The sequence below is a fragment of the Delphinapterus leucas genome, chromosome 5 (assembly GCF_059928025.1).
Source record: "Delphinapterus leucas isolate spDelLeu-1000000601 "Yukka" chromosome 5, BTC_Dleu_Yukka2, whole genome shotgun sequence".
Classification (NCBI taxonomy): domain Eukaryota; kingdom Metazoa; phylum Chordata; class Mammalia; order Artiodactyla; family Monodontidae; genus Delphinapterus; species Delphinapterus leucas.
This window is the reverse complement of record NC_143133.1, coordinates 43,434,340-43,578,518: the sequence shown is the minus strand read 5'-3', so window position 1 is coordinate 43,578,518 and position 144,179 is coordinate 43,434,340. Positions and strand designations below refer to the sequence as shown.

The 144,179-nt window shown below is 41.8% G+C and overlaps 1 protein-coding gene across 1 annotated transcript; it reads left to right on the top strand.

The window, feature by feature from the left end:
• The first annotated feature begins 67,393 nt into the window (after positions 1-67,393).
• On the top strand, positions 67,394-131,779 carry TAPT1 (transmembrane anterior posterior transformation 1). Its single transcript, XM_022566943.3, has 14 exons — positions 67,394-68,228; positions 80,704-80,834; positions 94,708-94,826; positions 104,997-105,159; positions 107,557-107,692; positions 109,245-109,342; positions 109,526-109,595; positions 115,559-115,639; positions 118,073-118,182; positions 119,604-119,663; positions 120,045-120,113; positions 123,678-123,754; positions 126,490-126,650; positions 129,549-131,779. Exons 1-14 carry the CDS (start codon positions 67,409-67,411, stop codon positions 129,764-129,766), a joined length of 2,313 nt encoding a protein of 770 aa, XP_022422651.2. The 5' UTR covers positions 67,394-67,408; the 3' UTR covers positions 129,767-131,779.
• The last annotated feature ends 12,400 nt before the right edge of the window (positions 131,780-144,179 follow it).

Sequence of the window (144,179 nt, the reverse complement as noted above, 5' to 3'; positions counted from 1 at the left end):
GGACAACATATGAATTTTAAGAGACATACTTCAGCCTTCAAGAACCTTCCTGGACCCCTGCTCTGAGTGCTACAATTTTATAATCTAATCATCTCCTCCCAGATATGTAGAGGGGAATGAAGAGGAGGTTCGCCCTCACCTGTCATTTGCTTCTCACCCCAACTGCACGTGAGTGACATTCTCTGTGGTCTCCAGGCAGGGCTGAGCTTGTACTACTGTGTTCCTGGTTCCCACCGGCAGAAAACAGAGAAGAAAGAAACCAACACAAGAGAGTGTCCTCCATCTCCAGTGACCACTCTCTCTATTCCGAGCTGTGGTTTTCTTCCACATTGTGACCCAGCCCCTGTTTTTTCTGTGGGAGTCGATCTGTTTTACTCACATTCTCAGACCCACCACCTTCTCTATTGCTTCATCCATTTCAAAGGATGCTTTCAAGGGAGAGAGACACAGTCTATGTTGATTTGCCATCTAGTCAGAATCATCCTTTTCCTGGAGCTGTTCTCTGGATACCTCAATAGACAGCCCAGCCCAGCCATCAGTTCATCAGTTATTTCTGATTTCGGAAAGAAAAAAAAAGGAGCTTTCACAATTCTCACAATGGTAGCACATGGATAGGTAGTTAAAGCTAAAACCAAAGTTTTCAAACATATCTTGATTTTTGCCCCCGCTCTCAGCATCCCCTGCAGAGGGGCACATTTGTTACAATCCATTAACCTTCGCGGATACATCATTAACACCCAAAGTCCGTAGTTTACATTAGGATTCACTCTATTTTTTAATGTTGGATATCTCCTTATAGATTTTTATTTATTTATTTATTTTGTTGTGCTGGGTCTCAGTTGCCACAGGCAGCCTCCTTAGTTGTGGTGTGCAAACTCTTAGTTGCGGCATGCATGAGGAATCTACTTCCCTGACCAGGGATCTAGCCTGGGCCTCCTGCTTTGGAAGCACAGAGTTTCATCCACTGCACCACCAGGGAAGTCCCAGGATTCACTCTTGATGCTGTATGTTCTGTGGGTTTGGACACATGTATACTGACATTTATCTTTCATTATAGTATCATACAGAATAGTTTCACTGCCCTAAAAATCCTCTGTGCTCTGCCTATTCATCCCTCCCTCCCCTCTAATGTTTGCATTTTTTTAAATCTCAATAAACCTTTTGATTTTGCAATAATTTTAGATATTCAGAAACGTTGCAAAGATATTACAGAGTTCCTGTATACCCTTCAGCCAGTTTCACTCACTGGAAACAACTTACATTTTCATGGTACATTCATCAAAACCAAGACGTTGACGTTGGTACCTTGCTGTTAACTAAACTCCAGACTTTGTTTGATTTCATCATTTTTTCATTAATATCCTTTATTGTTCCCAGATCCAACTCAGGGTGCCATATTGCATTTAGTTGTCACATCTTCCTCATCTCCTCTGATTTGTGACAATTTCTCAGTCTTTCCTTGGTGGTCATGACCTTGAGAGTCTTAAAAAATTCAGATATCCTATAGAATATCCTGAGGTTGGCTGGTGTTTTTTTCTCATGATTAGCCAGAGGTTATGGGGTTTTTGAACAAACATACAGATATGAATTACTCTTCTCATTACAACAAATAAAAGGGTGCAGGACATTCACATGACATCATATCACATGACATGTTTTGGTTAAGTGTTTGCCAGGTTTCTCCATTGTAAAGTTGCTGTTATTCCCTTGCCCTATGCTGTTCTTTACAAAGAGTCACTGAGTGTAGCCCACTCTCAATGGTGGGGGAGGTGGGAGGACAGTGTGTAGCAATTAAACTCTAACTCTTGAAGGGGGACCATCTACACATATTATTTGGAATTCTCCTTTCTTGCTTGCTCTTTTGATGTATAGGTTTCATTCTGTTTTGTTTTGTTTTGTTGTTTTGTTTTGTTTTAGTCATATGCCAGTGATAATGAACAGTTGGCTCATACCAGCTTGGGAAAGCCTATTGTTACATTTTCAGGAATTTTGCAAGGTGGTTGACATACGTCGACAGCCTGCAATCAATATAGTGGGAGTATTTACGCCACAGATATTGGCAAATACTACAAATCAAGACCCCGCCCCACCTGAGAGCTGGTTGTTAAACACCAACACACCCCTATATGGTCTATGTGACAAATAAACATAAAATGCTCCCCCCAAAATGCAAGAGACAATAATGATAAGATATCATTATGGGCCCTTTATTTCTTTGTTGATTGAAACAGAAAACAAAGTAGGAAGATGTCCTCACTCTGCCATCTCATCCCTGCATCAGACACTACATCACTGTGTACAAAACGGCTCAGCTGTACGTCTGCTGTTTGCCCCCATTAATGAGTGAAATATACCACTCTTCAGAATTCCAGCTGAGAAGTTTTTAATACCTATTTCTCTTTATGTTATCCTGAATGCAAACATGAAGTTTCCGGTCAAGGCAATCATTATTATTTACTTATAGCAATAACTGCATCTTTTCCTCATGCCCCCATCCTTCCCCCTTCTGGGGTGATGCAATGAGAGCCTCACCAGCACAAATAAAGGGAGGTGCTCAACCACAGGGGAGGAAGCCTGAAATATGAATCTGGGAGTGTATATGCATATTGCCCCCTACATTCCAGACAGAGGGAGAGAAACCTGTCTCCTTAATGTATATGTATTCCCTTTGGGAGAAGAAGGGGAAAGCTCCTGGATTTTTACCCTTTAGAATTTAAATAAATGTCTCCAGGGGATAGAGGAGATGTAAACACGTGGAGAGATAAGCCTCCTGAGGCCTCTGGTTTTTCAACCATCTTTTAACTTCCCAGGCTGTCTTCAGAGGGCTTCTAGGTTTCAGCCAAGGACCTAGATTTCTTTGCCCTGAAAGCCCTAGCCAGGTAGAAACAAAAACATCTGCTGGTCTGTCTTACACCATCATCTGGAGAAGGAAGAGACAAAACAGAGTCAAAAGTTTTATTTAACAAGGACTAAAAGGACAAAATTCCTTGGCTGTTCTCAGTCTCTAGAGTCTTGCATTTTCTTTTGCTATTATCCAAAACACTAAAGTTATGGTTTCATCAAAAGAGGCAGCCCCAACTTATAGGAACCTAAAAATGAGCACATCAAGTTTTTGAGGATGGCGTTGGTCTCATGAAGAGACATAACTAACAAATTCTGCCTCTCCAAGAGAATAGTAAACTCATCAGGCAGAGTTGGTGGCAGATCTCTCACTGGCCACCCCAGGTGAACTAGAAGCCTTCTGAGGACAGCAATTCTCAAACACAGCCTAACACTGACTGTATGTCCAACATTGGGACCCACGCAGACCTCCTGAATTGGAACCTCTGAGATTCTGGTACCCAGGAAGCCATATTTTTACAATGTTCCAGATAATCCCCAAAAGCAAAGAGATGCATCCACTGCTCCAAGGTTCCTCTCAATTCAAAATGATACAGTTCTGAAAATGGTGTACAGCTCCACTGACAGGTGATACTTGGTTTTGCAGCAACTCAATATACACCAGTTACCAAAAGTAGCCTTTCCATGGGATGTAAACATGGAAACCTGAAACATCTGCTTTTCTACAATCATTGCCTTCGGTTATACTGATTAGATTGCCCTTTGAAATCTTTTAGGGACATCTTGGACAGATTCCATAACTTTCTAGGCATATTCAGTTATTTAAATTCTAAACCAGTTTCTAACTTCAAACACTCTTTAAATCCTATCTCCTCTCTACGCCCTCCTCACCACCATCCATCTCAGGCATAAGGGATGAGGATAGAAGTTGGGGGGCATAGTCCACTCTTTCCTCACCCCCCTGGAAGTGGGAGGAGAAATGTGGTCAGCCATAAAACACAAAGGGCCTTCCCCTCCCTCCTTTTGGTCTTGCTCTTGCCAGGTGAGTGGAAAGTGAGGAAGAGAGACACTTTGGAAGGGAGTTGCGTCCAGGAGATGCCCAGCCCCCTTTCCGAGTGAGGGCTCCCCTTAGTGACCACTTAGTGAGCCCCTCTCTCCTGTCTCATCCTCTAACTTCTGTTTCCCTCACGTGGAGCCTGAAGAGCTGTGGGTATCACTTCTACAACCTCTGGGTCACCCCTGAAGAAATGCAGTCAGGGATTCTTCTCCTTCTTTTCTTCCCAAGTACTTGTCCTGCTGAAACAAAGGGCTCCAGCAAGCCTCCCGCCTTTAGGAATGTAGAAGCAAAAAGCAATTAATAGAATCTTTGACCATTTGTGTCTCCACACCACTCTCCACTCCACTCAGACAGCAGCACCAGGGTTCTGTTGCCCTCAGCAAGCTACCAGCAGGAGAGCAAGATGGCAATCTGCCCTTACTGCAGACATCTCTGATCCCTACACGAGGCTTTCCAGGAACATTCCCTGGCTGGGATTCTGGAGAAGGGAAGTATCCCTCTCCTCCCTACAAGACCAACAGCCCTTGACGTAGGTGAAGGGGTGAAGCATAGCTAATAGTGGTAAGGCCAGTTTTGCCCACCTCTACATAACCCCTGGCAGGAGTCGTCAAACCCCATCAATGGTTGGCAGCTCTCTTTAGAACGAGGTATATACTCTGTACCTCTTTGTGTTCAGCCTTGGGTCCTAGTCACCAACCATAGAGGGTAAAGAAAAACCCCAATCAGTACTGTTACACAGTTACATCCCTCAAGACGCTGACTGTAGGAAAGATGTCAAACCTCACTGTCTGTTCACAATTGCATTTCCCATGTTTAGCAAGACGGCTGTGACACTGCATGAACTCAGTAACTCTTGAATGAATCAATCAGTCAATCAATCAATTTAGTTCTATGTTGAGAACCAAATTAGAGACTAGATTCTGTCTTTTCCTTATACTGGTACTTACAGATTTTGCAAGGAGGCAGTAGTCACCCCTCAACTAGAACTGATAACAATGATAAAAAACAGAAACCCACCAAATGCTGGATAGGGGTTATGGTTTTAAATCCTTCAACAGCCCTCTGAAGTAAGTCCAATTATCCTCATTTTATAAATGAGGAAACTGAGGCTTCGATATTTTAGTAAAATGCTCAAATACTCTCAGGATATACCTGGTTCTTAACCAAGATTTCTATCATTCTGCTTCTTTTCTTGACCAAGAACCTGCAGAATTTAGTTTTTGACTCTTCAAAGCAGGGATGGCATCTAGGTGTGATTTCATTCGAGGACATTTAAATGGTAGTGGTTGCTTGAAGCATCGTGTCAAGAACAATACTGGGATCCCGGCACTATCGATTGATTATGTCTGCCAGGCATATGCAAGGTGGAAGGTGGTGGGACACACGTACCAATCCCCATCCAGGCAACTGTTGATATTTTTTTCCAGCCAAAGTTAGAAACTGGGAAAGTCTGTCTTTGGCATCCCCAGCATCCCTCCCTCTGCCACCTTATTTCCCTTCTCTTTCTTAGACTTGGTGTCCAGTCTTTCCCTCACTCCTGCTTTGATATGGATCACTTTTACTTGTCTGCAGTGACTCTCCGCATGTGCATTTGCATTTAATCTTTAGAACCATTGGCTGCTGTGCTGAGTACAAATTGCACTGGACCTAGAATCACATGACCTGAGTTTCCATCCTCTCTCAGTGCTTACTACCTGTGTGATCCTGTAAAACTGACTTAATTTTACTCAGATGATCATGACTCCTGTCAGACCTACTTCTAGGGTTGCCTTGAGAATTAAATAAATTTAATTAACTAAAAGGGAATATAACTTCTTACAACTGGGACATGACCAAATTTGTCTGCTGTTGAAGGTGGTTCGGGACCTGCTTAGAAGCTGGAGGAGACAGTCTCCATGACAGGTACAGTTTCTCAGATGCTCTGCCACTATCCCGTGTGGGCAACATCAAGCAATTAAATCACAGTGGCTAAGATGGTGGGTTGGAATTTCAGCTCCACCATGTACAGCTGTCTGACTCTGAGAGGTCTGTGTCTCTTTTCCCTTCTCTAAAAAATGGAATAATGACAGTTTCTATCAGGATTAAATGAGACACAATATAAAACTCTTAGAATAGTGCCTGATGCTAAGTGCTCTATAAGTGTTAGCTATTCTTTTCTACCTAAGCTTCCTCTCTTCTCTAGTCTAACATCTTGGCTTGGAAAACCAGTTACTGACCAGGGAGAACTTCATGAGGGGTAGACACCTTGGAGAGGTGGATGCTCCCATGCCAGGTGCTTCTTGTGTCTAAAACCAGGTGCTACACCTCCTCTCATGGTCGCTTCATGGAGAACTTCATAAAGGCAACTCCACGGCTATGGAATGAATGGCTATTGGGTTTGTCTTGTCTATTAATTTCCCCATAAGGCATTGCCATGAATTGTTAGGAGAGTCTGACCAGAATCAGTGATTAGGTGAAAGCATACACTTTGGATGTCAGCAGGAGTTTGAATGGCTGTGTGACATTGCATAAGTTACTCAGCCTCTCTGGTACACTCTGGCAAACCCTCTTCTCTAGACAATTCAGTGTTTATTTTCATCTACTCTTTTTTCATCTTTCAATGCAAAGGTTGGAAATCTAAGTGCTCACTTTCCTAACTTACCTTGCAGCTTGATGTAGCCTCCTGAGAATGTTCTGGCATGTAAATAGAAGTCTTCTGGGGCTGGGAAGGTGGGGACTTCTGGAGAATATTCTACTCCTCCAATTAAAAAAAACACAATGAACCTACCACCACCTCTTTGTCCTTCCTCTTGCCTTGAATGCAGCTATGGCAGCCATCTTGCACTCATGAGGAAAAGGACAAAAGAACAGCACAGATGCCATCCTGACACTGTTGAACTCTTGAGTCAATACCAAACTTATGAGAGGAAAACAAACCCCTATTAGTTTCATCAACAACAGGCAGTTTTTCAGAATTCTTTAGTTAAAAGCATTTCTACCTGAAACAATCAATTCCATATCTATAAATGAGATTACCCAATTCATAAGGATATTGAAAGAATTAAACCAGATCCTGTATGTAAATCACTCTGAAGCTAACAGATGTTCAATAAATGTTAGACCCCGAAGACAAATTCTTTGCCTTCCCTCTCACTTCTTCCCCTGTCAATTTACTGAATTACATCTTAGACAACAATTACATCAGCCACCATGGTTCTCCATTCTTCTTGTTGTTTCCCAGAAATAGTTCCAGCAACAAGAAGTGGGATAGCAGAGTAGATAAGAATGTACACTTTGAGTCAATGAGATCTGGATTCAAACCCGAGGTCTGTCACTTACTGGCTATATGACCTCGGGCAAGTTGTTTCACCACTTCTGAGCCTTGGTTTCCTCATCTGTCACATGATACCAACATCACAGTATTGTGAGAATTATAAAAAGTAATTTATTTCACATAGTGCCTGGCACATAGTGCCTGGTAGGAAGTGAGTATAGCTGATGGCTACTGCTGACTCTCACTAATCTGTTAAGTGTCAAGAAGGCTAGGACTGTGGCTGACTTTTTCTCCTTTGACCCTCAGGGCCTGGGAAAGACTAGGCATCCAATGTGAATTGGCCAAATGAATGAATAAATGAGACAAGATGCTGTAGGAAAGCAAGTCCCCTCCATCTTGCTTGCTGTTGTATCCCTATATCTAGGACTGTTCCCAGCAAACTGTGGGAAACGAATAAGTATTTGTTGAATGAACTATCGTCCTTTAATCAAAATGAGTCTCCAATTATATAATGGAGAGCACTGAAAATGAGATTCAACATAAGAAATTTCATTTTATGAAACTTTCACAGATAACCTAGTTTATTAATCTGGATATACCCAACCTTGATGCCCCCTCCATTTGCAAATTATATGTAAATAAAATGTGTGTATATCATTTCTTCTTTGTAATAAACACATCCTGATGGTAAAAGTCATCTTAATAAGTCAAGCTACATTTTCTCCCTCCTTTGGCTTAAACAAATATCTCTGTGATACAGCCCAAATTTTTACACCTGTATTCAAATCTTTTCTTTTTACAGTTTAATGACATTATTCTCTGCATTTTGTGAAGTTCACAATCTTATCTAAAAGATTTTTTAGATTTACTATTTTTTTCCTTCTGTCTTTTCATTTGTTAATAATATATACATATCCTTCTATAGATTTTTTTTGTATATCTGAAACATTAGCAGGACCTCCTGTGAAGGGTGGTATGCCCTATCACTTACATCATTATTCATCGATTGAATTGAATTATTGCCAATGGCTTTTAAAATATACTAAGTTTTTCATAATGTTTAATTTTGTACTATTACTTCTCTTGTTGTAACATAACTGATTTTTCTTTCTCTTTAATTTTCCAGAACCTAGCCTAGAATTTTTCATTGTCTTTCAATTGTTCTGAATTAAAAATATTATTAGTGATTCTCCTTAATATTTTATGACTGTAAAAACGAATAATTTATTTATAGCCTTAAGTGTTCACATTTTGCCTGAGAAGCAACCATTTTTTATTTAAGGAAGATTGTTGCCATCATTACCTCTCAGTAATAATTCAAGATGCTTATTATGAATAGATATAAAATTAAATTAAACCTCAAACTCACTGCTCATGCCAAGAATTTTACATTAATCAACATCATTATAACCATAACTCATATTTCTATATATTTTTTCAGTTTACTAAAGCATTTTCAGATTCACTATTAAACTGACTCAGTATTATAACTCTATGACGTGGAAAGAGTTTCATTAATTTGGAGATAAGAAAACTGAGGCTCGGAGTAGTTATCCAAGCTATAAATAGAAAAGAACCAATTCTGACACCAATTCTGGCTCCCTCATTATGCTGTAGGAATACCATGGAAACAAAAGAATGAAGGGAATTTAGAGACTAGTTGATGGAGGAAAAAACGGCCACTGTAGCAAACAGACCTGGAGTTGAAGTTCATTTATGCCTTAAACAAGATTTAGCTGGGTGCCTGCTGGGTTCTATGCCACTGGTACTCATTGTTGGGATAAAATGGTGAACAAGGCAGATGTGGTCTCTGCCCTCCATGAACTCACCCTCTAGTGAAGAAGAGAAAATAAATAAACAGGGATTGGGTATTAGAAAGAACCTCTGAGGTCTTCTTTTGCAACTCATTCAATTTGCAGGTACAGAAACTGAGGTCTTGAGAGGCAAAAAGACTTGTCCAAGATCACAAGACAGATTGTCAGAAATCCAGGACAAGAAGCTAAGATTCCTAACTTCCAGTCTAAAGGAATATATATAAATATCATTTTCAAAATTATTGTTGAATAATAGGCCAAAGAAAACAAAGAGACTTGGAACTGGAATTCTTATTTCATCTTTGACATATATAGGGATTACAGCACATCCATTTATTTACATACTGTCATGGCTGCTGTCGCTACAATAGCAGAGTTGAGTGGTTGTGGCAGAAACTTAGGAGGGGTTTAGCTGTAAATAGCTAAGGACCAAACTCAACCGCTTTAGCCTTCCACATGGGACACTTGTCTGGATTTGAGGAGTGATTCCGTCATTGGATGTAGAGGCGGCACGAGCTCTCCAGGTTCCAAATATCATCATCACTGCCTTTTGCTTCACATTTTGCTGGCTTCACTCATTTACATTCCTTGCCTGCGCCTCAAGGGAGATCACAGGCCCTGGTGTGGATGGATCAAAGTGAAATAGATGACTACATACTTGCTCAGCAAGTTTGTAAGAGTCTATCAGCGGCTTTTACTCTTTTGAGGATCAGAGGTCCATTTATGATCTGATGGTAGCTCTGAAAATGTACATAAGCACAAAAATCTGCATACAATTTTAGGGGGTTATATTAACCCCCAGGAAAAGGTTTTTTTAATGTGATAGTTGTATCACTTAGGAGGGTTTTGGCTGCAAGTAACAGTAGGCTCCAACTGGAACTGGCTTGAACAAGAAGGAAATATACCTGGAAGTCTGAGTAGGCCTCTTGTTATGGACTGAACTGTGTCCTGCATCTCTGCAACACACACACACACACACACACACACACATGCAAATTCACATGTTGAATCCCTAATCCCCAATGTGACTCTATTTAATGATAGAGCCTTTAAGGAGATAATTAAACTTAACCAAGATCATAAGGGTGGGACCTTACTCCAAAAGGACTGGTTTTCTGTAAGAAGAGGAAGTGACACCAGTGATCTCTCTCTCTCTCCAAGAAGAAAGGTCATGGCAGGACACAGCAAGACAGTGGCTGTCTGCAAGCCAGGAAGAGAGGCCTCACCAGAAACCAGCCCGACTATCACCCTGATATTGAACTTCTAGCCTCCAGAACTATGAGGACATAGATTTCTGGATAAGCTACCCAGTCTGTGGAATTTTGTTATGGCAGCCTGAGCTGACTAATGCACATTTCCAAGACTGGCAGTGGTCTAAAGTCTTCAAGTGGCCAGAGATGGGTAAGACAAGGATGATATGACTCTGGTGGATTTGGACAAGGCTGCAAAAAGCCCATTCATAATAATATTAAAGATAGCAGCTAATTTGCATTGAGAACGTACTATATCCCAGGTACTACACAGTGCACTTTACATGTACTATCTCATTTAAATTATTACAAGAGAAAGTATTGTCCCTATTTCCCCCCCGTAAAGAAAGGACACTTCTTGATGTGTAGTGGGGGCTGATAATTTGCCTGCTGGACTCATCTTGCAAAACTGAAACTTTGCAAAACTAGCAACCACCATGCTATTTTCCATCTCTAGGATTTTGACTATTCTAAGTAACTCACATAAGTGGAGTCATACAGTATTTTTCTTTTTGTGACTAACAATTCATTTAGCATAATGTCCTCGGCGTTCTTCCATATTGCAGCATCTGTCAGAATGACCTACCTTCTTAAGGCTGAATAATATTCTATTGCATTTATTTACCGTGTTTTATTTATCCATTCACTCATTAATGGACACTTGGGTTGCTTCCACATTTTTGCTATTGTAACAGTGCTATTATAAATACAGGTGTACAAAGGGATTTGTTATTTGTGAATGTGGATTTTTCTGGGTATTATGATCTCATTTGATTTTCCTGGTTATCATGTGACATGGGATGGCAGACTGCTAGTCACCCCCCAATATCCATTCCCCCTTCTTCCTTAAGTAACAGAACCCTCCCTAGCACATGGACAACCAAAGTAAAGATGCTAATGCCCCACTCCCCTTGCAGCTAGATGAGGTTACGTAACTAAGTTGTCTCCAATGGGTGTGAACAGAAGTTATTGTGCAACTTCCAGGCAGGTTCTTAAGAGCTAGGGGAAGGCCCTCACCTTCCCTTTTTCCTTTTCCTACAGGCTGAATGTAGATGTGGTGGTGACCTATCTTGGACCTTGTAGACAAGGGTACCTCCCCCCTCCACAGAAATGGGGAGCAGCAAGATAAAGGAGTCTGAGTCACTGACTTTGGCTGTTAATGTGAGGGGTATAACATCCCTCTGTCTTATGTTGGGATCTCTGCTAAAATGTTCAACCTGTATCCCAAGTAATACAGATATGTTATTATTACTGCTGCTTCACAGTTGAGGAAACTAGTGCTCAAATAGAATGACTTCCATGCAATCATAGCCAAGAACAGACCAGCTCTGCCTGGCTCCTTGCCCGCTTTCTTTCTATTATACCATCTTGCCCCAGATAATGTTTAGGTGATGTATATGCATCCGTGAGTGCATGTGTGCACATGCATGTCGTGTGTGTACATCAATTTAGATTGTTTTGTAGAATTAATCTTTCTAAAAACATTAAAACTCTAGAGATTAAATAATATTTTAATTGTACCCAGGACACTTCGGATTCAAAGGCATTTTTTAAATGAATCATTTTGTAAGGTGAAGACTAAGTCCCAGTTTTGTTTTGTTTTGTTGTGCAAACTCAGATTATACACATACACACACACACACAGAGACATAGATATACACACATGGACAAATATGTCTCAATTGCCTTGATAGCCTGTGAGATTTGCTTTCAGGCTTCATTTATAATAATGGAGGAGAGGTGAGGACAAGATGGGTAATTTGCACTATTGAATTTTTAAAATTTCCCTAGCCAATCACATTTGCAACTTAATTTGTTTTTCTGTTGCCTGAGTGGTTTAGAAACTAAAACACATTAGAGGGAAGACAGTGGAGCAGACTGAAACATTGATTTTGAACCACAAATGACCATGAGTTTAGTGGGAGTATATTACTATACTTCCTTAATTCTGCCATCTGGTAAGGTTTTCCATGTGATTGATGAGAGACCATCATACAACATTACCAGAAGGGAAACAATTCCACTTACCAATATAGCTAAGCCATAATTACTATGCAAATGATTTCAGTAATGTAATAGAATGGAATCTCTTGTCCTTACAGGGCAGACAATTCACAATGCTAATTGGGGTTAGTCTGTTTTCAGAAAGTAAATAATATTAACAGTAAAATAAATCCAAACTAATATTAAGTTTGATTTTGCTTATAATCAAGGAGAATGGTACGCTTCTGAAACTACATTTCTGTTCAAAAGATAAACTGTACTTGCTGCAGTCTCTAGTAAAAGCACAATGACTTGGGGTTGAAAATACTGGGGAACAAAATCATACTAAGATGAGAGTTAGGACTTAAGAAAAATGGTCCTCAGTTGACGGTTTTCAGGCCAGAAGATAGATGTGGAAATAGATAAGCTTGAATTCTCAGAATTGTCTAAATATACTTGGGGCAGGAGGTGATGGCTCAGAACATGAAGAAAAAAAGAGGACAACGAGGAAGAAAACTGCTGGTAAGTCATCCTCTTAAATCTATTTTTTTTCTCCCCAGTCTCTCTTTTGCTACCCAAGTTTAAGTCTTACATTACCACCTACCTGTCCGGTTATAATCATTTTCAAATATGTCGCCTTCTCACTTCATCCTCTGCCCCATTCATACTTACCCTTGCCCATTTCATGCTCTAGGAAAGCAGAAGCTCCTTCCTGCCACAACTAAAGTCCCACACTTTCTACCTCGGGGTGGACGTACCCAAAGACTCCTTCCATCAAAACCTTTCTCTCCCCATTCTGTACACCCACTGGGATGGCACAGAACCCAAGCTTGGACAATTCATTCCTTTTCCCAAGACTCATATAACAATGGAGTCCATTATTCCAGCAGCACTGCCCTACTGCCTGTCCTCCACAGCAGACAGGATTTCTGTTTGTGGCTCCCCCCACATCCTGTTTTTAGGCCAGATTCTCCAGCTTCCCTCTCATTCCCTGATCCTCACAACATCCCTCTAACAAATCCTCCTTTTATATGATCTTAGCCAAAAAAGAACCCTAACAGATACACTTATCCTAAGAAATTTAAGTCAAGTCTTCACAGCATCCAATGGACGGCAGTGGGGAAGAAGGTAAAGATTATGCAGTAAATTGGGGCTGTTTCTTAAGACTCCTTGTGGTCAGTTTAAATTTGGAAATATCCTGTGAGTAGATGACATCACCATCAGAAGTGGAGGTGGTGGTTAATAACCAAGCTCCAAACCCAGACCATGTGGGTGTGAACCTCACTTCCTCCACTTCATAGCTGCATGACCTTGGGCAAATTGCTTACAAGGAAAATTCAGAGAGCAGGCATGCATTCCTCCCAGGATTGCTAGGAGAATGAATGAATTATATGTGTGGAATGCATAGAGCAGAGCCTGACCCCAGCAAGCATTGTAAGCATGTAAAATGTGATTATGAAGACTTCTGAAAAAGAGCTTATGTGGGTAAGCAAGTCAGATTTTAAAAATTGTGATTCAATACACTGACTTGACATCTGTGTACAAGGAGTTATGTAGCATCCAAAGAAGTTCCCCTGGGGCTACAAATATTCCCACGATATTGCCATTATTCAAGTTGGGGGGTTTTATTCCCAGAATTTCTCCTTTAGAGCCTGCCATATGTATTGTAGATAGGTTTGATTGACTTTGTTACAGTTAGAAAGGGATTCACTTACTAAATACCAAAAGATAGTAGCTATGAGAGTATCCAGGCTATGTCTGACCATTCCTCCAGGTGGTCACTCACGCCCTGCCAAAAATTTAAATTGCAGAGGTGAGGAATTATGAATCTTTGCTCTCACAGGCCCCACTGGCTCAGGAAAGCAAGCCCTGGGAAACAAGCAAGTGCTTGCCTGACAGCAAAGTCCCCAGTCCAGGACCCCAAGTCTCCCCATGGTCCCTGATGGGCTTCTTAGATGGCTTCCAAGGAACCCTCAGTCCAAGGAGATGTTCTTACCTCTCCCCCTCATCTCACTTCTCCTAGAAGACCTTGATCAGTACGTGCTTCCGCTGCTCTGCCTCCTGGTCCTTCCCCAGGACTGGGATGGGATTACTCCCCAGCCCCATCTAGAGCGCTTTGTTAGGCTCTCCAAAGGCAGCCAATCGGATGCGCGTTAACTTGAACCAGCTCCCAGGAGCTGGATCCACTAGGTATTTGACAGGCCACCAGTGTCATACTAATTTTAACCCTCTACACAGTTCTGGATTTGAAAATAGTGGGACAATCCGTACTCTGAATGAGATGCTTGAGCTCCCAGCTGCCAATAAGAACAGGAAATCAAAAAGTCTATGGAGCTCAATCTCAGACTCCATCATACACTGTGCTTTGCCTTCAGAACTTCCTGCTGCCTAGAGATGTCTTGCTTGAGCTGTGATGGTGGTGGAGATAATCAAGGCACAGGCATATTTCAGGGCATGTCTGAGTCAGAGAAACAGTGGTGGGTGAATAGAGGCTGGCCTTGCACAGTCATATTCTGATCCCCATCTGACTGGTGGTCCAGTCACCAAGTCCTGTAGAGAGCACAAGTGGTGGTGTCATTCCCCAGCAGTCCCTAATCTTAGGTGATTGGCTGCTGGCTCACCAGCGATGCAGTCCCCGAAAAGACTCTGGTTAGGCCCTTAGATGAAAGCTCGTTAGTTCCCCACAGCCTCAGAGATAAGTTGTCTCTGACGCTAGCCTGTGCCATGGAATTTAAGTACAGCGCACTGAGTGAGAAGAGACTTGGGAATAGAGGATGGTGACACCTCTCAGCCAAAGCCAGGGCTGCTCAGAAACAGGGCCACCATTGAGGCTGTGCCATGACAAGCTTCCAGGAGGGAAATCTCTGCTGGGGCAGGGAAGTAGTCCCTGAAATTGAGGCAGACAAGCATGGATGAAGCCCATTCACAAGGAGCTTCTGGATTAGAGACACTTCCCACCAGCACAAGGCTCTGGAGAGACTTGGCAGCACTTACCAGACTGTGCCCAGTGAGTTTCAGTGGTTGGCGTGGGTCTTCCTCCACAATTTTAGCACTGAGCACCTCATACCCTGCTAGCAAAAGATGCCAGGTAGCCGACATTCTGAAGTCTCAGCGCTGCCATATTGGGATAAGGGGAGGGATAATGACATCTCTCCTTAAAACGCTTACCAAGCAGGGTTATTTCTGTAGAATGAAATCACCATCACCCTCCCAGCTGAGAGGGATGGGGCAGAGGTTAATTTAGGGCTTGAGCAGGAGGAAATTTAGATATTGTAGGGTGCCAATCTGGCCTTCCTTCTTCTGAAGACAGGGACAAGATCTCCAATTCATCACTTTAGCTCCAGCACCCAGGGCAGTGCCTCCCATTCAATAGGAGCTGGATAAATACTTGTTCAGGAACAGCTCCAAAAAAATTTTTAAGTCTTCAGAGGGAGATTACAGGAGATAGAAGTTTTCTTTCAGTCCTACCACTCTGTCTGCTTCTCAGTTGAAACACGGTGACAATCATGATCCCCCTTCTCCCTTCTTTTTCTCCCATAATTTTTTCTCTAATCTATTCACAGAGGTTAAATGTACAGTTAAAAAATGAACCAAAACAGAACATGATTAGATGTTTATTGAGCTCCGTGGAAAAGAAACCTTGCCATGTTCAGAGGTAAGCAGGAATATATGGCCATGGTAATCTTTTATCTATTCTCATTTTATCCAACCTAAAAAGGCCCACATCAAACAAAACCCATTCCAAGCTTTTCCCTATGCCTCCTTGTCCCCAAAGTAAAATCTGCCCCTTATCTGAATCACCAAATCCCCATGGTACCATTTGGTTTGGTTGTTTGGATTTTTTGCTTTCTGCTCTTTGGGTTTGAGTTTTTTAAATAATATAAAAAAGAAAAGTAACGCAGAAATATACAAAAGAATAAAAATTCCCTCAGTCCTCAAGGACTTATTTCTCTTATAGGTGTTCTTTTTTTTCCTTCGCGGTACGCGGGCCTCTCACTGTTGTGGCCTCTCCCATTGCGGAGCACAGACTCCGGGCGCGCAGGCCCAGCGGCCATGGCTCACGGGCCCAGCCGCTCCACGGCATGTGGGATCTTCCCGGACCGGGGCACAAACCCGCGTCCCCTGCATCGGCAGGCGGACTCTCAACCACTGCGCCACCAGGGAAGCCCTAGGAGTTCTTTACTTTCCTTTTTTATTGTAAAAATTTAAAAATTCGACTTGTGTCTCCCTGCCCTCCAGCTATGCAGAAGTTCATGGAAGGAAAATATTGCCTCTTACTCACTTTTAATCTACTTCATATTGGTAAAATTTGAGATTTGAGTTGGACCTTAAAGAATGGGTGGTTTCAATAGATGGAGAGGATGGGGGAAGCTATTTGGAGCCAACACAGTGCCTGGAACTTAGGAGAAAACTTATGTTTGTTGAATGTATGAATGAATGAATGAATGGGAGATCTATCCTCTATGATAGTGAAATGATGAACAGAGACAAATTCAAGATTAATAACGTTTATGAATAAAAAGTTTCCTAAAAGATGGAAAAGGAGGATAAGACAAGAAAAAGAAATCCATCTCAGTGATCATGTCTTCAGCAATGTTGCTAAATTTAAACTGGTACAAATTAGCAGTTTTTATTTCCTAGCTTTTTATACTTTCTCCTTCCTTAACTACCGAATTTGCTCACATGTATACAATGCTGAATTACATGTATTAATGCTTTATTTCAAACTTTAAAAGTATATATTCTTAAAGAAGATCGCTCTATATTTTCATTTCTCCTATTGTCCTTGTTTTGTTTTGAGGGGAAACCAGCTTCGTAAAATGAACTTACAAGCTTTCTGTCTTTCTCAATCACCGGAACAACTTGCATAAGCTAGTGGATAGACTTCCTTCACAATCTGACTGACTGAATCTTGAAACTAGCCTGATCCGGGTGTGTGATGGAGGGCACACGTGTGTGCATACATGCGTGCGTGCACATGCACACATGTGTGTGTGTGTGAACATTGATTAAATTTCTTCAAAGTTAAGAGGACTTTTCAGGTTTTCCATGTCCTCTTGAGTCATTTTTGGTACTCTTCACTTTTCTACATGTTTAATAAACTAGTTCCAAGTTTCTTGGCATAAAATTGTTCACAATGTTCTCTTGAAATATTTGTAATCTCTTCTGTATCTGTAGCTGTGATTTCTTTTTCATTCCTCGTAATAATTCATTTACCTCGATATTAATAACAGTCACCATTGCTGAAAGTTTATCTATTTTGTTAGCCTTTCCAAAGAACTAGTTTTAATGCTTGCTGATTATTATTTTCTGCTTCCTATTTAATTTATTTCTGCTCTTATCTTTAGTACCACCTTTTGCTCTTGCTTTGAGTTTACTTTGTCATTCTTTTTCTAATTTCTTGAATTCAATCGGGTTTTTTTGTAATTTTACATCTTCTTTTGTCTAATAATGCATTAACTCCATAAATTTAAAATATTGCAATCACTAAACCCCATGATCTTTATTTGTAGGGTTTTTATTGTTATTCAGTTCTAAATATTTTAGAATTTTTATGATGCTTTCTTTTTAAGATACATTTTGTCAATTGATCACAGTGGGTTTTTTTACATTTTTAAAACTATGGGGATTATTTGTAGTATGGGTGCTAGTTTGAGTACATTTTAGCAGGACAACATTATCTATAGTATATTTGTTTTCAGGTGTTTGCTGAGACATTTCTGTGGCTCTGTATGTATTTATTCTCTAACTGATGGGAACGGGTGATTCTATTATGCCCATTTTGTTGTATTGTTCAGATTTTCTAAATCCTTTTAAAAAATACTGTCTGCCTTACTTAGCAAATTCTGAAAAAGATATGCTTTCTTGCCATTAGTAGAAATATACCCAGTTCTCCTTAAAAGGTTTTTAAAAATATTTTGAAAACAATGCTGTTAGGCGCAGATGAGTTCGGAACGGTTCAGTTTTCCTGGTGGGTTGTTTTTGTTTATGTGGTGATCTTCCTTGTCTCTAACATTGATTTTACTGCTATGAAAAAGCTAATACTAATTATTAACATACAGTTAAGCCAATATTAATAATCAATAATTACTAATAATAATTAGGTTAATTAATAATTAATTAGTAACAGTTAATAACTAGTAATAGTATACTAATTATTAACATGCAATTAAGCTAATATCGATGATTAACAATACTAGTAATAATTAGGTTGATTAATAATGAGCAATCATTAATGACTAGTGATAGTACAATAATATTGCTATAGCAGCTTTTTTTTTTTCTCTTGGAGTATATAGAAAAAGGTGCTTGGAGAGTCAAGGAGGATTGACTCAACCCCATTGAGTCAAGGTTCAGGCTCAACCCCATTCAAGCCAGCTGTCTGCCCCTGAGCTCAGCACTCCTCTGCTTCCGCCAGCCCCTCTGATGAGGAAGGGTAGACGCACACCAATCATCTCGGTCTTGTCTCTCCTTGCCCTGCATGACCTGAACAGGCACGGGGTGAGGCCCCACAGGCTGGGTGAATAAGAGCTTGCTGATAACACTTCTTCATTGGCTGCAGACCATCCCACACACTCCAGGGTTGAGGCTCCCTCTTCTGGCTGGGATCCCCCCGCCCCTGCTATTGAATGGCATCTCCTCTCCATCCCAGTTCAGCCCTATCGAGCTATCTTATCAGGACAAAGAGCACGTCCTAGTATCTAGGACACTCAATGGCCATTAAGACACTTCAGCCTCATCTCAGCTCCGCCGTGAAGAAGCTCTGAGCCCAGAGAAAACCACACGGCCCATCTGGGTGGGTGTTTTGTCTATAAAGAGAGGGAGGTACATTTTTTTTTTTTTAAGTCTGAGGTCATTTCTAGCAGACGGAATGCTATGAATCTGTGAATCTTATTGTGATAGGTGACCCACTTTTCACACGTTGGAAATTTCAAATGTTAAGTACTTTGCTGAGATAGTAAACAGACAAATCCCCAGAACTGGGCACAAGATGGTGCAATGAAGGGGGATGATGGGAGGGGCAGGGACGTGAGAATTTACTTACTAGGGTGGAGCCTGGTGGAGCAGGAACAGTTTTCTTTAAACAAACACTCAAAACGAACGATGACTTGTTTTCCCAGGAAATTCCCCTTTTTTTTGTGAACTCTACATCTCTAAGAAATGAAACATGACAACTCTCAAAGCATAGCAACTTATACGTAAGGATAAAACATTGTAAACATATAACATGCCTTTGAATTTTATTTTTGACCTCCAAGAATCTGAGTAATTATATCTGTTTTAAAAAAAAAGACCAAGAATGTACATATTATATAGACCCTCTGTTCCCTGGGAAGTCTAACCTATACCAGTGTTTTCAATCACAATACTCACCAAACTTCAGATACAAAAAGCACAGAATCCGAAATCACCAGCACAGCCCCTCTGCCATTTCACTAGGTGGCAGCATATAATAATAAATAATGATATTACAAGTAAATCACATTATTTACAAGTAGTAAACAATAAAACTGTGAAAAGCTGCTTTAATAACAAATGTCAGCCTCACAAAGATTCTAAAACAGAAAGAACTTCAGTGCTTTTTCAGGTTAATTTGAAAGGACAGTGGATCACTTAGAGGCATTATTGTACTCCACATTCACACATTCCATTTTAGGTAAAAATTCTTGAAACTAAAGTATGATGGAGAGAAGGGTTGGATTCTCTGAGACATCTTTTCTTCATTAACATTTAATCAAAGGAAATAAAAACGGACCTCTAAGCAAAGAGAGCTGTCAACGGATACCAACAGGATGTAATAACGAAGTTTTCTCAAAGTCACATCTTGAATTTTACTTGGCAATTAATGATCTAGAAAAGAAAATCGAAATTTTAACTCTAAGGAAACCTATCAGCACAAATGAGAAATTTAAGGGCATAGGTAGCAAACTGGCATTCTACAGATTCAGGGCATGAATATGGTTTTCTTGACCTGAAGTGCATGCATGTGTGTGTGTGTGTGTGTGTGTGTGTGTGTGTGTGTGTGTGAAGAACTGCCCATATTAAAATTCAAGATGTTTCATACAGAAATCCAGATTCCTGGCTTCTCTAGAGCATACAGATCTGCCAACACTGAGTCCCTATTTTCACATGCAACAAGAAGTTGGCATCAAGTGGTGGCCACTCCTTTTAACCAAACTAGAGCCCTCCAGTGTCTCCCATTTACTCTGACTCTGGTGTCTGCTTCCTAACTATGTTAGTTTTCTATTGCCGCGCAACAATGAGCACAAACTTAGAAGCTTAAAACAGCACCCGTATGTCAGCTCACAGCTCTGTGGTCAGGAGCCCGGGCACAGCACGACTGCGTTTTCTGCTCACGATCTTACAAAGCTACCGTCCATGTGTCAGCCAGCCTGCTTTCCCATCGTCTTCCAAGCCACATGGTTGTGCTCGAATTCAGTCCTGTGTCGTTGTAGACCTGTGTTCCCTGTTTGTTTATTGGTTCTGAGCAGGGACACTGTCAATTCCTGTTGGCTGCCTGCATTCCTTACTACGTGGCCCCCTCCATGTCCAAAGCCAGAAGTGGAGCACTTATCATGTACCAAACCCCACTCATGCCCCAGATATCTCTCCAGGAGGAGCCCAGTCCCCTTTAAGGACTCACCTGATTAGGGATGGCCCACCCAAGCTATTCTTCCGTCCTTAAAGCCAAGTCTGCTATGTGATATAAGCTACTCATGGGAGTGATGTCCCATCACAGTCCCAGTCCCAGGGATTATGCAGGGCATGCACAACATGAGGTGGGAATCTTAGAATCCTGTCTGCCACAATTGGCTAGGTTGGTTTATCATTCATTATCAAACTTGCACTGTTTTTTTTTTCAGAATAGAGTTGAAAATGAACTATTTCTATGACACGTTTCTATCAAAAATTGAGACAATGAAAAGTAGAAAGGCCATATAGTTTGAAAGCAATAAGAAAAATGTTCCTACATGTTTACTATCAAAATGAAGTGGACTTTTTTTTTTTTGCGGTACGTGGGCCTCTCACTGTTGTGGCCTCTCCCGTTGCGGAGCACAGGCTCCGGACACGCAGGCCCAGCAGCCATGGCTCACGGGCCCAGCCGCTCCGCGGCATGTGGGATCCTCCCGGACCGGGGCACGAACCCGTGTTCCCTGCAACGGCAGGCAGACTCTCAACCACTGCGCCACCAGGGAAGCCCCAAAATGGACTTCTTTTTCGGCTCAGGCCCCATGACTCATCTTTGTTGCCCAACTGGGAGTTTCAGTTTGTGGCCCTGCTTTAAACCATACCGGATATCTGTGTCCCCTGAAGACAAATGAAGCACCTCTCCACTGCCTCTCATGTGACTCCTGGCTCCCCAGTTCTACTTCTCCCTTTCCTCTTGACTTCATGAGCTTCAATCTTTGGGGTTCCCCGAGCTGAGAGACTGTGCTTCCTTTTACCACTGCTTCTCAAACTATCTGGGATGAAGAAACTTCCTTCCCCAACCCGTCACAGACTGATACATTTTTTAAATACCATAGAAATAAAATGAGTTCACCAATTAGGTTCTCAGATACTGGAGCAATGTAAAATTGCTATAAAAGTTTCCAAATTTTACATTGTTAGAGACTGTTAACAGATTGTTCATGGGCAGCTACCACACCCCTAACCACACAAAGCTAATAATGACCATTCATCAAGCATGTTTTCAGTGCAAATGACATATAGCATCAAATAACATATATTGCTAAAGTTATAATAGCTAACTTTTCTTGTGGAATTATTACATGCCACTGCCAAGTATTTTTCTAGCTCTTTATATATATTATCTCCTCTGGTCCTCAAAATCTACTTGTGAAATAGATTCTACTATTATTTTATAGGTATGAAAACCAGGCCCAGAGAATGTAAATAAGTTGCCCACATCTACACAGATAGTCAATGTTCTCAAATACCGCACTCTGTGGTCATTCATGTCACCAACATTCATGGGGCCACAAGGAGTGCTGGAAATTGTACATGATTTGGTGTCAGGGACCAGAGCTCAAACCACAAGTCCTCCGTCTCCCAGATACATGACATGGGTCAAATTATTTAACCTTTCTGAGATTCATTGTCTTCCTTGAGATGTAGCATTATAATAAGTAACTCACTGGGATATAAAGGGGGGAGCGATGATTATATGATATAACTTGTGTTAGTACTTTATAAATCATAAAATTTTCCTCGAACATTAATTATATACACACATCAATTTTTTATTGAGATATAGCTGCTGTACAATATTATATGTTACAGGTGTAAAACATAGTGATTCACAATTTTTAAACTTTTTTTCAAGTTGTGATTCACAATTTTTAAAGGTTATACTCCATTTATACTTATTATAAAATGTTGGCTGTACTCCCTGGGTTGTACTATGTATCCTTGTAGCTTATACATTTTATACGTAATAGTTTATACCTCTTAATCCCCTACCCTTATCTTGCCCTTCCGCCTTCCCCCTCCTCACTTGTAACTACTAGTTTGTTCGCTATATCTGTGAGTCTGTTTCCTTATTGTTATATTCATTAGTTTGTTTTATTTTTTAGATTCCACATTTAAGTGATATCATACAGTATTTGTCTTTGTCTGTCTGACTTATTTCACTTAGCATAATACCCTCCAAGTCCATCCTGTTGTTGCAAATGGCAACATTTCATTCACTTTTTATGGCTGAGTAGTATTCCATTGTATATATATATGATATATTCTTTATTCATTCATCTGTCGATGGACAATAAGGTTGGTTCCATGTCTTGGCTATTGTAAATAGTGCTGCTATAAACATAGGGATGCATGTATCATTTTGAGTTAGTATTTTCATTTTTTTCAGAATTTATGTCCAGGAATGGAATTGCTGGATCATATGGTAGTTCTATTTTTAGTTTTATGAGAAACCAGAATACTATTTCCACAGTGGCTGCACCAATTTACGTGCCCATCAACAGTGTAGGAGGGTTCCCTTTTCTCTGCATCTTTGCCAACATTTGTTATTTGTGTTCTTTTTGATGACGGCCATTCTGACAGGTGTGAGGTGGCATCTCATTGTGGTTTTAATTTGCATTTCCCTGATGATATTGAGAATCTTGTTATGTGCCTGTTGGCCACGTCTTCTTTTGAAAAATGCCTGTTCAGGTCTTCTTACCATTTTAAATAGGGCTGTCTGTTTTATTGATGTTGAATTGTATGAGCTATTTACATGCTTTGGAAATTAATCCCTTATCAGTCATATCATTAGCAAATATTTTCTCCCATTCTGTAGGCTGTCTTTTGACTTTGACTTTGTTATAGTTTCCTCTCCTGTGCAAAAGCTTTTAAGCCTAATTAGGTCACATTTGTTTATTTTTTATTTTATTTATTTTAATTTAAAAGACAGATTCCAAAAAATATTGCTACAATTTATGTCAAAAAGTGTTATGCCTATGTTTTCTTTCAGGAGTTTTATGGTTTCTGGTCTTACATTTAGGTCTTTAATCCATTTTGAATTTATTTTTGTGTATGGGGTGAGAGCACGTTCCAATTTCATTCTTTTACATGTAGCTATGCAGTTTTCCCCGCACCACTTATTGAAGAGGCTGCCTTTTCCTCATTGTATATTCTTGCCTCCTTTGTCACAGATTAATTGAACATAAGCATGTGGGTTTAATTCTGGACTCTCTATTCTGTTCTATTGATCCATGACACACATCAATTTTTAAGGTAATACTGGCATAGTCTCTAAACAATGCCTTTCAAAACGCTTCTTTCAAATATGCTGTATCAGGGAGGGCTCAGAGAGTGGAAAGATAACCCAGAGATGATCTGTATCAGTCAGGGCTCTGTCAGAGAAACAGAACCAGCATATTAGATGGATAGATAGATGAAGAGATAATATAACGTATGTTATGTATTATAAGGAATCAGCTCATGTTGCTGTGGAGGTTGGCCAGGCAATTCCAAAATCCATAAAGCCAGCTGTCAACAAGCATAGCCTGGAGACACTTGGGCAGGAGGTGATACTGCAGTCCACAGGACCACAGGCAAAATGTCTTCTTCCTCAGGGAAACCTCAGTTCTGTTCTTAAGCTCTTTCTCCTGAAGGACCTTGGATCAGGCCCACCTACATCACTTAAAGTCAACTGATTGTAGATGTTAATCACATCTATAAAATACCTTCCCCAAAACACCTAGATTAGTGTTTGATGAATAACTGGGTACTATAGCCTGATTGACGCAGAAGACTGACTATTACATTATTGATAGCAAGAATCCACAGCAGCGCTTGGGTTGGGGGAACATCGGAATGACATGGTATCTTAGAGTCCAAATGGTGGGGAAGCATGATGGTAACTGCCTGGTAAGCGCTGGGACCACGGAAGAGGCATTGCAGGTAGTACAGCTACCACGTTTGGTAGGGGAGCTGAAGAAAAAGGGGAGAAATACCTGGCTATTCTCCCCTTTCCATCTTCCAGTTTCCACCAATGTTTCCCATGGGCCAAAACTTCAGGAAACCAGAGGGCAAAGGAGCCTGGGAAATGTAGCTTCCTGTGTTGCAAAACAGCTTGGAGGAATGAAGGACAATGGGACTGATGACATTTATATACCTAAACAAGAAAAAAAAAAAAAAAAAGATAATGTGCCCCTTCCTAGGGATGCTTAAAATTGAGAAGGCACTCATAAGGTAACTTGAAAGATGGCTTCTTCAGAAAACAAAGAACTGCTGTGTCATTCCCACCTTTCATTCATTTAATAAATGTTAAAGCTTTATGAAGTTGGAGATAAGGCTTCAGAAGAGGAACTTGTGTGCAATGTTTAAGAGCCTGGAGTTTTTTTCCTGTGGGTCCATGTGCCACCAAGTGTGATGCAAGTACCACTTTCATCCTGATGATCTATGCACTTGTAGAAATAAAGATTTCTGAGCCCATCCCAGATCTACTGAGTCAGAATCTATAGGAATGGAATGCAGAATTACGCATGTTTCTCAAGTTGCCCAGGTGATCATGAGGCAAACTGAAGATCGAGAACCAGAGTTTCAGGCAAGATGAAGCCACAGGAAGGATTAGCAGGGAAGTGTCATGATAATATTTAAGTTTCAGAAAATGATAATACAGATAACCAACACTTATGGACCAAAAGATCAGACAGTGACTTAAGTACTTCACGTGTGGATTTATTTAACTACTCTGATGTCTCTGTGGAAGGTAGTTGGTTTTTTGGCTCTGGGTAGCAAAATGGTAAGTACCAGTTAATTACTGTTTACTAATTTCAGATATCGAAAATAACCTCTGAAGGGGCTAAATCAGAACTTCATAAAACAAGCGTTATTGGCTCCAGATTTTTTGAAGATATCTGAACACGTACCATTGATTGAGAATTCATGTGGTTTATTCAAGCACAGATATGAGCATACTCAAATGCATCTACAAATAATACCCAGTGAGTTTCTGGCAATGTAGTAGTTTCCTTTAGCCCCATTATTAACCCTTCCCTGCACCCACACTCTTTGCCATGTGACTTTGAAGTGCCCTCCTACAGGAGCAGGGTGCTCTGCCGTACCCCCTTGACCTTGGGCTTAACCGAATAATTTCGCCTGTGGATGTTAGCAGCTGTGACACAAGCAGAGGCTTGAAAAGGGGTTGCACACTGGGGCTTGCTCTCTCTTGTGCCTCTGTCATCACTGTGAGAGTGTGCTCAGGCTGGCCTGTTGGAAGAAGAGAGACATGTGGAGTAGAGCTACACCCCACCAGCTGCACCAGCCATGGCCAGCTTAGATCAGCCAGCTTAGTCCAGATGCATGGGAAACATACTCTTAGTGTAGATTGCACTAAGGATTTATAATTGCTTATTACGTGGCGTAATTGGACCGTACATAGCTCTATCAGCACTATATTTCAATCCACTGCATTGCACTGTGGACCAAGAATCACATCTGCCACATCAATAAACAGAGGATGTTGCAGCCATCAAGCCATCTCAGGATGGAAATAGGATGCCTGCCATCAAACCCTCAGCCACTGCAGCTACCCCCAAGAATGCACCCTGAGGAAACTTAGGATGGAAAAAAACAGGATACTGGCCCTAGATAGCTGAGGTGCATATCAAAGGAATGATTTCAATGAGCCCAAACTTTTGCATCTTCCCACACACAGAAAAGCACTAAATTCATTAACTTGCGATGTCTGGTTTTCTTTAATTAACAGTCATCTTTTGATGTTCCGACCACCTGGTTTTTGTTGCAAACTCCTCTATATTCTGGCTCCTCCCTTACATCTTTGGGGCAGTCCCTCAGAGCAATCTGAGAGTCCTGTCTCTGGGGATTGAAGTCTGCAGAAAATCTGCCGAATAAAACATAACTCACAACTTTTATGTTGTGCATTTCTTTTCAGTCGGCGGCACATTGGTAAAACTCTTTGTAAACAGTGCTTGGTGAACAGTGCTGGTCTCCCTCCAGCGATTCTTTTCTTCTTTAATTGTTCCACCTCTGTATCACCCTATAATCATCTTCCATATTCCACGTTTTTAGAGGTTATGATCCTAAGGAATGTGGAATGATCCCCCATTCCAGAAGTGTCTAGGAAGGAAGTTAGGATTCTTGAGGTTAGCGCTAGGGTTGAGTGAGAGTAAGGCATTCCCACCAAGACAACGACAGACTGCAACCTCAGAGGAACTGGTGAAGTCAGAGGCTAAAAGAAAATGGCCAAGGTCCAGACACAGAGGACAGAGAGAGAACAGATTCGAAGAAATAGGATAGTAGTCCAGCTCTCAAAGGAAGGCATTCAGGGATATGGAGCTGATTTTAAAGGGAATCATACATAGAGAACTCTAAGGAATCTAAAACAACATGCCCAAACTGACAGAACTAATTAAATGGAGTTAGCAAGGTTTTAGAAAAGGCCAGTGTACAATCGTATTTCTTTGCATTAGCAAAAAACACATGGAAACTGAAACTTCCAAAATAAGACATTTATAATAGCATCAAAAGACACAAACTAGTTAATAACAAATTTAAATATATGTATATATAAGATCTATACCTTGAAAAATACAAAATATTGATGGGAGAAATTAAAGGACAGCTAAATTAATGGAGAGCCATATTCACAGATTAGAAGATTCAGTATTGTTAAGATGTCAATTCTACCCAATCAGAACTGCAGCAGGCAGATTTTTTAAAGACTTACAAGCTGATTCTACAGTTTATTTGTAAATCTAAATGACTTAGAATTGCCAAAACCATTTTGAAACAAAAGAACAAAGCTGGAGAACTGACATTACCTAATTTCAAACTTACTCTAAAGCGTCAGTAACCAAGACAGTGTGATAGTGGTGCAAAGACAGACACAGAAATCAATGGAACAGAATAGAGAGTTAAGAAATAGATGCAAACATATACGGCCCATTGATTTTTGCTGAAAATGCTAAGATAAATCAATAGAAATAGTCTTTTCAATAAATGGTGCTGGACAACTGAATATCCATACACAAAACATTAACCTCAGGTCTTAGCTCACAGCATACATAAAAACTAGTTCAAAATAGATGAGATGTAAACATAAAAGCTACAACTATAAAAACTTCTATAAGAAAGCATAAAAGAAAATCTTCGCAACTTTGGGGATAGGCAAAGATCTCTTAGGTAGAACACAGAAGTATGCATTATAATAGAAAAATCGATAAATTTGACTTTAATAAAATTAAAAACTTGTCTTCAAAAGGCACCGTTAAGAAAATGTAAAGACAAGCTACAGATTGGGAGAAAATATTTGAAATGAATGTATCTGACAAAGTACTTGAATTCAGAATATATCAAGAATTCTTACAACTGAATAATAAAAGATGAATAAAATTAAAATGTGCAAAGGTTTAAACAGACACTTCACAAAAGAAAATGATGTATGAATACCCAATAAACGCATGAAAAGACAAGCAACATCATTAATCATTAGGATAATGCAAAAAATTAAAGCCAAAATAAAATACATCTATACATCTATTAGAATGGATAAATTTTAAGACTGGCAAGAAGATATGAAGCAATATTGCCAGTGGAAAACAGTTTGTCAATTTCTTATAAAGTTAAACATATACTTGTCTTCTCACTCCTGATTATGTATCCCACCCCAAATATTATTAAAATATATGTCCATACACATGTATGTTCATAGTAGCTTTATTCATAAGAGCCAAACATTGGAAACAACCCAAATGCATGATTTGATTGGATAAACAGATTTTGGTATATTTATACAATAAAATACCACTGAGGAATAAAAAGGAACAAACTACTGATACGTGTAACAACATAGATGAATCTCAAAAATACTATGTTGAGGAAAAGAAGTCAGACATAAAACAGTAATACTGTATGGCACCATTTATTTAAGCAGTCAAAACTAATATGTGATTCCATACTAGAATATGCAACACTAGTCTATGCTAAGTGTCTTAATCAGCTCAGGCTACTGTAACAAAAATACCATAGAAGGGGTGGCTTAAACAACAAACATTATTTCTCATAGTTTTTGAGCCTGGCAAGTCCGAGATCAAGGCACAGGCAGATCTGCTGTCTGGTGAAAGCCCCCTTGCTGGCTTACAGAAACACATCTTCTTACCATCCTTACATGGTAGAGAGAGAAGAGAGCTTGCTAATAAGGGCACTAATTCCATCATGTGGGCCTCACCCTCAAGACCTAATTATCTCCCAGAGGCCCCACCTATTAGAGTTCCAACATACCCATTTTGGGGAGACACAAACATGTAGTCCATAACACTAAGAGAAACCAGATCAGTGGCTTCCTGGGATTGGGAGTAGGGGACATTGAATGCAAAGGGACATGAGGGGACTTTTTGGGGTGATGGAATCAAAACTATATCTTGGGTGTGCTAGTGATTACATAACTGTATACATATTTCAAAGCTCCTCAAATTGTGCATTTAAAAGGGGGGTATTCTTTTACATAAGTTATACCTTAAGATAAACAAGATAGCAGGCCCAGCTGTGGGGGCAGGGAGATATGGCCGGGAGGAGGCCTAGTCATTGTGTCAATGTAACTATTGTCTGCAACTTGCCTTTAATGCATGATAAGTGCATTCCGGTCACCAGACTCCATGCTTTCTGTACTAGAATGCATTGAAGATTCAGTACTAATAGTACTAATAGCAAAGTATTCTCAGGTTCTCCACCTACAAATGCTTCATACTTTATTGTTCTGTATTTTTATACATCTGCTTTTCTTTCTGTCATCCTCACTCTCGCACTAGTCCAAACGTATAAACATAGATAGATAGGGGGGAGTTCCCTGGTGTCCTAGTGCTTAAGACTCTGGGCTTTCACTGCTGTTGCCTGGGTTCAATCCGTGGTCAGGGAACTAAGATCCCACAAGCCATGCAGCGCAGCCAAAAAAAAAAAGAATTTGTAAGGAATAAAATTGATAAACAACAAGAACCTACTGTATGGCACAGAGAACTATATTCAATATCTTGTAATAACCTATAATGGAAAAGAATCTGAAAATATATGTGTATATATATATATATATATATATATATATATAACATATATATCTGAATCACTTTGCTGTACACCAGAAACTGACAACATTGTAAATCAACTATACTTCAATAAAAATTGTTTCTTTAAAAAAATATAGATACATACATAGATAGATAGATAGACAGATAGATAATCTCACTCATCTGGTTTACATATAAATTCTGTTAGCCATAAGCCTAGCATAGCAGACATTGAGACAAAAGAGCCTACCTGCTGCAAAATGTTAAGTGCAGAGCACATCACATATTTATTTCTAAAGAATTGTATATTCACCAAATGAGCAAAGACCTGGAGAAGGTGGGAAGGATAGGGCCAAGCACACAAGCAGGTAAACTGGCCTTGGGAAAAATCCAGAAAACCCATTCAATGAGATATAAATAAAGAAGATCTAAAAATAAGGGTGTTTGAGAAGAATGCTACAGAATTGGTGGCCTTTTATCTCTGCATTGAGGGAAATAAAGTGGACGGGGGTGAGGGAAAGGAAAGAGAAAATTTTGTGACAGCCACTGGGAAGAATTGAAAGTAAGCTCACCACAGAAGGTCAGGAATGAGTGACCAGCTATGATCAGAAGTCATCATTTATTAATGGTTCTAATTAGTCTTGAGTCAAAATTCATCTCCTTTGAGAGTCCTGGTCCTGCTCTTTGCCTTTCACATGCAGGCAGTTGAGTATTTTGAAAATGCACAAGGCATATAGGATATATATATCTTATCCACACATTGTATATCTCTGGGTTGTGGGAACACCGATGTGTTACTGTCTTTGTATTACTATACATATGTCCCTAAGTCTTCTTCTTTCCAGTTTAACATCTCAACCTGCAGCTACTCCTCAGATAGCTGTTGTTTTGCCATCTTGGTAGCTCTCTCTTACACATAGATAAATAACAACAAAAAAGTTAGTCGTTCTTCACAGTACATTATGTGATGGTTAATTTTATGCATCAACTTAGCTGGGTCACAATTCCCAGATATTTGGTCAAACATTATTTTTGATGCTTCTGCAAAGGTATTTTTTTGGATGACATTAACAGGTAAATTGGTGGACTTGGAGTAAAGCAAATTGCCCTCCATAATGTGGATGGGCCTCATCCAATAAGTTGAACGTCTTAATAGATAAAGACTGGTCTCACCCATGAAAGAAGGAGTTCTGCCAGCAGACTGCACTTGAACTCAAACTGCAATGCTTCCCTGGGTGCCTGGCCTGCTGGTCTACTGCATCAGAATTTAGACACCTCAAGCCTCCACAGTTGCATAAGCCAATTCCTTAAAATAAATCTCTTAGATAGATGATAGATAGATAGGTAGATAATAGGTAGATAGATAGATATAAAGTTAGATATAGAGATTGAGATAGAGGCAGAAACATCCCGTTGATTTTATTTCTCTGGAGAATCCTGGCTAATACACTTTATAAAAAGTGCTTTCACATAAGCTCTCCAGTAGGTGAATTAGGGAAGTCATTTGTGCTTATCAGCTTATACAGCCTTTTCAAACGTCTTTCACTTGGAAAGGAACATAAAGATTTGTGGTCCCTCCTCCATATCTCTCACTAACTATATTTTCCAAACTCCAAAACAGAGGCCACAGACTTTTCATGATGTCTAATATATCAATATAGATCTTAAAAGAGTTATACAGGGCTTCCCCAGTAGCACAGTGGTTAAGAACCCTCCTGCCAATGCAGGGGACACGGGTTCGATGCCTGGTCTGGGAAGATCCCACATGCTTCAGAGCAACTAAGCCCGTGCGCCACAACTACTGAGCCTGCGCTCTAGAGCCCGCCCGGGAGCCGCAACTACTGAAGACTGCACGCCTAGAGCACGTGCTCCACAACAAGAGAAGCCACCGCAGTGAGAAGTCCGCACACCGCCACGAAGAGTAGCCCCCTCTCGCCGCAACTAGAGAAAGCCTGCACACAGCAACAAAGACCCAATGCAACAAAAAATTAAATTAATTAATTAATGTTTTAAAAAAGAGCTATACAGAGGAACGTGAAGGCTCAATTCCTTAGTAACACTTTTAAAAAATTAGTGACTTGAAGTTAGTTTATTCCCCAACCCTTCCCTCTGATCTTCAAATAAGTCGCCTTTCTTCAAATAATGCAGAGTTTCTAGCGTACCAGTTATAAATATCATTACTAAAGTGGATTTGAAATTCAACATCAAATCTATAGACAGTGATGAGGATTTTGTTGGAATAAAGATGACTAATAATGTATTATCGAGAGCAGCAACGGCTAGGGATGATGCAACTGGCAGCTCACCCACGTGTTACCAAAAACAGACTGCCTTTTACAGAGCCCTAACAGAACACTCACACCCTTTTCCTGATGCTGGGTGCTCGGAGTCTTTTCTTTGACCCAGCTCTTTAACAGAACATTACTTACAAGCAAACAAACCCTAGTTTAGGATGGGAAGTGAATGGGAGAACAGTATACATAGGATGTATTCTCTCTCCTTTCAACTCCAGTTCACAAAGGGTGTAGTTTAGGGGGCAGGGCTGCATCCGAATGTAGGCACAAACACAGCCGATTCAGATATTAAATAAGTGGAATTTTTTATTGAAATATAGTTGATTGACAATATTATATTAGTTTTAGATGTATAGCATAGTGAATCAATATTTTTATAGATTATACTCTCTTTAAAATTATGACAAAATAATGGCTATATTTCCCTATGTGTACAATATATCCTTGTTGCTCATCTATTTTATACATAGTAATTTGTGCCTCTTATTCCTCTACTCCTAGTTTACCTCTCCTCCTTCCCTCTCCCCACTTGGTATCCAGAGTCTGTTCTCTATATCTCTGAGTCTCTTTCTGTTTGTCTTATCTTTTGGATTCCACATATAAGTGATAACATGCAGTATTTTTGTTTCCTCTGTTCAACTTACTTCACTAAGCATAACACCCTCTAGGTCCATCGCAAAATTGTTTTGTACTTGTTAGAAAATGGCTACTACCCTATGCAAACCTCTCCACCCCAGACCCCTCTTCTTTCCCTCTGGTCCATCCATGGGGCTCCTCCAAGGTCTTCTCACAGTTTCCAGTTAAAGGGACAGTGCAGGCAGAGTGGGAACCCTTGGCATCCCGCTCTCTGTAGCTACTGCCAGCACCCATTCTGATTGGTCAGCGTGCATGCCCTCCTGACTGCTAAATATTCTAAATATCATACCTAGTTGGATGGGGAAGTTTTGAGCATTTGTTTTCATACAAAGGCTTTTAGTTACTCAGTCTATTTTTGTTGAGAAAATAAATAATGAAATAAAAAGCAGAAGCATTTTTATAGCAATCTGTACTTCATAGCTTTTCCAACACATTAGCCTCTTCAACAACTATTTATTGAGTCTTACCATGTTCCAAGCACTGTGATAGGTATTTACATACACACACACACACACACACACACACACACACACACACACACAGACACCTCATTTACTCCTAATGACAACCCTATGACTTAGGTGCTACTATAATAATTTCCCCCCAAATCATGTTAATATTACCTAACATTACTCTGTGTGCTAGGTGACCGGCACCGTGGTAAGCACTTTACATGGTTTAGCTCATTTAATCTACAACAATATCATAAGATATATGTCTTTTTCATCCCCAATATATAGATGAGTCAACTGAGGCTGGAAAAAATTAAGAAACATCCTTAAGGCAAATGAGCTGGCAGGAACAAAGCAAGAACTCTCATCCATGTTTTTCAGTTCCAACTTTTCCACGGCCTTCTCCATTGTTCCTTGTTCCCTTGTATTAGGAGTGGACGTTGGCAGAAGTCTTGAATAATAGGGCAGTTGTAATTTCTAAATGGCTCAAAGTATCTTGAGCTCTAACTTTCAGCTTTAGGATTGACAACTTACAGATTTCATGTTAGAGAAGTATCACGCTCATACCAACTAATCTAACGGATATCTAGATGAAGTTCTGCTCCAGTTTCTCAGTGGTCATTCTTGTCTTTAAAAGGTGGGCATTTTGCTATCCCTTACAGACTCTTTCTGTGTTTTTCTTTTACACTGTATTTGAGATGAAAAAAACTGAGCGTTCAACTTCCTGGGGACATTATAGAGTCAAGGAGTTACTGGAGACTTGCTCCATTCCTGCCACTTCCCCACTTTTCCCTGCTCTCGTGTATTGTAGGATGCTACACCATAAGTTTTGGGGGCAGGGACTGCGCCTATGTCATTGTATCCTTGGCCACTAAACTCGTGCTTAGAACATGAGAAAATAATAAATATTGTCTGAACACAGGAATAAGTATAGGTGAGTGGTGGTGCTTTTTCATTGCCTCCAAAAGAGACAATGGTCCTAATCATGATGACTATGTGCTCCCCCAACATACCTCCCACTCCCACCAGGTCAGAACTCCACCATATACAGTATATGGCATCTGATACATGGTTCTCTCTTTATTCTTTCATACAACAAATGTTTACTGAAATTTTCATTCCTTTACTTAACTGCCATTTTTTGAGCACCTATTACACATGAGGCGATATGCCAGATTCTGGGAATACAATGATGAAGAAGAAGTTAAGCAAGGTCCCTTCTTCAGGCGGCTTACTTTCTAGTTGTAGGGAGGAGGTGGAAATGAATGCCTCCAAAAAACAACTCAAAAAAAGAATGCACAAAATAATTACCAATTGTATGGAGGGCTATGAAAAAATAAACAGGGAAGAGAGATGGAGTAACCAGGAATAGCAATGAGTAGATGACCTTTGAGTTGAGCTCTAAAGAGGAGGATGATCTACCCACACCTAGAGTGTGTCATACAGAGCGAAGTAAGTCAGAAAGAGAAAAACAAATACCGCATGTTAACACATATATATGGAATCTAAGAAAAAAAAAAAAAGTCATGAAGTACCTAGGGGTAAGACGGGAATAAAGACACAGACATACTAGAGAATGGACTTGAGGATATGGGGAGGGGGAAGGGTAAGCTGTGACAAAGTGAGAGAGTGGCATGGACATATATACACTACCAAATGTAAAATGGATAGCTAGTGGGAAGCAGCCTAATAGCACAGGGAGATCAGCTCGGTGCTTTGTGACCGCCTGGAGGGGTGGGATAGGGAGGGTGGGAGGGAGGGAGATGCAAGAGGGAAGAGATATGGGAACATATGTCTATGTATAACTGATTCACTTTGTTATAAAGCAGAAACTAACACACCATTGTAAAACAATCATACTCCAATAAAGATGTTAAAAAAACAAATAAAAACAAAACAAAACAAAAACAAACAAACAAAAAAAAACGATGGGACAATAGCATTCTAGGCAGAAAGAAGAGCATGTGCAAATGCCTGGGCTCCTGGGGAGCAGAACGGAGGTGGTGCTACTGAAGTCCAGTGAGAAATGGGGAAAGCGTGAGAGCAGGAGAAGCCAGGCCTTGCAGGGCTCCATAGTACAGAGTGTGACTTTTATTCTCAGACAAATGCAAGACCAGTGAAGGAAATGAGAATTTTCTGTTTCCTGTGGACTAAGGAGGAAAGAGTAAAGGCAGGAGGTGATAGTGGCTTGGACTAGGAAAGTGGCAGAAGAAATGGAAAGAAGTCAGTGGATTCGAGTTCTACACTCAATAAGGGAAGTGGATGGAAAGGATCTGGCTGAAGCAGCTGAGATGGGAAAGAGTGAGATACGGACAGGTTTCAATCAAGAGTTTTCGTTTTGTATATATTATTTTCCATTGCCTATTAAATACCCAAATGGGGCTATCACATAAGCAGTTGGATATACAAGCCTTGAGTTCAGGGGAGAGAGAGAGAGAGACAGAGAGAGAGACAGAGAGAGACAGAGAGAGAGAGATTAGAGCTGGAAATTTTATTTATTTTTTATTTTATTTATTTATTTATTTTGCGGTATGTGGGCCTCTCACTGTTGTGACCTGTCCCGTTGCGGAGCACAGGCTCTGGACGCACAGGTTCAGCGACCATAGCTCACGGGGCTAGCCGCTCTGCGGCATGTGGGATCCTCCCGGACCGGGGCACGAACCCGCGTCTCCCGCATCGGAGACAGATGGTATCAAAACCAAGTAATATATACAAAGATCTGCTTCTTTCAACACTAGTCAGAATCATGTTCATTCTATGATCTTAAGCAAATAACTTCTTCGTGCCTTCATTTTCTCATCTATAAAATAGGAGTCAAAGTACCACTTCTCAGGGTTGTTGTGAGGATTAATAAAATGATCCATACCCTGGAACTAGATAAGCACTTCATGAGTGTTAATGGAACTAGCTTATATTTTTCTCACATAATTGCCTTCATAATCACTCTGGGTATGACTGTCTTAAGGCAACTGAATGCCTTCTGTGGGGTTACTCAGACATGCTTCTCTATTAACCTCTTGAAGTCCTGGCCAGTCATCCCCGCCCCCAGTCTTCAGCTGCCGTCTCAGACAGCTCCGGCCAGACTCCCATGCTCAGGACCCCCCAGGCAAGGGGAAGGCCCCAGTCTCATGGGGTAGGATGTCGATATTCCCTCCTCGAAGACTTTCCTCTTTTCTAGGTTTGCCTTTAGGACCACTCTAATTTGGCTTAAGGGGACAGCCCTCCTTTCTTACCCCAGATTGAAGATCGGGAAGATGCCATGATGCTCTTACACCTATGAATCCCATCGAAATCATCCTCCAGCTTTTTCTTATACAGTTGAAGGTGGTTGATGGAGTTGATGAAGCTCTGGACAGTTGAAGAATCCATCTCTTCACCTCTCAGTAAGTCCTACAGAAATGTGTCTAGCATTGCTCTTTATAACATAGGGAATTTGTCACACATGTTAACTAGCTTTGAGTTTCAGCCAGAATTCCTGCAGGAAACACCCCATTTCTCATCATATGTATTTTATTTTTAATGTTTTTCTTAGCGTCTGATTTATTAGCCCATTACGACCTCCATGCAAATAAATACTGGCCCATGAACCTGAAGTCTAAAGAGATTTAGGAAGAATAACAGTATAGAATATTGCCTCTTCTTTCTATGTGCTTATGATCTTGGGTTACTAATCTGAATAAGATTATAAAATCTGTACTATAGAAGAGTGCATGAAAAAGCCCATCTGGATGATGTTTGAGTTTAAGGGAGGATGATAATTAATTGCTCCTTCTCTTCAGAGTCCAGAACCAATTAAGAAATAGAGTCCAATGCACAGAGGCCAAAACATTAAATTTATAATTCAGCAAGGCTAGATTGGAGAATGGAGCTCATCCTGTAGCAAATGGAGGCTTCCGCCCACTGCCAACTCAGAAAGGCAGGCCACTGCATCCCGCAAGATGAAAACCTGTCTTTGAAGTCTACCATATAGAAGCGGGAGCCAGGGATGCATGCTGATTGTTGAAAGGCAGATCCCAGAGAGACAGTCACATGACCCATTTGAAAGGGAGCAGGAATCAGAGAAGCTTGGACAAGTGGATGTCCAACTTTCCCTACCTCCCAAATAAGAATGGTGAGAGAAGAGAGAGATACTTAAAACATTCCTTGCATCCTTTTCCTTCCTTCCTCCTTTAAGGAAATGTAGTCCAAGAAGCCAGGTTGGTAACAGTAACACTACCCACATTTTAAATGCTCAGCAGCCACACTTGGCTATACTGGCCACTGAACAGCAAAGATAAAGAATCATTCTGTCATTACAGGAAGATTTATCAGCTCTGTTTCACTCTGTATAATTACATAACAATGTAATATAGAATATATTTGTTTCATGTGGGTGTGCCTTGTTTGTTCAGTGAGCTCAAAAGTTTTTCATGGGCAGGACTCTTCTCTTACACTTCTTTTGTATCCCAGAGCACTAAGCGAGTGCTGGGCATGTATGGAAATAGTTTATAAGTATTTGTTGAATTGAATTTTTAGTACTAACTTGGCAATGTGTTATGAAGTAGAGTAGTAGAAAGAGAACTAATTTGGAAATCAGGAAACCAAGTTTCTCGCCCAAGCTCTTCTGCCAGCTAGTGTGTACCTTGGAATATCTCACTTAACCGAAGTAGTTCATAGTTTCCTCAAATATAAACAGTTATAGATTAGGCTATATTGGAGGATTTTTCCAGGTTTGTAATTTTGTGATACATGTGGAGTGTTCACTTTTAAATAGAAATGCGCTCATGCGTGCACACAGACACACACACTCAGAATGGAAAACTAGCCTGTTAAAGAATATTCTAGCCTGTTTAAAATCTCTGGAAGTAAGAGTGCTCCCTCAATAGGAAGATCTAAATGCTATTAACATTAGAGAGTAGAGAAAAATCACCTAGAAGTGGAAAAACACTGGGAGGGGAGCATCATGAGGTTCATTTGCTCTGATCCTGCCAGGTGTGAATTTTTCAGGGGAAGGTGTGTAGGAAGAGTTCCTGCCAGAGGGAGACTGTGAGTGAAGAAGAGGGGGAAAGGCAGCTGTCCTCGGAGAGAACTGAGTGGTCTAGATGGACTTGAACACCAGCAGCTTCAATGGGGGAATAGAGGGAGAGGGTGAAAAGGCCATCTGGAGCCAGGTTGGGGAGGATCTTGGTTACAAGCCATGGAGTTTGTGTATTATTTGGTCAGAAGCTGGAAGACAGTCAAAGTTTTTGAGTAGGAGAGGAACATAATTATAAAAATGCTTTAAGAAAATTAAGTCGACATCAGTGTTTGGAATATATTTTCTGGGGAGATTTTGGAAGCAGAAAGATCAGTTAGAGGTTCAAGTGGAAGTAATGTTAATTAGTGTCATCGCAGGGGAGCTGGAAGGCAAATGACATGTGTGTGGTGCTTCAGAGTTTACAAAGTTCTTTTCCCATCAAGTACTTCAGTTGATATGGCAATTGTGGGAAGTAAGTCTCTCAATGATAGACACAATGCAAGGCAATCAGTTTGCATCAATAAATGTTAATTGAATTAAATCAGGAATACTCTAAAGGGCTTGGTGACTATACACAGGAAGGAAGGCAGTGAAAGCAAAGATGACTCATAGCCTTCAAACTAGAATAACTCGTTCATTTGTCAAACACTTATTGAGCTCTTACTATAATGCCAGGAACTGTTCCAGATGCTGGGCTGTAGCAAAGAATTTGACGGACAAAGACCTTACCCTCAGGGAGCTTACATACTAGGGATAAGAGCTCATCAATAGATATATAAAGAAATATAAAATATCATGGGGTAAAGAGAAAAAAATCAGGGTGAGAGGATAGAGGGTCAGGAGGTTTTTTTTGTTTGTTTTTTTTTTTTGCGGTACGCGGACCTCTCACTGTTGTGGCCTCTCCCGTTGCGGAGCACAGCCTCCGGACGCGCAGGCCCAGCGGTCATGGCTCACGGGCCCAGCCGCTCCACGGCATGTGGGATCTTCCCGGACCGGGACACGAACCCGTGTCCCCTGCATCGGCAGGCAGACTCTCAACCACTGCGCCACCAGGGAAGCCAGGAGGTTCTTTTTTAGTGTATTCAGAGTCCTCTTTCTGGAAGTGGCCAGGACAGAGGCATCTGGAGGCATCTGGCCAGGACAGAGGGATAACAAAAGACCAGATTTAGAAGGGTCTCATAAGCCAGGCTAAGTCATTGTGTGGAAGAATCATTCATAGAGGAACAAAAGTGGACATACAGAGACCAGCAGGAGGGTACTACAGGGGTTCAGGAAAGCGATGATGATGCCTTGGACTAATGTGATATTTTTAGAGAATACAAAAACCAGCCAGATTCCCAATATATGAAAAGATAAGGCTTACAGGATCTTTTTCTTGGATTTGATGTAGCGTGGAAGAAAAAGAGAGAAATCAGAATGCTCCCAAGGGTTTTGCTCTGAGTGGTTCGGTAAATAGTTGTGCCCTTCTGAGATGGGGAATAGTGGGCAAAGGAATCAAGAGCTTTGTTTTGAACCTGTTATCTTTGATCAACCTGCTGAACATTCAACCGGAGACGTTGCAAAGGAAGGATACGATTCTGGAGTTGGGGGGAGATGTCTGGGTTAGAGATCTAAATGTCAGATGGCTTTACCATCACCAAATAGAGGAGCCAGGAGGGGGAAGCTGCTCTCATACTTGTCCAGTATGTATTAAGTACTTAGTGTGTGTAAAGGATTTCTCTAGGCCCTGGGGGTGCAGAGGCCAAAGACATAGTCCTTACCTTCAAAGGGCTCACAGGTTTTCAGGAATACAAGCAAAGAAACCAATCACACTATAGTATGATAAGTTCTATAGCAGGAGTTTCCAGGGGTGATACAGGAGACTGCAGAGGGGCAGCAGATCCAGAATTCAAGGAAGTCTTCCTTAAGAAGGTGATACTCAAGAGAAGTTTTGAGAATTGAAGAAGTGTTGTCTGGGGGGAAAAGATCCAGACCCAGGAAGAATGGCAATTCAGGTGGAGGGAACATAATTTGTAACATAGAGGCACAGGATATCATGGCATGGTCAGGCATCTGTGGTTATTTCGGTATGACTGGAAAAGAGGGTGCTTGTAGGAGGGCGGCAAGAGATGAGACTAGACAGGTGGGCAGGGATAGATCATGCTGAGGAGTCTGCCAGATGGAGAAGAGGACAAGTTTAGTCTTAGAATTGCTGAGTTTGAGATAGACATGGGACATGTCGAGAAGGTAACGAAAAACAGAAGATCAGAACTCCAGTGAACATTGGGGCCAAATTCCTCTTTTTATTTCTAGCTATATTTATAATATTTCAGCATCTCCCTCACAGAGATCATTGTTGAAGACATAGACATGAATTAAACATCCAAGAAACAGGAAATGCAGAGAAAAGAGGAGCAGGAAAGGAACAGAGCTGTAGGCAATGCCCACAATTGGAGAACTGGTAGAGGAGCAGAGTCAGGATGGAAATCAGGGCCCGAACAGTCAGAGAAGGTTAAGAACTGGAAGAATACATCGTCACTGTAGCCAAGGACAGAGGAAGGTGTGTGAAGGGGACTGTTGGTGGCAATGTCATATACTCAGTGAGGTTAAGGAAGGTGAAATTTGAGGGAATGTCATCCAATGTGGTGACCAAATGGTCCCTTGGTGACCTTTGGGAGAGTAATTTAGAAGCCTGGGGGTGAAACTCAGCAGCCAGGGGTTAGAGTGACTAGGATTGGAGTGAGAAAGTGAAGGCAGAGAAGGGGGACTTCCAAGCCTCGAATGTCAAGCCTGTCCTAGTTTCACACCTGGCATCTGCCGTTTGTATTCAACCTTCACTTGACCCTTTTTTCCTGGCTTTCTGTCCTGCCTCTCTTATTCCCACTGTCTACTTCCCAACAGGACAGCATCTCCTGCCAACAACAATCCTAGCATTCAGCCAGCCAGCAAGCTATGAACTGAATCATCAAGTAGACTTTATCAGATAACAAAATAGGGCAAGGTTTACCTCGATGAAACATGTGCTGTCATCGATTCTGTAAAAGGAATAGAATCTCATTAAGGACATCTTTGACCTGGAAGAATTCACGCTAATCTATGAACAGTGGTTGCTAACTGGGTCCAGGCAACTAGGAGGTTGCGGGGACAGGAGATGTTTTTTCATTTCTACCGTATGCACCATTTTATTGTTTTAGGTTGTTGTTGTTTTACAACAAAAATCTGTTGGTTTTCTAGTTTTAAACATTTTGGTTAAAAAATAAAAACATGACACGCCTCCCCCACCATGCTTCTAAGCTGCAGAAGTACCATTTGGCCAAGACCATCTATATTTCTTCTTTTCTTTATGTTCTCCTCCCATCAATCTTTGGCAGCTAGAATTAACTCAGTGGAAATGCTGGCAAGCTCTCCAGTCAGACACTCGTTCTCTTTAACGTCTGGCCATATCGAGATAATTGTTCTTCTATATCCATTGATATCTTGCTTTTAATTAATTGGATCTCTGCATATCCAAAAGTCACTTATGCAAATTAAAACAATGACTCCACTCAAGAAACTGGGAATGATAACCACAGTCATTGTGAAAATGAGTGAAGCTAATCAAAGCCCCATTGTCATAGTTTTCTTCTCAGTGACCAACAGCTGAAACAAGTGGAATCAGGAAAAGAATAATTGGCCACTTATTCCAATTCCCACCATTTATAATAGTAATACACAGCACAAATAGCAAACAAATTAAATACTGCTCCCATTGAGCTAATCAATTAACAACATGACAGCTTTACCTCCCACTGCTTGAATCTTTCCCTTCTATCTCTGGCTCATTCGGACCCCATTCCACTCCCTGGACCATGACAATAGCCTCCCAGACTCTACTCTTGTTCCTCTTAGGCATAGCCTCTGCATTGGTCACTGGAATGAACTCTCTAATACAAAATCCAGGCCACTGCCTTGCTTAACACCCTTCAGCCTGGAATGTTTAAGCTTTTTATCATAGCATCCAAGATGGCTGGTTTCTTGGCTCCTACCTGTGGATCTTCTGAACTCAGGCTCGTGGTGTATGAGATGAAGATTTCGCCTTGATTTGGGGCTATGGTGTGGAGCTCAGATCACTGCCAAACTCCACTTTCTCTTGTGGTGAGTTTCCCTCACCACAAGGAACCAGAGTGTCCTCTTCTGTCACTGAACAGTGGTCAGGACTGCCACCGCCCACTGTAGCAGGTTTTCCTAATTTTAAGATTTGGTGGAGAGGGTTGGTACCTCACTTTTTCCCTTTCAGAAGGCTTTTAGGATCCTTATGCAAATACATCCACCTTCTCCCCAAACCTTTGCAGATTGAGGAGAAGTCTTGGCTAAAACAACAGCATTAAAAAAAAAAAAAAGTTAACAGTATACCATTTTCCAAAGTCGACATACCTCAATTCTTATATTTATATAGAGGATGCAACTCCGATGTGACTTTCTATGTTTGCCTCTAAATAAAAAAATTCCACCACACCAGGTGCTCATCACAGGTATAAGCACAGACGTATATCTTAATTCTTTTTATGTCTGCTTAGAAAATTACTTTTCTGAAAACTTCCTTTAGTAATATTATTGATATTTTATAGGTGATCTGACAGATCATTTTCCAGAGTCAATAGCACTAAGATTAGAGCCTTCTTGACTTTAACCAAAACCCAAATGAATGAACCATCTCAATCAACTGTTAATTACTTCTTTTGCTCCAGACTTCTAAAAGAAAGAAGGCAAGAAGCTAATAATTACAGATTTGTCAGAGACCATTTACAGGAGCTGTTGAGACTGCATCAGCCTCTATAGACCTCAATCACACATTCACACAGAAAAATGCAGTATCTACAGTTCTTAGGATCAAGTGGCTCTTGGGAAGGCAAGGTTTTCAAACTTGGCCTATTAAAGCTCTTTCACCAATGATAACCCTGCCTCATGGAAGAGCTTCTCAGGCCTCTATCAAATAGTGACTGCAGAGGTAGGAATGTCCATTGAAGACTTGAAGGGAAAAACTTTAGAAATACAAGGCTGGACCTTCTGACATCAGTAAAAATATTAGCAGGACCCACAGATATACAGTCAACTAGCATGCTGTGGTCTTTTTAAAGATCCTTAAATATATAAAAATACAGAGTTGGCCGCGTGGATGTCTTCAAGTCCTCCACCTTTCTGAGTTCATCCATTCTTACATGTACAAGTTGAAGCAGACAATGAACTTATTTAAGGACACTAGGCAGCGCTAGAACCTCTGGGAGTCACGTTTGGAGCTGTCTGAGCTACCTGGCCAGGAATAAGGCTATCCAAGTCATGCAAGAGTCCCACCTATTCGGTTTGAGATGGTTAGGGGAGGTAAATAAACCTTTGTGTCTTTCTTCACATTATAGTTCCTCGTTTTCCCCAAATAATAGACCCTTATAACCCAACACTTATCCCATTTTTGTCTTAGTGCTCAGAGCTCCCTGTAGTAACTCCTCAACTAAAGGTTTTGGCAGCATCCTCTTCCCTTTCAGAGTCGCCTTGTTTATATGGGTTAAACTCTACAAAGCCAGGGTAGAAAGTCTAAATAAATTAGTTAAATTAAGTAGACAGAGTAGCACATCGCCATAGTCAATTGCTGCTAGACCTAGATACAGACATGGCATAGCTCTGGTCTTTTAAATAGACCATGGATTATCAAAAAACGAATGTCTGTTATTTCACTTTTGCTAAGTCCTTGTATCTTCAGAGGACATCATCCCTTCAATATCCTAATGAAATTGCCTGGGCCCCATACCACGTGCCTTGGGAAATCCAGGCACAGACACGTGCATGCAGGAACCATATGCACACACTTAGCCTATCCCGTTTCAGTCTCTCCAAGGCACCCCAAGGGGTTATGTTTCTAGTCATCGGTATGTGCTCTGAGCTACCTCTTTCCACTTCTTTGCTCAAAGATTGTTGGCGTAGTGGGCTCTGTGGGCGCTCAACAAAAAGGAGCTGCCCGGCCTTCAGAGAAGATAGGAGACAATGACTGACCGACACAAGACTTTGAAAAACCATCCCTTTGCCTCAAGAGGAGACCAGCTCCGTGGTGGAATTCATGCTCCAGAGCTCACCGAGGGGTCAGATCCGACTCAGCCCCTGCCAAGGTCACATCCATGAGGGGCTTTCCTCTCCTTCCTTGCTCTTGTTCTCCCACTCCCCTTCTCCAAGCACTGCCTCGAAACATCACTGTCACAACAATCCCTGACCCAGGTTCTGCTTCTGGGGAACCAGACCTAACACAGTTGGATTTATAAGATTTTTTCCAGAAGGGGACTGAGAACTCAACACAGAACAGCAAGGATTCAGATCTGGGTTCCGTGCTACATTGCTAAACCAAGAAGCCCCAGCGTGAACCGCCGCAGGGTAGAGAATGCAACAACAGGACAAAATCATAACTACTTTCATGGTTTCAAAGGCTTTTATTCTGTCCTCTCTAAACTGCCTCCCCAGAAGGAGGTGAGCACAAGAACAAGAGGGCAGCAAATTCTTGGCGTAGTTTCTTCCCAGAGTTTGACACTTGTATTATAAGAAGTTTCTGAGAGCTGTGGAAGCCGACACGAGGCGTGGCAACCAGACTATTTAGCTCTTATAAATCTGCCCTTCCCCAGACTCATTCCTCTCATTTTCTTTTCTTTTGTTTTATACTTCTTGCCATTATCAGATTATGGTTTTTTTTAACATCTTTATTGGAGTATAATTGCTTTACAAAGTTGTGTTAGTTTCCATGGTATAACAAAGGGAATCAGCTATATGTATACATATATCCCCATATCCCCTCCCTCTGGCATCTCCCTCCCACCCTCCCTATCCCACCCCTCTAGGTGGTCACAAAGCACCGAGCTGATCTCCCTTTGCAATGCAGCTGCTTCTCACTAGCTATCTATTTTACATTTGGTAGTGTATATATGTCCATGCCGCTCTCTCACTTCATCCCAGCTTACCCTTCCCCCTCCCCGTGTCCTCAAGTCAATTCTCTACATCTTCATCTTTATTCCTGTCATGCCGCTAAGTTCTTCAGAGCCATTTTTTTTTTGTTTTAGATACCATATATATGTGTTAGCATACGGTATTTGTTTTTCTCTTCCTGACTTACTTCACTCTGTATGACAGATTCTAGGTCCATCCACCTCACTACAAATAAGTCAATTTTATTTCCTTTTATGGCTGAGTAATATTCCATTGTATATATGTGCCACATCTTCTTTATCCATTCATCTGTCAATGGACATTTAGGTTGATTCCATGCCCTGGCTATTGTAAATAGAGCTGCAATGAACATTGTGGCACATGACTCTTTTTGAATTATGGTTTTCTCAGGGTATATGCCCAGTAGTGGGATTGCTGGGTTGTATGGTAGTTCTATTTGTAGTATTTTAAGGAACTTCCATACTGTTCTCCAGAGTAGCTGTATCAATTTACATTGACACCAACAGTGCAAGAGGGTCCCCTTTTTTCCACACCCTCTCCAGGATTTATTGTTTGTAGATTTTTAAATGATGGCCATTCTGACTGGTGTGAGGTGATACCTCACTGTAGTTTTGATTTGCATTTCTCTAATGATTTAGTGATGTTGAGTATTCTTTCATGTGCTTGTTGGCAATCCGCATATCTTCATTTGGAGAAATGTCTATTTAGGTCTTCTGCCCATTTTTGGATTGGGTTGTTTGTTTATCAATGGAACAGGATAGAAAGCCCAGAGATGAACCCGCACACATATGGTCACCTTATTTTTGATAAAGGAGGCAAGAATATACAAAGGAGAAAAGACAGCCTCTTCAATAAGTGGTGCTGGGAAAACTGGACAGCTACATGTAAAAGAATGAAATTAGAACACTCCCTAACACCATACACAAAAATAAACTCAAAATGGATTAAAGACCTAAATATAAGGCCAGACAGTATAAAACTCATAGAAGAAAAGATAGGCAGAACACTCTATGACATAAATCACAGCAAGATCCTTTTTGACCCATCTCCTAGAGAAATGGAAATAAAAACAAAAAAACAAATGGGACCTAATGAAACTTAAAAGCTTTTGCACAGCAAAGGAAAACATAAACAAGATGAAAAGACAACCCACAGAATGGGAGACAATATTTGCAAATGACACAACTGACAAAGGATTAATCTCCAATATTCTTAGTTTTTTAAGGAGTCTCCATACTGTTCTCCATAGTAGCTGTACCAATTTACATTCCCACCAACAGTGAAAGAGGGTTCCCTTTTCTCCACACCCTCTCCGGCATTTACTGTTTGTAGATTTTTTGATGATGGCCATTCTGACTGGTGTGAGGTGATACCTCATTGTAGTTTTAATTTGCATTTCTCTAATGATTAGTGATGTTGAGCATCCTTTCACATGTTTGTTGGCAATATCTTCTTTGGAGAAATGTGTATTTAAGTCTTCTGCCCATTTTTGGATTGGGTTGTTTGATTTTTGATATTGAGCTGCACGTGCTGCTTGTATATTTTGGAGATTAACCCTTTGTCAGTTGCTTCATTTGCAAATATTTTCTCCCATTCTGAGGGTTGTTTCTTTGTCTTGTTTGTAGTTTCCTCTGCTGTGGAAGAGCTTTTAAGTTTCATCAGGTTCTGTTTGTTTATTTTTATTTCCATTTCTCTAGGAGATGGGTCAAAAAGGATCTTGTTGTGATTTATGTCATAGAGTGTTCTGCCTATGTTTTCCTTTAAGAATTTTATAGTGTCTGGCCTTACATTTAGGTCTTTAATCCATATTGAGTTTATTTTTGTATATGGTGTTACACAGTGTTCTAATTTCATTCTTTTACATGTAGTTGTCCAGTTTTCCCAGCACCACTTATTGAAGAGGCTGTCTTTTCTCCATTGTATATTCTTGCCTCCTTTAGCAGTGATAGGGTGACCATATGTGCATGTGTTTATCTCTGAGCTTTCTATCCTGTTCCATTGATCTATATTTCTGTTTTGTACCACTACCATACTGTCTTGATCACTGTAGCTTTGTAGTATAGTCTGAAGTCAGGGAGCCTGATTCCTCCAGCTCTGTTTTTCTTTCTCAAGATTGCGCTGGCTATACGGGGTCTTTTGTGTTTCCATACAAATTGTGAAATTTTTTGTTCTAGTTCTGTGAAAAATGCCATTGGTAATTTGATAAGGATTGCACTGAATCTGTAGATTGCTTTGGGTAGTATAGCCATTTTCACAATGTTGATTCTTCCAGTCCAAGAACATGGTATATCTCTCCATCTGTTTGTATCATCTTTAATTTCTTTCATCAGTGTCTTATAGTTTTCTGCATACAGGTCTTTTGTCTCCTTAGGTAGGTTTATTCCTAGGTATTTTATTCTTTTTGTTGCAATGGTAAATGGGAGTGTTTCCTTAATTTCTCTTTCAGATCTTTCATCATTAATGTATAGGAATGCAAGAGATGTCTGTGCATTACTTTTGTATCCTGCTACTTTACCAAATTCATTGATTAGCTCTAGTAGTTTTCTGGTTGCATCTTTAGGATTCTCTATGTATAGCATCATGTCATCTGCAAACTGTGACAGCTTTACTTTTTCTTTTCCGATTTGGATTCCTTTTATTTATTTTTCTTCTCTAAAACTTCCATAACTATGTTAAATAATAGTGGTGAGAGTGAACAACCTTGTCTTGTCCTGATCTTAGAGGAAATGGTTTCAGTTTTTCACCACTGAGAATGATGTTGGCTGTGGGTTTGTCATATATGGCCTTTATTATATTAAGGTAAGTTCCCTCTGTGCCTACTTTCTGGAGAGTTTTCATCATAAATGGGTGTTGAATTTTGTTGAAAGCTTTTTCTACATCTATTGAGGTGATCATATGGTTTTCTCCTTCAATTTGTTACTATGGTTTATCACATTGATTGATTTGCGTATATTGAATTATTGCATTCCTGGGATAAACCCCACTTGATCATGGTGTATAATCCTTTTAATGTGCTGTTGGATTCTGTTTGCTAGTGTTTTGTTCAGGGTTTTTGCATCTACGTTCATCAGTGATATTGGCCTGTAGTTTTGTTTCTTTGAGACACCTTTGTCTGGTTTTGGTATCAGGGTGATGGTGGCCTCATAGAATGAGTTGGGGAGTGTTCCTCCCTCTGCTATATTTTGGAAGAGTTTGAGAAGGATAGGTGTTAGCTCTTCTCTAAGTGTTTGATTGAATGCTCCTGTGAAGCAATCTGGTCCTGGGCTTTTGTTTGTTGGAAGATTTTTAATCACAGTCTCAATTTCAGTGCTTGTGATTGCTCTGTTTATATTTTCTCTTTCTTCCTGGTTCAGTCTTGGAAGTTTGTGCTTTTCTAAGAATTTGTCCATTTCTTCCAGGTTGTCCATTTTATTGGCATAGAGTTGCTTGTAGTAATCTCTCATGACCCTTTGTATTTCTGCAGTGTCAGTTGTTACTTCTCCTTTTTCATTTCTAATTCTGTTGATTTTAGTCTTCTCCCTTATTTTCTTGATAAGTCTGGCTAATGGTTTATCACTTTTGTTTATCTTCTCAAGAAACCAGCTTTTAGTTTTATTGATCTTTGCTGCTGTTTTCTTTTCCATTTATTTCAGACCTGATCTTTATGACTCCTTTCCTTCTGCTAACTTTGGGTTTTCTTCGTTCTTCTTTCTATAATTGCTGAAGGTGTAAGTTTAGGCTGTTTATTTGAGATTTTTCTTGTTTCCTTAGGTAGGATTGTATTGCTATAAACCTCTCTCTTAGAACTGCTTTTGCTGCATCCCATAGGTTTGGGGTCGTCGTGTTTTCATTGTCATTTGTTTCTAGGTATTTTTTGATTTCCTCTTTGATTTCTTCAGTGATCTCTTGGTTATTTAGTAGTGTATTGTTTAGCCTCCATGTGTTTGTATTTTTTTACAGATTTTTTCCTGTAATTGATATCTAGTCTCATAGCGTTGTGTTCGGAAAAGATACTTGATATGATTTCAATATTCTTAAATTTACCAAGGCTTGATTTGTGACCCAAGATATGATCTATCCTGGAGAATGTTCCATGAGCACTTGAGAAGAAAGTATATTCTGTTGTTTTTGGATGAAATGCCCTGTAAATATCAATTAAGTCCATCGTGCTTAATGTATCATTTAAAGCTTGTGTTTCCATATTTATTTTCATTTTGGATGATCTGTCCATTGGTGAAAGTGTGATGTAAAGTCCCCTACTATGATTGTGTTACAGTCAATTTCCCCTTTTATGGCTGTTAGCATTTGCCTTATGTATTGAGGTGCTCCTATGTTAGGTGCATAAATATTTACAATTGTTATATATTCTTGGATTGATCCCTTGATCATTATGTAGTGTCCTTCTTTGTCTCTAGTAATAGTCTTTATTTTATAGTCTATTTTATCTGATATGAGTATTGCTACTCCAGCTTTATTTTGATCTCCATTTGCATGGAATATCTTTTTCCATCCCCTCACTATCAGTCTGTATGTGTCCCTAGGTCTGAAGTGGGTCTCTTGTAGACAGCATATATACAGGTCTTACTTTTGTGTCCATTCAGCCAGTCTGTTTCTTTTGGTGGGAGCATTTATTCCATTTACATTTAAGATAATTATCAATATGTATTTTCCTATTACCATTTTCTTAATTGTTTTGGGTTTGTTATTGTAGGTCTTTTCCTTCTCTTGTGTTTCCTGCTTGGAGAAGTTCCTTTAGTATTTGTTGTAAAGCTGATTTGGCGGTACTGAATTTTCTCAACTTTTGCTTGTCTGTAAAGGTTCTAATTTCTCCATTGAATCTGAATGAGATCCTTGCCGGGTAGAGAAATCTTGGTTATAGGTTTTTCCCTTTCATCACTTGAAATATGTCCTGCCACTCCTTTCTGGTTTGCAGAGTTTCTGCTGAAGGATCAGCTGTTAACTTTATGGGGATTCCCTTGTATGTTATTTGTTGATTTTCCCTTTCTGCTTTTAATTTTTTCTTTGTATGTAACTTTTGATAGTTTGATTAATATGTGTCTTAGTGTGTTTCTCCTTGGGGCTATCCTGTGTGGGACTCTCTGAGCTTCCTGGACTTGATTGACTATTTCCTTTCCCATGTTAGAGAAGTTTTCAACTATAATATCTTCAAATATTTTCTCAGACCCTTTCTTTTTCTCTTCTTCTTCTGGGATCCCTATAACTCAAAGGTTGATGTGTTTAATGTTGTCCCAGTGGTTTTTAAGACTGTCTTCAATTCTTTTCAAGCTTTTTTTCTTTATTCTGCTCTGTGACAGTTATTTCCACTATTTTACCTTCCAGGTCACTTATCTATTCTTCTGCCTCAGTTATTCTTCTATTGATGCCTTCTAGAGAATTTTTTATTTCATTTATTGTGTTGTTCATCATTGTTTGCTCTTTAGTTCTTCTAGATCCTTGTTAAACATTTCTTGTATTTTCTCCATTCTATTTCCAAGACTTTGGATCATCTTTAATTACTCTGAATTCTTTTTCAGATGGACTCCCTATTTCCTCTTCATTTGTTTGGTCTGGTGGGGTTTTACTTTGCTCCTTCATCTGCTGGGTATTTCTCTGTCTTCTCATTTTGCTTAACTTACCATGTTGGGGGTTTCCTTTTCACAGGCCGCAGGTTCATAGTTCCCGTTGTTTTTGGTGTCTGCCCCCAGTGGGTGAGGTTGGTTCAGTGGGTTGTTTAGGCTCTCTGGTGGAGAGGACTGGTGCCTGTGTTCTGGTGAGTGGTGCTGGATCTTGTCTTTCTGGTGGGCAGGACTGCATTAGGTGGTGTGTTTTGGGGTGTCTGTGAACTTGGTATGATTTTAGGCAGCCTGTCTGCTAATGGGTGGTGCTGTGTTCCTGTCTTACTAGTTGTTTGGCATGGGGCATCCAGCACTGGAGCTTGCTGACCATTGGGTGGAGCTGGGTCTTAGCGTTGAGACGGAGATCTCTGGGAGAGCTCTCGCCAAATGATATTACGTGGGGCCAGGAGGTCTCTGGTGGTCCAATGTCCTGAACTCGGCTCTCCCACCTCAGAAGCTCAGGCCTGACACCTGGCCAGAGCACCAAGACCCTGTCAGCCACACGGCTCTGCAGAATAGGGAGAAAAAAAGAAAGAAAAAAGATTTTTAAAAAATGATAAGTAAAAAAAAATTATTACAATAATAATAATAAAAGAAGAGAGCAACCAAACCAATAAACAAATCCACCAACGATTCAAGCACTAAAAACAAAACTAAGATAAACATAAAAATCAGAAACAAATCTGTCTCAGACAGCAAACCCCAAGGCTACAGCTGCTCCGAAAATCCACTGCCTCAAGTTTGGGATGATTCATTGTCCATTCAGGAATTCCACAGATGCAGGGTACATCAAATTGATTGTGGAGATTTAATCCACTGCTCCTGAGGCTGCTGGGAGAGATTTCCCTTTCTCTTCTTTGTTCGCACAGCTCCCTGGTTCAGCTTTGGATTTGGCCCCGCCTCTGCATGTAGGTCGCCTGAGGGCGTCTGCTCTTCGCTCAGACAGGACGAGGTTAAAGGAGCAGCTGATTCAGGGGCTCTGCTCACTCAGGCCGTGGGAAGGGAGGGGTATGGATGCAGGGCAAGCCTGCAGCGGCAGAGGCCAGAGTGATGTTGCACCAGCCGGAGGCGCGCCGTGTGTTCTCCCGGGGAAGCTGTCCCTGGATCCCGGGACCCTGGCTGTGGCGGGCTGCACAGGCTCCCCGGAAGGGAGGTGTGGATAGTGACCTGTGCTCGCACACAGGCTTCTTGGTGGCAGCAGCAGCAGCTTTAGCATCCCATGCCCGTCTCTGGGGTCCGCACTTTTAGCCGCAGCTCGCGCCCTTCTCTGGAGCTCCTTTAAGCAGTTCTCTTAATACTCTCTCCTCGCGCACCAGGAAACAAAGAGGGAAGAAAGAGTCTCTTGCCTCTTCGGCAGCTCCAGACTTTTGGACTCCCTCCCGGCTAGCCATGGTGCACTAGCTCCCTTCAGGCTGTGTTCACGCAGCCAACCCCAGTCCTCTCCCTGCGACCCGACCTCCGAAGCCCGAGCCTCAGCTCCAAGCCCCCACCGCCCTGCCGGGTAAGCAGACAAGCCTCTTGGGCTGGTGAGTGCTGGTCGGCACCGATCCTCTTTGCGGGAATCTCTCCGCTTTGCCCTCCGCACCCCTGTGGCTGCATTCTCCTCCATGGCTCCAAAGCTTCCCCTCTGCCATGCCCCCGTCTCCACGAGTGAAGGGGCTTTCCAGTGTGTGGAAACCTTTCCTCCTTCACAGCTCAGTCCCACTGGTGCAGGTCCTGTCCCTATTCTTTTGTCTCTGTTGTTTATTTTTTCTTTTTCCCTATCCAGGTACTTGGGGAGTTTCTTGCCTTTTGGGACGTCTGAGGTCTTCTGCCAGCATTCAGTAGGTGTTCTGTAGGAGTTGTTCCACATGTAGATGTATTTCTGATATATTTGTGGGGAGGAAGGTGATCTCCACGTCTTACTCCTCTTCCATCTTGAAGGTCCCTCATTCCTCTCATTTTCTTTCTCAACCACTTTTATGCACAAAATAAAGCACACTTCCCTCCATTCCTTTAGGGAGTGTGGCAAGTGCTACAATGAGGGATGTGTGACAGTTTGAGGAAAAGTAGAAGGTGATCTGGGCACAAGGAAATCCTGTGGGAACCAAGATGTGCAGGAAGGGCATGGCTTCCCCTCCATGGAGCAAGGGTAACATGGGGTGCATATGCATTCTCCCTGCTGCAGCAGGTGGGCTAAGTTGGAGGGATAGACAGATTGCCAGGGGACTGCAGAAAAGAAAGCCGTCAACGTGACTTGGTGATCAGGAGGTGAAGGTCAGCAAACTTTTCACTGAGCTTAGGACATCTGATCTATGCCTGGAAGGATAGGAAGTGGATTACCAAGGAGAAAAGGAGAAAGGAGGAAATCCCAGTTGAGAGCCCCGAGCTGCAGAGATGTGAACCCAGAGAATCCCGCAGTGGTAGGACCAGGGAATCCTGCAGGGCTGTGGCAGGAGATGAGACTGGGATGATAGCTTGGAATCAGCTTGAGACGGTCCAGAGGATCATGGAAGTGATTCCAGTGGGAACCACTTTGTTCATATGGATGATAAAGACCAGTCTGCCCACCCAGTGGGGAATAGACTAGAGAGAAATAGAGAGAGAGAGGTGAGAAGGCAGTGAAACCAGTTAGGAGGCTTTTGAAATGATCTCTAGTGCTTACTGCATACTTATGACATGCCGGGCACTGTTCCAAGTATTTTCCACATTTTATTTCACTTAATCCTCACAAGGGCTGAATGGGACAAATACTATCGTGCATCTCAAATGGCAGGAGGAAACTGAGATGCAGGAGGCTAAGTAAGTGGTCTAGGGGGTCAAAGCTAGTAAGCACAGAGCAGTGACTTAAACCTGGGAGTCTGGCTCCAGAGTTGGCAGGCTGTTCTGCTCCCCTATTCTGTAATCCTCCAGGGGAGAAATGTTGAAGGTCTGTCCAAGGGCAATAATTGCTGGAATAGAGAAGAGGGAACAAGACGAATGACATTTGCAGGGTGAGTAGGTGAGACAAAGAGATCAGTACAAGTAACTGAGGTTTCTAGTTTCAGTGAACGAAGGCATGGACTTTCGCATTAATAAGATGGGGAATAGCAGCTCCAGGGGTGAAATACCATCTCTGTGTGAGATGCGAAGTTTGTAGGGATTAGGAGATATCCTGGTAAAACGTTCAAAAATGTGTCTTACTCCTCCCCTCCCCTTCCTCCCTCTCCCATCCTCCCCAACTCGCATCATCACATTTGCACTGTCCTTTGCTCTATCAAAATGTCTTCTCGGGGCTTTCCTGGTGACACAGTGGTTGGGAGTCTGCCTGTCGATGCAGGGGACGCGGGTTCGTGCCCCGGTCCGGGAGGATCCCACGTGCCGCGGAGTGGCTGGGCCCGTGAGCCATGGCCGCTGACCCTGTGCGTCCGGGGCAAATGTCTTCTCAAGAAACTGCCTGGGACAGAGGCCATTGACACACTAAGGCCAGTAAGTTCTCTCTTCCTGGGCAACTCTAATCATAAATGAGAGGCTTATTCCTATCGAAGGAGTCAGTAAAAATCAAGATAATATGCTGGAGAGGAGGCTTCCTGGCACCATGGAGAAATTGACCTCCCTAAGAAGAGGACAGTAAGTCCCACCCGCCACGACCAATTCAAACTTCCAAATAGATCAGGATCTCCCATTAATTCAATGGCTGTGGACAGACTGGGGTAGTTCTCGGGGTTCTCTCACAGGACACAAAAGCCGTTGGGAAGAGAGAACACTGGAATCTCAACTAATTCCCAAGAGCATACAGGTCTTCTTTCAAAAATGTTCTTGTCCAAAGCACCATATTTTTAAGAAATCAAGCATCTCTCTCTACTTCTTCATCTCTTCCTCCCTCCCTCTCTCTCCTGCCCTCCTGTCCTCCCTCCTAGTTGTTTTTACTTAAATAAAGTCATCAACAAATGCAAAAGGCTATTCATTGTGTCATAATTTATAATAGCAGAGGATTGGACACAATCCAAATGCCTATCCATACGGGACTTAGAAACTATGATCTGTTCCCATAATTCTGTAATTCAGCCTTGAGGAAAAATGAGGAAGATTCCATACATATCAATATGGATACTGAGATAAATTATGTGCAAAAAGCAAGGTGCAAACTGGCAAGTCATATGCCACCTTTCCTATATATTTTTTTATATTTGCATAAAGAAATATATTTGCATAAAGACTATTTTCAGAAACAACAGTAGTTACCTGCAGACAGCAGAGGCAAACAGGGTGGAGGGTACAGGATGAAAGCAACAGGGCCCTGGGTATAACCATTTAATGTTGACTTTGGAATCATACAAATCTTATGTTCAAAAAGTAAAATTAAATGTAAAAAAACAAGGATAATAGCTCATGCAGAAATTAAAAGGAGATATTTTACAGAAGTAATCCACAGGGAGAAGTCAAACCATGGTGTATGGCCCTCTGGACAAATCCTCAAAGTAGGGGGACCTGCTAGGCCCTGGCCGGTCCTCTCTAAATGGCTTTCGGTGGATGGGTATAGGATGAGAGGAGGACAATGGCGGGGAAAGACGGGGATGGATGGAGAAAGGGGACAATATGGCTCGGGAGGAGAGTGGTCCAGAGGAAGTGACAGGAGAACAGGAAGGGAGAAGCAGCATGATCAAGACATCACTTCCCCAAACGGCCTCCTCCCCCAGCCTGCAGAAACGTCTCCCTCAATCTTGCCACAGATCTTCGTCATTCGCCAAAACTTTTTAGAAATATTTTTTCTAAATATTTAGGGGAGACCATCTTCCCTATTAGCATTATTTGCTTGTGGGGCAGGATGATACTAATTTAAAATACTAAACTGTGTCTTTTTTTCTCCAGGTCTGACCCTTCTTTTCTCTCTGCTGTCCTGCCCCCATCGGAGCAGGGAGGTGCCTGCATGTGTATTGCCTGGGGAACAGATGTGGAGGGTAGAACACAAAGGCCTGTCTGTCCAACTTTCACTGCCCCACCCACCAGGAAAGAGGGAAGAAGAACGAGAGAATGATGTCTGGCATACTGAGAATGAGAGGATCCATCTAATATTCCAGGCACGGACAGGGAGACTCATGGCCATGTGGCCGGGACCCTCCAGGCAGAGCCCAGCCTGAGACCTGTGCTCCAGGCAAGGCAGGGAGACAGAGTGAGACCCACATGGTGTGAAAGGACTATGCAGAGACAAACCTATAAAGATGGACAGTGAACAAAGCCCAGATCCAACCCCACCCATTCTCTGGCCGGGGACAATATCCGGAACTGTGACACACGTCAGGAAGAGAGCCAGCCCCGGGACAGGGTGAGGATTTCCTCTTCTTTCCTTTTTCCAGCAGCCTACTATGATGTGAGTCTAAAGTGAGTATTAAATGGTCTACAGATCACTTTCATGCAGTGTTTATTGCACACTTCAATTTGGGGGATGAAATATATGCCCAATATCTCTGATTCTTTCTCAACCTAATTAGACACACTTATACTCCAAGCAGAATTGTGGCTTGGTGCAGGGAAACAGAAGAAGGGCATTTCTGATTTTCCCTGGGCTCCCCCAGCCCTGTGCTGTCCCACTGCAGTGTCCCACCTACACGGGGCGCCAGTGCCGGAGCCCAGAGGCAATGACATGTCTGTGGCATAGGGAAATAGCAACACAAAGACGGAAGCTTGGGGAGCTTGTCAGGGAGGAATCATGACTGCTCAGTCCACGTTTATTTAATTCATGTGCCCAGAACTGAATTCCACAGAGGTCAAACAAATACGCTAGACTCAAGAACAGCCAACAAAAGTGTCCTGCACTTTGTCCTGAAGGCAAAAACAAACAAAAAAAACAAAACGAAAAAAGGGTCAGAACAGGGACAGGGTGGAAGGGGATGCTAGCTATAAATATAAAGGATTCAAAGAGAATGGAGTTTGTTCAATGTCCTGGAGGTCCAGTAGCTGATGTCAGTTGCTACGGAAGGAGAAAAGTTTACTTGAAGGTAATCGCAGTACTGAAACCTGTCCCACTTCCTAAAACAAAGTTAACCTTTGGAGCTGTGTGAACTGGGAGACTGGCAGGTGAAATGATTACATTAGGATAAGAAGAGTGCATTTCATATGTTCTATTGCCCTCATAAGATTGCTATAGATTCTACTAAAAAAAAAACAAAAAAAAAACAAAAATAATTAAGGCCATCTACCGGTCCCTACTTACCTAGACTAACTGGTTCTTTTTTTTCTAATACATTTATTTATTTTATTTATTTATTTATTTTTGGCTGTGTTGGGTCTTTGTTGCTGCACGTGGGCTTTCTCTAGTTGCGGCGAGCAGGGGCTACTCTTCATTGTGGTGCGCGGGCTTCTCACTGCGGTGGCTTCTTTTGTTGTGGAGCATGGGCTCTAGGTGCGCGGGCTTCAGTAGCTGTGGCACATGGGCTCAGTAGTTGCGGTTTACAGGCTCTAGAGCACAGGCTCAGTAGTCGAGGCTCACGGGCTTAGTTGCTCCGTGGCATGTGGCATTTTCCTGAACCAGGGCTCGAACCCATGTCCCCTGCATTGGCAGGTGGATTCTTAACCACTGTGCCACCTGGGAAGCCCTGTCTCCATGTCTTTACTTCCTTCTCACTCCTCCTGTTTGTCTCCCCAGCTGAGTGTTTCTCTCCCACTCATGAGGTGGCTGGCACTAAGGACAGTGATGGTGTCATTGCTGTTAACTCTAGAGGACATGCTTCATGTGTCTCCTACACGCCCTCTGCTGCATCCGTCATCATTGGACCCTGCTCTTCCTTGACCTGACTTCCGTGATAATACCCTCCGGTGGGTTTCTTCCTGCCTCTTGCCTCTCTTACATGGACTCCTCCTCAGGCTAAGTCTTTCTGGAATGTTGGTGCTCCTCTACTTTTCCTGGGTGCTCTTCTCTCATGCTATATACCCTCCTGGTAGATGTCACCCATCCCCTTGTCCCAGATGCAAATGACACCCATATCTGTATTGGACCCTGATTTCTCTCCAAATCACTATATCTGCATCCATATCCTATTTCCTGGACACCTCCCCTTGGCTATCAGTGGGCTGAAATATGTCATTTTGATTCTCTCAATGGAGGCAGTTTGATCTTAAGCAACGGTCCCCAACCTTTTGGGCACCAGGGACCCGTTTCGTGGAAGACAATTTTTCCACGGACCGGGGTGGGGGTGAGGGATGGTCCAGGCAATAATGTGACCGATGGGGAGAGGCAGGTGAAGCTTCGCTCGCTCGCCCGCCACTCACCTCCTGCTGTGCGGTCCCGGTCCTAACAGGCCGCAGACCCTTGTCAGTCCATGGCCCGGGGAATGGGGACCCCTGATATTAAGGACTGAAATGAAACTGGCAGGGGCCAAAATGAGACATAGTAAAATTTGTTACACATGAAAGGCTGACTTGAGGATCAAATATCATTGCTAAATTTAAAAACTACAAAAATTCTTTCAGAAAATATTGGGCTAGGTTAAAAAAGCAAAGTAAACTACAGTGGACAATAGCCCAAACAGCAAATGGTAAAAAACTTTTATTGCTCACAGATTAATGAAAAATCAGAAAAGATTTGATAAAAGTTTACATGTATAGAATTTGACATGGTAAAAATAGTGGACCTAAAAGGAAACTTGCCATAGTAAAAGCTATAACCTATAAAAATTTGACAAAGATGAAGAAAAGAAGTTGAACAATCAAGGCTTCCTTGTAAAAGGTACATGAGAAAGATTTTATCCTGATGGAAATAATGTTGGTAAAAAAAAAAAATGAAAGTGAAAACAATTGGAAACAGTTTTAATAGGCTATATAGGAAATGGATCAGGGCATTAAATTGTCTCAATGGAGTTCACTCTGGAATAAATCTTTGCCACAGAATTCATCCGTGTTGATATCAACCTAGCAGAAATGTTTACATTCCAGAACAAAAGCCAGCAGGGCCAAAATATACAAGTGCTCAAAATGATGACGTCAAAATGTCCCACACTCCCCACAGGTACTTCAAACCCTACAATTTCCAAACCGGACTCACTTTTCCTTCCCTACCTACATCCCAAATCACTTCTCTGTTTCCTCTCCATGACTCCTCTCCCCTCCTTACCACCTTTCCCCCACCATCACATCTGATCCCATCCTGCCTTTTCTGGCTCCTAAATATCTCTCAATATGTTCTTATCATCCCGTTCCCAATGTGGTTCCTGCTGTGGAGGCCACCATGACCTCTGGGCAACAGCCTCTTAACTGGTCGTGCTGGTTCCCTTGAATATCGCAAACTACCCATACACTGCCAAGGAGGGAGATCTTTCTGAATCTCAAATCTGATCATACATTCTTCACAGGTTCCCTCTGCCTCATGCCTGATATGCAAGGCCTCTCATGGTACTTACATCTCCAGCCTCAACCCCGCGGCCACTGCTAGACAATGTCTCTCTCTGCCTCCTGACTTGCTGCCTTCTCTCTGGCTCAAGAGTATCCTATCCCATGTGCTTCCCCTACCACCCCAAATCCTGCTGCCTTCATCCAACCCCAAGAATCCCTGTGCTATTCCTTCAATAATTATATTGCAGGGACTTCCCTGGTGGTGTAGTGGTTAAGAATTTGCCTGCCAATTCAGGGGACACAGGTTTGAGCCCTGGTCCGGGAAGATCCCACATGCCGCAGAGCAACTAAGCCCGTGCACCACAACTACTGAGCCTGCCCTCTAGAGCCCACGAGCCACAACTACTGAAGCCCATGCGCCACAGCTACTGAAGCCCGCCCGCCTAGAGCCCGTGCTCCACAGCAAGAGAAGCCACCGCAATGAGAAGCCCGTGCACCACAGCGAAGAGTAGACCCTGCTCGCCGCAACTAGAGAAAGCCCGGGTGCAGCAATGAAGACCCAATGCAGCAAAAAATAAATAAATTTATTAACAAAAAAAGAATTATATTGCAATTGTCTGTTTTCTTATCTGTCTCTCCCAAGAAATTATAAAGTTCTCAGGGAGGGATCATGCCTTATTCACCATTATATTCTTAGTACCAAGCACAGTGGCTGACATGAAATAGGACCTCTCTATGTATTTGTTAAACAGATGGATGGATCGTATTTAATCTTCACAACAATCCTGCACAGGAGGCATTACTACCCTCACTGAAAGAAGCACAAAGAAGTTAGGTAACTTGTGCAAGTTCCCATAGAAAGTAAGTAGCAGTTAAGATTAACCCTATAACAGTTTAACTATAAGGCGCATGTTCTTTTTATTCCACCATGCAGTGTCTTTTAATTAGATGCAACCCAAATACAGATATGGAGACACAGTTCTTACAAATATGGCATTGAGAGTCAACAGGGAGAATAAGGCATTAAAAAATAACAACAGAGTGTGGTCATGTAGTTGTAGGCGCACGGACAATGGGTATATACAGAAAAGAGACTAGCCATGGGGAAAAGGGAAGTTAGGGAAGACTGGGAAGGGGTATACTCCAACTAGGGCTTAAAGGATGAGTAAGAGCTTGACCGGCAAAGTTGGGAAGTGAATCCTGGACAGATGTAGAAAATGAGTTTAGTTTTCTCATATACCAGTTGCTGCAACAGAATAAGCTTAAGAAATTAATATTCTCTCTGAGTGTAGTTTCGATGACAAAGCAGCTAATGCCAATATTTTGACATTTCAAAACACTAAAGTGATTAAATATATGAGTGTAAGTGCCAGTGAAGATGATTTCTCAGAAGCATTGGGCATTATGCTGGAAGCGTCTTTCCTGGATGCTGCCAGAGTCCTCAGGCAGGCCATTATGAACACATTTCTTCGTGTCTGGTACCTCGTCAACCTATTCTTCTGTGTTCCAAGCGCTAATTAAAATTGTATGTTGCCTGCCAAAGGAAAAGTGCTTATATTAAAACAATGTGTCTAAATTAAATGGCTCAAAACAGCCTGATTCCAAGCTGACGGTACAGTTCTTACCCCACGCTATAATTGTTGGGGGAGAGGGCTGAAACTCAGACATAAAATTTAACAGTGTATTCCTTCTGATATTTATAATTAATCAAAATAATCTAGAACTTTAAAGTTTCCAAAAAGCAGCTTCCAAGCCATCATCCCATTTTACCCTTTCAATAGACTAAAATGATTTGATTTGGGATTTTGAGGTGAAATATGATATTCTATACATGAAGAATACATTGCTTACGGTTAAATTGCATCTGTGATTCCTTGTCAAAAACCTAACCCTTTGTCTTATAGCCAAACAAAACAATTCTTTTTAAATGTTTGTTTTACAAATTTTATACAGAGATAAATTCTCAGTTAAAAAGATGTTGGTAAAAGTTCTTAGGGACTTGGACATTGAGAATAAGACTTAATACACAGTAAATGCCCCATAAACACAGATCGACTTTCTAATTGTTCTACTTAACAACTATGGGTAGAAGTGCAAGCAAATCTCAATATATATGAGGCTCAAAAAAACTATGAATTATTCTTGTCAAGAAGGCCCAGAGGTAGTGTTAGCAACCTTTTAATCCCCTAATTCCTCATTCTACTTCCAGACCATTTTTGCCCATTCTTCTGTCTAGTCAATACCCTGCCTCTCCCACCATTTTTTCCCTGGGTTTAGCCCTGGAAACAAACCCAGTCTTGAAGCTCTACTCAAACACTCTGCATCTTCCTACCCGGCTCCCTCGGCACACGCTGCTCCATCTGCCTGTAAGGCCTTTTAGCTACCCGTCTCTGCCCCATTTTCTACCTGACAAACACATCTTCCAAGACCTGTTCAAATGCCACTTCCTTCTAAGCTGTCCAGGCTCCCTCTGAACAGAATTACTCGGTCTCCCCTTTGAACTACCATGGCACTTCATTCATTCGTCTACTGTAATACTTATCACACTGCAATGTAATTTCTTGCGGACAAGAACTACATGTCATTTTCGTTGTTACTCTAGGGCTTTGTGTAGTAACTGACATAAAAAACATTCAACAAGTGTTTGCTGAATAAGAAATGCTAAAGTCTGTTAAGTAAAGGTAAGCAATTTAAGGTAAACATTATAATTTAGAATAGGGAATTTGAGTTCATCAGAAGAAAAATAATATTACAAGCTTATGCCAAGTTAGCATTTAAATTCAGCCTAAATACCCCAAGAGGTACCTAAAATCTCTTAAGTCTAGAACTTAAAGGAAACTTCAAGACAATATAGCCAATCCTCTGCTGTATGGATCCGGGAACTAAGGCCCAGAGCTCATCCTAAGTATCATGACTAGTAAGTGGCAGCACAGAATCCTAACCCAGGCCTCCTGACTCCGAGTTTATAGCTTTCCCCATTTAATCTGCTGTCTCTCTATCTGAAGACCTTTTCTAGTCTACTGCCATCACTTGATATTAGATTGTAGAGTCTAGCCCCAAACAAATATGCCACACAGTTTGGCAAAGAAGCAAAACAATCAGACTGTTTTGAGAAAACCATCCATTAGCTAGAAATAAATGCTTGCATGGGTGAATCCACCTGTGTGTTTATATAGGTCCCTTAAGAATTAACAGACACTGCCTCTATGAAAATTTAGTTAAAAAATTACAAACTCAGAAGAAAAAAATCCTTGCTGATATGTTGTTTTTAAAAACACATCCTTACAAATACAAAGAAAATTATTTTCTTTCAAGGGAGAAGCCAATTATACTACTCTCCATAAAACAGAACACTGGGAACTTCCCTGGTGGTGCAGCGGTTAAGAATCCACCTGCCAATGCAGGGTACATGGATTCAAGCCCTGGTCCAGGAAGATCCCACATGCCGCAAAGCAACTAAGCCCGTGCACCACAACTACTGAGCTTGCGCTCTAGAGCCCACAAGCCACAACTACTGATCCCATGTGCCACAACTACTGAAGCCCACGCACCTAGAGCCCGTGCTCCGCAAGAAGAGAAGCCAACACAGTGAGAAGCCCGCGCACTGCAACAAAGAGTAGCCCCCGCTCACCGCAACTAGAGAAAGCCCGCGCGGCAACAAAGACCCAACCCAGCCAAAAATAAATAAATAAATTTATTTTAAAAATAAATAAATAAACAATGTTTTTTTCTCCTCAAAGAGAGAAATCTGGACTGGAAAGCTTGCTAAGCCATCGCCATGTTCTCTCTCATCAGTATTTTGGAATTTTCCAGAAATTTAAAATTTAATATGAAACAAACCTTACACCTGATCTTGAATAAAGGGTCTCATTAGCCAATAAAGCATGGATTTACGTTCATATACTTTTATTACATAAACAGAACCTACTTTTAGGTCTTCAGAACAGACTATCTTTTATAAAATATCTCTTGTAACAAAATACAGTTTTCAATAGGTCCTGTTTAAAATGTTTTCAGTCCTATATTCTTGTGCCAGAGAAATGCTTTTAGAAAAAAGATTTTGCTCATGACCGTTTTAGTTAAGTTGTAACAGGTACATTAGAATCAAAGGCACATTATTCAATTTGTGCTAGATCTTCCAGAAACAAACTGAGTTGATGTCCTTTAGAAATCCATGGAATAAAGCCCAGACAGGATAAAACATAATAAGTATCAGTCCAAAAAAAATGATTGCCGAAGATAGAAAGTATTATTACTGAAACTCAGAGATTCAATAAACTCACATAAATTTACTGCAAAGCCTTGCTCTGGGGCCCTCAGTATATTTTATTTCTTTAGAACATCATTTGCAATGCTGCTCGGATTTTCTGAAAACATCAATTCATACTTTTCTCTTGGAAAGACAAGGGTGAATGAATTAAATTCAGTACTACATTTTGTGAATTAGGTGTGTGGTATTTATGGTTTAGAGAATAGAAGTCATGTACTGCTAAAATAAATTTTCAATTGGGAAATACAGAATTATTTTAAACGGTATTCTATTCAGTGGTTGAATCTATACTACCAAAATGAGTGGTACAATAGTAATCATCTGAAATACCTCTTCAGTTGCTGTTAAATGCTACCTTAAAGCGGTGTTCTTTTATTTTCTTTCTTTCTTTTTTTTTTTTTTTGCGGTACGCGGGCCTCTCACTGTTGTGGCCTCTCCCGTTGCGGAGCACAGGCTCCGGATGCGCAGGCTCAGCGGCCATGGCTCACGGGCCCAGCCGCTCCGCGGCATGTGGGATCTTCCCGGACCGGGGCACGAACCCATGTCCCCTGCATCGGCAGGCGGACTCTCAACCACTGCGCCACCAGGGAAGCCCCAAGCGGTGCTCTTAAGAGTTATGCATGTGTCCAGTACAGAAAACTTGTAAAAAGCACAGAAACCCTGAGTCTTGGGGTGAGAAGTGGAAAGGTCAGCGGGAACCACCAGTTCTCCTCACACAAAGGATGAAGAGCTAATGCTTAGCTCATAAAGTTGGGACATTCAAGATGACAAACCTTGGATGTGTTATCAATAAAGTTACTGCATTTGAATTCCCTGCATTCAAATTTTAGACCCAATTACAAAGTCACTCTATAATTAAGGATTTCATACTTTTCTATGAATCTTCAGAGTATAGGCAAATATCTAGCTCTTTATAACCCAGGGGACCAAGAATCTGAAAAGGGTTTGGAAGGGTTTTATCAGAAAATTTTAGAAGAGGCCATCAGGGTAATCTGGTGTAATACTCTACAGTGGAGAAAATGAAGCATAGAGAGGTCACATGTGTCACCTTAGATCAAAAGACTCTTTGACTGGACAGCCAGAGTGTCCAGGCCTTCTCTTGATTCAGCGCGCCTTCAAGTCATCAAAGTGCCTGATGTTCCCGTTACTCAGGAAAAGTATATGAAACTAATTCCAAACATATTTTAGGGGAAATATACCAGAAATGTTATCAAGAGATAAATTGCTTTGTAGTTGAAAAGTAAAACCTACTCAGTCTAAACAAAAGGAAGCATTCGAAGTTAGCACTGAGGAGGAAGAAAAAGGGAAATCTTATTTTTTTCAGCTCCTACTGTAGTATAGGTATTGCCCCATTTACCAGCGAAAGATACTGAGAACCAGAGTTTATAGGCTTCATAAGATAATTTTCTGGAGCTTGAATCCATGGTTCCTACACAATGTGTTCAATGTATTTTGTTTAGTCACAGAATCACAATCATTAAATCTTTACTAAAATAGGCTATTTATTGTTTTAATTGTGTACACTACTCACCCAATTTTCATTCTTTTTAAAAACAACATTTTGCGTTTTGCTATTTTCAAAATACAATAGCTACATGGTAGATATTACCACCATTAGGTAAAGAATACAGTTAATTGAGATTGACATATATACACTAATATGTATAAAATGGATAAGAACCTGCTGTATAAAAAAATAAAATTAAATTTTAAAATTAAAAAAAGAATACAGTTAAGAATACGTGTAGCAATTTTACAAACTCTTAATTGAATTTATATAATCATAGTTATTATGCATATATATTAAAATATAATTTGAATATATAAATCCCTTATTATTTAAGAAGTTTCTTCACTCATTGAGTTTTTTTCCTTCAGTACTGTTTACATGTAAGGCTCTTCTCCACTTCTCATTCTTTTTTTTTTTTTTTTTGCGGTACACGGGCCTCTCACTGTTGTGGCCTCTCCCGTTGAGGAGCACAGGCTCCGGACACGCAGGCTCAGCGGCCATGGCTCACGGGCCCAGCCACTCCACGGCATGTGAGATCCTCCCGAACCGGGGCACGAACCCGCGTCCCCTGCATCAGCAGGCGAACTCTCAACCACTGCGCCACCAGGGAAGCCCTCCACTTCTCATTCTTGCTCATCACTTTCCTCTGCTGAAACTATTACCCACCAATGAATTATCTCTTTCACTAGCAACTAATATAGTGACATGTTAACAGCACACCATCCTACTGTCTGCTGAATTAATGTTTTAAGTTCAATTCCTGTAGCTCATTGTTATCCAAATTCTGCTTTTAACTTATAATTTAACTCAGAATGTTATTTGATGTCTCTTTAATGGCGAGGGTTATCATGTTTTTGAACTACTCCTATTATTTCCTAACGGTGGCATTATGAATCTAAGCTTATATCTTTTGTTCTACAACTGATATCAAGAACATTATGATATTTTAAGTTCTATTTATTGTTCTCAGAGAACTGTTGGTTTTCTATGCTTTGTAACTATTTCTTGAGATTATGTGTAACTTTTGATGATTTAGAATACATATTTCATAATACCCTTTTCCTGGATTCTGAAAATTTGCCAATGGGTTGAATTAAGTCAGAGAAAAATGTTCATATACAGTAAGATACTTGATTATCTAATTATCAATACCTAGACAAGGAAAGAATAGTGTTAATTGAAAAAATTATTTATATTAATGTTCATTTCAAAAATGCTTTTTAGTATATTAGACTTATGTGTTTGAAATTGTGCAGTTTCACAAAACGTCAGATAAAATAATGCAGCTCCAGTGAAAAGACCCAATTGATGAAAAGCTACAAGAGCTTCAGCTTTCCCATTTCTGCTTTGCTCCTCTGCTATAACACCTTCAGACCTGGCCTGGACACACTGCTCCCTCCCTCTCTTTGCTGACTATTTTAAAGGACAGAGACAGGCCTTGGAACACCATGTTCTTCCTCAGGCTATTACAGAAAATGAGAGAAATCCATTCTTACAACTGGCTGCCTTAGGAAACAGAATTTTAGATTCCTTCCCTTCCAGCTCCTGTTGAGTTAAAAGCAGGGGCCATAAGCCAATAAATGTGGTGAGACAGCACTTGGGAACTGACATAAACAAGCAATAAAAGCCTACTTCCTCCTTCACAATCAGTGCATAATAGAATGGGATGGTTTTACACTATAAAAGATCAGAGAATAATAGAATTTGAGCTGTAAAGGAATCTTAGAGGCTATACAATTTTCAGTACCTTTTGATTTTCAAAATGATTCTGAAGATTTGACCAGAGCACTTGTTTTTGATTAATTAAGACTCAGTTTTGACCAAATATAACCAAAACAGAAAATTTCATGGTCACAGGAATGTTTAGAAATGTCATCCTCTGAACTGTTCCGTTTTATGAAGGGAATAAGGATGTTCCAAAGGCATCAGTTCCTCCTTTCCCTGGCGGCCGAGGGTCAGTTCCCAGCTACGGGGCCTTTTTGGTCCATCTTGGTCGCTCGCCCGTCTCTTACCCTGCTGTTATACTGTTAGGCGGCTGCCCTCAGCACGGTGCCCAAAATAGCCCACTGTGAGTCTGCAACCAGGTAGGTACTCACTAGTGACAACAGAACACTCAAGGTCTTTGGTGAATCAACACGAGGTCGACTTTGCTCTATTCACACCCGTTTATATCTGGCTCTCAAGTTTAGGTCTAGGGTAATTTCCAGACAGCTTAATGCTAAGGGAAAAATTACAGTTTTCCGTTTTCGAATCAAAAGGGTACCAGAGGTACAGGTGAAGTTGGCAGAAGAGAACTCGATCTGTCACGGTCCCCCTAAATGGAGTGCCCGGCCCCTTCCCCGAGCCCCGGGCATCTTCACTTCCAGGAGCCCTGCGGCGTAGGTGGTCTCGGCACCGCCCTCGGTGCGGAGTCACACGCCTGAGCTGCAAAGGACAGTCACCCCAAGTAAAGAGGTCGCCCAGGTGATGGAGCAAGGGCACCACGGCGGCCAAGAGCTGTATCCGAACCCTAATGCCGAAAGACAATCTAGTTTGTCCGCGGGCGCGGAAAACGTATACAGCACACTGCTCCTCGGGCTGAGTCCCTGAGCCCATCGCTTCTCCTCCGCGCCCCCACATGTTGGGTAGCATCTCCGGGCTCCTCCTTGCCCAAGTGTTTTGGAAACTGTCAACAAAAACCTAGAGGCCAGGGAATGTGACAGGTGATCATAACTATGCAGAGGAGATGGAGCCCAGAGAGCGGACCTATGGGGCCGGGCCCCGCGGGGGTCGGGGATCTGGAGCCGGGCCCTCAGCGCCGCGGCCACGCGAGCTGTGCCAAGACCGGGCGGGCGGCGCCGGCGCACTCCGGGCACCGAGCCTGCAAAACGGGCCCCGGGCGAGCGGCCGGCCACCTCGCAGACAGCGGGCAGCAGGCGCAGCGGCAGCCGCCCCGGGGCGCCTCGGCCAACCCTCCGGCCGCCGCCGCCTCCGCTCTTGCCCCGCTCCCGCCGGGACCCCGACCCGAGCCCCGGAGGCGCTCGCTCTCCCCGGCCGCGCGACGCGGCTGCATGGAGCCCGCCGCTGGGTCCAAGACGGCCGAGCCCAGCACGGCGCGGGAAGCCAGCGCGCGCTACGGCGACGGCAGGAAGAAGATGGCGGCGGCCGTGACGGCTGCGGCCTCTCACGCGCAGCTGACGCTAATGGCGCGCGCCGGCCGGCGGACCGCGGATAGTGGTGGCAGCGGCGGCCCGGGCTCCACCGAGGGGCGGGGCGAGGCGGGAAGGGGGCCGGCCGGAGGCGGAGGCCGGGCGGGAGGCTGCAGGGAGGCGGTGGGGAAGGTTTGCTGTGCTCGGAACATGGCGGGCGTCGGCGACGCGACCGCCCAGAGAGAAGGCGGCGGCGGCGGCGCCGACATCCCGGAGAGGGAAGGCCGCGGAGAGGCGGAGCAGCCGGGCGGCGGCGGTCACGGGCCCCCGCCGGCGCCTCAGCACACGGAGACACTGGGCTTCTACGAGAGCGACCGCCGGCGGGAGCGGCGCCGCAGCCGCGCAGGTGAGAAGGGCGGGCGGGCGGCGCTAGGCCGCGGCGAGGGAGCGGAGGGCGGCGGGGGGCGCCGTGGGACTGCCGGCTGCGAGCTCCGGGGTCGCCGCTGCCTCCGGGGCCGCCGTGGTGTGGGCGCGCGGAGCCGCCGCAGCTCCCGAGGCTCCGCGGCCGCTGACAGCTCCTCGGGCGGGTCCGCGCGCAGCGCCGAGGCCCCGGCGGCAAACGCCCAGCCAGGTAGGTGCGTCCGAGAGAGAGGGCTGCGGCCCGGGGAGTTCGTCCCCACTCACTTTCCTGCTTTTGAAAGGTCTTTCAAAACAAAACAGAACGCCTGGTATCCTCACGCCTCGATAACGTTGGCGAGCATCTCCCCACGTCTCAGGGAGCCCAGAACTGAGAAACGCAAGACTGATTTCATTATCTTTGTGCCAAGGTGACTTTTGTTCTGTGTTTTAAACGAACTTGAGTCATCGAAATCTGTTAACTTGCCCTCTAAATTTGTGTTCTTCTGCTGCAGATAACAAGGTGGTAATAATGACCGTAAAGTTCAGTCATTTTGCTCAGGACATAAATATTTAGCACTCCTGCAAATGTTACCTGTGAACTTTTCCTAAACCGAAACTTAAGCCACTTTGAAAAAAAAGAAAAAGGCTGCGTAAGATGCACTTGTGGATCCTACTTTCAATGACCGGTTTTAAGCATATTGTTAAAATGTTGTTTCTTTAAGCTATAGGAATTTATTCTTATTTTTAGAGAGTTTTTAAAAGTTGCATTTGTATTCATATTGCAGTTGTGTATTAAGCTTAAAAAAGGGGAAGACTGAGATGTATGTTTCATTGAATATAGGGTGGTAACAGCATTTTAATTCTTAAATAATTCTAAGTTTTGAGCAGGAACAGACCCATAACTACATTAATTTCTTCCAACTAAAAATTTGCTTCTGGTACACAATAGGAGCTGCATTAGCCGTTATTTCCTGCAGTTCATGCAAATAAATGTTTAAGTACTAAGGCTTACTGCATCATTGATTGCAGTCGTGTATTGAAGATGTGGGAGTACTTAAATGCTAACTTAAGGCTGATCAGGTAAGATCCTGATTGATTTGCTAGTTATCAGAAGTAGACGTAGGTTAGACTTTGAAGAGGTGTTTATCTTTGAAAAATTAAGTACAGATTGTGCCTTGTTTTGTCTTTTTCAATGAACCACTTAGAAATTCTCAACTCTAAGTTGTCAGTTAAACACTTGCTTGGGAGAGTATTTACTTTCTAAATTGGTCAGATCTAAGTAAGACAAAGTATTAAATCTCTTAGCTGTCTGTTTACTTACTTGGACTTCAAAATTAAAAGCACTCTGGTGCAAATATAAAAAAATGTAGCCAGGTTTCACTATAATTTCTTTGAAATATTTATGAGTTTTAGGAAAGCCAACATTATAAAAGCCTTTGTTATTGTTTGCATGCACAAAAAATGAAGTTGTCAGGTGCCTTTTGATGATCATAGATGTTGGGCTTCTGGAGTAACCCTTAACACCCCTTCCGTGGCCCTGCTGGTCATGGGTCTGGATACCTGGTACTGTGGACTTCCATTGACTTCACGCCGCCTGTGCATTCTTCATCATCATGGGTTAGGGAGCGTGGTTTACTTAACATGTTTGAAGCCGGACTTTTAACCCAGAGTTGCAGGGAGTCGTTATCGGGGACACACTTCCGGCTTTAGTCTTTGGGGTAGTCATTGTTTCCCCAATTCTGAACGTTATGTTGAGGAGAGATGACCGTGGCAGCTCTTGGGGATGAGGACTTAGGTGAGAATCCCAGGAGTATTTCAGCTGGAGTCACCAGCCAGCGTTGTTGTGTCTGGGCCTGCACATGGGCCCTTTGTCCTTTCCCCCGGGTGTCTGTCTCTTCTCCGCTAGTTACACAGCTCTTGCCCTTGCCAGTGCCCACTCTCCAACTCTGATGCCGCACTGGTCAGGGCATCCTCGCTGGAGATTAGAATTCTTTCAGTCACTCTGAAATGCCCTGGGCTGCTAAGTGGCTTCTGCATTCATCCTAACCCTGCAGCATTGCTCCCTTCCACTGCTCAGCATCCTTTCCTTCCTCTCCTGTCCGGAATTTAGAAAACTCTTACCTAGGGGCTGCCCTGGGCCAGAGGGCCTTGGAGTGGCACCACCTAGTGTCATGTGAGAAATATTTCTTCCCGAATCAAATGTCTTCCAAGCCTAGGTGCTTGCACTTAAGGTGTTACATGTCCATTTTTTATATTCTGGTGCTGCCTCTGATACTCTAGTCTTCCCCCCGTCCCCTGCCAATTCAGGGCAACCTTTGTCTTTACTTTTTTTTTTTTTTTTGCGGTACGCGGGCCTCTCACTGTTGTGGCCTCTCCCGTTGCGGAGCACAGGCTCCGGACGCACAGGCTCAGCGGTCATGGCTCACGGGCACAGCCGCTCCGCGGCATGTGGGATCTTCCCGGACCAGGGCACGAACCCGTATCCCCTGCATCGGCAGGCGGACTCTCAACCACTGCGCCACCAGGGAAGCCCTGTCTTTCCTTTTGAAAGTCATAATTTTAGTGTCTTGGTGGCGTGAACCATCAGTTAGTTCCAAAGTCCCCGTTATCATTTCTCCCAAGGAATTTAGGACTCTTATAAATTAGACGTTTGTTGGCCTGCCCTAACCATCTACGGTCCCGTAAATGAATATACAGATTAGGTGATTATCCCAACCCTCTGAATCCAAGTAAAATAATTCAAAACGTAATGTTTGAGGTTCCTGTTTTTATTTTATACCTGTCTGTGTTCATTGATAGTTTTTTTTTTTATGTTGGGGGTAGAAGTTTATTAATTAATTTATTTATTTTTGCTGTGTTGGGTCTTCGTTTCTGTGCGAGGGCTTTCTCTAGTTGCGGCAAGCGAGGGCCATTCTTCATCGCGGTGCGCGGGCCTCTCACTATCGCGGCCTCTCTTGTTGCGGAGCACAGGCTCAGTAGTTGTGGCTCACGGGCCTAGTTGCTCCGCGGCATGTGGGATCCTCCCAGACCAGGGCTCGAACCCGTGTCCCCTGCATTAGCAGGCAGATTCTCAACCACTGCGCCACCAGGGAAGCCCGTTTATAGGTTTGTAGAATATTTATGTATATTAGTTTGTATATATACAGCTACATCAAGGGTAAGCTTTCTTTTTGTTTGTCTTTTCAAACTCTTCTAATCACTTTGTTCACTGAACTCCCTCTGACTTATATGTAGCCTGGCAATGGGCTGAGACTTTTCTCAGGTTCTAGTACTTAAACCTTAACATAGATAAGAATGGATATCCCACTCGTCATTCCTGGTTTCATTCTCTCACTCATAATGGTCACTGTGTATTCCACCGTTGCCTTATGTGGTCACCTGTCTTGAACTCTGGGTATAGTAGTCATCAAGAACCGCAGATTCATCTCTTCTGTCTTCTTTTTTTCCTCTTCTTAAAAATATGACCAACTTCTACTGTCCTTTTTGATATAAGACCAGATAATAAGTACATATGACTGGGACTTCCCTGGTGGTCCAGTGATTAGGACTCCATGCTTTTGCTTTCTCTGTTCAGGTTTGATCCCTGGTCAGGGAACTAAGATCCTGTAAGCTGCATGGCACAGCCAAAAAAAAAAAAGTACATATTACTATGTTTCCATGTTTGTGCCCCACTTCACAGGTCTGTAGAAGTTCTAAGTGGGAGAGTTTCTGTATAGCCATATTCCCATTTAGGAATCTAGGCCCAGCAAGTCAACTTTTGACTAAGAATTAGGCAATCTGTGCTTGGCTTGGTTCGGTTGTTTAATTGCTTTGTAGACTCTATGCTTGCCTAATCCATTTGGCTCTGTTTCATAACTCCACTACCAAATAGTATCTGAAGTATCTAAGTTGGCTCTAGTGACTGGAGACTTAACACTAGAAGACTTGTTGTAAAATAAATACATCACCTACTGGTGAGGATGAAACAATACCTATATAATGCAGGTATTGGAGTATGCATAGGGATAGGTATTGCTTGTAAAACAAAAAAACTTGAAGTAAGGTATGGGTGAACAGTATGGTTTTTGACTGTAGCAGTGCCATGGGCCCATTTTGTTCCTTTTTAGGTGGTGGCTCGTCACTCTGGAGCTTAAACTTGTTATCCATCCCTTGTGCTTCTCTTCTTTTTCTTTACATTTTAAACTTCTTGCTTTACCTCCATAAGAGAATGAACAGAGGCAGGAAGAAAGACTAAAACTCAGAAAAGCCAACTGATCTCCTTTTTAGCAGCTCCCACAAAAGATTTTGAGTGGGACAAGGGTTTTAACTGTTCGTATTCACTATGTCCCATTGTGTATTTGAAATTTTAACATTTTGAATATTAAAATACATTCTCATTTAACCAGTCCTGATCCTCTATAATATGTTACATAGTTATCCTTATGGCCCCAAACTTATCCTGATGGATGATTAAAGGCTGTGATTCTGAAAATTATGCTCTAGAGTAAATCAGTTTCTCATTTACGAAGGAAAATAAGAATAATTGTAAAACTGCCTGAGAACTTACTTGGAGTGAACACAACCCTGATGCAGATAAAGTAAAATTAGCTTCTTCTCTTCTGACAGATGATTGCTCTCCTTTGAAAATTCTCACTTGCTTTACTTAACAAGTACTTGTAAACTGAACAAGCAATGAAAAGTTATTTATTTTGATCTTTGACTGGTTCAATATTCTTGACCTTTTTAAGATGTTTACCGTCCACCTAGTTTACCCTCCAAAATTCAGTCCTAGCAGCTCATTTGCAGCCCACTTTGGGGATGCTCGCATGAAAGAGAAAGAGGTCTTTGGAAAGACTGTATCATTGACTGTCAAGTTAATGATATTTTGTTCCCATTTTTAGTCCTTTACTTTGTAACCTTATGACCTTGGGAAAAGTCACTACTCTTTTTGTATCTGTTTTCCATCTATAAATTTATGAATATTCTACCTATTCTTTACTTCCCTGAATGAGATTATTTATAAACAGTTTGAGGACCTTAAAAGTTCGACTGGAACCTTTACTGTATTTGACTTAGGAAAGCAGAATTGCTGTCATTGATTCCTAGTTGGCCTTGTACAAGGGTGTGCCTTTGTATTTGTGTAATAAACTTGTAGCTAATATTTTAGTGTAACTTTAGTAAAGCCTATTAAATTTTTGCATTATTTAAGACTGTGGAGATTTGCATGTTTCATAATATTTTCCTAGCAGTTAACCAATATTACTTTACAGTTTTTTTGATGGTCAATGGTATTTTAAGAAAGATATATTTAGACATATTACTGAACATGTAAATATATTTATGATTACTCATTACTTCAAATTAATACTTTTTTATACTGGGTTTTTATTTCTAAAACAAGCTCTCTCAGAAGATAATTAAACAATATTTCTTCTTTTAGGGATGAGGAAGAAACCATTTATACTGTACTTTTTCTCAATTTAAGATACTGGATCACAAGGCAATTCTGTGGTAGATGAATATTGATTAAAAATAATCTGGAAGAATTGATCCAGGTTTATGATTGGTATTATTTTCCTAGTGTTAAATATTCATAATTGGCAAGACTAACTTATTCAAATGTAGAAGGTCGTTTCTATTATAATTGTTGATAAATAGTAAAATACTTCTATTTTAAAAAGACTTTTACTGAATATTTCTTCTTGGTGAGATCTGGATAAATGAACTAAAATTGGTTGACATCTGAAGAGTTCAAACGGTATTCAGAAAATAAACAATTGGATTATTTTATTTTGGAAAATAATTTGCACTTAAACTATAAAGAAAGATGTTTGGCATAACAAATGAAAGTGACTTTTGCTAAGAAGGAATGAAATATCACCACGGTATGGAAAAAGTTACGGTTCAGTTAGCTGGCAGAATTCTTGAAGAGCGGCACCCACAGGTCAAAGAACAGTAGTAGCCTTCCTAAATCATTAGCCAGGCACTCTACCCAGTATCACAGGACAAGTGAGTTCAGGTAAGTCTGTAGAATGCTAGAGAACAGCGTTTAAAACAACGGCAGCAACAAACAGAAGCACTGAAACACAGCTATACTTTGGAACAGAAGATTGAGTAGCATCCTGCAGACAATATCCATGGCCAGGAAAAGATTGGAGGTGGGGAGACCAGACAGAGCGGCAAGGCTACCCTATGCCTTAGGAGCTCAGGCCACGGGGCAACAGAATCTTGTTCTTCACCGTGAATCAGACGGCTCCTTCTGACAGGTTGAAGCCAGATCAGGGCTAGATCATCTTCTCTAGTACGATTGTCAGATAGATGGGTGATAATTATGGTCCAGGGGAGAGAGCACGCTGGACTTGGAGTTCAGAGATCCAGGTTCTATTCCCAACTTGCCCCTTAGCTTTGCAGTGACTTTGGACAAGTCTCCGAACCTCTGTGAGCCTCACATTCTTCATTTGCAAAATGTGAATGCCGTTAACTGTTCTTCAGCTCTCAGAATTGTGAGAATTTCATGAAGCAGTGTGAGCAGGCCCTTTGTAAACTACCTCGGGCCATCTAGTGGGAGGATCCTAACCCCTTAAGTAAGGCCAGTTCTCCAGGAGTGGGGGAGGAGGAGGAGGAGGAGGTAAGAAAGCTTTCAGAATATTTCACCCCATGAAGCTTTTTTTGTTGTTGTTAGTATTGCTTTAATGTTTCTTTAAAAACCATTCCCCAGCCATTAGTATGGTGTTAACTGTAGGCAAACACTGCCCTTACACTCAGAACTCACTGCTGGCCGGACATGAAGAAGATCTGGATACATGGTGCTTGCTTTCAGAAAGCTCATAGGCTGGTAAGGGAGCTGATTAGTAAACAGTGTAACTTCACAGAAGTAAACCCAGAATGCTACAGGAGCACAGAGATGGTGGGTGGGGGGAGACCCAGTTTTCCAGAACACAATGGCCTGTTTACAAAAGCACTTGAGACAGTAATAGAACAATCTGGTGCCAAAAAGCACACACTTTAGGATAGACTGCTTGATTTGAATGCTGGCTCTACCATTTGGCTTGCTCTGTGACCTTGGAGACCTCCTTAACTTCTCTGTGCCTTGGTTTCGTCATCTATAAATTGGGCATAATTATAAAACCTGTCTCATAGTTATGAGAGGTGTCTACTCAAAACATGTTTTATCATTTGATTTTTAAGTGTTTACTTTTAAATTTTCTATGGAAAATCAAAATTGGTGTTTATAACTAAAATTCTTGCATTTCTAGAGGTAAAATCCTGACACGACACTTTTTCATATTTACTATATAGTTAAAACACTTTCATAGGTTTATATTTTATAACTTGTTTAAGGAAAATTAGTTACTTAAGTTATATAGTTTGTTAAAGATGCTTATTTGCTGTGTTACCTTTTATCCATGGAAACAGGATTGCAGAAATAGCAATAAACATTAGGTAACCACCAAACTAGAATTGGTTAATACTATAGATCATGTGAAATTATTAGTCAGTAGTTCAAGCATTGTGTCATGCTTTGCATTTTTCATATCCTTTCATTCAAATCCTCTCTCAGTCCCTCGAACATCCTTTGTGGATGGCAAGCAGGTAACAGGTGTTGTAAAACTGCTCCAAGCCTTGGTTTCCTCTTCTGTAAAATTGAGATCTATGAGTGGAGCGGGGTCACGGCACTAATGAGTGACAGAACTGGTGCCAGAACTTCCTTCTTCTAATTGCTAGTCCTGTGCTCTCTTTGTGCATCATAACAAAACCCTTATTACGGTGGAAGCTCGGTCATCTTGTGGGCACCAGGGAAGGCACCATTATGGAGGATAATTTTCTAAGTAAACAAGGGTACAGTGTTGGGCTGCACCCCGCAGGCCTACAAGCCCTGTGCTTGCCCAGCTTCAAGACTGAAGAAAGAGCCTGGACTCAGCAACAGAGACATCAGTAGTTTAATGGATGGGGGATCTTACACACGTGAAGCAGGGTCCTGGAGTGACACCCCACAATGTGTGGCTGACAGCGGGCAGGACATGGTGGCAGTCTTCGCTATCAGGGAGAGTGGGAGATTACCAGTTATAGGGCAATTGACCTCAGGTAGGCTCATTAGTTACCAGGGAAACCAGTAGGGGGCACACCCCTCACTACCCCTTTGATAAGAACAGTCACTAGCTGGGGCCTGAGGCAAGTATATAGGAAGATCACTCATGTGCCTAAGATGTAGGTGAAGCAGGCACTGGCTGGGCAGGGGAAGTACAGAGAGCAAGAGAACAGCCACCTTTAGTGGCCTCACCATACATGCAGCTGTCTCAACCTTTTAATTTAATTTGAGTTTTTTTTTTTAATTATTTATTTATTTATTTTTGCCTGCGTTGGGCCCTTGCTGCTGCACCCGGGCTTCCTCTAGTTGCGGCGAGCGGGGGCTACTCTTCATTGCGGTTTGCGGGCTTCTCATTGCGGTGGCTTCTCTTGTTGCGGAGCATGGGCTCTAGGCGCGAGGGCTTAAGTAGTTGCGGCACGTGAGCTCAGTAGTTGTGGCGCACGGGCTTAGTTGCTCCGCGGCATGTGGGATCTTCCCCGGACCAGGGCTTGAACCCTTGTCCCCTGCATTGGCAGGAGGATTCTTAACCACTGAGCCACCAGGGAAGCTCTTAATTTGCTTTTTAAAATTTAAAATTGTACGATAACCTGTTTATCTCCTTCACACACTGTGATACTAGTGCGCTCCCCAACTTCCTGCACTTACTGGGGACGATGCACCCAGCCCCTCACCAGCTGTGACTGCATTGCGGTGCCCTGTCCTCCTAGGGGTGGAGGGACAGGCACCTGCTGGGGGACCTTTTCCATCGTTCGCATGCATACGGACTGGAGGCTCCTTAGCTCCGGCGGCTGCTGAGCCCAGCGAGACACCAGGCGCTTCGCGTTCTTGCCCTGCTACGAACACCCCAGTCTCAGAACACACCTGCCTCAGCCACGGGCCCTCTTCCCAAGAATCTGCTGCTCTCTGCTTTCGCCGCTTCTAATTTCTGATTCTGTTTTTCTTTCTGCCACACTCTGCATTGCGATTTCCCTTCCTCTTCTCTGATCCACACATTCCTTCAGCGAGCGTTGGTTGAGCACCTCTTACGTGCTGCACGCCGAGGATGCAGAGGTGGAGGAGCACACCAGACGAGAAAATGCATGCACCGCGGCTCCGGGAAGCATGGAGCTGAGTTGGGGGAGGACTTGTTCTGCCTGGGGAACCTGGGAAATCTTCACGGGGCAGGTGACTCTGCACGTGTTCACCTGTGGAGGCTGGAAGGGAGTTCTCAGGCCAGTGAACAGTGTGATCCAACTGACACATTTGCCAGTAGTGAGAAGTGATGTAACTAGAAAATCATAACCTTGAGGTTCAGGGAGGCAGTTGTGCGGCACTGCTGGAAAGATAGCCAGGGGCCAAGGCTGCAAGGCTCTGGTGTTGCCACTGCTGAGGTGTTGACCTCACCTGGAGGTCCCACGAGCCCCAGAGGGTTTCCATGGCTGGCCTGCGTGCACACGGACAGGCGCCAGGCCAGGTGGGACCGAGGGGACAAAGGATCGGAAGGAGGGCTCTGGTCAGGAATCCTCTGCAGTAACCTGGAGAGAGAGGACGAGGACCAAATGCAGGCTGAGCCCGGAAAGAAGAGGGCACAGTTAATAAACATTTCGAGAAAGAGTCATTAGGGCTTGGGGAGAGGAGGGAGGGGATGGTCAGAATTGGTCCCGAGCCGCCAGTGTAGAACCCTCTGTATCACTGGTGAGCCCTGAGCTAACAGCAGGGCTGCAGGAGGTCGGGGTGGGGGGTGGGGGATTAGTGGAGAAGAGGTGAGGTTTGGATTTGCTGGTTTAAAGGTGCCTTTGGGATTTCCAGGTGGCAGTTGGAAATATTGGTTCAGGCTCAGGAGTCAGAGCTGAAGGTATGGTGACTTAAGGATTTAGATGATGGTTTTGACCTTAGACGGCCCAAATAGAGTATGTGTAGGAAAAAAAAAGACAAGAAAAAGAGAAGGTGGCTGATGACACATCAGAGAATATGGCCTTAAAGGATGGCTGGCATTTTACTGTAACCGTACTTTGTTCAGATGTAGTGAATAGAGCACCGAACCGACCAGCAAATGCTTAAGGGTCCGGTGGTGGAGGAGGCACCCCGCAGAGACTTAGGTTAGCAAAGGTGATTCCGAGAGCAGAGCGCCACTGATGGGGGTGGCAGGCAGGAACGTGAAGCTGGGGGCAGATGCCGCTCAGCAGTTATGGTGAAGTGACCTTTGGGGCTCATGACTCAGCTCGCTGGCGCCAGTGAAACTTTGTGTAAGCGCAGTTTCTTCTGCTCTCTGAATGTCCTGTTGCTTCCCAGTTTTCACAGGAAAGAACTGATATTTTAGATATTAGCTAATTAAAACATCCCTTTCTTTCTAATTGGAAAACTGAACTGTGTGCACGTATAACTGTTTGATCTTTCTTTTCCGTTTTAGCTGTTTTGCTTGCAGCTCGAAAGACTCTTTTTCTCTCCTTCAGACGGTAGATCTTGTCCTGGACCTAGCCAGCCAACAGCATATTAGAAAGTTCCTAGCCAGAAATTTTACTCTACACAGATTTGGTTATACTAAGGCCTTTTTTTTTTCTTTTCATTTATTTATTTTTGGCTGCGTTGGGCCTTCGTTGCTGCGCGCGGGCTTTCTCTAGTTGCAGCGAGCGGGGGCTACTCTTCTTAGCGGTGATCAGGCTTCTCATTGCGGTGGCTTCTCTTGTTGCGGAGCACAGGCTCTAGGTGTGCGGGCTTCAGCAGTTGCAGCTCGCGGGCTCAGTAGCTGTGGCTCACGGGCTGTAGAGCGCAGGCTCATTAGTTGTGGTGCACGGGCTTAGCTGCTCCACAGCATGTGGGATCTTACCAGACCAGGGCTCGAACCTGTGCCCCCTGCATTGGCAGGCGGATTCTTAACCACTACGCCTCCAGGGAAGTCCCTATACTAAGGCCTTTTAGTCTGAACATCTGTTAATATATGCAGTGAAGTTTACATCTTGTGTACATGGCTTCAACCATAAATGTACTGAGAGTACTGTGCTCGTGGTGCACTGGATGATTTGGCCTGCCCCTGCGCTGGGCTGCAGTAGGTGGAAGTCGGGTTTTCTCTCCATCTGTTTCAGTCTCCTGTTTCAGACAGCTTTCATGGTATCACTGACTCTCCAAATGGATTATGAATCTTATATTTTAAAAAAATGTGTGTAATTTTTGGGGGGAAGCTGTAACTTCTATACATAAGCAAGCCACTTCACCTGACGCTCAAAGAACTAGCGATCTGTCCCAGTGTTGGAGGAAGTAAGCTGTTTTTAGGCCCACTGGGAGATAATAAGTCCACTTCTGAGTCTTCCTAAGGGCTTTTCAAGGGTATTTTGGACTATACACTTTTCCCCATCCCTGCAACCTTTAAATCCTAGCATCACGTAAGACGTAACTATGAGGGTCGATCACTCGTAAATGAAATCAAACTCCTCTCTTTGTCATTTTTTGGAGGGAACACCAATACTGTATTTGGTAAAAGGACCACGAGGCCAGCTCAGAGCAAAGACAACAATTTGAAACCTTTGGTATGCTGAGTTCTGGAAGAGAGGATGGCCTCCTAGAGAGTAGAAGTAGGGATGTCTGTGAAGTTGGGTACTGAGAGGTCACCGAGGTGCTGGGCTGTCAGAGAAGTGTCACCCAGTGGGAAGATTGGGATCAGGCATTAACACCCTTACTTCTCATCTCAAGTCCTCCAGGTACAGCCAAGTGGAAAGCATTCCACCTCCTTTGGCCTTTCTTTCCTCAGCTTAGACGAGATGACTGTGGGTGAATTTGCCTCAGAGGAACCGAGGAAACAGGTGGACAAATCCAAGGAAAGGGAGGTTTTTCAGATCGGGTTGAGGTTCTGTTTTGTATGACTTATTATAATTACCATCATGTTGGGAAGCCTTCACCTGGGGAAGTGGCATTATTTAGATACTTGCAGGATCTCTGAGGCTGAACAAGGAAGAATTTGCACCAGTGTCTGTGTACTTCACCCAGGATAGTTCTTGGGCTGAAGCAATGCCTGTTAGGTGACTTGGCTCCCTTTTGATTGTGTGTGTGTGTGTGTGTGTGTGTATCTCCCTCCATTTTGTATGTACTTGGTATCTACTCTTTTTACCTGCCTTCATCTCTCCATCAGTCCAGGTCCTATATCACCTGTAAGACCCAGGACTAGACTCTCACAGAACACTTTTCTAACTATTCTGGCTCATAGTAATCGTCCCTTTTATATTCCTATGACTTTTTCAGTTTATATCACACAGAACAGCAATTTTCTCAACAATCTTTTCTGGTGGTTTGTGTGCAATTCAATTCTGGGCACAGAAATGTAGATTACTTTGTTTTATTCTCTTGTTGTTTTACATATACATTACCTGTAGCACCAGCTAGCATGGAAATTCCTTGATAAATACTGTTCTTTTTGTTTTGTCATTTTTTATTTTTCCTGTAGAGCTTTCATTGTTGAGGTTCCTCAGTGCTGAACTAACCAGAGGGTACTTCCTTGAACATAATGAGGCCAAGTATACAGAAAGAAGAGAAAGAGTGTACACTTGTATGCGAATACCAAGAGAATTGGAAAAGGTACTTTTTTTTTTAACTCGTCGTTTTGAAAATTATGTCAATATGTTAATTCTATTTAAAAATTGTGAACAGCTTGAGTTGCGTTTTTAAAATATTGGAAATAACGTGATCATAAATAATTAAATATATTGGGGGAGTAGGAATTGCCATTCAGAAAGAGTCTTAAAAAGTGTATTTTTAGTGTAAGATCCAGTGATTTTTAACTTTGCAACTTATTAAACTTACCGTATTCCCATTTGTGTCCCACCCAAATAACTTTTTCAAGGAATTGCTCTCTACTTATTCCTTTAGTTCTCTTCAGTTTTGTTTTAGTAGAAGCAGTTTTTTTCCCATTCAGCGTAATATAAATTATTTAATTGCACCCTTTTTTTTAAGGTTTCAGTTTCTCAGAAAGCCCTCATTTTTAAAAACAGTTTCTTCAAAGAGAAAAGACAATTCATTTCACCTTCATCACAGAAAACATCTCAGCATAAGATAAACATAGTAATAGCAGCACTAAATCTTTGCACATCGGGCGCTCCCTTGATTGTGTCCCAGGGCATCAAGACCAGTCAGATACGAAATCAAGGCCGCTCTTTCTGTCTGCGTTGATAGAGTTGACCAGTCTGAGCAAGAAGGAAAGAATTAAGAAATAATTCAGCTTTAGCTATACTGAAACACGTTTTCGTACTTTTATAGTAACGTGAAACTTGTAATGTTCCAGTCACTTCTGTAGAATCACACTTTACTATTGGAGTTGGTATCAGAAGAGTTTAGTTGGTTTGCTTTCTCAGTGTATTATAATAACAAGAGGTGTGGTACAGTGAAAAGGAAGGATGCCCGGTTTGAGAGATGTTGCTTTCAGTAGGTTCTTAGTGGCGCAGCAGTGCTGAAGCTTTGGAAAGTTCTGTATTAGGGTGAGATTTAGAGAGCTAGGGAGCCAGCAGACCTTTGAGACAATGAAACAGCTTGTTGCCTTTGGTCAGGATCATTAAACATGCGTAGCTATTATTGTGTTGCTGCTTTTCTGGGGAGTTCTAGGGTTCTGTGGGGGAGCCGAGGCTGGAGGTGAGGAGGGAGGTGGAGGCCTGGGGGGCACCCTCGACAGCACTCCTCCCCACGTGCAGCATCAACCTTATTTTGTGTATTGGAGTTGCTTTAAGATTTTGTCCTGGAGGGACCTAGGGGGTGATGTTTCTTTTGCTTGAGAAAAAAAAAATTTTTTTTAAGGTAAGTCTTGTGTCTTTCTTAAAACACTTTAACCTGCTTTTCAAAGCTCACTATTTTCTACCAATGATAAGCCATGGCTGGAAATGTGAGGACACTGCTGGAGGCGTGGACCTCTGCGGCTTGGACTCTTGTCTGGGACAGTGCCGGCCTCGTCCGCCCACCTGTCTGGACTCCCATTTTGCTCTGGGAGAGCATAGAGGGATTTGCCTGCAGTCACAGGCAGACTTTATGGACACGCCCGGGAAGCTGGTTCGACACGGAGAGGTGTCCATCTGACCCCTTCTATCATCCCACCTGTGGCAGAAATAGTGCGTGATGGCAGCATCCTCTCGTAATTCTGTTACCTCATCAGAGGCAGGTTCAGTACACCCATCCTTCTCTCTTTATTAGCAACATTGAAATCACAGACAGGTTTCTGGGTAGATTTCTCACAGAAACTTGTAAGCGTTTCATGTTTGTTATTGTATTAAATTGTCTTCTGGGGGAAATCCCTGCAGGTCTTTCTGGGACTGCAGTATAAACCATTGTTTTTCAAACTGTGGTCGGTTACAGGACCACTGATAGGTGGAGTAACCCATACGGTTACTGATCAGTTAGGGTTTATTTCTTTTTAATTAAAGAATAGAAAAAGTATCAGATTGCATTCATTGCCTGTGCTAAGGGTAAGTATTTTTTCTTACAACTTAGGTCTCACTTCTATGTATATAAAACGTATTAACGTCAGAAAAGTTGAATGGGCACTGCTCATGCACAGTTGTAATTATTCTAATCCTGTTTCCCATGAGAGAGGCTTTTAGCTTTAGGCCTATTTAGGAAATTTTCATTTAGTCTCTTAGAACAACACTAGCAATTTTACTGCTTAAAATGTACGAAAGAATGTCTTCTTTTTCAGTTTAGAGCAATTTCTTCTTCTAAGACTAAGTGAAGCACAGAGGAAAGTTAGATTTCAGTTTAATTCCAGGCTTAAATGTCTCTCAAAACAGCATGAATTCACTCTGCTCTCTCTAAGGCCTTTATTTGATATGTGGGGATCCCACTTTAGACTTTTACTGTGAGAGGTGAGAGGCTATCTAGATATTCACGCTAATCTAATTTATTTTTTATTGGTTTCCTTTGTGTTTGTCTATTCTAATATGTAATACCTTATTCGTTTTTTTATTGTTCTTGTTTTTTTTGGGTAAATGCTAATATATTTTCACCTAACCTTTGCAGGAAGAGAAAGTTGATAATTAAAGAGCACTTTGCGTCTACAGGGATTGCAAATACTATAAAGCATGTAATTACTGCATATTATACTTTAAAGTCAAGAGAAAGGTCAGCTTAGTATCTCTTACTGAACCTGTTTAGTGATTGTAAAAAAAAAATCCCATGTTTTTTGTGTCAGTGGATAAACACATTATACTTGACATTTAATAAAGGTGAATTGCTTACATATTTAAAATAGTATTTCCAATCATTAGCACTTTTTTACATTTGAACTTTTCAATCTTAGGTAAGTGTATGAAATTTTGGAGCATTTTGTTGGCTTTGGGGCAACATTTCCTCTTTTCCTCCACAATCCCTTTTCCCCTGTGCCCACACACACCCCTTGGGTTCTTGTCCTAGATCTGCTGCTAACTGCTCACATGGTCCACTTTGGGGGCTGTGTTCTTCTCTTCCATTACAAGGAGGAGGCTGAACTGTACTTTCTGTGCATCCTGAACTGAGAGCCAGGATAGCAACGTGGGTTAAGGGCATGAACTCTAAAGTCAGTCTGCCTGGACTTGAATCTTGGCTCCACAGTTTATTAACTGTGGGGCCTTGATTAATTTACTTCTGTCCGTGTGCCTCGGTTTTCTCATCTGTATGTTAATTATGTGGTAAGCCTTCTGTAAGTGTTTTAAAATCTCTTCAGCAAATTGGGAATGCCTTTCCCTGGGAGAACAAGAAAAATTTTGAAAGGTTTCTTGTCCCCAGGTTGCATTCCAGTGGAAGTCTCATTTGCAATAGGGGTAGCTGTCATCTTGGGCTGAGTACAGCAGGAAGTGATTGGGAAAGGACTGATTTTCAAGGTTCTCCTGTGTCCCTCTTTCATCTCCTGCTATACTTTCATCTTCCTTCTTCGCTAGCTAATAAACGACTTTTCTAACCCTGCAAGGGCCACGATTTTCTGACTCTCAGCCCTCTTGGATTGCCGACATCCTGCAGAAAGAGCCTTTAGGGAAAACTGTTTTCTTCCCTCTTTTTAGCCAGACTGTCTTAGGGTAAAGCTTATCTCTTTCATCAGGATTTAGCTAATGGCCATAGAGATAACATACCTTACACCCTGACATTTTCTGCTGAGCCCTCAAGTCTGACCTCAGCAGGCACGGGGCTGGAGCTGACAGTTAGGATAGACAATGGTTGCTTTAGTCAGGTGCTGGTGGAACCAGGGCAGGGGATCACCAGTTTCCCAGAGAGGAAATTCCTGGTGAGTGATTTTCACTGCTTCTTACCCCACTTGGCTTGGCCAGTTACATCCCATCGCTGGCATCCATTTCTGTGTTACTAATAAAACGAATAGCATTTATCAAATAAGGATTAGATGCTTAGCACTGTCCTGAGCACCTGAAATGAAATAGCACTGAATCCCATCAGCAGCCTCCTGAGGTATAAGTACCATGAAAGTTCCGTGTCCTCTTCCTGCCGCACTCTGCCGTCGCACGTAGACGCCCAGACAGATCTCATCTTCAGCCCATGTTTTGGTTGAAGCATGTGCTAGTGTGTGTTCTGCATTTTGACCCCACAGGAACAGTTTACCCCACACCATGTACAAAATCATCCCTTGTCCAAGGGCTAGTTTTGTCATCTGAGTGAATCCAAAACTGCAGGAAGTAGTGAAGAAATGCTCACCATAGTATTGGGTTGGCCAAAAAGTTTGTTCGGGTTTTTCCGTAAGGTGTTACACGTTTCCTTAACATCTTAACAGAAAAACCGGAACGAACTTTTTGGCCAACTCCATATTTTCTAAAATTCCCTAATGTATTTAAATACTAATTTAGAGAGATACAGCTCACTCATGCATTTATTTATTAATTTCCTCTGTCTTTGTTTTGAGTGCTCACTGTGTTCCAGACACTCTTACAGTGTGGGAGTAGAGAGATAAACATAAGACTCATGAAGGTAATGGCAAGGTGATGAGGAGAAAGGTCACTTCTGTACATTTTACAGCCTGTGTGGCGGGGACAGGGGTGGTTGTACTAGGGAGATCCAGAGGTGGGAAATTGTTAGGAACACACAAGAAAGGACAGGTACACTGGAAGGTTGGGCTGGATCCAGGTTACTTTGAATGGTTAGGCTAAGGAGTTTAGACTGGCTTTGGGAGGAAATTAAAATTTATGTCTCAAGAATACTTTTAGCTGTATAGGTAACAGAATACCTAATGCTGACTTAAACAAAAAGGTTTTTGAAAAAATTTTTCTTTTTTTTTTTTTTTTTTGAGGTACGCGGGCCTCTCCCGCTGCGGAGCACAGGCTCCAGACGCACAGGCTCAGCAGCCATGGCTCACGGGCCCAGCCGCTCCGCGGCATGTGGGATCTTCCCAGACCAGGGCACGAACCCGCGTCCCCTGCATCGGCAGGCAGACTCTTAACCACTGCGCCACCAGGGAAGCCCTGAAAAAATTTTTAACAAGTGAAGAGGAAGGAGATCTTAATTGTTCCAGCAGATTAATGAGGCCAGCATGGACTCAAGTCCTTTTTATCTTTCTGTTTCACCATCACTGGCAAATTGGCTCTCAGTCCTCCTTTTAATATAAAGATGACAGCTGCAACCTTGGGCATTACATCTGCATTATAATCAGAAACAAGAGGAGATGGACAGTGCCACCTTTTCCACTGTCCGTTTTATAAAGAATTTAAAGCTTTCCCAGAGGTGCCCCAGCATGCTTCCTTCCACTGTGTCTTATTAGCCACTGAGTCACACAGCCATCCCTGCTGCACAGGAGACTAGGCCAGTGAATATCATGCTTTTCCAACAAAGGGAGAAACAGATTGAGAATGATAATCGGGTTATCCACCCGTCAGAGCTCTGCTTCTGAAACATACCAATGTTCAACATGGATTAGAAATAAGAGAAGCAGGGAGAGCTTAAGATCCCTCCATAAGTACGCTCTTTCTTCAGATTAAAATCAATTGATTAGGGCTTCCCTGGTGGCACAGTCGTTGAGAGTCCACCTGCCAATGCAAGGGACACGGGTTCGTGCCCCGATCCGGGAAGATCCCACATGCCGCAGAGCAGCTGGGCCCGTGAGCCATGGCCGCTGAGCCTGCGCGTCCGGAGCCTGTGCTCCGCAATGGGAGAGGCCACAACAGTGAGAGGCCCACTTACCGAAAAAACAAAAAAAACAATTGATTAATTTTACTTCTTAAGAAATTTATTCCTCGTGTTAAATACATGTCATGTGGGATGTGATTATTATGAAGCCTTTTATCAAAATTACTTTTCTGTAGTTACATATGTTTATGTAACCTTGCCTATATCATAAGAGGTAGAACTAAAATGAAAATATATTTTTGAGTTTACCTTATAATTCTGTGTTTTTTGACAATCTTTTATTTCATCATTACCATGCTTTGTATGTTATAGTTATTTAATATATTTTTTTAGGAAATTGAATTCAACTGCTTAGTCTTAAATAGAACTACTTGAGTTCATCAGGTTGAAGATATAAGTATACAATAGGTATAGAATATTGTGTTTGGGGCATAGACTTTGTTATTATTGGAAGGGAGAGGTTACTGTCACAGAGGGAAGTCTTGGGGTCAAGGTGAACAACCTTAGCTTCTCATCTCGGGTCCGCAGGGAAGAGCCCAGTAGCCCGATCATGGTGTTCCTTTGGCTTTGACTTTCTTCGTCTAAGATGAGGCACTTGGACTAGGTCATCTCAGGAGGGTGGGTAGTCCATGACCGTGTGAATGAGTTTGCTGACGAGGGGCAGAGGAAATGGGAGTAATGGAAACGTTCACAGCAGGGAAATTTTACATCTCTAGTGGAGGAACTTAGTTCTGCTTTTTTGAGAGTTGGAAGGGGTAATAACATTTAGGAAAAAATAATTCAAAAAGTTCCTTTCAAAATAATGAACTTAGTGAAAATATATAAAGCCTTTTTGTTGTTTCACAGTGTAAGTGTATATTAAGAAAATGTAGTTATAGCCAATGTTTCACCTTTATTTCAATAAAACAGTCCTGGGATTTTGTTGTGAGAGTACATAGATCTGTTTATGGCAGTGATTTTTTGGGCATCCTACTCGGTTTCTAATTTTCATGAAAACGTGTGGGGAATCATCCCCCTAAATTGTTCTCATGATGCAGCTCTTGCTTGTGACACACCCTGACTCAAGACGTCCCACCACATGACTACTAAGACACCGGAAAGCCTAGGGTATCTGCTCATCTCAGCATCTCAGCAGCCTTGGCTGGTGTTCCTCCTGGCCTCTCTGACGCTTGTCGCCCCTGGCTTGCAGCAGTGGTGACAGCAGCTTCCACGTGTCTTGTGTGACAGTCTTACCGTTCCTAACGCTTCTTGGCGTGGGGCAGGTGGGAGTGCAGATCCATTTTGGCGGGGGCACGAGTAGCCCACTTCAGAGGGTGGTCTTGGAGGTGATGGGGGATGGCCCAGGCATCCAGGGCTTCCTTGGCCTGGTGTCAGCCCTGTACCTCTTAGGCACACAGGACCCATCAGATGGTTCTAGGGCAACCAGCCAAAGACTTCAGGCCTCCATCCCATTCACTGATGTGTTTAAAAGACAATTTGTGATCTTGCCACTGTGGGGCTATGTTTATCTTTTTGGATCAGTAACTTACTTCTGTCACGTTAGCTTTGGAAACAGTCTAAACTCTTTCTCTTCCTCTCTCTTTCCATTGTGCTGTATCAGGCCGCTGTGCTGTCTCCCTCAGACTAGTATTCTCCTTCGTAACTGTTCCTGCTGCTTCTCTCAGCCTGCTGCAGTGCTGCTGGTCGCTCCCTAAAAAAAGCAGGTTTGAGCCTAGAAGGTGTGTGATTGTAGCCTGCAGCAGCCGCTAAGACCTCGCAAATGTGCCGTGGAGTCCTGAGGGCACACCCAGCCCTGTCCATCACAGCCCTGTTTGTCCTTGCCAAATACCAAGTAATGGCCCCTGCCGCAAGCAAGGGTTGTTGTAAGGACTAAGTAAGTTAATATAGGCCAAGTGCTTAGAATATTACAGGATTCAACAATGATTAAAAATAAGAGAAGTAGGAAAATCTCAAGATCTTTCCATGTGCAGTCTTTCCACAAATTAAAATCTTCAATATATTTATTTACCTCCGAAGAAATGTATTCCTTGTGCTAAATATGTCAGGCATAAGTTGACTGTTACGAAGCCTTTTATCAAAATTACCTTGTTTTCTGTACGCACATGCGTTTATGTGACTTTACCTGTCATGAAAGTACTTGGCTCCTTGTAATCCCTTTGTTTACCATCTCCTAGAGTGTAGACTTCCCAGGGGTATGAATTTTTGAATTCAGATGAACAAAAATTATTTTATTATAGGGATGACCTTGAAGCAGTAATTGCTTTCAAAGTCAGTCATCTGTAAACTTCCTTATTGATAACCCAGTCTCCTTGGCATCCTTTTAATTGATCGCCGCATGTGAGTTTGTTGAGAACTTCCAGAGCACAGGATAAAGATTTGTGCCCTTAGTGGTTAACTGAGCAGATTCCTGACCCTCTCATCTGATGATTACGTTCTGGCCACACAGCCTCCCGCTCACGTTGCACCTGAGCACGCTCTTGTCTTTGCTTGAAATGCTGTTCCTCCTTTCTGTGCCTGGCGGCAGCTAGTACCCATCTTGTCTCCTGGTGGGAGATCTTTGCTAACGCTGTTCCTCCCTCCCCCAGGTGCCCATCCCGAGTTCACCACCACCACCACCACCCCCCGCCCCCAGCTCGCTGCTCAGACCTGATCTCAGCGCATCCAGAGCACATCCTTCATCCGGCCCTTACTCTGCAGTCTGTGTCCCGCTCACTAGATTTGAATTCCCTGGAGAAAATGTCCTTCCTAAATGACCTTTCAACCCCCGTGTAGAATTAAGCAGGACGCGGGTTCTGCTCTGACAGAAGTAGACCCAGAGCTTTATAAACTGAGACCAGGGGAAGGAAAGAAAACACCCTTCCTGTTTTACTACTGCTTCCCAACTCCCACCCCAGAGCAGCCGCCCTCAGCTCTGGACACTACTTTGTGGTCATGGTGGAGGAGGTAGATTCAGAATCGCCAGAAGATGGTTTGTGCAACTCAAAGAGGCATATTCCAGAATCACTGTGCTTTAATTTTGGCCATAACATTTATTGAAATTTCAAATGGCATTAAAAGGAAGGCAGGAGATTTTTGTCAAAAAAGGAAGCATTTTTAAAAGGTTAAGAAACCTTGCTCCACTCTCCACAGAGACAGGCTGGCATTTTATTTGTTTATTTCTTTTGAGGCTAGTATTTTTCATATGATTAAGAGCAATAGTGTTAGGTTCAAAATGAGTGTGGTAAGAGCTGGTTGTGGAAATTTTCACTAGCGTGTGATGTTTTGTTGACCAGAAGTGTTACAGAATTGTTGTAGTTTTAACATTGATGTTCAATTATTAAAAACTTCTGTTAAATCTTTTTTTTTTAAACGTATAAAGCCAAATCCAGTGGCGAGGTTGAGGCTGAGTGACAGGTGTCTTCAGTAGAAATAGTGCTTCAGTTTCAAAGCCATGTCCTCTGCAGACCTACTGGCCTTGCCTCTACTGCTCAGGAACTGGGCAAGCTCCCGAGTTTCACTGCAGAGTCGGGGCAGGGGCGGCGTGCTCGGGTTGGAGGTGAGGATGGACGGAGGCCCTCAGGCCCTGTGCACAGCACCTGGCTAGTGCCTGGCCGTATTGCCCAGTACCCGTAAAAGGCTTCTGAAGCCTTTGCACACAAGATCTCCCGCCAGACAGAAAGACCAGGGAACATTAGAGCATGCCATACATGTTTCGTTAAGAGAGAGAAGGAGGAACAAATCAAAGACTGAGCTAGCTCTGGAAAGTTTTCACACAAAACCTTCTGTAGCATTTTGTCTTCCATCCCCGGGAAAATAACACGGAATGGAAAAGAGGTACAAGCCAAAAACTCCAGTGTGGGGTTTCTTCTTGAAGTTTCTCCATTATGCTTTGGTTTTCTGCATTCTGTTATTCATGTAGTGGCCAGTTCAAAGAGATGACATATTTATAAGGCCTCCCCCACCCTGCCCCCCGTAAAGGTGAGATGCAGCTAAAGTAAGATACCACCTTCTTCAAGATGGATAAAGTGAGGTGGGGCTGGAGCAGCAGTACCAGAGGAGGAGAGAAATGGGGAAATGGGGTGAGAGAGCAACAAGGGTCCAGTGTGCAAGGCATGACTGTCAGCTGATAGGACGGATGTTCACCCGTGGTTTAAAGAGGCATGTTCCAGAAGCATGGTGCTTCTTTGATTTTAGCCACAACATTGTATTTATTTTGAAATTTCAAGTGGCATTTAAAGGAGATTTTTGTGTTTCTCGAAAGGGAAACAGGGTGGCATATGACACCAATTTCATTGCTTTATAGTCACACCTTGTATATTTCAGGGCAGATTTCATTAGCTGTTACTTAAGACTGCTTGAATGCTTTATGGTTATTTGGTCCAAATGAAGAGGAAATAGTACTTGCCTATTTTATCAAGATGCCATACCAATTAACTGAAGGTGTGAAAGTACACATTATTCTTGTTAATAATATATACTCAAACCTTTTAATTTTATTAAGATAACATTTTCAAAGCTAGCAGTAAATCTATATATGTGAAATGTTTATGCCTTTTGTAAATTTGATTCATTAAATGCCTTTTATTTCTACATTTTTTATGACGCTAGGCAAATTGGCAAAAGACAAGGTAGCACAAAGAAAATTATGTTAACTCCTATGCCTAGCAAAAATAGGGAGTAAGATCTTTTTGCTGTGCTTAAACTGCTTCAAAGAGAACATGTAGGGCCTTGAGGCAGACAGACCCAGGCGTGAAGGCCAGTTCCTTCACTCTGACCCACAGCCTTGGGCAGGTGTTCAGCCGCCAGAGCTGTGGTTTCCTCGTGTGCTGAGCAGGGATGAAAATCACTAGCTCAAGAGCTGATGGGGGATTAAGTAGTAAGCACTCACCACTCGCCTGGAGGATGGAAGACACAGGAGTCCCTCTTGGCACATCTCCTTCAGACACCTGGATCACCAGGTAAATTAAATGAGATGCCCTCCAGCGCCCAGTAGGGCGCCAGGCTCACACTCAGCCCAGCAGGGGTTTCTTTACCTCCCTCAAGGATGAATGTTTTCAGGATTACATCTTGTTTACTTTTTTTGGAAGTTTTCTCATTTTCATTTGTAAAGAATTTAAGAGAATGCTGTGCTTTGTGAAAAAAGTTAACACCTGAAGAGGAGTTGGGTCACTTTTCCATGTTTCTAAACCCTGAAAGGCATCTCTTTTGCTTTACTTGTGTATTGCATGTTCTCACATAGATGGATGCCTTCTTTCCGCCCAGCTGAAGTTTCTTTAGATCACAGCCACTTGCTTTCCTTCCATTTTATTTTTTATTTTTAAAATTTTATTTATTAATTTATTTTTGGCTGTGTTGGGTCTTCGTTGCTGCACGCAGGCTTCCTCTAGTTGCAGCGAGCGGGGGCTACTCTTTGTTGCTTCTCATTGTGGTGGCTTCTCTTGTTGCGGAGCATGGGCTCTAGGCGTGCGGGCTTCAGTAGTTGTGATATGCAGGCTCAGTAGTTGTGGCTCGCGGGCTCTAGAGCGCAGGCTCAGTAGTTGTGGCGCACGGGCTTAGTTGTTCTGCGGCATGTGGGATCTTCTCAGACCAGGGCTCGAACTCGTGTCCCCTGCATTGGCAGGCGGATTCTTAAACAACTGTGCCGCCAGAGAAGTCCCTCCTTCCATTTTAATATTGAGATCTGTCATATTGACAGCTCCAGGTGGTCTTTATGTGGTCAGCACACAGTGCGGGGAAGATTTTTTCTTGCCCACTGAGTTTACTGGGCTGGTTTAAAATGTGAAGGGGAGGATAAACAACAAGGTCCTACTGTATAGCACAGGGAACTATACTCAGAATACTGTGATAAACCATAATGGAAAAGAATATGAAAAAAGAGGGCTTCCCTGGTGGTGCAGTGGTTAAGAATCCGCCTGCCAATGCAGGGGACACGGGTTCGAGCCCTGGTCCAGGAAGATCCCACATGCCACGGAGCAACTAATCCCGTGCACCACAACTACTGAGCCTGTGCTCTAGAGCCCGCGAGCCACAACTACTGAGCCCGCATGACGCAACTACTGAAGCCCACGCGCCTAGAGCCCGTGCTCTGCAACAAGAGAAGCCACTGCAATGAGAAGCCCATGCGCCACAACGAAGAGTAGTCCCCGCTCGCTGCAACTAGAGAAAGCTGCACACAGCAACAAGAACCAAAAGCAGCCAAAAATAAATAAATTAATTAATTAATTAACAACAACAAAAAAAGTATGAAAAATGTCTATGTGTATAACTGAGTCATTTTGCTGCACAGCAGAGATTGACACAACATTGTACATCAACTCTACTTCAATAAAAAGAAAAATTGAAAAAAAAAGTGAAGGGAAGGCCCGTTAGACTTTTGTTACTGTTGTTTACCATGATACTAATACACATTCCTCTAAGCCTAAGAAAGGTGACTGTTCTTTAAAAGAAGGTTTGATTCTTTAAGAGACAGTTTTCGTCATGATTACTTTTCTCATCGGTGTTCTTGTTCACACTTCTTCCTCCTCTGGAAAGCTTCCTTCCCCTGTTCCCACCCCTCCACCCCCTCCCAGTTTACCCTCTCCAGGTGTCAGTAGCCCTCATCTCAGATGTCATTAAGAGTCTCCTTCTATGGAGCTTTTTCTAAATCTCCCAAAGTTGGGTTGGCCATTCTTTCTCAGGGCTCCCCTGTTCCTTGTATACTTAGTTCTACCATAGCAGCCGTTACCTCTGCATTGACCTCCTTTATCTACATGCTGGTGTCTCTATCTGTGAAAATGCGAATAAGCTTGCTGAGGGCAGGAACCCCATCATGAGGTCCTGCCAGGCTCTGTGCCCGCCAGGCTGAGCATCTTACTTGGCCCGTATTAACGGCTTAGTAGATGCTGATGAATGAGTGATGTGTTAATCCCCAGTGTAAGGTCACGAGAAAGACAGCCACTTACGCGGACACAGCAAAATACCTTCTGGGAATGTCAGGTTTCTGTCATTTTCTGCCTTTGGAGTGTAAACAACAGATCACCAGCAAACAGGGAAAGGATTCTTGGTGACAGGAGAGTAAGGACCACTAGCTTTAGGTGGACCTTGCTCAGTCTTTTATAGCACTCCTTTGTGTGTAAAACAAGGGGACAGACAGAACTGTGACTGTGCTGACGACAGGGTGACTGACTCAGACCAACTACTAAGAAACCTGGCACATATATGTATACATACACATACGTGTGTGTGTGTGTATATATATATTTTTTTCCTCTGAGACATTCTTGCAAAAAATAAAATGTGTCCTTTCTTATAAAGGTGTGTTAGTTTGCTAGGGTTGCAGTAACAGTACCATGAACTGGGTGTCTTAAACTACAGAAATTTGTTTTCTCACAGTTCTGGATGCTAAAAGTCCAAGATCAAAGTGTCAGCAGAGTTGGTTTCTTCTGAGGCCTCTCTCCTTGGCTTGTAGGTGGCTCTCTTCTCCCTGTGTCTTTGTGTTGTCTTCCCTCGGTGTCTTGTCTGTGTCCAAATTTCCTCTTCTTATAAGCATACCAGTCATACTGCATTAGGGCCCACCCTAATGACCTCATTTTAACTTAGTTAACTCTCATCTCCAAATACGGTCACATTCTGAGGTGCCAGGGCCTAGGCCTTCAACATCTGAATTTGGTGGGGAGGGATACGATTCTACCAGTAACAGTGTGGATTTTAACTGCTTAATATATATATGTAGGACAGTTTATTGACTAAGAATACATCAAGTGCTGTGTGTGAGGGTGTATATATCATACCATGTTTGTGTGTCAGACATACAGAAAGTCACCACTCTTAAAATAGGGGAGTTTAGTAGCCTGGGTATGGCTACTTCTCTAAGCCATCAAAAGATTCTGTCCTCCTTATGTGGCAAGTATACAAGAAAGGGGGAAACATTACAGATATTAGCAGCTATTCCTCCAATTAAGAATAATGCCTTCTCTGTACAACAAGTTATAGTATACATGAAATTTTGTTAAAATTAGTAATCTCTTTACATAAGAGTAAGGTTAGACTTTACAAGTTTTGTCTGAAAGGTTTTCTATAATATCTCTAAAGTTTGAGGAAGTACCCAGAAAGCTACATCAGATGCTGTGGTCAAGGGCAACTTGTGTTTTAATTGACTTGTGTAGGTGGTAAACCAAAGACTCTGGAAGAAGAACTACAAACTTGCATTTTGAAAAGGGATTTTTCATTAGAATATGGCTTGTATACACAAGGAGAAGTACTAACTTGTTATTCCCATGGATAAGTTATAAGAAATGAATTTCCTACAAAGCTTAGAAATTCCTTGATTGTTTGAAATTTTCATCTGTAATATTTTAAAGAATATTTATTTTACATTTTGTTTTTTATGTTCTTCTCTCCTTTTAAAATCCAGCTCATGGTCTTTGGAATCTTTCTGTGCCTGGATGCATTTCTGTATGTGTTCACCCTGCTTCCTTTAAGAGTTTTCCTGGCGCTGTTCAGGCTCTTCACACTGCCTTGCTATGGCTTAAGGTAAGTTTAAGATTATGAACTATTTTAAACATTTAAGTTATTTTTACTACTTGTAGTTGAGCTAAATAACCACTTGCATAAATTTTTTAGAATAGGGATAATCATTAAGTTTCTTTCACACTTTGGCCCTTAATGCATAAATGAATACTGTTTATCTTTTTAATGAATATTATATAATATGCTTATATAATATTTGTACTTTTTATATGTACTTTTTTTTTCCAAATGGTTTTGGACCAGAACTTTGCTTTGGCCAGTAAACAAATGTTAATAATGCAGGAGGCTGTGTAGAAGAATAGAAAAGGCCTAGCACTGAGAGTCAAGGACCAACCACATTGCCACTGTGCTAGCTCAGCCTGTACTTTTATTTTCTTCAAGCCCCTTGGCCTCCTGGGCATCATCTGTAAAGTGAGAACCAGGTGCTAGGCGGGGAGGTGGGCGGTGGCTGGCATCAGAATCTCCTAGGGAGCTCTTAGTACAGGGTTCCTCCCCTGTCTCATTTGAGAGTCTCTGTCTTCATGGCCTAGCTAGCCTTAGTTACTGCTTACAGGTGAGACCCCCCTCTGATTTGTGAGAGGGGAAAGCTCTTGAAGACCATTGTCCTGGTGGGAAGGATCAGACAGTCTGGCCCAGCATTGATTAACTGACGAGTCATGAGCAACTACTAACTTCTCTAAGCTTGTGTCCCCATCAGTAAAAAGGGGATGTTTAGAGCCAGCATCTTTTACCACAAAGACTGAGAGATGTGCAAAGAATACCTAGTGTAGTGCCTGGTTTGTAGTAGACAGGAATAAATACTAGTTTCCTTCCTTCCTTCTCTTCCAAAACTGGGAACAGGAAGATGAAAATGTAAAGCTTATGTGAATCTTATTGCTTTTTTGGTCTTGAGGTTAGAAATTTGGATTTTACAGGTTTTTTCTCTGTGGTTACATCAACATGCCTCTGCTCTGTGTGGTCACTCTCTGTAACATTATTACAGTGTTCTTAGCATAGTTGCCCAATTTACGTTTCTCACATGCGTCATTTTTCTAAATACGTTTCCTTCCGAAAAAGTTACAAAATGCTGAAATGGACAATAATATGTGAAACTTTATTTAACTATAAAGTAGGTGACTCTTCCATGGTATATTAAATATATGAATAATAACATTGTCATCAGTAACCATGGAAACTGACTTATAAAATTACTGATCAACATACAGAATTATATGTTGATTTTTTTAAAGACTAAAGTCATGGAAGAGTCTCTTTTAAAGTAATAAACAAGCATATACTTGATATTTAGTACGTACTGAATAACACATAACAGTCCTTTTAAAAACGGCCTTAATCATTCTTAATAAGGAAGAAATCCCTCCAGTGTAAACTGGAAGAATTTATCGATCATGATGATCATATTGTGATAAGAGTAAAAGCTCTTCTTTGCAAGATGGCATGGGGTAGATTATAAGAATTAAGGTCACATCATTGTTATATGTGATACTTCATATTCTATAATCTTCCTCTCCTTCCAGAATGAAAGAATTATGTTATATATTTTATTAATTTCTTGTTAATCAAACGGGAGTATCTTTTTTAGGAATTTACCGTCAACTTTAAGATACTCAAGTACGTGCTTTATGCCTTTGGGAGAATTTTTAGGAAGACTTTATTCGTATCAGCAAACCTTTTTTTTCCAGACATTTGTAGCATGGTACTCCAATATTCAGAAAGCCTAACCTTGTATACTATCACTATTCCTTTATCACTGTTGGGAGCTCAGTAGAATCATGGTTATTTCAGTTACCTTTTCAGAAGACCAAGAAAAAAAATCTAAGACATTACTAAATGGAAGTCTTCGTGTGTGATTGCATAACAAGAATAGACGCACGGAAAGTTGGATAAAGCCCAGGTGAGGCTATCTGACATAAAATAGCTCGTGTCTACACTATGAGCTAGATTATTTTTTAGTTATTCTTTGATCAACAATGTGAGGCAAGTTCGTGCTCTAGCTGTCTTTAAGCGAATGGCTTTTAAAGACAGAGCATGTTCTCCGTGGCTGTTGGCACTATGAGATATAGCATTAAAAGGATGTGTAACCTAAAATCAGCAGGAGCCATCTTGTTGTTACACAGGTATCTAAACTGTGTCCCTTGTCACTTGGGGAGCAAGGCACCAAAGTAGCATTAGAGAAGTCTTTCAGTGTTTGTTCTAAAAACTGGGAGAGATGTTGCAGAGAGCTGGGAAGACTTCATCCCTCTACTCCTTGTTGGCTTTAGTGTGAGTGGTCAGTGGTCCCTAGAGCCAACTTTATCTAGGTATTTTAAGGGGTTTTTTTTTTTGGCATAAAAAGTAAAGGTGATAACTTTCGTATATTACTTTAAAATACTTTTCAATCTAAATTAATTTGAATAACATTTTAAAACAGAATTCAAGTCCGTTCTATTTTCAAGTTTTTATGGCCAAACTGACACTAGAGGGCAGCCCATCACACTACAGTGAAGACTCCGCTAAGTTTTCCTGGGCAAACAGTTCTTGCTATTTCTGCAGTTTGGATCAACTGAAAAATTACATTTTATGCCATCACTAATAAATATGTGTATATATAACGTGAAGTGCAGTTAAAATTATATAACAGAACTTCAGCACTTTAAATACTCTGTGAGTGTAGGCAGATTATACAGAATATGAAGATACTGCCTTCCTGTCTTAGTGCCTTAAGTATACTTTATCAGAATTAGCAAAACTATTGTTAATATTAAGTCTAAGACCTTTCACATATTTTAGGAATATAAAAATACATTTTATTTTTACAAAATTATTAATCAGCCAAGTTTTGTCATCTTATAGCTTTTCTTCCAGCATTCTCTACTTCCATTCAAGATTATTTGATTTGTCTTACCTGTAGCTGTATCATGTCCCATCTTTTTAAGCAAACAAAAAGTGCTCTTTCCTTCAGTCTGACTTTATTTTTTCAAAGAGGTAAGAAGAAATTAAAGAGACCAGCAAAGAGGTTAATTGCATTCTTTTTTCTGTTTCCTTTTTCTCACTCTCCTGTATTTTAGTTTTCTTTCTGTTAAAAAAAAAAAAAGAAAGTTACTATTGATATCTTCCTAGTCTCTTAGTTGTTTGAAATTATTCCCCAAAAGCCGGGTGGGGGGTGGGAAGGGATATTTGTCAAAGTAATCAAGATGCTGACATGAAAACAGCAACAGTTTGCAGGCTCTAGTGCTGTGGTTTCAGTGTCACATCATAGCAGAGTACTATTATTGCCCTCTTTTCAGAAATGGGATTGGTGTTCTCACCTCCTCTACATGCAGAGTTGTATCTGGTACAGCATTTGTGAGAGGCTTCCGAAAGCTGACAGCCTCCCGGGCTTTCTGCTTTAGAATTGATTTTTTGAACCTATTTCTAAATCTTCTGCAGACTTGCCGTGGGTTTTGGTTTGGGGGTGTTTGTCAGTACTGACAAACTAAATAGACTTTCTGCCTTTCACTAAGCCTGAGGGCCAGGGCGAATCTGCAGCCCTTAAGAAACCAGCCTTTATCGTGATTGCTCCCCTGGTGGACATTTTGCCAGCTTTTGACCCTGTTAAAATATTTTTCATTTTGAGATGTTGGCAGGGTAATTTTCTTGACTCGGTAGTTGTGTGCAAAGGGTGTACTGCTTGCATAAAAAGCTTACACCTGTCCTTAGTAATTTCAAGAATATTTAGGTGAAAACTATTGCTAATGAATTTACAGTCTTGAAAAGCCTTTGCCCTTAACTACTTTGTTGTAGACTAAAATAAAGAAATACACCCAGATTCTTTAAAAGCCAACTGATTTATGTATGTCTTCCCTCTTTCTCAGGATAGTATAATTTTTTAAAAACATTTGAGAAACTTCTTGAATTAGGATAATTTTTTTAATGATGAGGACATGAAAATCAGAATTGTTTTGATTTATTATATGAAGTGTCTTTGTTTCTTGGAAGAATGAAAGTATTTTGTTTTTTAGTAAAGTAGACTGCTCTGTATTATGCTAAAGAGGTATCCAACATTATTTTTTCCAAATTTACTTATAGAATAAATAAATAATAACCAGTTGTATGTGTGTTTTTAATTCACGTGGCATTTTTTCTGGATCCTTTTTCCTCCTCCCGCCTGTGGCTTCATTTTGTGTTGTAGAAGCCTCAGTCACATTTGAGTTAAAAGTTGAGGGAGATTGCAGAGAAAAGCAATACTATCTGGTGCCAGGAACTGATAGTTTTGAAAACTTTGCTAAAATATTTTAGACAGTAATAAGTGTAGAGTAGATTTAAGTAATAAATGCTAGAGTAATTTTCTTTTACTATTGGAGCAAATAAAATATGTGCAAGTAAATTTTACTGATTTCTCACCTCGGTTTTAGGCATAACTCTTACTTGGGCTTTATGTACTTTTTTGTTTTTCAGAGGCAATGGTGTCTTTTTCTTTTGAGAATTTACCCCACAGAAAGCTCTCATCTCCCGAAGAATTATGAATTTCAAATGCTTGAGAGTTTCTTAACCCATTGGGTTTCTTCCGTATGCCTTACCTCCTCCAAGGTAGTTCTACTTAAAATTAACTGCACACATATGAACACACACACATATACATAATAGATTTTTCTCTTTTTAGATATAAGCCTTATTTTTGGCCTGAGTGATTCATGCCACCCCTGTCGCGCATGTAGGGAGAGCTCTTGGTAACTTTCTCTGGGGAAACAAGTACGTCTGTCATTTCCTCTTACCAGGGCTGGTCTACGTGGCTGATTTGTAAAGAGCAATATATTTGTTAGAGAGTCTTCCTAACCTCAGTTTTATTGTCCGCTGTTTCCTCACCATGACGCTCTAAGTAGCGTAGCAACATTACAACCTTCTCTCTTTCTTTCTCTCTCGTAAATCAGACCGAAGGGAGGAGCACTTTCACTTCCTTTATAGAATGGAATGTGGTGTCACAGGGACTCCTCGTGGTGAGTAAACCCTGATTTTTCCTTCTATACTCTCGGCCAAATTGACATCAGTACAAACGAATACTGATTATAATGAAAAAATATAGACATAACCATTTGGAGATGGACACATACTGAAGAAAATGTGGTTCCCTGTCCTTACTTGGTCATAGAGCTTTGTCCACATTTGTGCAGGATTTCACCGTGATCTCATCTAACATAAGAAAATCACTTGATAAAATGATCTTTAATTATACATGTCGGACTAGACCTGACATCAGGTACTTCATTCCCAATGCCACATCAGTCAGCTGAGCCCTTCAGTGTGAGCAGTTTTTATTTTGCCTCCTCCAGGCACCAAACATAGCTTATAAAACCAGTGGTTTTTTCCTAGTATAGTTTGAAATTATTTTCAAAGCCCAAGGAACGCTTTAGTCATTCAGTTTAAGCTTTTATAATTATTTTTCTACTGTCTGTCACAAAAACTTAAGATTTAAAATTTTCAATCTCCTAATTAAGGAAAATATCTTAATCTTAATACTTTATTCCAGTTTACTCTAAAATTATAAAACGACTTCTCTTTCAAAAATGGAGACCATTTTTAATATCTCACGTTTTTTTCAATAGTGCTTATATATCTTCATTCTTTCACTTATACCACAAATAGCTAAAAATGTTAAAAGAGAAAGAGAGAAAAAAAGAAATCCCATCTGCGTATTTTGTAATGAAGTAGCTCATGCTGATACCTTGGTATGTTTCAACACCAGTTTGAAAATTAACTAGGCAGGGCTTACCCCAGTTCTCTTAGTCATTTGTGTTGCCTCCTCTTCTTTCCTGATCTTTTTCTGTTCACTATCAGTTTTTACTTTAATCTTCGTTGGCATAGTACCTTCTGCTGAACAGGGTGCAGAAAAAGCCTACACCTGATCATCTTGGTTTACTACATCATTCTGTTCCCCAAAAGTGCCCTTGAAACAACTGGGTCACTTTATTCGGTAATTGTGCAAATCCAGGGAAAGTATTTGAAAGACCAAAAGATAAAATTTAGAAATGTAGACAATTTAATTTCTGTAAGAGTGGCTTAACTTGAAAATTAAAAAAAATTTAAGTTGTGTTGACTATCTTGTTTAATATTACTTGTCTTGTGATAACTCACAGCCAGCTGTAAATTAGATTTAGTGGGTTTTTCACTTTGTCCAACAGCTTCCTCCACTTGTTTATGTGTTAGTGTGGGATTTTCAGTGCTTGCAAAACGAATTGCCAGTAACCACCGTTTAACAGGCATTTATAAGGAAGAGCTTCAGCCTGAAAGTATTGTTCATAAACCAATTCAGAGTTGATTGGCAGGGCTGTAGAGAAGCTTCTTCTGGAGTTGGAAATACTTATCATATATCATATCTAAAAATGTCCTGGCAGAGAAGGAAACAAATGCTGAAACTGGTTCAAGTTGTTTTAATCAGCTGGACTTATTTTGAGGTTAGATTTTTTCTTACTCAGAGAAGCTGTGATGCCCCCTTAGAAATGATTTTTTTATTTTTGCAACTTTCCTTTTTCATTTACAGGGAAATTTATATGAAAACAAGACCCTTGTTTCTTAAGAGTTATGCTTTTATTTTTTTATTTGAATAAATCCTCTTAATTTTGAAATTAAGGAGAAAATCAGAGTCATCTCTGTACAGTTATGATGTAAGCAATGGAAAATTTTCACCAAAGCAGAGAGTGCACATAAAGCAGTGCACAGATCCAGTGAAAATAGTCCTTTTTTCCCTCTTTTTAGAAATGAAAAATTGTAGCTATTTTTGGTTTTTAGCACAATAATTTTTCCATATGAGATGACAGTACAGGGATAAATTATACAGTATTAAATTATGCTGAAAGATAAAAGATACCGAGTTGCTGATTCCTGTAAGTTTAAAAGCTCTTTTAAAGAAAAGTCTGGGACGGTAGATGGGAGTGAGAACATGCCTTCTGGAGCCAGATGCAGAGGGTCAGATCCCTGGTCCCCCACATCTGATTCCTGACCACGCAGCTGCAGGCACGTTCTTGATACTCTTTGCGTCATCTGTGAAATTGGGATGGTGATGAACCTTCCTCATAGGATCTCATAGGATTGTCGTGGAAACTAGAACAGATACGTGCCAAGTGCCTAGAATGGTGCCTGCCTCATAGGACCTGTGGATTGTAGCATAAGGTGTTTCTTCAACTCTTCGCCATGTTTACAGCCTGGTTTAATCCTAAGCAAAAGGAAGCTAAATTAAAGTTGTTTATTTAAAATTAAAAATTTAAATTTATTATCATCTTGGTTTAAAGTGTGTGGTCTTACGTTATTTGGGGAGACAGCTTTCCAATGTTCGGTAGCTAATTTCTAACAATGACTTGTATCGAATATAATATTCCTCCTTAGATATACTAACACACTGTTCCTTTGTTGCAAATGTTTATAAAGAAACAAAATTGGACCGATAGGTATTAAAAATCCTTTTATCTCTTAAATAAAGTGCTTTGACTGAGATCACTTAACTAAGTAGATGCCAGTCTAGTACCAAAAGCTCTAAGTATAGATTTCTACTTTAATTAGTTATCTAAATCTTTTTGGTAATTAATGCAAATTCATTAATACCACCCTACTTTTCGTTCCTATCGTTTTCTTTAGTTCATAAAACATGACCTCTAGTTCTTAAACCCAGAGGCCCCCGACTATGGGTGATTTGTGCTTTTCAGCATATGCTCAGCTGTGCCAGCACTTCTGAGGGGGAGGTGGGTGTGTGCTCCTGGCTGATGCTTCGGGTTGACCCTGGCCATCCCGGGGGAGACAGGCACACGGGCCAGGAGCCCAAGAGTGTTCAGAATGTCTCCTCTTCTCATTGTTTGACTTAAAAATATGTTTACCTCCAGCTCTTGACAAATATACCGCTTCCATTTTTTATCTTGGGGTCCAGCACCAAATTACCTCGATATTTGAACAGCCCTTGGCAGAGTTCTGTGTTCTGGGCTAGGTGTTTGGATATGGGAAACACAGCTCACTCTGGATTTCATGAGGAGAAAAGGTCCAGAGTCTACAGGGAGAGAGAGGAACAGCACTGGAGACAGAAAGGGACAGAAAAATGATGATAGACATTGATCAGCTTTGTCCTTGACGCAGTTTTTCCCAAGATTTCAACTTCAACTACTAAGAATAACTTCCCTCGGCTTGTGCCGTGGTGGTATGACTTGGACACGTGGCGTGACTTGGACTATTCTGACCCGTCTCTCCATCTAGCTCGTTGGTTCAGCCCAGTGTCTTCTCATCCTCTGCTAGCCCTCCCTGGACCCAGTCTTCTCAGAATTTGTCTCTTTTCAGGATTTTTGCAGATTTCCTATTCTCTCTGTGAAGAGGTCAAATTCACACCTGACTGAAAACCTCTGCAATACTACAATGTAGTACGCAGTGCAGTATGTATTGTAGAAAACAAGTATGAGGTTCTGTAGCACATCTGGCAGAATTGGCATTGCATACCTCACTGTTATCTTATAGACCAGTGTTCTGGGTAGCAGTTACGGGTTCCTTGTTGAGCCCTACAAGGATCTTTGGAAGAAAAGAGCCCCCGATCTGAATGTGGACAAGGGCTAGGAAGGAGCTCCAGAGAGAATAGGTAGCCAGGAAATACCAAGTAAGTAGAGAGCTCAGGACGCCAATAGGCCGCTGGAAAGGGAGCTCACCCCTTAGGTAGGTCCTAAAGTATTGTCACAACGGGCAGCAGTGAAGAGACTCTGCGACTCCTAATGCCAGTATTCAGGCTTTTTATTGATTGTATAATACATATGTAAAAGCTGCCAAAGCAGGAGACTGAGCATTTTCTATCTTGAGGAATCAGCCTGTAGTTGACTTAGAGAAAACACCTTTCCCATTCTTGTCACAGGAATTTTACGTTCAGTGAAAGAAGTCTTAAATTTCTTCTTTTCTAATGTATTTTTTTGCTGTGTCTTAGGAAGACATTTCCATTCACAATTTAGGTTTAGCTCCTTATACTCTGATCTCAAAAGTAAGGAATATTCTGCTTGTATTAATTAGGAAAAAACCACAGTTGACACTTGAGCGACTGGGGGTTAGGGCACCAACCCTGTGCTCAATAGCCAGCCCTCCGTATACACGATCCCTCCGTGTCCGAGATTCCTCTGTATCCATGGTTCCTCATCCATGGACTCAACCAATCGCAGAGCACGTAGTACTGAAGTACATATTTATTGAAAAAAATCCACATATAAGTGGACCCGTGCAGTTCAAACCCATGTTGTTTAAGGAGCAACTGTATTTTCGACTCGTGTCATAGACGGCTAACTTTTGTAATATAAAAGCTGTCCTACAAACCAGTTAAGAGAAAGATGTGAGGAGAGAATTCACACACAGTATAAATAACTTAAATATATAAAGAAGATGTCAGTCTCCTAATGAGAGAAATTAACATTGAAACTACTAGATTCAATTTTTCACCAGTGGCATTGGCAGAGATCCCAAAGTTGATCAAATGCTAATTGATGCACGTGGGCTTACAGGTGTCTAGTGCAAGTGTAAATTGGTACAACCCTTGCAGAGGGCAGCGCAGCTGCTATTATCAAAATGTCAAGTGAACATAACCCTGAGATTCCAGTTTTAGGACTTTATCCCATAGATGCCCTTTCACTGACATGGCATGACATGTACATTGCATCATGGTTTATAGTTGCAGAAGGCTGGAAATCTGCCAATGATATGTTACATAAATTATGATACATCCACACAGTGGGGCACTGCACTGTCATGTAAGTATGAATTCCTTATGAACCGATACGGAAAAATCTGTTATGCTGTGAAATAAAAAGTGCGAAGTGCAGAACACCACGCGTAGCGTGCTAGCACTGCGTAAGAAGGGCTGAGCCAGTGGGGCTCCAGGACTTCCCGATGAGGTGGGAGGCTTGTGTCTCCTTCGTGGATATCCATGGCTTCCAAGCACTCTGTCAGAAGCCGCCTGCCTTCGGTGTTCACTTGTTTAGGTTCCCCACTTCTAGCAGTAATTCTGGTTTAATATTTTATATTCTCTCCTTGGGCAGAAAATTTCATACTGTTGAGTAGTCAGCATAACTTTCCTCGTTAGTTTGAAATTTTTGAAAGATCAACCTAAGTCCCATTACCTTTGTTTGCCACTGTATGTCCAGTAAAGATTGTTTATTCAGGGACACAGAAGGTAAAACTCATATTTTTATTACTTCTCATGTATTTCAGGGACAGACGTTTGCTTCAGCCTGCCCAGGTGTGTGACATCTTGAAGGGCGTCATTCTGGTCATCTGCTATTTTATGATGCACTATGTGGACTACTCCATGATGTATCACCTGATCAGGGGCCAGTCCGTCATCAAGCTCTACATCATCTACAATATGCTCGAGGTGAGCCTGGGCCCTCGTTTACCCTCCAGGCAGCCCAGCGCCCCAGCCTGCACAGGCCTGGCCGGTGGCACACGGCTCCAAGCCTCCCAGCACAGAACACTTTCCTGCAGGCTCTGGTAATGGTGCTTCTGGCCTCCAGTGTTCATCCGGTCATTGGCGACCTTGTTAAAATGCACATTCTGATTTAGTGGGTCTGGGCTGGCACTGGGGAATCTGTCTTTCTAACAGGATGGTGCTTGTGCTGCCGGTCCTGGGACACACTGAGGGTAGCAGGTCCTCAGGGCACAAAGTGTCCTCAGGTAGGGAAGAGGGGCACCTGCTGCCTAGACATTTCTGAGTCAGTGCTCCCTTGAGAACGTAAACTGTCAAATGGTAGAGAAATTTATTTTGCAAATTCATTGGAAACCTGTGTATCCTTTTTGCTAGAATTTTTAAATTTATGAAGATACTTTTAGGGTTATGTGTATGTTGGCTATAGTAGATTTATATTTTAAGTGGCTTTTGAATTTTCACACCAAGCAAGTAAACAATTTCCCGATTTCTCTAAGTACTTAACATTTTGAATACAATATGTCTTCCAAGTACGCTGCGCTTTAAAGCAGTCATCATATGAAAATCTGCATTTACATAAATTAACAGCTACACAAAGCAAAGAAAAACATGCTTTGCTTTATAGGCAGAAACTTAATAAGTCAGATAGATAGTAAGCCAACCTGGGTTATATAATTAACCTCTGAGACTCAACTTGCACTTTCCTATACTACTCTTTGGGGACACAAGTAAGGTCTACCTGTCTTTTCAATTAGTCACAGGCGGGCTTGTCCTGGCGTAGACACGTGGGGTGGTGTGGAGGCTGCTGGCCTTTCTGCCCTGAAGCTGCGCTGCCCGGGCAGCTGGGGGCTTGCCATCTCTTCGTAGAAGCCGCAGAACTCTGGCCGCCCTGGTTAGTCCTTAATTCATTGACTGGGGTGATTTAAAAACCACACCCCAGCTTCCTGGTTGTAGGCTCGTTGCCATACACTTGCTTTGCCCCGTTAAGTGTGGGTGTGGTTTGTGAAGCAGAGTAGCCATCCTGCTCTCGCCTCCCTCCCACAGAAGGAAAAGCCCAGGCCTCCTTTCTTCCCCGGCCGCATGGGTGGCTCTCCGTGCCAGCACCCCACTAATCTCCTCCATGCCCTCCCTCCGGGGGATTGCAGGTTACCGGGCTTCTCCCTATTCCCAAGCTTAAGGCAGACGCCGCCTGATTTACACAGCCCTCTACAAGGTGGTGGTATTACCGTTACTAGGAAACAGGGCAAGCAGAAGGATCCATGAATTGCTGATCAAAGTGGCTTTAAGTACTGATTCACTTTGTAGACTAGAGTTGATGAGTGGTTTCAGCATAGTGTAGAAGAGTCCAGGCTCTAGTATAGAGATAACTACCTCCAATCCTGGTTATCCTGCACATGGCCACCGGTTGCTGAATGACTCTAACCTTCAGCTTCTCATCTGTGAAGTGGAGATACTAGGGGAATTACCAGGAGTACACGAGACAGCCCGTAGAGGGGCTTAGCACAGACCAGGCATGTGGTAGGAGCTCCCTAAATGGTAGCGATTTATCCCTTCATTCGGTAGATATTCAACCAACACTCCCTACATGCCAAGATCCCGAAGATCCAGAGATGAACAAAGCCTAATCCCCTGGAGCTTATATTCTACAGGTGGGAGAGAGGCAGTAAACAAGGAGGTATTTGGAAATAATAAATAACCGTGATGAAGAAGAACACGGTAATAGTTAGAGACCACGGGAACCACAAAAGACTGGATGGTCTGGGAAGGTCCTGTCTTAGAATGTGACTGAATCCTGAATGATAAGCCCTTCTGTTTTCTTTTTTTATGTGCTTCTCTTTATTTATCATACTGTATTCATGGAGATCAGAACTTGAAAATGTCTTTAGGAAGCAAATCTGCTTATTATATTCTTATAAACCTCAAACAAATTACAGCTATTGTTATTTACTGCTTTAGGTGTGAGTAGAGTGGGTCAAATGATATTATTTGTCCTAAAGGATTTAAGTTTGAATCCTGAATTTGAGTTCAGAGAGTTTTAAAACCAGAGGAACTGTGATTTTGATGTATCCTCTCCCTTTTATTTTTGCTACTAAAACTTTTCTTGTTACAAACAGAGTTTATTAGACAAAGTCTAATTCAGGTAACACGAAACTTGAGCACTCATTGTGTGTCAGAGAATAAGGAAATGTAAGTGAAGAAGTAAATAAAGATCCTGCTCTCTTTTGGAGCCTAGCTTCTAGTAGGATTTAAAAAGTGAGATTTCCAGTATTTGAGTTCACCTCTGAATTTTAGTAACATATTCAAATGGAATATTGAGAAACACCTTAACAAAATTGTTCTCTTTAGGTAGCAGATCGTCTGTTTTCATCATTTGGACAAGATATATTAGATGCTCTCTATTGGACAGCAACAGAGCCCAAAGAAAGAAAAAGAGCCCACATCGGGGTGATTCCTCACTTTTTCATGGCCGTTCTCTATGTCTGTATCCTTTTAAACTTCTCGGAAATTCCAACCATCAATGCATATTTTACATTATTCTATTTGGTTAGCTGTTTCTCAGATTTAAAGATGTGTGTGTGTGTCCATATCCTGAAGACTAATGTGAACCCTCTGCTTTCTTTTGAGAAATTGCTTATAATAGTACAGTTGACCCTTGAACAACACAGGGGCTAATTCAAGTATAACTTACAATTAGCCCTGTGTATCCAAGGATTCAAGGAGCCACGGACCATTTAATAGTGTAGTATTTACTATTGAAAAATATATGCGTATAAGTGGGCTCATGCGCTTCAAACCCATGTTGTTCAAGGGTCAGCTGTAATTGTAAATTAATTTAAAGAGTCTCATGTGTACATGACCCTTTGAACTGCTAGAAAATAGTTCTGTTCTCAGTGTAGCTGATTATAAGGAAGGATTTTAGAATAAAGGGATAGTATGTTTATACATATTTTAGATTTATATAGATCTATATAACTTTTTCATACATATATTAGAATTTTTTTGAAGTTATCTTTAAACCTATGAATTCTTTGTTTTAACCTTCAGCTTAAAATGTATACAGTTCATCTAGAAATAAAATTTGAAATTGGTTAGGGAGGAATTTTTGAGCTTTTATTTCTCCCTCCTTCACCTCCTGAAAGCTTTTCTTTTGGAGAGTAAATGCTTTACTATATAGCACAGTGTGCACGTGTGTGTATGTATATTTACACACACATGCATACCTACACTTAAGGTCCATATGGGATCAGGACTCATTCAAAGGAATGTGTCGTGTGATTTTTTTTTTTTTCTGTACTGTCTCTGAAAGAGCAATGCTTGAAAGAATTGGATTAATATTTGGGAAGTTAAAGGACTGTAGGAAAAATTTCTGTGGAGAGTAAAAGCTTGTTCCAAGTATAATGAAGTAAAAAGTTGCTGTTCTAATTTAAATAAACTATTCCATATGTAATATGAGTATAATTCTGCAGCTTGTGGATGTCTTCAAAAATGACATCTGAGGAAGAATCTTAATTATCACACATTTCTTATTGTCTTATATTCCCCGCCCCCTGCAGAACCAGAGAGGAAAATCAGTTCCAGACTAACTTTTACTTTGTGTTCTCTTCTATTTTAGAATGCAAATTATCTTAATTCACAATGTATATATCTAGGTCTCTTCTTTCAGTATTTACCATAGTTTATTCCATTTACTTAATAAACTTTTCTGAGATCCTGTTTCCCAAGCATTGTACCAAATGCCAAAGATCCAGAAAGAACAAGACAACTGTTTTCCAGGACTCACAGTCTAAATGACTGGATTCATTTCTGCTTTTGTTTTGTTTCATATGAGTTGCATACATCTTATCCCATCAAATTTATATCAACTATAGCTAATAGGGGAATTACAAAGATAATAAAATACTTACGTAAGACTTGATTTAGAAAGCATAGTCATCTTTTTTCCCCATTGTAAACTTGCAAGATTTTATAGCATTATCTATTAATAGAAACTGAAAACAAACTTAAGTTTTTTCCTTGACATCACTTACTGCTAGTTTTGCATGCGATCCTTATAATGGTTCAGGCAACAACTCTCAACGTGGCTTTTAACTCACACAACAAGTCCCTGCTTACTATTATGATGTCTAATAATGTAAGTGTGAGATTTTATCTTACATTTACACTTGAGGTTATATGGTATTTAACAGCAGTATTCTGAATGGGAAAAAATTATTTTTCCTAAATGTTATTTATTCCCTAAGAAGTTTTGTATGTAGCATGTCCATTTTTAAAACTGTGTTAATGATGAAGATGATATTTGTGTTTACTATTTCAGTTTGTTGAAATTAAAGGAAGTGTTTTCAAGAAGTTTGAAAAGAACAATCTTTTTCAAATGTCAAATAGCGGTATGTACAATCAGATTCTACTTGCAGCTTTATGCAGTATTATTTTGTAACTCATTCTGAAACTCTAATGTCACGTTTCCTATGGGCCACTGTTTTCTTTGACTTAAGCTGTGCTTGCTTTTATTCTCTCAGCATCTTTACTAAGTATTTTTTTGATTATTTTGGTTATTGTAATCTCAGGATGTTTAAGATAGTAAAAAATTACAGGTATTGGTATCTCACCTTACCATACTTTCAGAAGCTTCTCACTGATCCAGAAATTTCTTAGGAGCAGCTGATATTACTCCATTTTACAGATGTGAAAGTTGAAACAGAGAGTAATTTGACTTCCCTAAGGTCACTCACTTAGCTACTAAGAGAATTCTGATGATAAACCTCAGATTGGCTCTTAGTTCTATATTTTTTCAGTTGTGCCTTACCGCCTCCTTTCTAATTCTAAGATGTGTGAGGGCACAAAATTTATCCCCAGAAACCTTATCTTACATAGTTAGGATAGTCATAGCAGCACAGTGTCTTGGTTCTCAAGGTGTGGCCCATGGAACCCTGGAGGGGAGTCCCAAGACCCTTCCAGGGAGTCTGCAAAGTCAAAACTGTTTTCATAAGAATATGAAGACATTACTTTTCTCTTTCACCATGTTGCCATTTGCACTATGGTGGAAAACAGGGGTGAAAAAGCCAGTGAGAGATCACCACGCGCCCACTGGAATGGCTGGTCCTGTGGCTGCCAGTGTGTGTCAGTGACGCTGGGGAGTGCCCCGCACTGATGGTGGATGTGAATTGCTGCAGCTGCTCTGGGAAACCTTTTGGCGGTTTCTTACACAGTTACACATTGACCTACCCTGTCACTCACCAGCGGGAACACGGTTTCACAAAAGGACTTGTACTTGTAAAGAATTGTAATGGCAGCTTTATTCATAGCCCGAAACTGGGAACAACCCAAATCCTCCCATTAAGAAGAGAGCAGATAAATAAATTCTGGTATATCTACACTGTGGATAAATAAATTCTGGTATATCTACACTGTGGGACAGTATTCAGCAGTTAGAGAGAACTACGTATATTCAGCTACATGGATGAATCTCCAAAGCCTCATGCTGAGTGAAAAGAGGCCAGACACAAATAAGTACCTACTGTGTGATTTCATACTTATGAGGTTTATGATCAAATAAAATTAATTTATGATGATAGAAATAAAAGAGTGATTACTTACTGGCAGTGGGGTTGACTGGGAAGGGAGCAAGGAAACTTACTGTAGTGATGGAGCTGTTCATATTTTAGTGATGGGAATGGTGGCATAGCTTATGCATTCATCAAAACTCAGTCAAATTGTACACTTCAAAGTAAAATTTCACTGTACATAAATTTTGCTGTACGTATATTAGACAAAGAAAATAATGGCATATGAATATATTAAAGCAAAGGAGTGTTTAGAATTATAGGAGATTTGATAGCTAGGCAAGGGACAGAAAGAACTAATGAAAAACTTTAGATAATTCTGTGGAGCAGTGATAGACCTTAGATCTCAGAGCTCTGAAGGGCAGTCGGCACGGTGTCTTCTGTGCAGTAATATTCTTTCAAACGTGTGCTGCCAAGCTCTTTACATTTGAAATGTAAGAGGAGGGGAGGGATAGGAGGGAAGGGGCATGCTCTTCTCAGCTTCAGGAGTTAACTCCAGAATATATTGCTTCAACTATAAGAATTTCACTTGTAGCAGAAATCATATAATTTGTATTTAAATTAATAACCTGGTTTGAGTAGGCACTCTTTGTAGAGCTTTAAACTAGACATGCAGATCTTTAAGTTATAAGGGTTTTCAGTCTTTATCGTGAGGAGGAGATTGTGAACGATTTTCAACCTTATCGCCAGTATGTTGATATAATTAATATCCCTTTTTCCTTTCTTTTATAAACAAGTCCCCCAAATTTTAATCTCTTAGCTTAGAAAGATAAGGAATTCAACATTTCAGCTCTAAGAAAACTCTGAAAACAGTAGCATATTAATAAAGCAATGCATGTGAGTCTATAAGGAATTCAGAAGTGTATTTTGGCTTAAAATGGTTAGTAATCAGCATGAAAAGTTTTGCTTTTTGTTAGAGGTAAAATAATTCACGTTACAATGCAGGGTGATCTGCCTTGTACCCCCTTCTGTCTCCCTTCAAGTTTTATAAGAAATTAATTTTACCTAAGGTAGAATTTTAAAACCTGTTCCCAAGTAAGAAAAAGAAAAATCTGTCGTTGACAATTTCGCTGATGTTGCAGGCAGTACTCAGATATTAAAGGAATAGGTAAGGAGTCACTAACGCCTGCCTTTCACGTGGTGACTGGGTTTATTGCCTCCTCCACGTGCATTAGCAGCTGTGAAATGAGAGCCAGTCCACAGGATGCTGTCGGCCACACACCAGCTATTTCTTTCCCTGTGAATTTCCCTGGGAAACTGAGCTGCCGTGTTCATGGAATCAAATTTAGTACCTCATGCTAGTTTAACGTTGAAAACTTGGTTTGGAAATTTTAGAGTGACTTTATCCCTTTCAGTTTCTTGCCTGACTGTACATTGTCTTTAGGGGAATTACCTGAGGACACACGAAATAGAGTTTAGTTAATAAAACCCAACTTTTAACATTTTGTCCTTTCTTCCACATCATGTCACTGTATGCCCCAGCTGAGTATGGAACCTAGACCTTTCTGACCTGGGTTCTTAAAATGAAATGTTTTACATAGCTGTTAACCCACTGACAATGTGAACTGTACGTTCAGAAAGATCCTGCAGGAGTTACATTGGTCTGAAGTAAGGTTCCAGCTCAGGGTGATTCTGTTTAACTCTCTTAACATAAGCCTGAGTACCTGCATTAATTTGAATGACTGTTGGAAATTAAAGAGTCACTCACTGCACATTTAAATTGTGACTGTAAATATGTTAAAGTATACCCCTGTTAGTGGTGACTTAGAAGAGGAAAAAGGAGCTTAATAATTTGAATATCAGAAATAGTCTTAAAGCATTAATCACCCGTGTTTTTAAGCTCATTAATAAAGATTAAGAGAAAACATTCCCATTTTGGTAGGAGTTTCACTTTTTGATTAATGTGAGTTCAATCCAAGTCAAAACTGTGTTCTGAAGATGAGGTATGATGTAAATACGTTGTGGATTGCATTATTAATATTGTAAATAGATAAATCATTCAGTCAGCAACATATTTACATCTTATCATTATCAGAATCTGTTATTCTAAAAAATGTTACTTCTTTATGTAAGGTTTTATTTTATTGCAGAGGAACTGTGTCAGAATTTCGGTATACTTTAGTGATGCTCAAATTTTAAAAGTCAAGTCTGTAAATTATTTAAATGTACAAAAAACAAAGTTGTGAAAGTACAAGAATGAAACATAGTGGGATTTTTTAATAGCCACATAGCAGCCTCATTTTCATAGTTAGATTGATAAATGAGTGCTTTTTTAATTGTGTTTTTAATCTTCAAACTTACCGCCTTTCACGTCCCTCATAGTGTAAAATGCATTTATCTACCAGAATTTATCAATTTTTATTAATCTCTACAGTATTTTGAAATAGTCTGCTTTTCTAAAATCTATTTGACCTTAAATATCCCCCTAATAAAATGGAGCTTTGGGCTTCCCTGGTGGCGCAGTGGTTGAGAGTCCGCCTGCCGATGCAGGGGACACGGGTTCGTGCCCCGGTCCGGGAAGATCCCACATGCCTCGGAGTGGCTAGGCCCGTGAGCCATGGCCGCTGAGCCTGCGCATCTGGAGCCTGTGCTCTGCAATGGGAGAGGCCACAACAGTGAGAGGCCCGCATAACGCAAAAAAAAAAAAAAAAAAAAAAAGGAGTTTTTCCCCTTTTATCAGTATTCTTACAATTGAAATGATTATAGGTTTCCTCTGTGCCGGCAGCTACCATGTGTCCAAGAATCAGATATGATTAATTTAAGCACTGCTCTTGTTTTTGTTTTATTATATAAGACTTCATAAAGATTATGTTGGATTATCTCAAATACTATTTTAAATTTCACAAGGCAGTTTCTTTCCAGATAATTCTGCAGTGAACCAAGTCAGTATCATGGAAAGTGGAAAGGTCAGAAATAAGTACACTTCTTTGCTAAATTTGTTAATGGAAATTAGAAATCCAAAGGGCTTAGCACACGTATAGATGCAGCTCTGTGAATAACTGTACAGAATTCCAACTGAAAGTACATGAACAAATTTAATTAGTCCCATAAATTAAGTCCCACAGTTAACTATGCATAAGTAGCAGAGAATACATTTTAATTTAGATTATGATGGAAATTATTCTAGGACAGGCTTTTCTCAACTTTTTTTTTTTTTTTTTTTTTTTTTTTTGCGGTACGCGGGCCTCTCACTCTTGTGGCCTCTCCCGTTGCGGAGCACAGGCTCCGGACGCGCGGGCTCAGCGGCCATGGCTCACGGGCCTAGCCGCTCCGCAGCATGTGGGATCTTCCCGGACTGGGGCACGAACCCGCGTCCCCTGCATCAGCAGGCGGACTCTCAACCACTGCGCCACCAGGGAAGCCCTTCTCAGCTTCTTTTAACCTATACTCCCGTTTGAAATCACAGAATAAGTTGAAAATGTGATCTAGAACTAGTCACAACATGTGTGCTTTACACTCCACAGTGTGCTTCCTTGCAATTCTGCAGTGCCCTTCGAGGGGGCACGCCTCTGCTCTTCACCTGGGACTCACTGTGCTGTGAGCTTATACCCCAAAACATGGCATTTCATAAGAAATAACGCTATGGATTCATAATAGAACAGCAAATTGTGACCCCTAGCCTTTGAAGAAGTAAAGGTACAGCTCAGACTCCTCACAAATAGGGGCTAGGAGCCAAGCGACCCTAGAAAAGAGGTACTGCTACTAACTAGAGAGAGTTCAGGAATTTAGGGAAGAAGACACATGGAAAACGCCAGCTCACTTACAGAGGCCAAGGTTTAGCTGTAGAACAAAAGTCCAAATCATTTGCTCTAGATTGACAGGGTAAGGTGGAAATCAGAAAGGAAGAACAAAGCTGTCCCAGGAAGGACTTCAGAGTGAAACTGAAACGCAGAGGGCTATAGGGGGTCCCACAGTTGAATTCCTGAGATATTAGATTTATTAGGGAAATGACAGATGTGTACAGGCTTTTGAGATGGGCACTACATGCGTGATGGCTTCTGGCCACAGCCCTACCATTGCATAGACCCAACACGTGGATGTACCAGCCTTACCACAGACAGATTTATTTCATTCCATTTTTTGGTTACATAGTATCTTAGACTCTGATAAGAAGATAACAGCTTCAAAAGTGAAATGTGTAAACTAGCCTTTAGCAGGAATTTACTTATTTGCTTTTATTAAATTCATTCAGACTAAGCTCAGAATACTTAGTAACTTACGGTAAATATCATGAAACCTAATTTTTTGCTCGTTTTATTCCCCTAAGTTCCACATATATCCTTAGTAATGCTATTGTAATACTAGCACTTTCTTAGCTGAAGGATTCATCAGGTCGGTACTTGTATGCTTACTATTTACCAGATCGGAAATAGTCTGGGAAGCAGGGGTTTTATGTTACCCAAAGTCTTACATTTTACACTCTTCTATTATTTCTTCTTCTATAAAATGAAAATAGTTTTCTTACGTTCCCAAAGACCACTGGAGCAGTCTGACTCAGTATGAGCAGATTGATGGCTTGAATATTTTTTGAAGTTTGTAGAAAACCGGAATTTCCATACTAGAATTATGTTGGTGAAAGAAGTAGATGGCCTACCAACGTAGCACCACCCTATATATAATTTTACAGACATTTTATATATATTTTATAATACATTAATTTTACACACATTTACATATATAATTTCATCATGCTCCGACTAAAAGAAAGTTATTTTAGATACATACTATATAATTGTTATTCATATACAATTTGTTATATATCTACTATTTGTTAAATTTTCTTTCAGATATTAAAGAACGATTTACAAATTATGTGCTTTTGCTAATAGTGTGTCTAAGAAACATGGAACAATTTTCTTGGAATCCAGGTAAGTAACTCTTAACAAATACGGTGCCTTCCAATTTTACTCTTGAACCAAAAATCATTCTCTTCCATGGAATAAAATGAATATTGCAGAAAAGTCAAAATTTTTAGCTGTTCAACTCTTTGGGTGTTGGAAATAACCATTCCAGTAGGACAGATTGAGTGTGCTTTCTGTGGTATGGTGGGAGCCAGACCACGTGCCGTGGTGTTTGGCCCGTCATTTCCTGTGAGCCACACAGCATCTCTATAGAGCTGTGTACCCAGTGGGTGAGTGGACCCTGTCGAGCACTGCAGCTTCCAAGCCTCTTTGCTGATTTTTCTAACTGTAGTGTGCTGTGGTTATCTAAATACAGTCAGATCTTTTTCATTTTACGGGTTCACCAGAAGAACTTTTACTCTTTCCTAAAATTTATCTTTTACTCATTCACTGCCTATGAATTAGCATTTTGAATAAAGATAAATTAAAGAAATATAATGTAAAGCAGTAAACTTTGTTACTTACACTCTCTGAATCAAGGCTGGCAAGGAAGTTGTTGAGATTCCATGAATTTTCATCAGTCATTCAGCTCGCAGACATTCACTAAGTATATGTTATGTGCTGGGCACTGGCACAGGTAAGAAGGACTAAGATGTGCGTAGGAATCACAAGCTAATAGAGGAAATAGATAGGTAATTATAACGCAGTCTGGTGGTGCTGAAGTCAGCTTGGTGGGAAATGATCAGGTATCTCAAGTAATTTAGAATTTTTTACGTCTGACATTTCTGTATAACCTTGTTCTTAAGCATCGAGGTCATGTTTTGCAGTTTAGTACCCCCAATGCCGTGCATGTTATAGGTATTTAATAACTTCTTGTTAGTTTTCAGGTGTGTGTGAAACATCAGAAACAGATGTAAAATGAGATATGTGATCTTGGAAATATATTTCCAGAAGTTATTTTCTTGTAGAAAGCATACAATCAAATGGTATATCTTAACAGTGGCTTGACGTCTCATCTGAATAGATCCAAAGGCTACTTGACCTGTGGTAGCAAAGCCCCTCCTACACACACACACACACACACACACACACACACACACACACACACACACACACACACACACACACCTAGATTCTCTGCATAGCTGGATTCTTGCTTTATAACTAAGTCAGCTAACAGTTGTCCATGAGAGGCAGTAACGGGCGAGTGTGGCTGGTCCCAGCAGAGCCCGCGTGGGATCAGCAGTCCCTAAACAGCGGTATTGTTGCGCCCCAGGATAGTAATCCCTAAACCTGCTGACAGCTGGATGTTTAAAGTCGTGTTCTCATTTGTACTTGATTTTCAACAAGTTGTCTTAGTTTTCTTTGTGAGTATGATAAGAGGAGCACTTCTTTGTTGGTAAATTCATCATTCTTTCACTCTTCGTTTTTGTTTTTTTTAGGTTTAAAAAAAATTTTTTTTAAACCAAATACCACTTACGGAAGCTTACCCTAAATTCCCAAGATGATGAATAACATAGAAATAGTACAAGCTTTCCTGTATGTCTGGCCCATTGCTATGCACTTCACATCATTGTCTCATTTAATTCTCATAATGGTGAAGTGTGGATACTGCTATCTTGTAGATGAGGAAACTGGAACTTAGGTAATTGCCAGCATCATCTAGCCAGTCAGTGGCAGAGTTTATTGTTGAACGAGGTTCCCTGATTCCCCAAACCTCAACAGGATGTGAAACTCCCTAAGACTGCCTTGTCTTGTCAGCAGGCAGAGCCCCAGCTGTGCTCTCTCCACCCCACCTTCCAGCTTCCAGTGCTGGGTTGCTACAGGTCCCTGCCAACAATTCCGATCCTTTTCTTGCTCTGTCCCACTCATATCCTTCTTCAAGGTCTAAGGAGGTTATCTGTTGGCATTTTTTTGTCACGTACTTGGTACTGAATTGACATTCTAATAAATATGGTAAAGGTGAGCAAATCTGACAAATAACATCTGTATGACAGTGAAATAAATGATTGATCAGTATCTTTAAGTCTTAGTGATCAAGGAGGGAAAACAATTTGTTCAGTTGACTTCAGCACATGTTCCTAGTAGTTATTCACTGTCACATTAAGGCAGCCAGAGAGTTTTACAAGGAGCCTGCTTAGTTAGCCGTCCCACCAGTCCTCCCGTGCTGGTCCGGAAGGAAGCCAGGGGCTCTGCTCACCACTGTGCCCCCTTCAGTAGGGGTTGGCACAGAGGAAGCACAGAATAAATACTTGTTGAGTGCCTTATCCTTTATCTGGATAAAATAGGGCTCTTCTGATAATTAATTGAATGCTGGTTCTCTCTCTATTATCACTTATTGAAAACGTTATAGTTTTGCCCTGTGGAGATTGCAGGTTTCTGTGGTAGCCTGTGATAGGATATTATGGATTCCCTTCATATTAAGAGATTTAATTGTCTCTCTTCTCCCCTACTTTATAGATCATCTCTGGGTGTTGTTTCCAGATGTCTGTATGGTGGTTACATCAGAAATCGCTGTGGATATTGTAAAACATGCCTTTATCACAAAGTTCAATGACATTACTGCAGATGTATGTATTTTAATAAGCAGTTCAGTGTTTGCTGTTGACTTCTGGTTAATATTATAAAGTTGTAGAAGAGCAACTTTAAGTTTACTGCATTTATGAAGAAAAATAGAAAAGTACTACTACTTTAAAGTTAGAATTATAATTTTAAATTTCTAAAAATAATTGTACTACTGAAAGTACATTATTTCAATATTAAACAGTTCTGGTTCCATACATTTGGGTAGAGGTATAGATTGACCAGTAGTTGAGATCGGGGTGTCAGTAACTCAAAACCATTATAAACTGTTAATAACCATCATAATCTGTCTACTTAAACTGTTTAAAAATCACATTGTTTCTATTTAAAACATTAGATATCAAAACTTCTCTCTCTGCCTAGATTGTTTAATATTTTATATTTAAAAATTGATTCTTTTTCTGTGATTATGAATAGGTTTCTGATAAGTCCTAGAAGACAAGAGCCTTATATTTTTCTAGTGAAAGCGTTTGCTGGAACTTTGAGAGATTTGTTTTATATTATAACCAGGTATTCTGTAGAATTTCCAGAAATAGAAATGGGACTTTAGGCTTGTTGTAAACAAAACGTAGGCAAGTTTTCTAGTGCAGTCCTCATTCCTACCTCAGGCCCAAAATGAATAGTAATTTCACCAGTTATCTAGATTTGGTTTGGTTGTGCTTTGTCTTAACTCTGATGCTTATTTTATTTCAAAAGGCAAAGACTTAAAATGTAATGCAGTTGCAGCTGCTACAATGTGATGATTGGATTATGGGGTTTCTGAATGTTTTAATATACTTGAATAAAATATAATTTTGCACTTCTTTGCATAAACGGTGATAAAGTAATTTTACCCTTTACTCTCTTGGCTTCCTCCAAACAAGAATCCCTTTTCATGGGATCATTTTCTCAGCAACATAAGTCAAAACTAATAGGCTTGATTCTAATACTTCGTGCAGTTTTTAGTGGAATACAAGTGCCTTCATAACTATATTCTCTAACTCAGCTTTATATCATGTTTAGCATTCATTTTTCTAAGAAGGCATCATTATCATTAGATATACAGTAATAATAATTTTTAAAGTGTTCATTTAATTTAAATTTTCAGAATTATTTTCTGTGCCTTACACTACTTAAAATATAACCACTCCTCCCCAGATTCTAAACTCTCAGGATCGTAATCGTTGAATATTTATCCCTCTTTAAGAGAAACCTTTACAAAGCCTGTGAACTTACCAGTTGGGAGAATTGAGGCTATGTTTTTCCCTTATTGTAGGAAAACGAATAAGAGAAAAAACTACCCAGATGTCGCTTAGTTAGTAGCACCTTCTTTCTGGCTAGTTATTGAACATCTTATCTACAAGGTAAATCTTTCCACGTTGTATGTTTGCACTATATTATGTAATATTTCTTTCTTACTTGTCTTCAGGTCTACAGTGAATATAGAGCCAGCCTTGCTTTTGACCTTGTTAGCAGTCGACAGAAAAATGTGAGTATTATATTGAAGACATAGTCTGAAGTTAACTGAACAATGGTTTAATTCAGCATGGGATATTAATTAAGGGAAAGCTAGGTAAACTTCCTACTTATCTCTGTTCTTGACACTAAATGTTTACAAAATAATAAAAATAATACTAATATGTAACATTACATAGGGTATGGTTTCTGCAGTGTTGTAACAGTTATGCAACTTTGTATTTCAAACTTCTTATGAACACTTAGGTGACCACATCATTTTACCACATTACACTATAGGTGCTAGGTTCTCGCTCACAGCCTCACCTGTTTATAACATTTGCTGGCGATGAGTGAATTGTACTTTTTAAACGCTGTTGAATCCCGTAAATCCTTTTCCCCTTTCTCTGTCTAGGCATATACTGATCACAGTGACTCCGTGGCACGGAGGATGGGGTTTATTCCTCTCCCACTAGCTGTTCTAGTAAGTCCGTACTTCTTTTCCCTTTTTTATGACGAGATGACTGTCATTATAGAATATTAATAAATGGATTATCAATAAGTTTGTTTTAAAAGGACTTGATATAAAAATTAAAGGTACATGACTTAGAAGGAAATTTTGTTTTATAGTATCTCCCTTTTGGATTTTGAGCCATCCAATAGGTAAATGATATTAAGGCTCTATTTTATGTAATGGCTTTCCTGACAAGGAGAATATTCATTTTTGCGTATTCATTTGGCAACGATGCTTCTTTTAGAGTGGAAATACCTAGTGGTAGGCATTGATGTGGCCACTGTAACACATATTGGTGGAAGTATAAGTTGATTCAGCGTTTCTAAAGGGCACTGTGACGGTATTATGCTTTGATGAAGTAATTCCAGTTCTAGGAATTTATCCTAAGAAAATAGTTATAAAAGGCACATGATGATTTATAGGCAAGGTTATGCATCGCAGTGGCATTTGTAGTAGTAAAAATTGGGCAACAGATGAAATAGATAAATTTGGTACGCACAAATGAAGAAATACTCTGTGTTCGTTATAAGCACTACTTCTTAAATTTTTTCCGAAGTTTTTACAAGGAGATTTTCTACTGCTATACACAGGAAATATCATATATATTTTTTAAATAATAGCACTGAAATTTACTAGATCAACCAAAAAAATTAGTCATCAACTTCTGATATTTTAATGAATTGCTCAGAACAGCCTTGCATATAGTTACTATAATATTTAATTAAGGCTGTAATAATGTTAATTAAGAAGATTTGCTGGCTGCACTTATATATGATTATATTCTTTTTTGGGGCGGTTTTGGGGGGTTTTTTGTTGTTTTTTAAAAAATTTTTGGCTGTGTTGGGTCTTTGTTGTTGCACACGGGCTTCCTCTAGTTGCAGCCAGTGGGGGCTCTACTCTTAGTTGGGGTGCATGGGCTTCTCACTGCGGTGGCTTCTCTTGTTGCAGAGCATGGGCTCTAGGTGTGTGGGCTTCGGTAGTTGTGGCACACGGGCTTCAGTAGCTGTGGCTCGTGGGCTCTAGAGCGCAGGCTAAGTAGTTGTGGCGCACAGGCTTAGATGCTCTGCGGCATGTGGGATCTTCCCAGACCAGGGCTCGAACCTGTGTCTCCTGCACTGGCAGGCAGATTCTTAACCACTGCGCCACCAGGGAAGTCCCTATATTCCTTTTTGGCTACCTATTCTCATATCAAAACAAATGCCACCTTTTTGTCAAAGGACATCTGAAGTTCTCTTATAATGCAGAGTCCCATAGAAATTAACTAAGAGAGGTATAAAGAAGCTGTAGATTATACCAACTGTAGTTTTGACCAGCTTGCATAACTTTTTTTTAGAGGATGGATGATTAATAGATTTAATGTTATTTAAACTTCAGCAGGACTTTTCTAATAACCACATCCTAAATGTTTTCAGTTGTATTAGGAGCTTGTTTTTATTATGTACTAACTAATTTGGCTTTCTTTTGCTTGGGAAAAGGAGCTCCTAGAATTTTGGAAAAACAGAAAAATTTTCAAGAGTAAAGTTATTTGTTAAAGGTTTAAGAGATTGATGAAATAGAATTTAAAATTTTTCTACATTTGTTTTCTACAACTGGAAAAAGGATACAACAGTGTGAGAATAAATCTAGGTTGCCTGACTTTTTTTTTTTTTTTAAAGGATTGGTTAAGTGGTTGGATTTAAGTGTGTCCCTGCTTTGCCAAATAATAATTATTTATCTAGTAACTTATTTGCCAGAAAACTCGATTCATAATTAGTATGCATTTTTTAAATTAGTAGATTTTTTAGATTTTCCTTCAGTCTTTGTCTTACTCTTTAAATAAGTTTTTATGGTTGTTATATGAAAAGATTTGAGTTTAATTAATAATTGATTAGCAGAACACTTCTGGGAAACCTCCTGTAGTTTCAAAGGGGATTACGTAGTTATGCGAGGATCCAGCAGGTTTTCTTTTGCAGCGCTTTTCTCACAGAGCACCAGAACGACACCCTAGCTTTGGCAGAAATCTTGGGGCCCTGAAGAATAAGCTGAGGCCTCAGTAACTAAGATAATTCTTTAATTAAGGCCAAGAGTGGCAGTGTTTCCTTGTAAATGTTACCGTTGGTCCTAGAATGAATTCATATCCAAGAAAAGTAAAATAAATCATATGTTAAGGTCTCAAGGAAATTGGACTTGGGACACATGTATCTTAAAGTTGCCTAATAATATACTGGGTAAAAATGAAGTCGTTTAAGCCTGGAATGTGATCGTTGGTTTGCCTTTCCTAGTAATGAATAAAATTCTAGAACCATGTTACTTTCCATCACAAATGTTTGTACGACAGGTCATTTCCCCATTAGAGACTGTGACAGAGATGACGACTTCCATATCTTTCCTCATCGTGAAATTTTATTGACTATATGGCAGCCCATTCTGTCTATCTCCTCCCAATTGCTCTTTTATTAAAAGCTTTTTTTTTTTTTGCGGTACGCGGGCCTCTCACCACCGCGGCCCCTCCCGTTGCGGAGCACAGGCTCCGGGCGCGCAGGCCCACGGGCCCAGCCGCTCCGAGGCATGTGGGATCCTCCCGGACCGGGGCACGAACCCATGTCCCCTGCATTGGCAGGCAGACTCTCAACCACTGCGCCACCAGGGAAGCCCTATTAAAAGCATTTTTTAAATGTCATTTAAAATGTATCTTATGATGTTTATTTAGAGACCCTTCCATTTGATGATAACATTACTAGATAAGGTCAGTTATTTTCCCTGATTTTCTGTTTTCACCAAGCAGTCCCCCTATACCCTAATATGTGGGCTTATTATTAAGCTGAACCTATAATGTGTAAACATTTTCCAGCAACAGATCCCACCAGATTTATTCAGCAAACTTCCAAGGATAGTGCTGTTACTCCTATGTTTCTGTGAGATAAGTAAGAAAATAGGTGTTTCATCATAACTATCCAAAGGAGGCAGAACGTTTCTGGCCTTTAAGTAATTAATTTTGTAATAGTATTTAGTTTTTTTAAACAGTACAAACCCCCTAAGGTTCCCTTTTCTCTCTCCCCCTGCAAGTCATTGGGGGTTCTTAGAGAGTCAAAGAAAAAAGGACAGAAACAGCAGGAGCAAGGGAAATGCCCACTCAATGCTTCTAGTTCTGGTAGGGACACATGCAGCAAGATGAATTCGTTTGTATCTTCCAGAATAATTTTTATGTTAAAAGTCAGCTGATTTGCATCTATGTATTAACATACAGGTAAACATGTCATTCATGAGCTAGGTATAGTGCCTGACTTTAGAGGCAGCAGTTGAACGTGGCATTAGCCACAGCCATCCTGGATTTGTCTAAAGAATCCAAATCTACCACAGAAGCTTTCACAAGCAGCCAGATTCTGATATGAATCAACAAAACTAGAACTGCTTTCTTCAGTTTAGACAAAGGCCACAGGTATGTGCCCAAAGTGTTAAAATCCACATGGAGAAATCTTTATTTAAATATTAACTAATAACTCTGTTTGTATGTTTTGTTTATGTGTTTTGTTGTTTTGGTTTGTTTCTGGCTAGCTCATCAGAGTTGTAACAAGCTCAATTAAAGTGCAAGGGATCCTGTCTTACGCCTGTGTCATACTCTTCTATTTCGGGTAAGATTAACCATTCTTGAATATGTTTTTGGTTATACAGTAAAGTATAAATGCAAGATGTGATGGAAGCTAATAGCAGCTAAATCATAACAATATGCCCATCCCAACTGTCTTGGGTCTCCCTTGACAGCATGTATCTGCAAATGTATTTGTGACTCAGTTAAATTCTAGTTAAATTAAATATGCTGTTTGGTAGTAGTATTAATAGCACTTTAGATTTAATTTTAATCTTTTAGTGAAAGCATTTAAAGCCCTTTCTGCCTAGGACTTAAGTTTCACCCATGTTTTATGATAAAATCTGCCATTGTAATCAGATATTGTTCTGTGTTTTAAAAAAATCTTTGTTTCTACTATGTTTGCCATACTGATTATTTAGCATGCTCTAGGCCTATGTCATATAAACCCAAAGGAGATGCAGAAGTGTATCATTTCTCTGCCTGTGACTGGTTAAACTTTTATCTGCAGATTTGTTGGTCTCATGCGGCTTATATCTTGTTGGGAAAGACAAAGGGTAACAAATTAACAACTAAAATACCTTAAGATAGTAGTAAGCGGTATGAAGAAAATAATATAAAAAGGCATTTTTTGCCACTGCTAGTTTTTTCATGACGTGAATTTATGATAAAGTAGCCCCGCCTAGCTTTAGGTTCACTTACTTTAGAAGAAAGGGACCCCATCCCTGGTCCCTGTGCTCACGTGCAGTGGCGCATCAGGAGCCATGCTCTGGGCGGCAGTCAGAACTGAGTATCTCGAGAGGAGAAAGTAAGGAGAGGATAAGCGTAGCGGTAGTGACCTCAGCCAGAGATTCACCCAGAATCTGCCCCTGGGACGAGGTCCGCTTTCCAGAGACATCTGGGTATTTCCAGTTCCACGTTTTGGGTGTGTTTTCCTACACTGCTGTCTGCCTGCTAACTGACTCAGCAGGTGCTCCAGAGGTGCCTGATGCAGGATCCCAGGAGCAGTCAGTTTTCACCATCTCCACCAAGTATGTGACTTACAAATAAACTTTCTACGCCCTCAGTGCCGCGTTCAGGCTACGCGGCCAGTGTCAGTGATGCCCAGAGCAAGATGTGGTTCTGATCGGATTGCATACCATTTACTGTTTGAATGAACATAGAAATGCTTTACTGTATTAAGGTAACTTTCATCAGTTACTGCCATTAAAAAACGTGAGATCCTCCTTCCCTGGCACAGATGCTCACACTGCCCTCCGAAGTTCTTAGTATCATTCCTTGTTTATCTCCACCCTGCCAGGCAGAGAGTGTGGGCAAGGATGGCCGGCAGTCCGGCGGACCCCGGGAAGGGCCTGGGCTTCAGCTCTGAGGGAGGTGAACCACTGGAGTCTTGTGAGCACAAGAGTCCTGTTTGGGTTTTTGTAAGCTTGAGATCCTACTAGACATCCCCTAGTGGTGTCAAGGAAGCAGTGGAAGGGCTGAGTAAGGAGGGCGGGGGAAGTTGGGGCCGGCGGTAAACCTGGAAGAGTGGCGCATGCACGCGGAAGGTCCTTGCAGCCTTGGGTCCATGTGAGGCCCTCGGTGCTCCGGAGTAGGGAGTGGGGAGGCCGGGGAGAGTGAAGGAAGCCTGTTTGCTTCTTGTTTGACCTCCTTCCACGTCCCTCTTCGGACTTCCCCTCACTGACACGTAGTTCCGTGTCACTACCAGGATTTCGTATCAGGCCTAAGAAATAGCCACCCCCGTCTTCACTCACTGTAGAACTGACCGTGAGGTCCTTGGTGTTGTGCCATTTAAGGGCCCCTATTTGTGTGACGATACCAGTGTGAAGAGTTTTTTTCAGAATTTTTGCCAGATTTGTTTCAAATGCCTAAAAAGGTTATATACCTTTTGGCCCAGAAATCCCACTTCTGTAATTATGTATTTTGGAATTTATCTTAAGGAAACACAGATTTAACGTAAGTTTTCCTAACCAGAAACTTTTTAATAGAAGCAAAATTTAGAAATAGCCTAAGTAACCAGAAATTAAGGGCTTTGAGGGGCTTTGTTATACGATAACCCATATAGTGAAGCATTGTGAGACCATTAAGATAATGTCATTAAGGAACACCAGCGGTTCTGGAGAATATTCATGATGTATTGTCATGTCAACAACAACGCTGGTAATAAAATAACAAATTTTGTTGGCATTTCTGTGTGCTCAGCACTGCTCTGAGCACCTTACTGAAACCACCTCTTTATGGATTAACTTGTTAGGAAATTCACTCAGATCCACACAGGTCCTGAGCAGTGGAGTCAGGATTCGAACTCAAACACTTGGCCCCTGGAGTCTCTGCACTCGCTCTGAACTCCAGTCCCCTACTGCCTTCTGAAGAGACCCCATTTCTGGACAGTGAGAAGTATGAATAGACGTACATTCAGAGCAAAAATGACTGAAGGATAATATACCAGATGTCACAGTGATTTGCACTGGAGTGTGGCATTATAAGTTTTTGTTGTTGTTTTTATCTGCATTGACTAAATGTATTTGTTTTACAATAAAAGAATAAATGTCAAACAATTTAGAACCAGGTGAGACTTCTAAGTATAATTTCTTCTTATAAAGAAAACTAAGGAGTTTTTCAAAAATGTTCCCCCATGGTAAAGAAACCTCCAGAAACTCGGGTTTTGCATAAGGAACTGGGCCCTGCAGCGCCTGGGTGATCCTCTCTCTCCCTCCCCTCTACCTGCCCAGTGACTGAGAGGGACTCCTACAGTAGTTGGTCGTTTCTTTCCGGTTTTAGGTTGATATCTCTGAAAGTACTGAACAGCATTGTCCTGTTGGGAAAATCATGCCAGTACGTGAAGGAAGCCAAAATGGAAGAAAAGTTGTTTAACCCTCCCCCAACCAGCGCTCCCAGCAAACCATCCAGTAAATCACAAAATAAATGTAAACCCTCTCAAGGTAGGTTTGGTTCTTTTTATCACTTCTATGAATCATTCTATAATGAATTAATTGTCTGAACTCCACTTAATAAAAAAATCACTGTTCAGTCGATGTTTAGCAGTGCTTTCAAGATTGGATTTTGCTTTGCTTAGCTGTTGATTTTTAATGTTCATGCTGTGGATCTCATCACAGGTGCCCCTAACGCAGTGCTCCGAGCTTTTTCACTCCTTCGTTGGTTGTTCGGTAGATGATTGTTGGGCACCTCTTACCTGACAGGCCCAGGGATACAGCAGTGGGGCAGGCAGAGCTGGACCATCGGGGAGAGAGAGGGAGTGGATGTGCACTATGGCAGGTGGCTGTAAGTGCTGTGGAGAAAACTAAAGCAGACTCAGGAGAGGGACTGTGGTGGGAGTTGGGGGCACTCCCCAGCCGTGAGGAGCCGGCATCCGGGCAGAGACCGAGCCTTCCAGGGAGGAGCCTCCCAGGCACAGGCCATGCGTCCAGAGGCCCCAGGCAGGAACATGCTTGGCATGTCAAGGGACAGCCTCTCCCCCGGGATCGGGAGGGACTGGAAGGGGGTCCAAGAGGCTGCCCAGGGCTCCGGGTCACCCAGGGCCCTGTGGGCTCTCAAGGATCTCAGCTTTTCCTGTGTGAAGGGGTTGTTGCAGGGCTTGGAGCGGAGGAGTGACACGATCCCGCAGACATTTCAAAAGGACTGTTTTCAGTCTTTGTGGAAATTAACCTCAAGAAGGGTGAGCCCAGAGCTTCCATGGTGGTGCAGTGGTTAAGAATCCGCCTGCCAATGCAGGGGACACGGGTTCGAGCCCTGGTCTGGGAAGATCCTACATGCTGTGGAGCAACTAAGCCCGTGCGCCACAACTACTGAGCCTGCGCTCTAGAGCCCGCGAGCCACAGCTACTGAAGTCCACGTGCCTAGAGCCCGTGCTCTGCAACAAGAGAGGCCACCGCAGTGAGAAGCCCACGCGCCGCAAGGAAGAGTAGCCCCTGCTCACCACAACTAGAGAAAGCCCGCGTGTGGCAACAAAGACCCAACACGGCCAAAAATAAAATAAATAAAATAAATTTATTTTAAAAAAAGAAAAGAAGGGTGAGCCCAGAGGTGGAGGCCAGTGGGGAGCTGCCTGGCTCAGTGCATGGGTCAGCATGTGAGCGGGCAGGCTGACCAGATTCTGGATGGGTTAGGAGGGGCCCAGGGCTTGCCAGTGAGGTTGTACCATGGGAGAGGAGTTGAGGATGATTCCAGGGCTTCTGGCCTGGAAGATTTGGAGGAAGAACTGGGGCAATGTGTGTGACAGGTAGTATATGAGATGCTGGAGATACAAAGGTAAATAAATCATGCTTTAGCGCCTCACAGACTGACAGGGGAGACAACAAAAGTGGATAATCCAAATTGGTGAGTGAGGTTATAGACAGGGGCGTGGAGGGCACAGGAGAGGGGCCCTTCCTGGAGGTGGTGACACCTGAACTAAATCCTGAAGGGTGAGAAGAAATAGGCCCAGGTGAAGATCGGGGCACGTCAGGAAAGGGACCAGCGTGGGCTGAATCGTGGAGGCCTGAAAAAGAAGAGAACTAGTGGGTCAGTATTCCAAGCGTCAAGTTTGTTCTGGAAGGAATAAGAGATGAGACTAGAGCTGGGCCGGAGGCCAGTCTGAAGAGAGAGCCATGCTCGTCATGTATGCTTTATTTTAAAGTAGAACAGAAACTTGTGATTAACTTGAAAATAATTTTTAATTTTAAAGAACACATAAGTACCATTGGTGATATGGGGTTGCATTCGTTTCAGCTACCTGGATAGTTCATAATGGGTCCATATGTGATCTGTTAGGCTAGGCTCCTTCAGCACAGTAAGGAACTAATAACCATCAGTCTTGCTTTCAAGAAGCCTCTAATTGAAGAGGGGATAAAGCCTGTAGCACGCACTGCAGTTCAGGTTCACTGGATCCAGAGTCCTGTAATAAGAAGTGCATTTTGGGCGAGTGCCTTTGTGTCTGGTCAGGATGTTTTGGAGGTCAGGAGACCACTGGCCAGAGACCTTTCAGGAAGATATTGCAAGTCGGGCAGCTCGGGCCCAATTTGCATATGAACAGAGGGGCTGGCTGTCAAGACAGCATGGAGTCTATCAGGTTCCAAAAGAAGCAAAGGACAGCATGAGGGAGGGACGACCAAGAGAGATGAATGTATTCATCGTCTCAACCGTGGCAACGGTTTCAACAGGTGTATATATGTGTCAACACTCATCAGATTATCCATTTTAAATATGTACCATTTGTGGTATGTCATCCTTACCTTGATGAAGCTGCTCTTATAAGGACTGAATGTATGATTCAGAGATTGGTGGGTCCAGGCCCCCAGACCACTGCTCCTCAGGCCAGGCTCAGGATCGCCATGGCCCAAAATACACATTAGAGGTTTTGTCCATTGATTTGTTTTTACTTCTGATTTGGACTTCCTGGACATGAAATGCTGACTATGTCTAATGTGACTACACATAAGAGGTGGAATGGATTAGAGTCTACTTAGCCCTGATGCCCTGAGTTTAGGAAACAATGTTAATTTTTCAGCTCTGGCAACAATCTTATTATTGGTTTTATAGGAGGAGGGTTGTTACATAGGAGTTCTGATCTTTCCAGAATCAGGTAACAGTGTTATTTGTGTGACATGATCCACATAATAGCTTTTATATAAAATTTTGGATGAGGAAACAGAAATAGTGTAGCCTCTGAGTTTCATTATACACTCTGGGGCTTATACAGCATGCTATTTGGCTATTACTCGCTTTATCCAAAAGCATGGATAATCAACGTTTCTTTTCAGTACCACTATATTGGTAAGCCTGTGGTTATTATAAGTTGGGGGGAAACCCTCTTCTAATTAAATGAATCTGTTTTTCCACAGAAGAAAACCTGTCTGCTTCAGTCACCAGCCAGCCTCTTCATCAAAAGGAAAATGTCGTACCACTACTTGTGACAAGCAATTCTGATCAGTTCCTGACGACTCCAGACGGTGACGAGAAGGACATAACGCAAGAAAACTCTGAATTGAAACACAGATCCTCAAAGAAAGATTTGTTAGAGATAGACAGGTTCACAATTTGTGGAAACCGAATTGACTGATTTCTGTAGCTGCGTGTGCCAAAGATACAGAGTCCCGGGGCAGCACGTGCTGTGCTACCAGGATGGACAGATGCTGAAAATGGCACTTAAATATTTATTTAAGAACTTAAATTATTAATGGAAAGCAAATCTTAGTGTCCTTCTTCCAGTGATGTGCTCTGGCTGAAGGTCAGGTCACGTGAGTCCGCCAGCAGTGACCTCCAGCCTTGACTCCTTGGAAAACTTGACGGATTAGGAAAAGTTCCTCCTGCTTGGCAAAGCAGCAGAATCTCTCTGGGCCCGACAGGAGCAACACGGACATCACTTTTGCTTTGTCAATCTGTGCTTCCAGAAGATCGGATTTTGATGTGAGTCCTCTTCAGTATAAGGATATACCTGGAAAACTGTGAAGCTCTTAGCACGATGCTCCCTTTCCAGCCTCACTCTGTTTCCACAGTTTTCAAACGTCACTTCATCTGCCAAGCCATTAAAAATAATAATAATAATTAAACTTAAGTCAAGTGTTCTTACCACCAGAATAATCTTTGAAGATGTACCTGAATTAGAATAAAAAGCTACCTTAAATAAGACATGATGAATAGTAGCACTTTATAGAGAAAAAATAAAAGACCCTAAGCCAGTTTATTTAAAAAATATTAATTAATGAAAGTTATGCATCACTGAGAAAATGTTTCATAATTTTTCAGTTTACTCTTTACAGCAAACGTGAGCTGTGTATTGTTTCATTGCAGTGGATAAAATAGGAATTCCCTTACAGGAAGGCACTTCCTATGCTGAGAAAGCGGAGCAGCGTTAACTTTAACTATCGTTAACTGGTTTCACTTTAAACTAATTAACTGCTTCCTAAACTGTTACAGTTAAAAGGATTTGGTGTTGAACAGGCTGAAGAACTGTCAGTGTACAAAATTCAAAGGTGTTGACTTCAAGTGGGTTTTCCAAACAACAGTTTTGAAGTCCATCTTCTAGCGGACGGGGCAGCATCTTGCTCCGGCTTCTGGAGTGCATGGGTGGGTCTGCCTGTGTGCCTGCGCCTGGGCGGGCCTGTGTTGTGTGGGGAGGTGTGGCTGTCACGTGCACCTGTGCCAGGCTGGGCAGGCTGTGTGGGGGAAGGGAAGTGGGGTGTTCGGGGCGTCCAGGTGGCTGCCTGGGTGTGGACAGGTGTTTGTGCGGGGATGTTGGGAACAGCGGCCAAAAGGTGCTTTTTGGTTTTGTTTGAGATCAGTATTCCATTTCTGCTTAATCACTGGTTTGTGGCCCACGTCATAGGACAGGTTATTTTCCACCACACTTTACCTTGAGGAACCTTTCTGCACTTTTATAAAAATTTTACAGGGTCTAATTTCAGAATGTCCAGGTGTTAACCGTTAACTGTTAACTTCCTTTGATGGTTTCATTTTAAAGTTCAGCTCTTGTGCTGATATTTCCAGCACGTGATGTGCAGAAGGTAAATTGTAGCTGGTTGGTCTGTTTCCTGGGTGAAATGTGAAAAAGCAAGCTTTAATGCTTTGGCTTGTTCCTCTGAAAAACAAAAGTGGATTTTAATGTTTTACATTAAAGCTAAAGAAATCGAAATTAACGTTTATGTAGGCTAAAAAAGAAAATTGTACAGAAACGCTTTTGTGAAACCAGGAACTATTTTAACTTAAAGATGAAAGACTTTAAATTGTTTTGTGTATGTTTCAGTGAAGGCCCGTTTTAGGATTATTATTCTTTTTTCCATCTTCTCTTCACCAACATAAGGAACAGTGTCTGTGAGGAATGGGAACAGTTTGGGGATAAATTTGCCAAACACAGCCCTGATCAGAGCAAAAATATGATTTGGGTATATCTTTCAGTTCAGCTTGAATTACTCTGTTACTGTGCTGTCAGGTTTGAAAGATCTTTTTTTGGCAGAATATATTGGGAGTTTGGAATAATGTTCATTTCTTCTGTTAAAATGGCATTCAGTACTAATTTTATAAGTGCATCTTGTGTGAAACTCAATAAATTCAATTTTATAATCTTTTTTAAAAAGGTCACTGAATTTATTTTAATAATATTTACTACTGTATTCAGTGGAGTGAATTTCCCACTCTATAATAAGAATTTACTTCCAATTCACAAGTGACAGGACTGTCTAATTTGAATTATTCTTTTGGTTTTAATGGGAGAAAAATGTTTGATTTTTGTCTTTGGAGGAAAAAAATAGGCTGGGTCTTGATCATAGACCATTTAATATCTCTCAGCAAATTAAGGTACTTCATTTTGCAGCTATTTGAATGTCACACCATGTGCTTTTCACATCTGGGAGTCAAGTTTAAGACAGTACTTTGGTTAAAAAAAAAAATCTGAGGCACAACATAAGTCAGACTCATAGCTTTCTCTTTGGGATAGAAGTATAAACACCAAGAGTCATTCAGAGCTTGTTCAGATTTTCTTTGTACTTTGGCTAGCAGTTAGACTTTATACTCTTTATACGTATACATGGAAGAAACTTGGTAGAGCCTCAGAAATTTTCCTCCCATCCCTGGTAACTCAGCAGAGATGGATGTAAAGTCACAAAATAATTTAAAATCACTACATTTTGGACTGTTTCAGTTCCATCTGTTTATTCTTTCAACAAAGATTTATTAACACTTTCTATGTGTCAGGAACTGCTCTAGCTGCTGGGATCAGCAATGAACAAAAGTCCCTGCCCTCCTGGGGAGGACTGATAGTAAACAAGTCAGTGAAATAACAGCTGCTGTGGGCAAGTCGTCTAATAACCAAATGATCTCTCAGGTCTATTTCAGTTTAAAATAAATATAGTTCTTTAACATCTTAATGTAAATCTGATTTTTTTTCCTATTGGATTTGCTTAAAATAAAATAACTGTATAGCAGTTTCACAGTGCTTCCATAAAATAAAAAAAAAATAAGAGGGACTTCCCTGGTGACGCAGTGGTTAAGAATCCGCCTGCCAATGCAGGGTGCGCGGGTTCGAGCCCTGGTCTGGGAAGATCCCACATGCCGCAGAGCAGCTAAGCCTGCAAGCCACAACTGCTGAGCCTGCATGCTGCAACTGCTGAAGCCCGCGTGCCCAGAGCCCAGGCTCCACAACAAGAGAAGCCACTGCAATGAGAAGCCTGCGCACCGCAACGAAGAGTAGACACCGCTCACCACATCTAGAGAAAGCCCACACGCGGCAACGAAGACCCAACGCAGCCAAAAATAAATTAATTTTAAAAAAAAGAAAATATTTTTTTTTTACCAAATACTTCTAGTTGTCCACCAGCATCTTCTGTGGCATAAGCATAGAGCTGTGGCTGGGCACCTAGCTGCCTCGCTGGGGACTACGTTCCCAAGCCCCTCTTGCTGTTACATGTGGCCAAGTGACTAATTCTCACCAAGAGATGGAAACCAAAGGGTATATACCATCACGGGTCCCCTACACCTCTCCGTTTCCCACCAGTTGGAACCCAGAGAAGGTGTGGTCCCTTCCCAGCCATGCAGGTAAATGCACAGGGCTCACTGGATGGCAGAGCCTCAGTGGGGAAGGAACCCAGGTCCCTGAATGCCTCTGTGGAGTGGAGTTGCCCATCAACCTGGGACACTCAGCTTAGACTATACATGAGAGAGATGTAAGTGGTTTTGGTTCTAAGCCACTGAACCTGGAGGGTCTGGATTACAGCCCACATTCATAACACTTGGAAATCTGAAAGGGCCTATTTAGAGATCTTTACAGAAAAGGAGTGGATGTTAGACCTAACTTCCTAAAACGGGTGCTTCTAAAAATACTCTTTAGATATTTACTATTTGTTGTTTGTAGAGGAAAAGATAAAACGACTATGCCCCACTTACTCAGCAGTCAGACTGCAACACCCTGGGTCATCACGACATTAAGTGTTTATAAGTGGCAGTCCTATTTGTTCATATACTCTACAGAAAAGATGTGCCCTGTCCCTTGTCTCTCAGGAAATTGTACAGGAAGAATAGATTATGGGTACAGTCGAACAGCACAGAGAATTGGAAAGAAAAGGAGTTAGTATGTCAAAAGAGCAGCAGAATCATGATCATCCGGGACCAGTTTGAAGCAAATGGTACCATGTACGTGATGGCTGAAAATATCCAATGTGTACAGTTGAGAGGGGAAGTTGTTAAGAAAGAAATTGGCGTTCCAGGGGAGCTTCTGTTATCTGAGGAGTTTCCTTAGTAACAGGCAGTGCTCCGCAAGTGCAAGCTTGGCCTTGCTGTTGTAAATTTCAGTAAGAAAAGAAAAGCAACACACACTGGCCAGTTAATGAAAGGCACCGTTTTGGCACAGCATAGTAAAGTTTATTTGGAGTCGTTTGATATTTAAAGTGATGAAAAAGAAGGGAATGTATCTGCACGATGTAGTTTGCTTTTCACTTACAACTTTCTTTTTGGCAGGTGAGGAAATGAAGTGAGGGTCTTGAGAGTACAGTTGGCACCTTTTTGAGGGAATTAGATCAGGGATTACAGAGTGTTTGTGCTCTTGAGGGGTGAATCACCTGCAAAGTGGGTACTTTCAAAACTGCAATTATTTTCAACAAGCTTATTTTCACTTCATTTTAGATACGTCTACATAAAAATGTAAATACTCGGGAAAGAGACAGCTATCATGTCAGGGTTAACCAGATAAGTGAAATACAACAAAAATGGCTAAATAGCTTGTCGGGCTTGATGTAAAATATTCATGGCACAGTCAGTCGCTGTGCACAGCACAGAACTAAATAAGCTGTGCTCTCTGTTCACAGAGTTTATCTGCAGCCTGACGGGGGACCACTAACTGAGGTAAGTGCTACCGCAAACATGGTGCTGGTTGCTACAGGACATCGGATTCAGATGGGGTTCACCATGTCCACTGTAGCCCTGCCATTTTGTACAGTTCCTGGCACATGGATGCAGCCAATAAATGTTTATTGGATGAATAAACCTGGGAGTCATTGTGGAGGATGTGCAATTAGGCTGCTTTGAAAGAAAAGTAGGAATTAAATGGATTAAAAAAAAAAAAAAAAGGAAGGACAAGTCAGAAGTGAATGAATGAAGGAAACCCTTTAAGGAGGTGACTGTGGTCATTCATGTCGGAGTAACAGGACTTAAGGGGTGTAGGGCATGGTGACCTTGTGGACGTTGGATGTCTAGAATGTTTACCCCTCTAGGAAGTCCGGGGAGGGCTGGCTGGCTGGCTGTGTGGTGTTGAGTCAGGGACTTCCTCTGTGTGCAACTGCAAACCTCAGTTGTAAACTGGGCTTGATAATATTCTCAGGGTTGTTGGGAGGAGCGAATAAGGTAATGCATCTAAAACTCGGCTTGTAAATGATAAAGCACTGTACAAATCTGAGTTGTGCTGACCATCATTACCTGATGCCTCACAGCTTAGATTAGTGGTCCTCAAAGCGTTGTCCCGGAGCAGCAGCATCGCATCACCTGGGAAGATGTTAGAACTGCACATTCTTGGCCCCTGCCCAGCCATGTTGAATCCGAAGCTCTGGAAGTGGTGCCTGACGATCGAGGCGATTCACGTGCACGTTCAAGTTTCAGAGCCCCTGGCCTAGAGCCATCACTGTCTAGGATCTGGACCTCAAATTATGGGGCCAGAAACAGCTCCAGCTGCTCTTCCCAAGGTAAAGACCGAAGAGACTAAAATAGAATTGGGGAGCCAAAGTTCTCTAGCATATGCCTACGTTTTATTTAAAATCCACACTTCACTGATGTTGCTTTCGCAAGACAGGGCAGTTAGATGAGGCAGAGCAGGGCTGAACCGGTGTCTTCCAGATGTTCAAGCCTCAATGCTCCGCCTACTGCACCCTCAAGGCTCCACCCCCAACCTCTGGCAGTAGAACTTTTCAGATAAATCATGCAGAAATCATAGAGCGCTGGGTCAAGATATCACATGACACTCCAAAGTTTTAATCACCAAAGTCGAGGAAGAGAGAAAGGACACACAGTCCACTAAGTTGTGCAATTGGGCACCAAAACCCTTTGCAGGAGATTCATCCCCTCCGGGAGCAGCCTGCTGTTCTGAGAACTAGTGACACAGCAGAAAAGGTAGCAGGGTCCTTCACTTGGAAGCTTACTTTCCAGTGCGGAAACCGGACCACAACCTTGGGAACAGCTGAGTAGTGTGGAGGGTGATGGGTGCCATAGAGAAAACAAGATAATGTGATAGGGATGGTCAGGGAAGCCCTCTAAAAGCTGACATGTAAGATGTGGCCTGAGGTAGAAGGAACTTCTTTCAGGCAGAGACCAGCAAGTTCAAGGTTGCTGAGATGAGAGTGAGAAGGGTGTATTCTTCCCACAGAAGGAAGTCAGCAGTGCTGAAGGGATGTGGGGTTAAGGACAGGATGCAGCTTGAAATGCAGTAAGAGGTGGGCTATGGCAGGGCGTCCAGCTCATCCAAGCCCAGGGACCAGGAGGGGCCAGGATATTCCTGGGTCGGGGACCAGATAAGGAGTTAGGATGTTGCTTTGTCCTGCTGTGTGAAGAATGGGTTGTAGGGCAGCTAGCATGGAATCAGGGACATGTGTGTGTGTGGGGGGGGGTGCTTTTATGGAATAAACCAGGCGAGGGAGGCCTGGAGTCGGGGCAGGGCCAGGAGCCCCCCAGGCTGACTTGGTTCTGTCTCCACCTCGGAAGGAAAAAGCAGCACCTCTGCAGGAACCTTTAAACCTCCACTGGCCGTACAGCCACATAACAAAGGTTTCGACTTACACTTCATCCTTGTGTTTTTTCAATGCTGACACTGCACATAGGCAAAATCAATCATCTTTGTCTGATTTTCTGTTTCTCACTGGATGATGTAGTGATGAGCAGCCTCCTGAAATGATTGCCCAGACAGGCTGGGCCCGGGTCACAGGCTCAGGATGGAAATCACATTTGCATAACAGGCAAGGGAAGGAAGCACCCTGAGAGCCCCAGGCTGAATAGCAGGAAACTGGGCTCAGCTCCCTCATTGTCAGGACTGGACAGAGAACTGGAAACAAACATAAAATAGATAGCTAGTGGGAAGCAGCCGCATGGCACGGGGAGATCAGCTCGGTGCTTTGTGACCACCTGGAGGGGTGGGATAGGGAGGGTGGGAGGGAGGGAGACGCAAGAGGAAAGAGATATGGGAACATATGTATAACTGAGTCACTTTGTTATAAAGCAGAAACTAACACACCATTGTAAAGCAATTATACTCCAATAAAGTTGTAAAAAAAAAAAAAAAAAAGAAGCCGGTGGCGGGGTGACATAAAGCCATGCGGTTTCAGATCCTACCCATCTTTAATTAGAAAACACCGCATGAAAGAATATGACTTTCCCTTGTAAATGTAATGGATGTTCATTTCTCCTTCAAAGATAACATGTTTAAAGATGATGTAGGTCCTAGAAAGATGGAATTTTAGCCTTGAAGGGGCTCTAACAGGCACCCAACCTCTGTCCCAGGACAAGCTACTTTTCTCCTGTACCCCAGTGTCATCTAGCTTTGGCTTGAAGCAAGAGCTGTAGTAGTAATAAGAATAATAATGATTTTTTTTTTTTTTTTTTTTTTTTTTTGCAGTACGCGGGCCTCTTACTGTTGTGGCCTCTCCCGTTGCGGAGCACAGGCTCTGGACGCGCAGGCTCAGCAGCCATGGCTCACGGGCCCAGCCGCTCCGCGGCATGTGGGATCTTCCCGGACCGGTGCACGAACCCGTGTCCTCTGCATCGGCAGGCGGAGTCTCAACCACTGCGCCACCAGGGAAGCCCAATAATAATGATTTTTAGAGCAGTACTTATTAGACATCTACTGCAAACCATCATACAAGGCCCTTTTAATTCATACTTCATCTAATCTGTACAATATGCCTGCAGGGTCCCCATTTTATGGATGTGGAAACTGAGGCTAGGAGGCTTTTCACAACAGTCATCCGGCTAGGGAAAAATAGGACCAAGATTTAAAGGCTGGTTCATCTAATGGCAGAGCACTGGTCCTTCACAGCTGTGCAGTGCTCAGACCCCAGGACAGCCCTGCACCAGAGCTCTTACCAATACGCACAAGACTTTTTTCTTAAATCAAGTGGTTTTCCAACAAAAGCATGAGCATTTAACAAATTTTCCATTCCTCCCGACCTCTTTTCAGTTCACACTTTCCAGTGTCTCATATGATTCCAATTCTCCATAGGTTGGCTTTGCTGAGTGCTATTTTTAGAATTTGGACGATGAATGGATTGTTCTGGTTCTACTGCTTACTGTTGAATCACCTTTTTTTTCTCCCTAAGGAACCTAGACGGTGTGAGGCATGACAACATGGATTTATGTGATGCTTAGCATTTGGTTTCTCATTTACTCCTGCGTGGTGGGTCCTGATGTCCATGTACCAACTGGGAGACCAAGACCTTGGTTTTCCAAGAATTTGGGTGTGGTGCCAGGACCTTGGAGCAGGGCTCCTGACCATGCATGGGGCACATGCTTGCTAAACACGTGGGCATAACATGTCCCCCATCGCTGATCACGTGCTAAGAAAGGAGGGTGGGGACCACCTTCCTGTCTTGAGCAACGGTAAATAGCGCATAATTTAAAAGCTTTTGTCAATCCTCAGGTAATAGACATTTGTTATAGAAAAGTCAGAGGACTATTAAGAAAAAGGTAGAGATGTGGAGAGGAATATCTATAATTTTACCACCTAATTTGTTGTACTTTCTTTCAAACTGTTTCTGACAATATATACACAGGTATAGGTTTCTACGTGTAAATATATTTCCATGATACTCTACATACTGGTTTATAACATGCTTCCTTTCCTTTATACGTGGTGGACATTTTCCCAAGTCAATGATTTAAAATATTTTTAATGGCTGCCTAGAATTCCATTTACGGCCATATCATAATTTGTTTAATCAATTCCTTTTTGTTGGGCATTTGATTTTCTCGTTAGCATAAATTCCTAGAGCTGGAATTCCTTGGACAAAGTCTCCAAACAACTTTTGTTGTAGTTATGAAATTACCTTCTAGATGCACACATGAGCATACCTGAAACCCCACACTTCCACCAGCCCTGATCTAATCCTTGCCAACCTTACAGATGTTTAAAAAGGGTACCTAGTTTTAAGAGTGTGATTAAATATTTTAAAAATATTTATTAGTTATTTTTCATCTTAGTGGCATGTGTATTTATATCTTTAATTTTTCTTTTTGGTGTTAGCTGCAAGTGGGGCTGGGAGATGGGGACTTGAGAGCTTCCTGATTGGCCTAGACCAGTGATTTTGGAAATTTCTGATGGAGACCCATAATAGGTAATAAAGCTGACCCTTGAACAACAGGAGGGTTAGGGGTGCCAACCTCCTTGCAGTCGAAAATCCAAAATCCGTGTATAACTTTAGAGTGGGCCCTCCCAATCCATGCTTCCGCATCCTCGGATTCAGCCGACCGTGGATCGTGTAGTACTGTAGTAGTATTTATTGAAAAATATCCACACATAAGTGGACTCTGTTTAAACCCGTGTTGTTCAAGGGTCAACTATACATGGCACATTGAAACCAGTGTACACACACATATATAACTGAAAAGTAAACTTTCACCAAACAATACTTACCTTCACTCTGATTTATTCAGAAATTTTCAGTTTATAATTTTTAAATGCTTGTCACACTATACTAAATTGATTTCATAATCTTGTGATGGATTGTGTCCATTGTTTGAAAAACACCAGTTTACACCGAGCATAATCAACTACCTGGAACATACTGGCTCCGAACAGAATCAGGGTCTCATTAGCACAGGATGAAAGGGAGGGAGACATCAGGTAGACACGTAACAGAGCCGACATCAGACCTTGAAGGGTGGGCCCGTGTGAACACGTGAACCCTGGCAGAGCGGCAGTGTGAGCGAACAAGCACGCGTCCAGCACCAGGCGGGCTGGGCTCTGGGACGGATGGGAGGAGATTGTGTGGGAAAGTTGTCTGAGCCCCACCTGCCCCAGAGGACCTTGACTGCCAGGCTGCAGGAGAGCCCCTTCAGGGAGTGCCTTAGCCAGCCACGCTGCTGGAGCAAATTACCAAAGACGAGGGTGGCTTAAACAACAAACCTTACTCAGTTCTGGAAGTCCAAGGTCAGGGTGCTGGCAGATCTGGTCTGATGAGGAGCCTCTTCCCGGCTTGCAGGCGGCTGTCTTCTCTTTGTAGCCTCACCTGGCGGAAAGCAGAGAGAGAAGGCTCTCTACTGTTTCTCCCGTCTCCTGTCTCTTCTTATAAGGACACCATGATGGTTAATTTTATGTATCAAGTTGACTAAAGGATGCCCAGATAGCTTCCCTGGTGCGGCAGTGGTTGAGAGTCCGCCTGCCGATGCAGGGGATGCGGGTTCGTGCCCCGGTCCGGGAAGATCCCACATGCCGCGGAGCGGCTGGGCCCGTGAGCCATGGCCGCTGAGCCTGCCCGTCTGGAGTCTGTGCTACGCAATGGGAGAGGCCACGATAGTGAGAGGCCCGAGTAATGAAAAAAAAAAAAGGATGCCCAGATAGCTGGTAAAACATTATTTCTTGGTGTGCCTGTGAAGGGCGTTTCCAGAAGAGGCTAGTGTTTGATTCAGAAGAAGAATAAAGAGATCCGCCCTCACCAATACGGGCAGCGCCATCTAATCTGTTGAGGGCCCGAATGGAACCAAAAGGTGAAAGGAGGGTGAATTCTCTCTCTCCTCCAGCTGGGATGTCCATCTTCTCCTGCCCTCGGACATCAGAGCTCCTTGTTCTCAGGCCGTTGGACTGAGGGGCTTAAAACCAACAGCCTCCCCAGTTCTCAGGCCTTCAGCCTCGGACTGAATTATACCCTCAGCTTTCCTGATTCTCCAGGAAAGCAGACCGTGGAACTTCTTGGCCTCCATAACCTTGTGAACCAATTCCCAGAATAAATCTCCTCTTGTATATAACTATATATATATATCCTACTGGTTCTGTTTCTCTGGAGAACCCTGACTAACAAGGCACTAATCCCATCCCGAGGGCTCCAGCTTCATGACCTAATCACCTCCTAAAGACCCCACTTCCTAATACCATCACATTGGGGGTCAGGGTTTCAACATATGAATTTTGGGGGGACACAAACATTCAGCCCATAATAGAGAGAGTTATGCCTGGGTAGGAGTTCTCAGATCCCCAGTGGCCTTTCTTCGAGGTTCATTTTAGGATAGCAGGATCACCCTCCTCCGGGCTATTCATCAAGCCCAGTGTTGTTTCTTCAGGTGTGTTCAGATTGCAACTACTTCTCTGCACTCTTTTCCTCATGTAGGATAAGTTTTCCTAGTGTCTTTTCAAGCACGCATCGTAACAACTCCTCCCCCAAAGTTCTATTTAAACTCTTCATTGGATGTTTCTCCAATGGCTAAGGACAACTATGCAATGCAGATCAGCAGTTACATTCAATGGGGCCCACATCCCCTTGAGTCGCAATGTATAGAGCATCCAATGAACTGGGCTTTGTCTCTGGGACACAGCACTCAGCATCCTCTCATTCCCCTCCATCATTGTTGCCCCAAAAGACTGGGGACACGGCAATGGATCCCCATTCTGTCTAGGCCAGGCACAAAGTTCCCCCCAAAAGGAGGGTTTTGCTCAGTTCCTTAGTGTCCAGAAATAAAGCATCTGTGTTTTTACCAGTCGATCATTTCAATGCCATTTGAGGAGTGCTTCACCAAATCTTTGATCACACCATGTCCTGCACCCTGAGTCCTGTCAATTTGGAGCCTCTTTGTCATAAAGTTGATGGTCAGTGATGATGGAGAGAAAATCGATCCTCTGTGACTGGATTATGCTTGTAAGGGAGAGATCATCTAACAGGTTATTGTGGACATTGCAAACGTATGTACTCCCTGTACATGTACAAAGGAATATTACCTAAAGGGAATCTCAATTCACCATCTTCCATTCAGTCATTCATTCAGTCAACAAACCAAGTGAGAAGAAGAATCCCAAAGAATCACTTTTACTGCACTGCGTTGCTTATAAGAAATAGCCTTCTGGAGCTCACTGTGGTATTTACTGGAACGCTACTGGACTCTGTATGTTTCTACATGCTGCTTCGAATCCTTGTTGTTAAATGACGGTCAGTAAAGAATTGCTGAACGAACAAACAAAAATCTCCATTCTCTGGTGAACTTGGGCCCCTGGACTGAGAGATGAGAGAAAGGATCTGATGTGATGACGATGAAACCTTGCATTTGTGTAGAACCTAATACTTTCTGGACTGTTCTCATTAATTATCTTTAATAGATGAAATAGGTTTGACTCTACTCATTTTTCAGAGTAGGAACACAAGACCTGGGAAGGTTAGGTAACCTGCCCTATAGGTGACACATCAGGCTAGTGATAGAGGTATGACTCACCCAGATGCAGCCCTGTGACTCGCAGCTCCGGGTTTACCCCACCCCACCCCCTGAGCAGGGCACCCTAGTGCCACTGCAAATTAAATTCCTACGATTTCCTAATTAAAATGGTATTAGTTAGCTCTGCCATTTTAACACAGATGACTGATAGGGATGCCGTCTTTCCTCTACTTAGCAAAAGGCCTTTCACTTACAACTACATAGTTAAGCCACAAGATAACCCCCCTAGCAAGCTGCTGACCGGGTTTGAAAAGCCGAAGCTATAACTCAGTGCAGGCACAGTATCCTACCCAGGAATTAGAATCTCTCTGTGTGTTCCTGAACTTGGTCTAGACTCACAAGGGCAGCCTCCCAACCCCTGGGTTTCATCCTAGAGTGGGCCATTTTCCCTTTTTTGCTGTTTTGATCAAATGACAAAAAGCTTTTATTTTCAAAACGCCGTTTACAACTCACCAAGAGCCCACATACCATGATTTCATTGGATGTTCAGGGCAATCCCGTGAGGTCAAAACACATAATTCGGGCTTCCCTGGTGGCGCAGTGGTTGGGAATCTGCCTGCCAATGCAGGGGACACGGGCTCGAGCCCTGGTCTGGGGAGATCCCACATGCCGCGGAGCAACTAGCCCCGTGAGCCACAATGACTGAGCCTGCGCATCTGGAGCCTGTGCTCCGCAACAGGAGAAGCCGCGATAGTGAGAGGCCCGCGCACCGCGATGAAGAGTGGCCCCCACTCGCCGCAACTAGAGAAAGCCCTCGCACAGAAACGAAGACCCAACACAGCCATAAACAAATAAATTTTAAAAATTAAAAAAAAAGAATACATAACACTGGTTTGTGTTGATGCAGTGCTCCTTCCCACGTCTGGACTCTGTGTTCACGTACAGTGGGTGCTTTAGGTCATTCATTCTGCATGTACTTTTTCTGAGCTGGGTACCCTCACAATCTACTCCTTTTTATGGATAAGACTCTGACTTAAGATGAAAGCTGCAAGTTCAAAGGAACACAGGAAGTGGCGGAGGCAGGATTCAAACCCAGGGTGTCTGGCTTCAGACCCTGCTGAACCACCATGCTGTTCGCTCCATCTGCAGCCTTTCTGCAGCCCTGGGGCCATGTTTGCCACTTTGATCATGGTCCTGTCCAGAGAGCAGGTGGGACTGGCAGACAGCAGAGCGTCATAGAATCGTCCTCTCCTTTCGGCCGCTCCAGAAGGCATGGACACCAACTGGCTCAACCCAGGAAGCCAAGAGACGCAAAGAAAGAAGCTCACTTCTGTTGCTGGCCTGCTTGATGCCAGCAAGAGGGCTGGGTCCTCGCCACACACTGTCTGAGTCCTCACTGCAAGGAGAGAGTCTTTTTTCTTTTTTTTAATGCTTTTATTTATTTTTTTTAATTGAAGAATAGTTGATTTACAATGTTGTCTTAATTTCTGCTGTACAGCAAAGTGATTCACTTATACATATATATCTTTTTATGTTCTTTCCCATTGTGATTTAATCACAGGGTGTTGAATATAGTTCCCCGTGCTATACAGTAGGACCTTGTTGTTTATCCATTCTATAAGTATAGTTTGCAACTGCTAACCCTAACCTCCCACTCCAGCCCTCCCCCTCCCCCCCTTGGCAGCCACCAGTCTGTTCTCTTTGTCTGAGTCTGTTTCTGTTCTGTAGATAAGTTCATTTGAGACATATTTTAGATTCCACATGTAAGTGATATCATATGGCATTTGTCTTTCTCTGACTTACTTCACTTAGTATGATAATCTCTGGTTCGGTCTGTGTTGCTGCAAATGGCATTATTTCATTCTTTTGTATGGCTAATATTCCATAAGGAGGACAGTCTTATCTCAGGTTTATAACTGAGGAGCCTGAGGTCCAGGAAGGCCAAGTGAACCCCCTAAGATCATACAACAGTTGGTGGAGATGAGAATTGAACCCAGTCTGCTGACAACCAACACCACGCCCTTGAGGCCGACGGTAAAGTGACGTTATCATCCCCATCCAGGATCAGAGAAACAATCCCAGGGGCGCTGGTGCCAATCATGAAAGACAAGACGGTAGGGAGCCTGCTGCGTGTTGACTTGATTCTCAGTAAA

Excerpts from the sequence above, each read along its gene's own strand:
- TAPT1 (XM_022566943.3), top strand. The coding sequence starts at position 67,409 with ATGCAGAGGAGATGGAGCCCAGAGAGCGGACCTATGGGGCCGGGCCCC. Across the intron at positions 94,827-104,996 it reads CTGCCTTGCTATGGCTTAAG|GGACAGACGTTTGCTTCAGC; the intron begins GTAAGTTTAAGA and ends CATGTATTTCAG. Across the intron at positions 123,755-126,489 it reads GTCATACTCTTCTATTTCGG|GTTGATATCTCTGAAAGTAC; the intron begins GTAAGATTAACC and ends TTCCGGTTTTAG.